Consider the following 136847-nt stretch of genomic DNA (forward strand, 5'->3'; position numbering starts at 1 on the left):
GCTGACATGCCCTCTACTGCCCCCCAACATGTCCCTATGCTGGGCGCTGCAAAGGAAGACAACAGAAGGCTTTATGCTGCCTCTACACCAGGGGCTTTCTCAATGGAGGAGATCTGGCTACTCCAGCAGCATAAAGGGGCTAAGAACACAGCTGAGAGATGACACCTAAGGTTTTGAACTTAATCAGAACTGATCCTCCTTAAAGACCTGTTAGATGCACCAGCTGTGATCTGGGGCTGAGGAGAAGAGCTTTTGAGAGCAGGGTCAGATTAAGGCAATTTCAGGCACCCTAAGCACACCATGACATAGACCCACCGTGGTTCTGCCCCCTGGTCCTTCCCCCCACTTAGAATGATGGTAGCAGAGGGACACCCTCCCCTCCCCTCCCCTCCCCTCCAGGTCCCCTTCTCCCCTCGGAAGAGTAAAAGCAAAGGGCCCTCTTTCCCCAGGAGAAGAGGCAGAATGGTAGTAGTGAGGCCCTTCAGTACTTCCCCACAGGACAGGAGTATCTGCTTGTGGGGGTGGGACTGCTGTACTCTTTTCCTGGCTGGCACACAGAGACCTCTGTTGGGGGGTGTTTGTGGGGGCCCCCAGAGCAGTGGGGCTTGTCCATTGAGATGCCTGGGGCAGATCACACCTCTCCAATCTATTGTTTCAGGTTCAGGCAGATTTTCAGGTCACATTTTCAAGCTTTTCTTCTGAACCATGAGGGCTAAGTGAAAATGAAAGCAGAGGTTCTGGTGTAATCACATGACTCCAGGAGCTAGAGGCCTGTGCCTTATCCAGCCCTGTGCTATTGACGCATGAAGAGGGAAGTATGAGCAATCACGCTGTAGGTAGGGGTGGGAGGGTGTTTCTAGCATGGATAGATGGGTACCTACTAGCTCAGCTTGAGCTAGCACCAAAACCAGTATTTCAGCCTCAGCCCAGGCGGTGGCTCAGGTTAGACCCCACAGTACGTGCCCAGGGAGTCAAGCAGGATTGTAGTAAGGCCCTGAAAGCTGCCGCCACCTGTGCCAGCATGGCCACACCACTGTTTTTAGACACTGGCTCAAGGAGAGCTAGCATGTGTGCATCTATCCAGGCTGGGAATTGCCCCTCCGGCTGCAGTGCAGATGTAGCCCTGACTGGCCAGCGAGGGGAGCGTTCAGGGTGCAAGGAAGGAGAGGAAGAGGCGCTGGGGGGAGAGGAAGAGGGAGAGGGCACGGAGATGGTGTGTGGCAGAGGGGGAAAGTCCAGACCCACTGGAGAAAGGTGGGGGCTGGGTCAGAGGCTGAGGCCCTGCTAAGAACCCAGAGGGCAGGGAGCTGATCCCCAGGGCAGCTGGGCAGAGTCCATGCCACAGGACCCAAGCCACATGCCACATAGGGTTGCCAAGTGTCCAGTTTTTGATCAGAATGCCCGGTCAAAAAGGGACTCTGGCGGCTCTGGTCAGCACCACCAACTGGGCCGTTAAAAGTCCAGTCAGCAGTGCTGCAGAGCTAAGCAGGCTAGTTCCTGCCTCTTCTGGCTCCCCGCTGCGCCCTGGAAGTGGCCAGCAGGTCTGGCTCCTAGGTGTGTGTGTGGGGGGGAACGGGGCTCCACACGCTGCCCCCACCCCAAGCACCGACTCTGCACTCCCATTGTGCGGAAACGGGGAACCACGGCCAGTGGGAGCTAGGGGGGCGGTGTCTGTGGGTGAGAGTAGCGCACAGAACCATCTGCCCCCCTCCCGCCTAGGAGCCGGACCTGCTGGCCGCTTCTCGGGCGCAGTGTGGAGTCAGAACAGGCAGGAAGCCTGTCTTAGCCCCCCGCTGCACTGCTGATTGGGAGCTGCCAGAGGTAAGCCCGCACCCCAACCCCGCACCCCAACCCCCTGCCGCAGCCCTGAGCCCCCGCAAACCCAGAGCCCCCTCCTGCACCCTAAACCCCTCATCCCTTGGCCCCAGCCCAGAGCCTGCACCCCAAGCCCATAACCCCTCCTGCAACCCAACACCCTGCCTCAACATACAGCCCCCTCCCGCATTCCAAATCCCTCAGCTCCACCCCCCCAGCCTGGAGCCCCCTCTTGCACCCCAAACCCCTCATCCTCAGCCCCACCCCAGAGCCCGCACCCCCAGCTGGAGTCCCCCCCATACCCCAACTCCCTGCCCCACCCCAGGCCCCCCTCCCATACCCTGAACCCCTCATTTCTAGCCCCTCGGCCTCACCCCCTCCCGCAGCCCAACTCCCTGCTGGGGGGGGGGGGGCGCGCTCAGGGAAGGGGCGGGGCTAGAGGGTTCAGTTTTGTGCCATGAGAAAGTGGGCAACCCTAATCCACATCCTGCCCCGGGGGTGCCGCTCTGCGCACGGTGGGGCAGCCCAGGCGGGTGGGTGCCCCGGGGCCCGCAGGCTCAGGGAATAACCCCCCCCCAGGCTGCGGGCGGGCGGGCCACCAGCACCAGGCAGCCGCCCCCGCCCCAGCGCGGCCCCTGCGGCGCTCCCGCTGTCCGCCAGGCGGCGCTGCGCGCTCCCCAAACCCGCCGGCCCGGCCTGGCCCGGCCCGGACGCCGCTCTCGGCGCCTCCGCGCTCTGCGGGGCTGGGACCGGCGTGTCTCTGCGGCTGCTGCAAGATGGCGGCGCAAAGGAGGAGCCTGCTGCAGAGTGTGAGTGAGAGCCCCCCCTCTCCCCGCGCAATGGCCCGGCGCTGTGTGGGGAGGAGGTGACTCCCCTGCTGGGGGCACACGCGGGGCTGTGGGGTAGGAGTGTCTATGGGGGGCACAAGCAAGGGAGTGGGGTGTCTATGGGGGGCACAGGCGGGGGGGTGGGGTGTCTATGGGGGCACAGGCAAGGGGGTGTGTATGGGGGGCATAGGCGGGGGGGTGGGGTGTCTATGGGGGGCACAGGCAAGGGGGTGTGTATGGGGGGCACAGGCAAGGGGGTGTGTATGGGGGGCATAGGCGGGGGGGTGGGGTGTCTATGGGGGGCACAGGCAAGGGGGTGTGTATGGGGGGCATAGGCGGGGGTGGGGTGTCTATGGGGGCACAGGCAAGGGGGTGTGTATAAGGGGCATAGGCGGGGCTGGGGTGTCTATGGGGGCACAGGCAAGGGGGTGTGTATGGGGGGCATAGGTGGGGGGGTGGGGTATCTATGGGGGCACAGGCAAGGGGGTGTGTATGGGGGCACAGGCGGGGAGTGGGGTGTCTATGGGGGGCACAGGCAAGGGGGTGTCTGTGGGGGGCACAGGCAGGGGGGTGGGGCCCCGCCTGGGGGGTGTGTGTGGAGAGAACACAGGGGAGGAGGGGGGTGGCTGTTGGGTGTCTGAGGGGCACAGGGAGGGGGTGAGTGAAGGGGATTATACTCCCCACTGGATGAGTGTGAGGGTTCTAGGGAGGGGTGTGAGACCCCTGCCAGCATATGAGTGTGTGTGTGGGGGGGTACCTGCATGCTCAGGGATGTGTGGTGTGTGCTCACCTAGAAGCAGTGTCTTTCTGTTCAGGGAAGCAGATGTCTATAGGAGGCATGTATATGGGAAAGCTGATTTGGGTGGGGAGGTGTGCGCTGTGTTTTGAAGGGATGGTTTTGGGAAATGACTATGCAGCTTTCTGGAGGAAATGTTTTCTGGGGGAAAAGTTGTCTGTGGGCAGGGTGGAGTAATTATGCCCCCAAGAGTTCCTCACTATTTACCTTCACAACAGTAGATTGTTTCATGTTCCTTTGCTGGCTGCGGTTGGATGTGTGCACCGCAAAACCTGATCAGTCTGTTCCCCAAGTTCACCTGTACTCCTGCCCTAGAAGCATGAAAGATTACACCAGGCTTCATCAGGGGCAGTTAATGCTCTGCTGTTTTGAGTGTGAGATTCTGATGTGCATTCCAGTCCTGTTTCCTTGTTAGCAAGGGCTGGAGGTGCAGCTAGTGCTGCAGGCTTCTCAGCTTCAGAGTGGGAGAGTGGTGGTAAGTGATTTCGCTGGGGCAGCAAGGAATAAGAGGTCACTGGCTGGGTAGCTGCGTTCAGGACTGTGATGAAGTAGGTGGATGGTGCTCCATTCTGTGCAGAACCCAGTGTCCCTAGTTCTGAACCAGTTGGGATTCTACATGGGATCTTTCCTGTTTTTGTTCCCCAGGAGCAGCAGCCAAGCTGGACAGATGACTTGCCTCTCTGCCAGCTGTCTGGGGTGGGCTCAGCTCCAAATCGTTCCTACAGTGCGGATGGTAAGGGGACAGAAGGCCACCCATGGGAGGATAACTGGCTGAAATTCAGGTAAGTGGGCTGCAGGTGGAGATAGAAGCTCACAGATGGAGAGGCAGGACAGAAGTAGTGTGTGGCTTTTTACAGTAGGGGTCAGAAATGGGGCAGAATTAGAGTGTACAAGGCTTGTTAGGAGACGCTCACAGTGGTGCTGTCCGTCCCTATCGTTGTACCTCACACCTGCCCTTAACCTCTCTGGCAGGAGTGAGAACAACTACTACCTTTATGGGGTCTTCAATGGCTATGATGGCAACCGGGTCACCAACTTCGTGGGCCAGAGGCTCTCCGCGGAGCTGTTGCTGGGCCAGCTAAATGCAGATCACAGTGATGCTGATGTGCGCCGGGTCCTGCTGCAGGTAATGGAATTCTGGCTGTGAAGACCCCATGCCTCCCCCATGCATCAACACCCCACTCTCCTTTTTGCCTCAGGGTAAGCAATGTCCTGGCTCTTAAAGGGTGGGGAGAAGATTGTGGACATCTGGCACGAGCTGGGAGTGCACTTTGCTTGAGAATGTGGAACAACACTATTCATTTCACTTTCGCCTAGCCTTCCTCTGTCACTCTATTTCCGTTAGTGCAGTGTTGACAACTCTGCAGGAAGTTGCATTCAGTCTTTCTTGGACATAGGAACAGGCCAGCTTAAGAAGGGGATTATAAGGAGAAACAAAGTGACTGTAGAGATGGAAGGGACCTCAAACGTTCATCAAATCCAGCCCCTTGCTCTGAGGCAGGACCAAATAAATCTAGACCATCCCTGACAGTTGTTTGTCCATCCTGTTTCTTAAAAACCTCCAACAGTGGGAATTCCACAGCTTCCCTTGGAAGTCGATTCCAGAATTTAACTACCCTTTTAGTTAGAAAGTTTTTCCTAATATCTAATCTAAATCTCCATTGATGCTGATTAAGCCCCGTTACTTCTTGTCCTACCTTCTGCTGACATGGAGAACAATTGATCACGATCCTTTTTGTAACAGCCCTTATTATATTTGAAGACTGTCATCAGGTCCCTGCCTCAGTCATCTTAAGACTAAATGAGCCCAGTTTTTTTTAAATCATTCCTCATAGGTCAAGTTTTCTAAACCTTATATCATTTTTGTTGCTCTCTGGACGCTCTCCAATTCATCCTCATCTTTCTTAAAATGTGGTGCCCAGAATTGGACCCAGTACTCCAGCTGAGGCCTCAGGAATGCCGAGTAGAGCAGGACAGTTACCTCTCTCATGTCTTACATACAATACTCCTGTTAATACACTCCAGAATGCTATTAACCTTTTTTGCAACTGCATCACATTGTTGGCTCATATTCAGTTTGTGATCCAGTATAACCCCAGGACCTTTTCAGCTGTGCTACCCCCTAGCCAGTTATTTCCCATTTTGTAGTTATGCATTTGATTTTTCCGTCCTAAGTGAAGTACTTTGCTCTTGTCTTTATTTAATTTCATCTTGTTGATTTCAGACCAGTTCTATAATTTGTCAAAGTCTTTTTGAATTCTAATCTTGCCCTCCAGTGTGCTTTCAATCCCTCCCAGCTCGGTGTCGTCCACAAATTTTACAAGCATACTCTCCACTCCATTATCCAAGTCATTAATGAAAATATTGACTAGTACCAGACCCAGGACTGACTCCTGAGGGACCCCACTAGATGCATTATCCCAGTTTGATAGCAAACAATTGATAACTACTCTTTGAGTACAGTTTTTCAACCAGTTGGGTACCCACCTTATAGTGATTTCATCTAGACTGCATTTTTCTTAGTTTTCTTATGAGAATGTCATGTGGAGCTGTGTCAAAAACCTTACTAAAATCAAGATCTATCACTCACGTCTACTGCTTCCACTATGCCAGTAATTCTGTCAAAGAAGGAAATTAGGTTGGACTGGGATGATTTGTTCTTGATAAATCCATGCTCGCTATTCTTTATAACCCTATTATCCTTGAGATGCTTACAAATTGATTATTTAATAATTTGTTCCAGTATCGCTCCAGGTATTGAAGTTAGGATGACTGGTCTATAATTTACTGGGTCCTCTTCATTCCCCTTTTTAAAGATAGATACTATGTTTGCTGTTCTCCAGTCCTCTGGGACTTCATCCCTCCTCTGTGAGTTCTTGAAAATAATTGCTAATGCTTCTGAGATTGCGTAGCTAGTTCCTTAAGTACCCTAGGATGAATTTAATCAGGCCCTGCCAACTTGAATACATTTAATTTATCTAAACATTCCGTTAACCTTTTGGCTTGTGTTCCTTCTCACTGCTTGTTAATATTAATTGTGTTGGGTATCTGGTCACCACTGACCTTTTTTGTTTATGATAGTGAGTGAAGGGAAAACATTTAGGATGTGCGGAGATGGGATTGTGAAACCATTTCCTAAAGCAGCAGTAGATCTCTCTGGTCTCCCTGTGAGTTTAATTTTTCATTTCCTGCCCTTAACTGTTGCGTAATATTCCTACGTGCTGTTACCCAGTTTCACCATTCCACTTCAAAGTGGTTGCACTTCACTGGTGGGTATAGTGATCCCTGTGTGTATACAAGTCTATACATCAGTTTGTGAAGTTGTTGAGTAGTGTAAGTTTTTGTTAGGATGGAAGGTAAGCAGACATCAGATTGCTGTGTTTGCAAAACAGCTGCTGTTAACTTGTCTCCTGTTAATATTTCCTGTCCCCTCGTAGGCTTTTGATGTGGCAGAAAGAAGTTTTCTGGAGTCCATTGATGATGCTTTGGCAGAGAAGGCCAGCCTTCAGTCCCAACTGCCAGAGGTAATCTGACTTTAGTGAAGGGATGCATTTCTGCCCCCTCCAAATTGCTCGATGGGATTTGAAGCCTCTTGCCTCTAGGTCACTGGCCTCGGTCTGGCCCACGGGAGGCTGTAACTGAAAATTGTTACCCTCTGGTGATCATTTGTTGGCTTGTGTGAAATGATTTAGGGATCTCAATCCAATTCCCAGCATTCCCACATCACATTAACCCACCATCAACATTGGCACTACTTGGACCCCTTACTGTTAGTCTCAGCAGAGAGGCCAAGAACTGAATGGGTCATGGAGACTAAACTCCGCACTCACCATTATAGGCGTGTTCCTTCTAAGACAAGGCTGAGGCATACAGGCAGGGAAGTGGGCATGGCCTCTGTGTCTATGAAGTGTCTGTTCTGCCAATAAACAGGACTTCTGTCTGCAAGGTACGTCAAATCTGGCACTATTATTTTTCAGTGCTAAACAATGTGCTCACCTCTGCACAAGACACAAGATTAAAGGTGGACCCTGCCCTGAAGAGCTTACAGTGTCTGGTTGTGATTTCGATGCCATGGGTTGTGTAGGGTTAAGCTCCCCCCTTATCCTGTGTTCTAGGGAGTACCCCACCACCAGCTGCCTTCTCAGTACCAGAAGATTCTGGAGAGATTGAAGGCCTTGGAGCGGGAGATCTCCGGAGGAGCTATGGCTATTGTGGCTGTCATACTCAACAACAAGCTCTACATCGCCAATGTAGGTGTGTTCCTCTTCTTCACCCGCTTGATCTTGATATTTCTGAGGGTGGCTGCAGCTCTGGCAGAGTGAGGAGAACCTGAGTTTGGGGAACAATTGGATTGCTTCTTACATTGTGAGAAATGCACTTGAGTTAATTGGGGATGGCAGTGAAATCAAAATGGTCCAGAAGCTGGTTGCTAGGTCTGCGCCTCTCCAAAGGTTGGCTGATCTAATGTTTGTGACCAAAGACACATGGGAAAGGGGCTGAGTACAGTAGTGTGGTTCCCTAGGGAAGAAAGGAACAGTCTGTGTTTGCAGGCACTGGTTGAGGACTGGATTAGGGGTTGGTCCAGATTGTTCTGTATGCTATTGAGGGGCTATTTGTAGGAGATTGCAGTGAAGGTTTGTGTGCTCTTCATTCCCTTCCCTCTTTTCCTCCCTTGTTCCCCTTTTCTCCTACCATCTCTTTGGATTTTCTCCCTCTCTTCCACCTCTCCACCCCCTCTTTATAGTCACCAGGTCCTCACATGCTGCTCCCACCATAGGTACAAACCGCGCACTGCTGTGCAAGTCTACGGTGGACGGGTTGCAGGTGACACAGCTGAACGTGGACCACACCACGGAGAATGAGGATGAGCTCTTCCGCTTCTCCCAGCTGGGTAAGTGATCATAGAATATCAGGGTTGGAAGGGACCTTAGGAGGTCATCTAGTCCAACCACCTACTCAAAGCAGGACCAATCCCCAGCTAAATCATCCCAGCCAGGGCTTTGTCAAGCCTGACCTTAAAAACTTCAAAGGAAGGAGATTCCACCACCTCCCTAGGTAACGCATTCCAGTGCTTCACGACCCTCCTAATGAAAAAGCTTTCCTAATATCCAACCTAAACCTCCCCCACTGCAACTTGAGACCATTATTCCTCGTTCTGTCATCTGCTACCACTGAGAACAGTCTAGAGCCATCCTCTTTGGAACCCCCTTTCAGGTAGTTGAAAGCAGCGATCAAATCCCCCCTCATTCTTCTCTTCCGCAGACTAAACAATCCCAGTTCCCTCAGCCTCTCCTCATAAGTCATGTGTTCCAGTCCCCTAATCATTTTTGTTGCCCTCCGCTGGATGCTTTCCAATTTTTTCATATCCTTCTTGTAGTGTGGGGCCCAAAACTGGACACAATACTCCAGATGAGGCCTCACCAATGTCAAATAGATCACGTCCCTCGATCTGCTGGCAATGCCCCTACTTATACATCCCAAAATGCCATTGGCCTTCTTGGCAACAAGGGCACACTGTTGACTCATATCCAGCTTCTCGTCCACTGTAACCCCTAGGTCCTTTTCTGCAGAACTGCTGCCTAGCCATTCGGTCCCGAGTCTGTAGCAGTGCATGGGATTCTTCCATCCTAAGTGCAGGACTCTGCACTTGTCCTCGTCAGATTTCTTTTGGCCCAATCCTCTAATTTGTCTAGGTCCCTCTGTATCCTATCCCTACCCTCCAGCGTATCTACCTCTCCTCCCCAGTTCAGTGTCATCTTCAAACTTGCTGAGGGTGCAATCCACGCCATCCTCCAGATCATTAATGAAGATATTGAACAAAACCGGCCCCAGGACCGACCCTTGGGGCACTCCACTTGAAACCAGCTGCCAACTAGACATGGAGCCATTGCTCACTACCCGTTGAGCCTGAAAATCTAGCCAGCTTTCTATCCACCTTATAGTCCATTCATCCAGCCCATACTTCTTTAACTTGCTGGCAAGAATACTGTGGGAGACCGTGTCAAAAGCTTTGCTAAAGTCAAGGAATAACACATCCACTGCTTTCCCCTCATCCACAGAGCCAGTTATCTAACCGTAGAAGGAAATTAGATTAGTCAGGCATGACTTGCCCTTGGTGAATCCATGCTGACTGCTCCTGATCACTTTCCTCTAAGTGCTTCAGAATTGATTCCTTGAGGACATGCTCCATGATTTTTCCAGGGTCTGAGGTGAGGCTGACTGGCCTGTAGTTCCCCAGATCCTCCTCCTTCCCTTTTTTAAAGATGGGCACTACATTAGCCTTTTTCCAGTCGTCCGGGATCTCCCCCGATCGCCATGAGTTTTCAAAGATAATGGCCAATGGCTCTGCAATCACATCCGCCAACTCCTTTAGAACTCTCGGATGCAGCGCATCCAGCCTCATGAACTTGTGCTCGTCCAGCTTTTCTAAATAGTCCCGAACCACCTCTTTCTCCACAGAGGGCTGGTCACCTCCTCCCCATGCTGTGCTGCTCAGTGCAGTAGTCTGGGAGCTGACCTTGTTCGTGAGAACAGAGGCAAAAAAAGCATTATGTACATTAGCTTTTTCCACATCCTCTGTCACTAGGTTGCCTCCCTCATTCAGTAAGGGGCCCACACTTTCCTTGTCTTTCTTCTTGTTGCTAACATACCTGAAGAAACCCTTCTTGTTACTCTTAACATCTCTTGAAACTCCAAGTGTGATTTGGCCTTCCTGATTTCACTCCTGCATGCCTGAGCAAAATTGTTATACTCCTCCCTGGTCATTTGTCCAATCTTCCACTTCTTGTAAGCTGCTTTTTTGTGTTTAAGATCAGCAAGGATTTCACTGTTAAGCCAAGCTGGTAGCCTGTCATATTTACTATTCTTTCTACACATCGGGATGGTTTGTTCCTGTAACCTCAATAAGGATTCTTTAAAATACAGCCATCTCTCCTGGACTCCTTTCCCCCTCATGTTGTTCTCCCAGGGGATCCTGCCCATCAGTTCCCTGAGGGAGTCAAAGTCTGCTTTTCTGAAGTCCAGGGTCCGTATTCTGCTGCTCTCCTTTCTTCCTTGTGTCAGGATCCTGAACTTGACCATCTCATGGTCACTGCCTCCCAGGTTCCCATCCACTTTTGCTTCCCGGTTCGTGAGCAGCAGGTCAAGAAGAGCTCTGCCCCTAGTTGGTTCCTCTAGCACTTGCACCAGGAAATTGTCCCCTACACTTTCCAAAAATGTCCTGGATTGTCTGTGCACTGCTGTATTGCTCTCCCAGCAGATATCAGGGTGATTGAAGTCTCCCATGAGAACCAGGGTCTGCGATCTAGTAACTTCCGTTAGTTGCCGGAAGAAAGCCTCGTCCACCTCATCCACCGGTCTGGTGGTCTATAGCAGACTCCCACCACGACATCACCCTTGTTGCTCACACTTCTAAACTTAATCCGGAGACTCTCGGGTTTTTCTGCAGTTTCATACCAGAGCTCTGAGCAGTCATACTGCTCTCTTACATACAATGCAACTCCCCCACCTTTTCTGTCCTGCCTGTCCTTCCTGAACAGTTTAGGACTATGATGAGTCCCAGGAAGAGGGGAGCTGTGTTCAGTGGATCCAGAGATAGACAGCCCTCTGTATGCTGATGCAGGTGATGAAAGAGCAGTCAGGGCTAGGGTCCAGTTCCATCCATACTGGTGTCTGCCTCACAAAACCCCCCTCTCATCTGGCACTATTTTGGACTTTTGCTGGCAGTCAAGCAGAGAGGCCAAGGAATGAATGAGCCATGGTGACTGAACTCCCTTCTCACCCCAGACTAGGTCCCTCCAGGGCTAGGTTGACATACATTAATGAGGAATAATATGGAATTGGAGCTCGCACTGCTACTACCGCCTGTGCTGTATCTGTTGTGGGGATAGAGAGGATTTTGTCTCAAGGGCTGTCAGTCCAGCACCTTACATCTTGTTCCCCAGAAGCTCCTGGGAAGTAGCTATGAGCTGGAGGGGCATTCTGGGTTGTGATATATGCAACCAAGCACCCACAAAAACCAGTGGTAGTCTGAGGCTTATGGACTACACAGTCAAATAAGGCTCCTTTTCCCCAGGGCCCCATGCTGCGCACTCTGCTGCCTGCACACCCAATCCGTTAGCCAGCCAGTGTATCCTACTTGATTCTGTCTGCAGTTACATCCACCTCTAGTGTCAGTGAACTGTATCAGAAGTTTAACATTATTCCTCATGCTCTCCCTTACTTGGTTAAGCTGCATTTTAGTTGTGCCTTCTGGTTTTACTGGCAATTGGTATCTAACTCCCAAGCAGCCTTTATGCAACACTGGAGACTGACAGGCATATGTAAAGGCTGGAGCATACACACTGACTGGTTGGCAAACCAGGAGCCTCTTTGTATTGGTCTGTCAATCTCAAGAATCATCCATGCCAGGAGCCAGCAAGTCAGCCACACTAAATGGCTGAGTCAGTCTCAGCCTGCAGGAGATTTCAGGGCTGTGCCTTCCTATTGGGAGTAGATGTTGGACCATCCACGTTGTGAATGTGATTGGAATCAGATGGGAGTCTGACCTGGACTCCTGTGTTTACCATGGGGTGGTGACAGTCACCTTCTAGAACTAATTTTTTCCAAAATTCTTTTGTGCCTATTGTCCAGTCATAATTAGGAACATGGGACTTGCCAGCGCAGATCAGACTCTAGAGGCCTGCCTAGTCCAGAATTCTGTCTCTAATAGTAATCACGACCCGATGATTCAATGGAAGGTGCTAGAACCCCCAGAATGGACAACTGACCTGTCCAGATGAGAAGTTCCTTCCTCACTGCAGCTAGTTAGTGATTGGTTTATGCCCTGAAGCATAAGGGTTTATATTCCTATTCCTTCTAACTTTTTTGACATATAAGTGCCTGCTTGCTACTCAGATTGGTGGGTTTTTTACCCTTTTCTCCGGAGCAGCTAATGTTAATGTAGGCACCTAATCTGTGAGAGGCATTGAATTTGCTTGTTCAACTCACTTACTCAACCCCTGGATTACAAAGATGGTGTAGTGGGGCTGAAGGCTGGGGGCTGGGATGGCAGTCGCAGATGGAGAGGGAGCTGGACAGAGTCCGTTGCATCTTATTTCACATAAGACACCCTTCTCTCCCCTTTTGCAGGGTCTACAGGCAACCTTGCTGTAAAGTTTGACTGTGCTTCTGGAATTCCTGTACACCCAGCACTGCAGCTAGCGGTGGCTTTGGAACTGGTCGTGGGCTTTTTGTCCCAGGGCCAAGTGTCCAATTCAGTGTGTATGTGTGTGAGCTCTCTTGCTCTTCTCTAAAGTTCCTGGAGCAACTGATGGGGAAAAGCTGTGTCCTTTAAAAACTGGGACAGGATGAGCTGCTCTTCCTCCCTTCCCTGTTGAATTCCTGAAGGTTTCTTGATGTCTCTTCATGTCCCCTAATTTACCCTTTGTGGTGTCTTTAACTATGGGTGTTTCCTTTTTCCTTCCTCAGGATACAAGTGCAGGAAATTCAGCAGGTATATCAAAGAATCAGTGAACTTTTTTCTTTATCTGTCAGGTTTGGATGCAGGGAAAATAAAGCAAGTTGGAACTATCTGTGGGCAAGAGAGCACCCGGCGAATTGGGGATTACAAGGTCAAATATGGCTACACTGATATTGAACTGCTCAGGTTAGAAAAAGTTCAACTTTGTGGTCTTGCTCTCTCCCCAGTCCTGCTTTCTTCTGAAGGCAGGTTCCCCCTTCCCCTGCCTGCGTCACTCTATTAAATACTAAATCAGCTTTCTCCGTTCAGTGCTGCTAAATCTAAGCCCATCATAGCTGAGCCTGAAATCCATGGAGGGCAGCCATTGGATGGGGTGACTGGCTTCCTGGTACTCATGTCAGAAGGGCTCTACAAAGCTCTGGAGGCGGCTCACGGGCCCGGCCAGGCCAATCAGGTGAGAACTTCCTGGCTGGAGGCATTCCCAAAGGTGTTAAATCATCTCATCGGTGCCAGCTCCACTCATGCAAGCTGCCTTGCACAGATGTCCTGTTAGCACCACCATGGTTGGATGCATCATCCCAGTCTGCAGTGGGATGAGTGAGCTGTTCTGGCAGAGTGGTTTTTCCAGGCTGTTTTCCCTGTCTTGAAATGGAGCAGTCCACTGGGGCAGTGGGACGGTTCCAGACCACAAAGGTCAGTTCAGGGTGGGACATTCAGGCCTCTCCAACTATCTGACTGGGCAGTTACCATAAGAACCTTTTATGCTGGATGGCTAGGTCAGGGTTCCCCCAGAATACTCTCCTAAAGTCCTTTTCTCTCTCCACGGTCAGGAGATCGCAGCCATGATCGCCACCGAGTTTGCTAAGCAAACATCGCTAGATGCCGTGGCTCAGGCTGTGGTGGACCGGGTTAAGCGGATCCATTGTGACACCTTTGCCAGTGGTGGGGAACGATCCAAGTTCTGCCCCTGGCATGAGGATATGACGCTGCTGGTGAGGAACTTTGGGTACCCGCTGGGCGAGATGAGCCAGCCCATGCTGACCCCGACACAAGGTATGGGAGGGAGAGAACAGGAAAAAGAGGGTGGGTGGAGTGGAGATTAGTACCTCCCTGTCCTGCCAACACTGACCTGATGCCAGGGGAAGAAGTCTTCGGTGGAGATTTTGTTCCCCCACGTCCTTAAGGGAATTATAACTTCAATACCAGGTGTCCAAGGTGTCCTTACACAGTGTGATTCAGAGGCTGGAGAGAGCAACTGGGGACATACGGGATCTCAGTAGGCCGGGACGCCCCTCTGGCAGTTGTGGGGAACTACAGACACTGGGGTTTCCATGCACTCTCCCACATCTCATGACAGCTGTTATGTTCCTTTTCCCCCCGCTTTTCAGGAGGCCGCATCTATCCTGTCTCTGTGCCATACTCCAGTGCCCAGAGCACAAGCAAGACCAGCGTAACGCTGTCCCTTGTCATGCCTTCCCAAGGCCAGATGGTCAATGGTGCCCACAGCAGCTCCACCCTGGATGAAGCCACACCCACGCTCACTAAGTAAATGACGTGTGCTATTTCAGTACCAATTGTCCCTCCCTGCTTCTCACTCAGTGCGATTCGGTGGTGGAATAAATAGGATCCTTGGTGGACTGGGTGGTCTAGTAGTCAGTGCCTGGGCAGTGGTAGGGGCGTCTGGGCTCACCCACTCCATTGGACTCAGACCAAGGGCCCCAGGTCAGCCGGCTGGCCCATGGAGAGGCTGTGGCTGTGCAGGTCGCCTGGCTGGCTGGTGGATTGCACGCAGGAGAAAAGAAAAGAAGGGTTGAATTTACATCATATTTTTGGGGAGGGACGTTTCTCCACCATGCAAGATCATGGTTGGCTTTGATTTCAGCGCCACCTTTGCCATAGAGAGGGGCGTACACCTCCTGCTGTGCCAGTAACTTTTTGGTTCCCACCTTCCAGTTGTTCCAGGAACAGTGGAGCTGCCGTATCCACGTTGCAGTTCACATGGTGAAAAGTGCTTCTTGCTGACAGACTCTGCTGTAGGGGCAAGAAAGGAAGTCTGATTTTCTTCCTCAGTTATTTCTTACTCTGTCCTCCACCCCTCAAATGCTCCGTGCGTCAGGCCTGTCCTGATGAGGCAGCTCTCTTAACACCTGTGAATATCAGAGTGGATCTGAACATGTCTCCATAATGTTCCTGGAGGAGTGAGGGACCGCAGCTACATGTTTCTGTTAGTCACGGGGAGGGATAATTTGATACAGTTAAGAGGCATTGGCATTTGAGATGCACTAGGCATGGACTGATTAAAATGTACATGTGTGTGTTCTCTCCCTCCCCTTTTCTGCAGTCAGAGCCCAACAGTGACTCTCCAGTCCACAAACACTCATACCCAGAGCAGCAGCTCGAGCTCAGATGGGGGCCTCTTCCGCTCCCGCCCCTCCCACTCACTCCAGCCAGATGAGGATGGACGTGTTGAGCCCTACGTGGACTTTGCAGAGTTCTACCGGCTTTGGAACATGGACCACGGTGAACAGGGAATATTGACAGTGTCCTGATGTAGGGAGGAGAGGTGTGCCTTGCAACCACCAGGAGCTCGCCCAGAGGAGTGAATGAAGACTGAGGTGAGAATGAAATAACTCCAGGTGGTGGCCAGGTTCTGTCATGAATTGTAACCTGGATCCAGGCTGTGATGAACCCCAGGCTTGGGTGCTGATGCAACTCTCTTATCAACATGTATGTGGCTTTTGCATTTCACCTTCTTCTCTGGGAAACCTCATGAATATGGGAAGGGGTCACGAACTTATCCCTCACCACCAGTATTATGGACAGAGTCAGCAGGGAGGGCTCTGTTATGGCGAGGGCAAGAGAAGATGTTTGTACAGTGGCTGTACATCGTGTATGTATATACGCAGTCATATATTGCAGTGCAGAAACACTAGGCTGTGATACCAGTGTTTAACTCCATAGACGATACCTCTGTTTTGCAGAATAAATAATTTATAGCTACTGTCACCTGCGTGGCTTGCTGTGTTTTCTTCAGAGGAAATTTTAGTGTTGGTGAAAGGAAGGTGTTGGGCTGACAGCCCTAGAGATTGGAAACCTTCAGAACAGGTGAGACAATCAGTAGCATGCCAGCTTCTCCCTGCATGTGTGTATTGGACCTTTTTGGGAAGGGCCCTTTTTAAGCAAGAGTGCAGGGATTTTAGTCTTCTTGGCTTCTGCAGTTCTTGGACTTTCTTCTTTTAGTGAGGTCAGGGCTTGAATAGTTTTAGCTGTAATGCAGAGACTTGCCCAATAGGAATTACGACCTCTAGTTCACTTCCAGTGGACCGCTGACCACGTGTTGGAGGTAATTACTGGTCTGAGCTTGTCTAGAACTAATAACGTGAAAGGGAAAGCCTCTTTATCCCACTCATAATCTCCTGCCCCATCCAGTCACACAGCTTGGGACTTCAAGTTAAAATGTAACTTCAGATCCTCAGAGAGAAGGTCTGGTCCAGAGAGTGCTCTCCTAAAGCTCCCTCACTTCCCCACACGCGCTTCTGTCTGCCTCTGGCAGACTCCAGGAATCAAAGAACTGTAATTACAGAGGGCAAATTGTAGCACAATGAATTAGAAAACGGAATCTTGATGCTGGTCTCTTAGCAAAGAGAGATGTGAGCCTGTCAGCTTCCTAGGAGTATTCTTATCATCGATATGAGAGAGACTGGCCTAGTGGATAGAGCAATGGACTAGCCCTCAGGAGACCTGAGTTCTGTTCCCAGCATGGCCATGTCACTTCACCGCTCTGTTCCTCTATTTCCCCATCTGTAAAACAGGGCATTGATACCTGCCTGCTTTGTAAAGTGCTGATGCAAAATGCTAGCCCAAAAAGAGGTAGCCTAAAAGTTTGTTGTTTTTATATAGTACCCAGAGTGTGCGAGGTACTGTGCAGACTTTATCTTAGCAGTTGTGCACTGAAGATCTTACAAATGCAAGTTTAGACAGAACAGACTGCTGCTGATAAACAGCGGGATGGACTATGGGGTGGGGCAGTCAGAGCTGGCAAGAGGATGTCGTTATTTAGTAATGTGTTACTTAGTAATGTTTTGAAGGGTAAGTGGCATCCAGGACTTGAAATAACATGGGGGTGGAGGAGGAGTAGGGAGTGCTGCAGGACAAGATTAGAGTTTATCAGAAATATGTGGGCCAGACCAAACTAGCATAGAAAGCTGTATTTGATCTGAAAAGTACAAAGAAATGCCCCGAACAGATGTGTGGGTGGCTCGCTCCCTATATGTGCCAAATATAGATGCTGTTGGCTCTGCATGACCCAACTTTGATTCATACTTGCTGGGTGGGTCTTGGCTGCTAATTTTTCTTTCCAAATTATCATAGAAAAGTTCAATTCTCTGCCCTTCTTGGACTTCTGGGAAGGTTGGGGTGCTGGATATATCTGGGCATGCTGGAGCGGTGCCCCTTGTCAAATCCATTCAAACCTGACAAGGAAATGGCATATGTTGGGCTGAGTGAGGGGATCCCTTTTAAGACAGGAGAGCAGTATGAGCCTCTCTGATGTTCTGTCTGTTGTTGGCTTGATGAGACTTGGAGATGGAAGTCCTCTCCTTATTTGCAGAACAGCAAGCTTTCCCTACAGTGCACTTCTCCCCCGACTTAGAGGAAATCACAGCCCATTGAGTCCTTGGTGTCTGAGAGTTCTCATAGATGTCTGGGATATCTGTCATCCTAGAATCAGAACTGAGATCCTCACTTCGTTCCCCATAGGCTATGGAACAGCTATCCAGTGAGAATGATCTGTCTCTGCTGACGTGGACTGAATTGGAGTTGGTGAAAGATTCCAATCCCATCCTCAATTCCCTGCCCTGTATATTGATATCTGTATAAACAGGCCTTCCTAACCTACTTCCCACCCCCATCTATGCTGTTGGCTAATTAGTCTGAGATCAGTTCCAATGGAAAATGTTCCACATGTGACTATTTCAGAGAAAAGTTCAAGAATTACCAACACATTTAACAGGACATGCTAAACAAACTTATCTTTTGACCTAATTACTGATTTAGTGAATACAAGGAATGAAGTGGCCGTAGTACAGTATGTGGATTGCGCTAAGGTGTTCATAGAGAACCCCCACCCCAAAATAAGAAGATGGAGAAAAGCTTACCCTCTTGAAAATTACTACAGCCTGGGTTAGAAATCTAAGTAATGAAAAGACTCCAAAGGTAGGGGAAGATGTATGAATAGTACCACTTTGGCTACAATAGAAATCAGAAGTTAATATCTTCATTAGTGAGTTATAAGAAGATACAGAGTGAGCAGTGATCAAATTCCAAGTGATATCTTCTCTCCTGCTCTTCCTCTCTCCCCCCCCACCCCAAAAAAACAAACAAAAACAAAAACCCAGCTAAGTAGCAGACATAGGAGGCAGAACCAAATTCTACAGCATGATCTGGAGAAACCCACAGACACCTGCATGCAATGTGATGAATTTCAATATCACTGAAAGAGTAAAGTCCCACGCAGGAGGAGAGCAAACAAACAGTGCAGCTACCCAGCCGGAGACTGCTAGCTTCTCTCAAGCAAATTAAATGTTGAATATGATGTGCAATTCTGGTGTGAAGAAAACTGATACCCTTCTCTGTGAGCAATCTCATGTAAATGAGGTCTGTAATGGCGAATAGCCCTGTAACTGGACTTTGAATAAGAGTTGTGGACCTGGTCTCCAGTATACAATCACAAGGGCAGGAAAAGGGGTTACAAGGATCAGAGAAAGAGAGAGCCCTAAACATGCAAGCTAAGGCAAATACTGCTGTAGGGAAGAGGTAAGATAACTGCAGTCTCTGAACCCCATTAGGATGACAATATAAATCAAGAAAGGGGATTGTTCCCGCTCCCCTGTACAGATAGTAAGACAAGAAATGATCCAAGCTAAAGCAGCGTCCAGAGAGTATTAGGCAGTGTTGAAGGCAACTCTAAGGGTTTTGGATGTGCTTCTTGCTCTTAGCTTCAAACTCTCTGTAGCAGCATGCCTCTGCCAAACATACACAGTGAGATCACATCTATATTGCACCCAGCTGCAGGCCAGGCTGGGTCCAAACACCAAGGAGAGACATGAAAGGGCTTTTTAACCCCTCAGCCATCTACTGAACATCTGTCACCTCTATTCCTGTAAACTGAAGACTATTCAAGCTTGCCTGAACTTACATAGCAAGAGGGAAAAGATTTGTGATGTTTGCCTGCAGCTATCCGCTGTGGTCATGTGATCTCCTGAACTGAGTTGCGTCAGGCTTGGCCTGTATTCTAATAGACTTCCAAGGAAGTGCCTGAGTAGAGCACGTAGTAGTTCAGTGGCAGGTTTACTCGTGTCAGTTCTGAACTAGCACTCCAAACATAACATGAGAGGTGTCTGTTCTGTTGTCTTCTAGCCTGTCACGCCCCTTGGGAAAGGGTACCAGCATGAGTTAGAGGCTCATGTAGCAGCCCGTGACTTGTTTGAGCAAGCCTGGAATCCCAAACAAACATGCAGAAAAGATATGAGCTGTTTTATTTGAGTACTCACACCCAGCCACCTACGACCAAAATCAATGTATAAGCAAACATAGAAACAATGCCTTCACTTTGCGAAATGTAATTTGTCTCATACTGCCCCAGAGTCTTATCTTCAGCTAATCTCCTACTCTGGGAGCCCAGGGTTTTTGCTTGCTCACAGACAGGGTGTCTAAACACATGGGGGAGGTATTTACTGACCTCTCTAGCTAATAGGGCTGAAGAAATACTTCCTGCTCAGACCACTCAAAGCCTCCATTGATTTGCATGCTTATTCCTCCCTTAGAGGAGTAAGTGTGCAAGCTACTTTGTATAAGGGAGAGAATTTCCCAGATCTGACCCTCAAACTATTCCTTACCGCCAGTCTGTCGTCCCTGCTAGTGTGCTAAGCCTCAAAATGAGAGGTTACATTAGTGAGCAAGCTACAGATAAAATAAAGGAACATATAAAAGGCAAAGAAGCAGCCAGTGTGTGCTCCAAGTCTTTCAATTTAGACTAACAAACGTTAATGAAAGGGGCAATACGTCTTTTAAAAATCTATCTTAGAAATATGTACGGTGTATCTGTGACACCTCTGTACTGAGCAGCAGTTAAAGATAATGGGTGTAGGCAGAAAGAATATTCTAATGGTCTCCCCCCACCACTGCTCTATAGCCTGTGACCTGGATAATTATCCATAATATTAATGGGGTTGTATTTGGAATCCTAACATGTACTAGTATTAACCTATCTTAATATGTGTTAGTTGTATAATGTGTTCATTGTAAATATGCCACTATAGAAAGGTTAGGTATTTCAAAATCCTATGGTACTTGTTGCAAAAGTAGGAGTGTTATTCCAAGTATTCTGGCTAACATCCAAAACAAGTAATTATATTCTGCCAACTTGGACTCCCCACTGGAGTTTCAAATAAATGTAATGATCATTGTTGCTTCTTGTCTTAAACCATTGTGTATTGTTGCTGTATGTTGCTAAACAGCTGCCACATTCCATCCCAGAGTTGGCTACGTTTCATGGGGGGCTCAAGTTGTCCCCGTGTACATATGAACCATAAGACTCTTCGGGATTCTTTGCAAAAGAAGCACAGTATAGATGGAAGCTATTAATATTTATCCTCTGAAGCTGAGAACATAACTGAAAAGAGAGGGACTGGAACAACTGAATTCAGGCTACTCAACAGTCAGAATTGATGAGAAGAGAGATGTCCTGAAGGAATAAGAGCCAAGAGCATAAGGAATTTTCTGCATGAAGGATTTAAAGCACAGTGGAGCATGGGAGGGAAAAGGCTAGGACTCCCTCCGTTGGAAACAAGAGAAGCTATGGCAGGTACAATGTTATGGTGACATAGCATGAACTCCTTAGTCAAGGGTGACTCTCCTTTTCCACTATAATGTCCATTTGGACACACACACATTAGCCGGGCTGTCTACACACACACACACACACACACACACAAATATTAGTATGTGAGATTCTCTACTAAGGGAGTTTTCCACAGCTTGAGGCAAATTAGACAAAGTTTCCAAGAGATGGGAAATTCTACTGGAGGATAGTTCCGACGGAGAGGTATTATTTTGATCATGCACACAAGTGTGCTAGATGCTTTAAGAGGTTCCTAACACTCCTTCCCCCCACCCACCCAATTGCACAAGAACAGCTTGGCCTAGAAATGTCAGATTTGTGTTGCTTTGCTGGCTTTCTCCAGGAGGAGACCTTAGCAGGCTACTGATTTAGGGTCAGATTCCAATATGCTTCTGTGGAGTGTGATACTTAATAAGTTGTCCCATTGATTTCATAGAGACTACTCACAAAGTAAGATGGAAGGTGCTAATGTGCATGAGTAAAGGGGGCAGAATCTGTCCCTGAGTAAAGTGGGGCAATAAACACTTCAGGATGCCCACACGTTCTGCATACATATGTGGAGTCTGGCAGAACTTCTGTGCTCTGGCATGGGATCATAAGGCCTCGATTGTAGCTGCTTTGCCAGGTGTCCTTTAGGTTAGGATGTTCACACTCCCACACTGCATCCTTCCTAAGGCCCATGTTGGAGCGGCTGTGCCATCTGCACCTTAGCTTCCCCATAGCCCCAGATAACAATTTAACACATGGCCCGCTTCACCTTGAATAGTCCCTCAGAATATGTGCTAATTACTTATGCTATAAACTATCTGTTCAATCTTGTATTTAGTTGTGACGTTCTGAGTACCTTTCCCAGACCTGAAGAAGCGCTCTGTGTAAGCGCAAAAGCTTGTTTCTCTCACCAACAGAAGTTGGTCCAATAAAAAATATTACCTCGCCCACCTTGTCTTTCTAATGTCCTGGAACCGACACATCTATCTCAATACTACATAAAACAGTCTCGAAACACCTGAGGAAATGAGATGGGGCCCCTGGGGTGCAACCTGGATTGTGAGACCACTGAGCCCTCTGTCCCACCAACCTCAAGTATCTGTCTCACCCTGTGATGCTTTTGGCAAGCTACAAACCTCTGGCAGGTGCAGCACTTACACTGACCTCCACCGGCAGGGACACACTCAACTGAGTTGCCTGAATGTTTTCCCCAGACACTCATGAACCAACAATAGAGAGGATCCAGCCAATTACCCCCAGCTCCCCAGCCGTGCACCCCAGAACTGTACTGTCTTGCCCTGGTCAGAAGCCTGACCAGTGTACGTTCATTGCCCAGTTTGTCTCTCTCGATGTGGAGAGGACGCACACTGGCCTTTGTAAACTGAGCTGAGATTTCCCAAACACTTCAACCAAAACACACTGTTTAGGTAAAATGTAAAACAGATTTATTAAGTACAGACAGATAGATTTTAAGTGATTATAATTAGCAAGCATAGAGATCAAAGTTGGTTACCTAAGACACAAAAAGAAATTTGCAGTCTGAGTTCTATAAACTAAACAGAATTTGAGTCAAGTAGTGTCTCACCCTGACAGATGGTACAAACTGGTCACAGATCTTCAGTGCATAGGCTGGAACTGCCTTCCAGCCCTGGACCACCCTCCCCTGGTTCAAAGACTTTGTCCTCTAGACATGTTTCCAGGTGTTGAGTTGTGGGAGGGGTGAGGCCAAGTCATGATGTCACTTCTCTTTATAGTTTCTTCCAGCTTGCTGAAAAGATCTTTTGCGATAATGTGGGTCAAGCAGCCTCCATTGTATATACGCTCTCTCTGAGATGTTGGGGGAGTGGATTCCCTTCACTGGCCATCAGTGCGTCTGGCTGCTCCATTGTTGTACCTGAAAGGTATTCCCAACCTCACAACATATTTCAGTCACACACACATAGCAAAATGTCATCACTTCCCATACAACAACAGCACATACCATCCAACAGGATATTCATGTTCCACAGATCAAGACTTTAAAAATGATACCTCACAAGGCATACTTTGTACAAAACACATCCTAATTATGACAGTGATGAAAATGGGGATTCCAGGGTGCTGCTTTGAGTTACAGAGTACCACAGGAAATAGTTGGCAAAACGCTGAATGTGGCCTGAAGATTGTAAATATCCATGATTTAAAACACCCCTGAGAGAGTATGGCAGATTTCTCAAAAAACAACTGTTAGCCTGGAAATCCAAAGTGAAGGTTCCTGGGATGGTGTGTATAGACCCCACGCTGGCAAACAAAGGGTTAACAGGAGCCTAAGAGCCCAATTAGCCCTCCTGGTGGTCCCTGGAGGGTGGGCCATGCCCAATTTAGCATTAGGCCCACTGCAGAGGAGCTGGGTCACTATGATAGAGGCTGGTGGAGTTATAAACAGGAAGGAAAGCAAGGGGAAGTGAATATGCACTGGGGATCTCCACTTTGTTATAGATGCCTGCAGCGTCGGGGAGTTGACCTATGAATAGGGTTGCTATGTGCCTGGTTTTCAGCTAGCTTCCTTGTTAGTCGATAGCGTTAATGTGCTGTTAGTTTTTTGTTTTTTTTTTTCAGTTGGGGTGCGTTAGAATGTTCTATGTTTCACATCCCTGTAATCCAGGTAAAGTGATAAAATAACATCAAAATACACTTTAAAATCTGTGTGTGTGTGTAAAATGTTTCCCTCAAACACTTTAGCTGTAGCCAGATCCTTTTTGTTAGGTGGCCAGTGGCTGGCTTTTGTTGGTGTTTGGGTGATGGCCAATGGCTGTTCTTATTATGTCTCGGCAGTAGTAACCCTACCTCTGGATGGAGTAGAAAAATTCGCATAGAGCAAAAGAGATGGTAGTAAGGTGTTAGGAAGCTCTTTGCAATAGGCCTAGAGAAGAGGCCGACTGAGAGACCTGCTGAGTCCGGCAAGAGCTCTGAAATAGGGCCAGGGAGGAAGCGGTCCAGGGATAAAAACAAGGTGTCTGAGTAGACCATCTTAGTGTGCTTGCTAGAGGGTCCCTGGACTGGACTCTAGAATAGAAGGAGAGTGTTGGTTCCCCTAAGGGAGTGGTTCTCAACCTGTGGCCTTGGGCTGCTTGTGGCCCAACCAGCACACAGCTGCAGTTCATGTGACATCAGGGCCATACAGGTAGTATTGGATGCACCCCACGTAACATATTGTAGGCCGCATATGCAGCCCAGAATGGTATATAGGTTGAGGCCCGCTGCCCTACGGCCTACTGAGGAAGGTGGTGCAGAAACCCTTGATACAAGGGGTGAAGACTACTGACTCTTGAGTCACGCTGAAGGTCCAGTGTGAGGGCAGGGGACTGTCATTTTGTTGGATTCCTGGTTTACCCTGGAAGGGGTGAGCCTGAATGTGACCTGGCCAGAGGCCCAGATCACCAGAATAACTTGACCACCAGCAAGCCTGACTGGCTGTCCAGTGGAGGTGACTGATGAGAAGGTCCTGCAACATCATGCCCTGCCACAAGGGAGTGCACCGACTGGTGAGAGTCTTCTACAGTTACTCTGAGCTCTTGGGGTGGGGGGGTTAAGTGTAAGAAACTATCATAAAATCAGATGGGAATGAGCCCAGTAACTAAATGGTCTGGCCATTCCCTAACGTGCAGAGTATAGCTCAGAACAGGGCTGGATTCAGACTGCATGGACCACCCTGGTGGGTAAGGGAAGAGAGCTATTTTTCAAAATCTGGAGGTCCTCTCAAAGCATGAGGCTCAAATCAGCCAGTCTGTTTATGGCCTTAATCCACCTCTGCCTTGGGAGGCTCCAAGTTTCATCCAGCATCTAGAGAAGTTCAAAGTGGTAAACCACAAGAAGGGATGGTCCTCTAATGTTGTTCCATGTGTCACGGTTTCAGGGCAACCGGACTGTATTCCCCCTCACTGATCCACCCAGGGCACCCACTTTAGGCTTCTGGCTCCCACGCATGACCTTTCTTGGATGAAGACCCACATATTACTCCTGCCTGACCAGGGATTTTAAGGCTGCATAGTTCCCTGCTTACGCTGTGATGTCCCCAGCAAGCCAGACTGCCCAAAAAGGCCAGCATCTGCGCTCTGCTTTCTCTCCACGGGCTATGACCAGTGTATTACTAACAGTTATAAGTTACCACAAACTCCTTCTAGGAAAGCGCATTTATTCTTAAGGTGAAAACATTATAGAGAAAACCTATGAAAACCATAAAGAACTTCCACACACTAAAAAGCTTACCAGACGTCACCCCAGCTCCAACCTTAGGCTCTGCAGAGTTTTGGTCTTCAAGTCCCACAACTGGGTTTTCCCTGTGGTTACAAGTGTGTATCCACCTTTGATCCAGAATTAGCTTGGGCCTTTGATCTGGGCCTTCTGCAACAAGTAATCAGCAGCCAGTGACTCAGTCCGCAGGGCATAGTTTCAAAAGGCAGGCGTTTTGCATAACTGGAGTTGGGGAATTTGCTTTAATTTATAGTCTTTTGAATGTCCTGGTCCTACATCTGTCACATCACCCTCTACAGAGGTTACATAGGTCCTGGCTCACAATAATACATAAACTGAATACAACAAGGTCTTCGAAGGGTATTGCAGGCATTTGCCATATCTGCTGCACCATGTATATCATGTGCCTCATGGATTTCTAGGTTCCTGAGCAATTTAAAAACATAAACAGCAGAAACTGAAGTTACCATGTCAAAAACTGACCCAAAACTCCACCCTGGAAAAGGCTGAGGGCCTGATTCTTCACTGCTCTGCCTCTTGTGTAATTATCCTCCCAGTGAGCACACTGGGTGTTTAAACGCTGCCATATCACACAAGGCAGTGAAGAATCGGAAATGGTGTGACTAAATAGTCACTGCATTATAGTCCACATATCAACAAGTCGACTCTGCTAGAACTAGACTAGAAGCAAATAAGTCCTTCCCTTTAAATAGGGCCTCCCTCCCCTCACATCCCCTAGCTGTACAAATTAGCCGAGACTCAGTTAGCCAATGCAGAAAGAAGGGAGCTGTTTAGAAGGGAGAGTCCTGTAAATCTGCTTTCTCGGGAGGAGACAAAGGGGAAGGTGCTGTGAAGAGCAAAGTCCAGCAGGCAGGTCCCTCTTTCTCCGGCTCACTTGTAAGGAGTGGGATGGGCAGGTGAGAGCAGAGCACAAACAAGGTGGGGGCTGGTTGGCTGCATAGCCCATTGTACAAGAGCTGGGTCGCAATGGTTGTGCACAACAGGGAAACTTCAGCTTCTGGATCTCCTTTCAAGAGCAGTAACCAAGAACCAGGTCCCTGACTATGTGCCCCTTGCGCAAGTTGAGTGAGGAACAGCTTTCTAATATGACTTCCCAGGCCACCAAATCTCTAGATTAGCGTAGTGTGCCCATAAGCCACTTCCACTGCCAGGACAGCAGGCAGAAGAGACCCCTCCTAATCATTCCAAAGCTTTACTCACAGAAGGGGAGACCTATGGGACCCTGGTGTCTGGTAATCATTAATTTCCATGGCTACACATTTTGATACTAAAACCAATAACAAAAACATCTAAACAAATGTTCTTGTGGCGATCCAAACCACTAACACAGTGAGCAAATATTGCCATGGTTGTGGGGTGTTTAACATGAACATTCAATAAGTCTGTTACCAAAAGACACAATTCTGTGGGTCTGTATAAATGGACCACTTTGGGCAGAGCTCTTTCTTGTCTGTTCTATCTGAATGATCACTGACTGCTGCTCTAGAATGCAGTGAACTATGCAGATCAGACATATGCACAGAAGCAAAATCTCCATTTCTGAAAGGACACAGCAAGCTCTGCTGAGCACTGAGGCAGAACAACCAGTTTAGAACTGGCTCCAACTGACCCTCCCATCAGCTATAGCATTCTTTTCCAGGTCCTACTTGGCTGCAGGTGAAATGATAAATACTTTCCTACCATTGAAGAGAAATCACTTCCAATACATAAAATAGAAGCGCAGCTGATAAATAAAATGAGGAGCAAGCTTATCAGCAGCATGAGGCTTTGGGAAAGGACATTTTTTTGAACTAGGTAGTTAAATGATTGCTTTAAAAAGCCAATTTCCATGTGTCCTGTTCACTGAGTCTGTTTCCTTACTGTTCCCATCACTAGTTCATTCAAGAGTTCTCAGTTGCCACACAGAACAGGGATTCCTGCATAATGGAAATGCCAGTTTCCAATCACCGCTACTACTAAGTATGCTGCTTACTTGTTTCTGTATTAACAGGGAAAATAAAGATACCTTATTAAGCAGCTTTGTGGTTACGGCGGCAGGCAGTCTGATTCAAGATTTCAACAGAGAGTTCCCCTTGAGCTGTTTGCACACTAGTTTGGGATTAGGATAGTCAAACTCTGGTGCCTTATATGGCTGAATTGCCCACTGGTGTGCTTCTGACCACATGTGTGAGGGTAGGTGACTGGCTGTTACTTACAAGGATACTGAAATGGAGGGAAAAACTGTACCTTTTGGTTACTCTGCTTGGAGTAAGAGCAGTGAAGAACTCCTGGAAACTGAGCTGCAGATATAAACACTCACAAACCACCCACATGTTTCCTGTCTCCTCCCCTCCTTGGTAGATTTAATCGCAGACAAGCCTGTTCGCTTAGCATGTGACTAAATATTTTAAAGCCACAAGTTACACCACCTGTGCTCCAGGACAGCTTAAGTGCCTGTCTGAGCTGCTGACTGTTCTTTACTATGGAGGAGCTGCTCCTACAGGAGTTTTCGCAAAAAGAAAAGGAGTACTTGTGGCACCTTCGAGACAAGTCCTCCTTTTCTTTTTGCGAATACAGACTAACACGGCTGCTACTCTGAAACCTATAGAAGTTTTGCCACTGTCTTCAATGGAAATGAGAACAGGCCCCACAGTTGCAAGGAGTTGGGAGTCAAAGATGTGCTAAAGATAAGTAGGAAACCACAAATTTGAATTCAGCTTTGTAAAGTTAATGAATGTCAGGGGTAAATAATCTGAAACACATTTATTCAGTGAAAGGAAAAACCTAACAGTAGAGACCCATGGGTGGGACTTGAGTCTATGGGAATGCTGGAAAACCCTGTTCCAGCACTGTCTTGGGGAAGCTGTCTCCACATTCTGGTACTCCCGGTATTTTCACTTACCAGCAGTGCATTCTGGTACTACACTTTTTTTTTTTTTTTTTTTAAGGACTGGAGCACTGCTTAGGGGTTGGGGGTCAGCATCTTAAGAGCTTCCAGTGTAACAGAGCAGCAAGAGTAACAGCTTGTCTTGCTGTGTCCAGCACCTTCAAAGGAATAGGATATGCTGGCACGGCACTTGGAGGGACAAGTTTGGTGGCCAGTGTATTCTGGGGCACGGTAATCAAAGCTCCTGGAGCTTCCTCTTAAGAGCTTTGTGATAAGGAAGCCATTTGTAGTGCACACTGATAACTTTATTGGTCCCACTAACCTATGAACAATGTTACATATTATCATGTGCTAGTAGAACTGTTCGTAGTGACTAACAGCGTATATCCACCTCTGTATCCTTCCTACATACTACTCCCGTGCCACCTTTTAAGTTCTCTCCGGGTATGTCTACACTGCAACTAGACACCCACGGTTGGCCCGTGCCAGCTGGCTCTGGCTAAGGGTTGGTTTAATTGCCATGTAGACACGGTTTAGGCTGCAGTTTGAGCTCTGGGACCCTCCAACCTCACAGGGTTCTAGAGCCCGGGCTGCAGCCCGAGCCTGAACATCTGCACCCCAATTAAACAGCGCCACAAACCAAGTCAGCTGGCACAGGCCAGCCGGGGGGGTTTTCATTGCTGCATAGACATCCCCTCAAAGGCCCAGTTCCCTTAACATTGTTCTTTCCTAGGATTTACATTTCCCTCAATGTCCTCCATTAAAATAACTGTCAACTTAACAATACTGTTTCTTAAAAGGTTTGATCTCTTCTTGTTACCAATAACTGGTGAGATTGCTTTAAATGAGAGAGAGAGTCTAGGAGAGTGACTGAATTGCATGTACGAGGTCCTTAGGACATTCCCTACTGTTTAGCTGAGAACTTGGAGCCTCTGCTGTGTCTTCTGCCTTTTGGGCCATATATGAAATAAGAAGGAACCACAGGGGCCCATTAGGATCTAAACCGTGTTTACTAAACATCTCAACACTGCTGCTCTGTCTGGTTTCTGAAATTTAGACCACTGTGAGCCGCCCTCTAGTAGAGCTATGTAAAGGGATGCTACCCAAGCCCTTTATACTACATACGCCTCCCCCTTTAGCTTAAAAGGACATTTTATAAAAAGTTACCAAAGCATTTAGTATCCCTAGATAGCCACCAACCAAAGAAGAGGCTGCTTCCAGAGCATCCATCCTAGGCTTTACACTGAATCTAGTGCATTCTGGGCCAGGACTTTAGGAACTCGTGTAAATACTCTGCTGCCTCACAGATGATGTTTGCTATTAACTATGTATGTAGCACCATATCTTTTGTTGTTGTTATTACACAGAGATTAAAATGAATCTGGTCCCTGCTCTGACGATTAACACCTTTTAAACATAGGCCATGAACCAGAAAGGCTGAACATAGGAAGGCAGTAGAACAAGGAAAGAGTTAACATGAGTTCTAGTCGCATCAAGAAAGCTCTGAGTTTGTGAGCTGCTGAGTCTCGATGCCTTGATTAAGCGTTTCCCAGAAAGACAGACATTCCTAGGCCCGTGTCCAAGGACTTTCCTGTGTTTTTTAGTAGACTGTGGCGTTCACTGCACTATTATCAACCCCAAGCGTTCAGGCCTCAAATCATGAGACTGGCATACAAATCATGGGCTTAAAAATAAACGCAATTAATTTTATAATTGCTTTCTTATTTCTGGGCCTTTGGGGAGGAGACGGGTGCACACCGGTCATGTGTTCAAGCTTTTTCTCTGCACCCATGAGGGTTCTATTTTTAAACAAATGAAAGCTGAGTCTCAGAATCACATGACTCCAGGCACTGGGGGTTTAAGAAAAACACCAAGCATGACAAAAGTGAGCAGCACTGTCCCTCTGGAACATTTGAACTTTGCAGCCCTGTAATTGCTATTGATGATGTTTTTTGGCACTATGTGTGAGGGGAGTCAGGTGACAGGAAAGGTGTGGGGCAGGAAGGCTGCAGATATCTATCCATTCCTCCCCCAACCCCAGTACAGTCTGTGATCACTGTGAATTTAAAAGCAGTTCCTGCAGGCCTGAGCTCCTTTTGTCCTTAAGGTATCTATGGTGTATTGGACACATGCAAGATCCTCCATCCTCTGGTGGCCAAATAAGGGGCTGAAGAGATGACGCCAGCCACCAAGATGCACAGTAGCTAGCTTCCATGGAGTAACTCTGCAGCTGCTGTTTGAGGTAGAACGAGGATTCTTTCCCTCTGCTCCAGCACATCTGCTCCCACCTGGCTACTTGGAATGTGCTTCCAAGAGTGAGGATTTGTCATCCCAATGGGAACCAAAAAAAAAAAAAAAAAAAAAAGTCAGACCACCATAATGTCCCTTTGCACGCTGATCAGTAACAGCGGCCGCAATAAATGTCAGAAAAACACCCTTTTAAATACATGTCCCTGAGAGCTCTTCAAACTGGAGGAAATGTATCAAATGTACCTCCTATACCTTGATTTACAGTACCTGTGAGAGACTCTGGCTACATCAAAGGAAAGAGGCTTAAAAAAAGAAGCACCTGAAAGGGAAAAGAAAATAGCTCTGCAAATTAAGAATCCCTGAGGTATTTGATGCTTCAATGGCTGGCTAAAATGCCCTTCTCCAAGGCAAACCATTCTGAGTCATTCATTTATTTAAATTAGCATTGGAATGCTTTTCAAGTTCTCTGCCAGCAGCCCTCAGTCAGCAAATACCCACAAGGAGGCCTGACAAATGTGAGACCCAATCGGATGATGATGGAACACTGTCCCCTTCACACTCCCCCTGAATATGCACTTCTTCCATGATGTCCACAAAACCAGAGTCAGTGGTATAGGACCACTTTTAATGGCACCCTCACAATATCCATGCACTTGGATTGAGTGAACACAGGACCTCGGTTTTGTGCAGTTTGCTTTCTTCTCTCTCTCTCTCTCTCTCTCTCTCTCACACACACACACACACACACCTCTCTCTCTCTCTCTCTCTCTCTCTCACACACACACACAGTCTCACTAGGTATTCATATAGTCCTCATCACCATATTATCTCAGCTCCTCCCCTGCCTTTTGTTTGTTGCATTTACTTGTCATGTCTAAAATTAAGGTCCTGCAGACACTTATTACCAGGCTAAGTGTTTCTTACAATGACTAATTGCGCAGAAGACAGTTGGACCATTCATGGGGGCAAGGACGGTGCCTGGTAGTCTTCCGGCATCAGGCCCAAGTCTGGACATTCTTTGAGGCTAGGCTATGGCTTCCTGTGGGTTCTGTCAAGTGCTCTGTGTATTTAAAAAAACCCCAAACTGCTAATTATATCCAGTGCTGCAACGGTGTCTGCCACTGAAATGCCTGTACGCAAATAAGCAAACACATGAGCGCTCAGTCACCTGCAACATGGGGGTTCATCCAGGACAGACTGAGGCAGTGCCCTGACTTTGGCAAGTCAGGACTTGCTTCCAAAACCTGTTGGAAACATGCCGTTAGCAAGAGCCAGCAATCGGCTGTTAAACAAGGCCCTGCTTACGCACTTAAAATGCCACAATCTTTTGGGTCTGGAGCGACAGACACCTGCTTCCTTAATTGTACCTCAGTGCAGCCCGAGTGCCCAGAAATCAAAAGCACTTTGCCTCCATTGTAGGTTGCACTGCAGCCCCTTTCGGTTGGCTTTGCTGTCCCAAAGGGGCCTTGGAACCAGCCACCTGGGAGTCTCGCTAGCATAGAGGAGAGGGGTTCTCAGGACGCCCAGAGCTGGAAGAATGGCTATTTGCCACACCCCTGGCAGCCCTGGTGAAGGGCAGGGGACTGGCGCACCTCAGTGCTCCCTCTGGTTTTGGGTGCCAGTGCTTTGTGACCAGTTGCAGCTGAAAGGACATTAATGTAGCCTTTGGGCTACTGTAGATCAGAGCGGGGACTGGACTGATCTCCTCCCCCCGCCCCCGCTCTCCCCAGATGTCACCAAAATTCAAGCTGCCACAAAGCTGGCATACAGCCACCTTCTCGTTCTTCCCTCTTCTCCCCCGCCTCTGAGTCTATGAACTCAGTTCAGCTGCAGCTCGGAACTGGGACATTGGAGACTAAAGGCAGAAAAAAGTGTGATTAAAACAAACAAGCTTGCTTCCCTGGGTAACACCTCATTATGTAACTGTTGTAAACACACCTCAATTTCGGGGCCCTGTGCAGAGAGCCAAACATTCCGCTGGTACATACTGACAGCTCTCAGAACCTGTTATTCTGCTAGAAACCCTGCCTTGTTATATTGTGGGAGATGCTCCCCTTAATCCTCAGGTCAATGGCAGATAACACTTTTTTGAGTATTAACAGCTGCAGGGAAATGCACCAACATATTATGTATGGCTCATGAAAGAAAGCAACGTTTTAATTGTAGGACTAAAGAAAATACATGAACAAGGGAACAAATCCCAGCTTGACTCGGACGGTTCCAAGACCAGTTTGGAGACCATTGAGCTCCAGCTAATATCTATTCATAACATGCAAGGAGCAAAGACAAATAGGAATGGCCCTGAGCTAAAGTTACACTGTGCTGCACCCAGATGAGACACCAGCCCCCACCTCTGTGTGATTGTAGGAAAGTCCCTTCATTTCTCAGTGCCTCATCAGTAAAGCAGGGATAATAATCCTTCCTCTCACCCATCCTTTGCCTATTCAGACTATAAACTCTTTGAGGTAAGGACAGTCTCTTACTATATACAGCACCTAGCACAATGCAACCTTGAACCCAGTTGGGCCCACGAGATGTTACCATAATGCACACACACAAAATTGTTATGTATTTAATTAATCTGTAGTATTTTCTTTTATACCTTTGTTCTACCTGCTTGTATATCTGCCTGTAGGTGTCTTTCTTATTGTACCTATTCATTTACGTATGTCTTTAGAAACACAAATCATTTCCCCCTTTTTCCAAATTGAATCTCTTGCCCCTTTCCTGGTTGCTTTCAGTCCCTTTTGTATTACTTCTGTATGTGTTTCCAATTTAGCATCATTTGTGAGTATCGTTAATGAGCTCTTTCTTCCCACTTCCAGATTATTAATTAACATATAAATACCATGGGACCTTGCACCAGTCCTGATGGCACCCTCTCTAGATACCGTCCCTCCCAGCTCAGCACATTACTGCTTTGTTATTCTCCTCTACTTATGGCCCTCGAGTCAGTCCCCACTACAGCTTTCTTATCCAAGCCTATACAAATGAATGATTCCAATGAGAGTCCATGAGCTCTGTGTCCAAGGGAGAATAAGGGGCTAACAAAAGAAGGCACATTAAAAAAGCTATATGTACAGTAGAACCTCAGTTACGAACTGACCAGTCAACCACACACCTCATTTGCAACTGGAATTTCCCATCAGGCAGCAGCAAAGACCAAAAAAGAAAAAATGCAAATACAGTACAATGCTGTGCTAAATGTAAGCCACTAAAAAAAATAAAGGGAAAGCAGCATTTTTCTTCTGCATAATAAAGTTTCAAAGCTATATTAAGTCAATGTTCAGTTGTAAACTTTGGAAAGAACAGCCACAATGTTTTGTTCAGAATTATGAATATTTCCGAGTTACAAACAACCTCCATTCCCGGGGTGCTCGTAACTCTGAGGTTCTACTGTAGCAGTAATGGGATGAATTGTTGATTTGGATGCAGTCCCTTCAAGATTCCTGCAGTTTATAAAGTATTTGGATCTGTCAAAGATGAACAGATAACAACCTTCAAGGTCAGCCACCCCGGTGGATGGTTGGAGCGGGGTGGAATGAAAGACAGAGAAGCCTGGTCAATGAGACTGCAAAAGTATTAAGAGGTCAGGCAAAACATCCGCACCTCCTCTGAAGGCCTGATCCAAAGCCCAGTGAAGTCAATGGGAGTTTTCCATTAACTTCAGTGGCCTACATTGGACATCGCTGCACAAGCCAGCCAGCTCTTCAGCTGTTTGCATTTGCACTGCTGTGTTTAGAGTCTTTTGGATGGAAGGACAGGCTACACTTGTCTCAATCCCTCGGCTTTCAGGCTCCTGCTGTTCTGGGACACTAGGCTCTTTTGGATACCCTCCTGGCTTCTGGTCCTCCAGGCATCCTCTCCTCTACCCAGGTGAGGAAAGACGCTGGTAAATCAACTCTTTGTAGCAGACATTATTGCATGAATCCGGCAGCTCATAAGCTATTTTTTTGCTCTGTTGCATTTTATTTTTATTTTTTTTCATGGGAGAGGTCTGTGTTGGTCTCCCCCACTCACCCTCACCAGTGTCTTGCCTCAGGTGCTATGTTTCTTCCCAGTTTCCTATACATCCAAGATGTTTCATGCTTCATTTACGTCCGCTGCTAGTTGACTCCAAATCTCAGGCAGGAGAACCTTAGTTATTAAGATTGCTCATCCAATCCTGAGAACCATTCTCTGGGATGCTATCAAAGGGTTTGTCTATACGCACAACTTGCACTGGTTTAATTTAAATTGACTTAAAAACTGATTTAGCTACACCAGTGCAAACCCATGTGTGGACACTCTTATGTCTGTTGCAGGTGCAAGCATGGCTGATATCAGGCTTAAATCAATTTAAGTGTGGCTGCACACAAAGGGGTACCTGTTTAGCTAAATCAGTTTAAAATCACACCTTTAGTTGAACTGGTGCCACTTTATGGGGGGAACAGGCCAAAGAATAAACAAATGAATTTAGTCCATTTCTGATACACAGTTTGGTTAAACAACGGTCTGCAAGTATCCCCAAGGAGAGAGAGGAGGCGTTTGGGATGGATCAAGGGTGCTAGAGCTAGGAGTAATGGGTTAATATTGTGGAAAGGAAATTTTGAGTTGTATATCAGGACAGCCTTCCTGTCTGGGAGATCTAGGCTGTGGAATAGGTTCTTAAAGGAAGTTGTTGGAGATACGTAAAACAAAGCATTGGAAAACATGTCGTAAGGGAACATTTTTTGTAATGGCCAGAGAGGGAGGATTACTAGATAATCTAACAAGGCTCTTCCATTGATGGCAGTCCTATGAGTGCAAGACAGGGATAGAGGGCCCCCAGCACCCTCCCTGCTTCCCATGCCATTGCAGACAATCAATCATCTGAGATAAATCCTAACAGGCAATGTGTGCTCAGTGGTTCAGAGGAAGGCGGGAGATGCCCAAGGTCCCTGCCAATGTCCCCAGTCTGGTGGTGATCATTTTAACCCTATAAGTGTATATCTTCACTGCAAGACCCGACCCCTGGTTTATCTCTACGTCACCTCCCTCCACACACAAAACCCTCTCCTCTGGGGTTTGGCGGTGTTTTAAGCCTGGACTAGCTGATTCAGCTAAGGCTATAAATTAGAGCTTGGGTTCTGCTTTAACTCAGACTTTAACTCTCCCCAATTTGCAGTGTGGCTGCAGGCTACTTAACTCAAGTGCTGCTAGTCCTCCAAAGCCTTCCCATAATTCCCCAGGACTGTATTTTCCTACCCTTATACCAACTCTCTTCTTCTGCACTAGAAGTCACCTACCAGTTTATATACATTGGCTCGACCTCTAAACCCCACAGTCCATGCGGCATGCTCCATTTCTCCACAGCGCTTGAGCAGAGAGGCAGTCCAGGAGTTCCTCATCCCAGCTAGCTGGCCAGAGGCTTACGCCCAGGTTCTGGTGGACCTCCAGTGTGAAATCACTAAGGGCCACAATTTGGGGAGATGTACAACCCACAATCAACCCCTTGGAGAACATCTCCAAGAGGCTGACAGAGGAGGAGACTCCGTGCAGGGAAAGAATCCAAAACCTCAAGACCACGTAGCACAATGCAAACAACTCCAACGGCCAGTTTGTCAACTCCGCATCAACCTGCCCCTATGATAAGGCATTTCCTCGAGTGCTTGGCACTGTCCTGAGCATGGAGCCTCATTAGTGCTGAATTAGCTTTTGAAACCAGATGGCTGAACTGGGGGGCTGATAGGCAGGAGGAGCCAGAAGAGACCACACAGGCAGATAAACTGGAGGAGCCAGGACAGACACTTGGTGCTGTTGAAAAAATCGGATTTAATATAGCGCAGAATAATTCAGTAAAATGACATGAGCATAACCTAGTTACTTTACCTTTAAGACTGTGACTGAAAGAGAGAACCAGCCAACAGCCCCTTAATGGGAGCGGACTAGGAATATGCACACAATCCTCATTTTGACCAGGCTAGGTTGTAAATTATTTTATAACAATGTAATTTTAAAGAGGCTTAAAACCCCCTGGGAGCTTTCACCTTCCTCTGCAGCATGGGGCACAGGTCACTTACACATTTAAACTATTGTAAATGATGGATCCTCTGTAACTTGAAGTTTTTGAGGACTTCAGTAACTCAGCTAGAGGTTGTGGTCTATTACAGGAGTGGTTGGGTGAGGTTCTGTGGCCTGCAGTGTGCCAGAGGTCACACGAGGTGATCATGATGGTCCCTGTCGACCTTAGTCTATGAGGCTTTTATTAAATGCTAACATCAGCACCTGTGGTGCACTTTTTTTACCTTCCAATTTTCTGATAAAAAGAACTGGTGCTCTCCCATGACCTTAATTTCTTCATCTTTGAGGCCTCATATCCAATGCAGAAGAAATTAATATTGTTTGCATAAGCTGTTAGTCTGGTGAGGGAGATGCCAGTTGGTTGCTGTTTTCTTCACTGTAATGAGGAGTTCCTAATGGATAACTGCATCAGATTTTGAAATCCAAGCTCAAAGCGGGATTTGTTTCAAGACTCTCGCTCAAAAGGGCATTAAAATGGCTGAAATCCCAGAACAAAAACTGATGACCTTTTGGTGAGCATCAATAGCAAGGTCAATGGTGGAAGTCCAGCTTTGGGGTTTTAACTGACCTCAGAAGCCCCCAATGAATGAGTTATCCCACTTCAAGATTCTAGCTCAGGGGGACCCAGGGCTTAGCCAGACACCCCTTTACGAGGGGCTGGTATTATGTTAGGTGGTGCAATAGCCATTTTACAGGGAAGGGTGGATTATTCCACTTCCCAAGTTAAGGGACCTGCATAGGCATGAGCTCTGTGCAAATAAAATATAGGGGCCAGCTCCGTGGGAGTACAAAACCGCATTCAGCACCCTTGAGGAGGGGGAGGTGTGACAGTTCTCTGTGAGTCACCTTGTTACCCCCTGCCTCCAAGATGAGGGATCCTTGCTTTTGGTACCTGGGTGTTCGCTCCCTAATACAATCAGCCTATTAGCCACTCGAGCACTCTAATCTGGGCAATGCCAGCCCTGTCTTCGCTGCGCAGTTTAACACGAGGTGCACCCCAGCCCCTGAGACCCTGTGAATCGTTCCCCTGTGCTAGTCAGCCCCTGACACTGGCAGAGTCTCTGCCACCAAAGAAGCAGTGTACCCCAATTAGCTTGTTTTACCGTAAACCACCGCTCCTGTAGCAGGCACAGCACTTGCAATAAAACAAAAGAAGGTTAATTTAAAACTGGATAGAGATTCTACTAGAAACGAGAGAATGATGGAAACAAAGGGTTACAATACAAAACAAAATCATAAAATGTGAACTAGGGCCTACACATATTATTATTACCTTTCCTATCTCATAAAGTAGGTTTTCCCTTCCAAGTTCAGACTGTTGCGGAGTTGGCTGGCTTTAGAGCAACCAGGATCCAAACTTTCACAAAAAGCACCCCCTGCTCCACAAAATGTTTCCTCAGTGAATTAATCCAGATTCTTTCCCCTCTCCATTATATTGAAACAGTATTTTGTCTTTACTCATAGGCAGGGTGAGTCTCTGTCTGTTGTAATGTTCCTTATTTTTTTGATTGTTTGCAATTGTCTCTGATGGTTTTCCATTGAAAGTCTTGGGAAAAAGCAAGGCTAGGTTATGGAGCCTTGCCTGCATCACTGACTGACCAGTATGGCGTGACAACTCCCTCCTACTTGAATGGGCCATCATCGAGACATATTAGCTCCTGGTGACTACTCCAAGTCCACAAAGCACACTTTCCATATAGTTACATTATTTCTTAACTATTACCCATCCATACATCTCGCAATGATAATGAGTCTTGATAAGTTATGAGCTTTTTGTAGATATCTTACATGTTACCCATTATGGATAAATACCCCGCAATACATGTGTTTGGTGTAGTGAGTTTATCCAATCTGAGACAAGAGGTGTTTGCAAAGAACAGGGAACCCTTTACCAGGGAGTCTCTGTGTCACAGGAGGGTTAGGTGACTCTCCACTCTTGATCTTTGGAGGGAGTGTCAAAGCTGCTCTAACTTGTACCAGCAGTATTCGCTTTTGATCACTAGGGTTCAGTGTGCTTCAGTAACATTCTCAAATGTCTCCTACATGGGGAGGAATGATGGCAGGAGAAGAGGCTATGCCATGGAAACAGTGAGATCTACACCATCAGGCCATTCCCCATTCTATCACTTTTGCATCCTTCTGGCAGCACAAAAGGAACTGAGTGGGGCTACAGAATTGGCTCTCAGACTCCACAACTAATATAAAAAAGCAAGTTAATATTCAAAGACTTGCACCAGGCAGGGGGTCTCTCATTGATGAAGAGATGGACAATGTCTAGTGACGGTGGGGCTCCAAAATGCTACAGTGCTAACAACAGGAGAGAGAGAAAGGCCCTGAAAGAATGATGCAGATCTGATGAATGCTTGCTTAAACTTCTGTCAGGAATTTGCCTTATTTAGCTATGCTGTTACTCAGTGTGTTCAAGATGAACAGGCTTGTCTACACTGGGGTGAGGGTGGATATCGATCTAAGTTATGCAACTTCAGCTAGGTGAATAACGTAGCTGAAGTTGACATACTTAGATCTACTTACTGCGGTGTCTTCACTGCAGTGTGTCACTCTCCCGTCGATTCCCCTTGTACTTCTCGTAGAGGTGGAGTACCGGAGTTGACACTAGACGATCGGCAGTCAATTTATCGTGTCTATATTAGACACGATAAATTGACCCCCGCTGGATCGATCGCTGCCTGTCCATCCGGCAGGTAATGTAGACAAGCCCAAAGAAAATCAACTTCTGCTCTCTGGGGAGGGGCAGATGGGGGTTGTCATGGGATAAGAGGGAAGGTCCTTTCATGGATTGGTAACTGGTTAACTAAAAAGAAACAAAGGGTAGGAATAAATGGTCAGTTTTCAGAATGGAGAGAGATAAATAGTGGTGTCCCTCAAGGGTCTGCACTGGGATCACTCCAATTCAACATATTCATAAATGATCTGGAAAAAGGGGTAAACAGTGAGGTGGCAAAATTTGCAGATGATACAAAATTACTCAAAATAGTTAAATACCAAGCAGACTTCAAAGAACTCACAAAACAGAGTGACTGGGCAACAAAATGGCAGATGAAATTCAATGTGGATAGTTCTCTGAAAACATCCACTCAATGTGCAGCAGGAGTGAAAAAAGCGAACTGAATGTTGGGAATCATTAAGAAAGGGATAGATAAGACAGAAAATATCATACTGCCTCTATATAAAGCCCTGATACGCCCACAGCTTGAATACTGCATGCAGATGTGGTCACCCCATCTCAAAAAAGATATATTGGAATTGGGAAAGGTTCAGAAAGGGGCAACAAAAACTATTAGGAGTATGAAACGGCTTCCGTATGAAGAGAGATTAATAAGACTGGGACTTTTCAGTTTGGAAAAGAGACGACTAAGGGGGGATATGATTAAGGTCTATAAAATCATGACTGGTGTGGAGAAAGTAAATAAGGAAGTGTTATTTACTCCTTCCCATAATATAAGAACTAGGGGGTTACCAAATTAAATGAATAGGCAGCAGATTTAAAATAAACAGAAAAGGAAGTATTTTTTCACACAACGAACAGTCTACCTGTGGAACTCCCTACCAGAGGATTTTGTGAAGACCAAGACTATAAAAGGGTTAAAAAAAGAAAGGTCCATCAATGGCTATTAGCCAGGATGGGCAGGGATGGTGTCCCTAGCCTCTGTTTACTAGAAGCTGGAGATGGGCGACAAGGAATGGATCACTTGATGATTACCTGTTCTGTTCATTCCCTCTGGGGCACCTGGCATTGGCCACTGTCAGAAGACAGGATACTGAGCTAGATGGACCTTTGGTCTGACCCAGTATGGCCATTCTTATGGCTTAAGAGACACATCTGATCTGTAGCACTCAGTCAAAATGAAAAGTCCATATCTGTGACTAAAGTCTGTAAAGCACAGGGGGAAATCTTGAGAGAAAGGATTGTGCAGTGATAAGATTACTAGCCTGAGACTTGGCTGTAATTCAACCCCTCTACTACAGACTTCCTGACTGTAGTAGGAAGAGAGCCTGAGACATAAGCCACAGAGGTCTGGTATGAGGCAGGACTTGCTCACAGAATCTGGCACGAACTGACCGCAAAGTGTGACTAGTATTACCAGGGAATTTGTTTACCCAATTTGTAGTTACTATGTAACTTAATTTTTTTACCAGTTTGTTTTTTGTGGGGATTTGCAGGGAGGGGTTAAGGGGGTTCCCTAGCTCATGGATTTCTGTCATGTTAGATTGCGTTTCCAACAGAGGACAGCTTGCTTACTTACCAGATCAGTAGTTGGGGGTCGCCAGTGAAGTTAGATGTTTGGCTGCATATATATATGTGTGTGTGTGTGTTCGTTTGCCCTGTGTGCTGTCCCAGCTCCGCGCAGACAGCCTGCACAGCAGACCTCAAGTAAACTGTCCAATGACCACAAGATCTGTTAAGGTGCAAAGGCGCCCGGTCAGGTTTATTGTCAACAAACCACGGTAATAGCACCTGGAAGACTCTACGAGGTTACTAAGACATGTACGCCAGTGACAATGGACACCGCTCAGTGAATGGCGGGATTTTCCTTTTCCCCCCTCGGCTAGACAAAGATACTCCCTCTGAGATACCTCTTTATATCCTGATATAAACAAGTTACGTACTGCCTCTGACATAGTTAGTTACTGCACCTGACGTGGCTAGTTATCACCCATCACCTTGAACATGTTGATCAGAACATCTCTATTACGTACGGTCATCCTGACCTTATCTTTTAGAAGGGGTCAGTGTATTCCTGTTATCCTTGGGGAATGTTTTGTACCATCCTTAATATTGGGATGTTCTGGTACCACTTGATGTCGGGATGTGTTTGCGTGAGTACTCTGTGCTTAGCACTTCTTAGAAATGTGTATTTCTGCAATATCAACCCAGTTTTTGCCAGTTTCTGTGAGCAGGTCCTGCCTTATACCAGGCCTCTGTGGCTTTTGTCTCAGGCTCTCTTCCTACTACAACCTTCAACAAGCCATGTAGATTCTCTGTGCTGTAGTCCCCCATATGTAAAACAGGGATAGTAGCACAGGGGTATTGTGGGGATAAATGTATTGCAGATTGTGAGGCACTCAGATGCTCTGGTAATGGGGACCAGAAGAGTACAATAGAGAGAGAGTCTAGTGACTATGAGGGAATGATGGGAAAAGGGAGCCCATGAGGATGATTACTAGGAGCCTGGGACCACATGAATTTCTGAATAAGGTCCTGCTGAATGTGAGTTAAAGGGAACAGAATCTGGCTCAAAGTCTTTTCTCCCTTCAGGAGATTTTAAACAAACACCTGAACCACCCACCCCACCCACAGCCTTTCCGAATGCAACAGGACATATTTCTGTCTCAAATGTTGTGGCTGGCTTTAATGTCCATAAAAGTTTGTAGTGTGGAAAGTAGTCTTGTTCTGTACATTGTTGATCTTCAGCCAGTCAGAGGATAGGGTTCTGCATGCGCACATCTCCAAAACAGTTCCTGATGCCGCTGTCATGTGAGCATGAGTGTCAAGGCGTCACTTCATTTATGTCCTACTGATGGGATCCATCAATTTTTCCCACCACCAATCACAGTCATCACAGAAATGTTTGAGGTTGGATGGCTCTGAGGATTGGGGACGGGACAGAGAGCCTTACACCTGCAGGTTGTCTGTTGCGGTCTATCCCCAAGTTAATAGTAACTCATGAATGCCACCACCTGATGGGCATTCACTGGCTTATGTGAAATGAATTTGTGCTCTCTGTCCATTCCTACTGGGTTTTATATTTGCATAGCTGAAATCACCAACACGAGCAGGACTAACTGGTATCACTCTTTAGCAAAAGAGCAATCGAGGATTGAATGAAAGGACCATGAAAACTGACTCCCCTCTGCCTTCCTAGAGGAGGTGATTCCTCCAAGCCAAAGACTGAAGCTCTGAGCTTAGAGTCCATGTGTGTTGAAAGCTTGCACTCCTGCTACCCATGACGTATCAGTGCTGTGCATGAAGGACCAAATCCTCCGTCAATAAAATGACATCAGTTTACCACCACTGCTTGAGGGTCTCACCCAGAGATTCCAGCCACAAGACCTGTCAACCCAACATCTTTCAGCAGCACCAATTCACTTAACATGAAGCATATTTCCAGATGGAGGGTTTTTAAGGCTCTTTCTTTTTTTTCCCCCTCCCCCGCTTCAAGTATTCCCTCTAAGCAAAGGCTCCTTGTTTTTCAGTTCATCCACTTTGTGATTAAGTGTTTAATATTCTGGAAGATTTGTGTCAATATGGCATTGTATTCTGCCACAGTATTACCTAAATAATATTATATTCATTTATATATAATCATAAATATTACCTAAATGCAGTTCTAATTCCTGGAGCTCACTTTCTCTCTTTCTCTTTTGTAACACTTTAAAGACACCTTTAACTAAGTTTCTTTTGTATCTGTTTACTGTAATCACCACAGCCAGGTGGGTGAGGTTGTCATCCTTTCACTTTATATTGTCCCTTTATCTATCTGCAATCTGAGACTCTCTAGATCTTGCCTTAAATCTCCGGCTCCTAACTGCATTTCTCTGGGAAGCATTTTGTGATGCTGGGTATGAAGGATGTTCCATAAAAAGCCTGTCTTATTTATCATCAGAACAAAACTGGCTCATGGGTCTTTTTATCTATTTAGTAACTTCCCAAGAAAACAGGAGCAGGTAGTTCACCAAATTCAGCCTTGTCTCTCCTGCTTTTTTTTTTTTTCTTTTTTCCCCCCCAAACACTTTCTCTTCCCCCTGCCCCCTTAACAATAAGGAGGGTGTTTGACATTAGTGCCTTGTTTTGTTTTTCAGGTACTGTTTATCTAAAGTACTGTAAAACCATAGAGGAAGAATGTGCCCTTGTTTTCTCCAAAGTTCACTTTCACCTGACCTTTAACTATTTTTCAGTTGCAAGAGGCAAGATTCTATTCTTACATTTCTGCTTTTTTGGGTCTCCCCCTCCCAAAAAAGTCACCATGGCAAGGAAGAAAAGAGAGAAACACAAGATTCTCCTTTCTCTTTCCATTTTTAAATCACAAGACTGCAAGTCAGCAAAGCAGGTTCTATTTGTCATAAGCTTCTTGTTTACCGTGGGCCAAGTCACTTAGCTTATGTTTCATCTTACCCCTCTGTAAAATGGAAATAATAATACAGTATATGATAACAATAACCTCCTTACAGAGACCTAATTCATTAGGGGTCTATGAAAGGAGGATGCCTTAAAAGCAGAGAGTATTATTATACTGCATGGAAAATTGTTGGCTTGTTTGGATTCCGAGTGATCTGCGTTTCATGGATTCTACTTAGGTTAACAACTCCTTGGGGGGCAAGGACTCTCTTTTCATTGTTTATCTGCACAATGCCTACCACTGTGCAACCCTGATTCCTGCCTGGGCCTTGTAGTGCTACTGCAAAACAAGTAATACATACTCACTGCATTTAGAGTTGATGAAGCCCTACGAGGTCATTTCCTCCCCCTTCCTCGCCCCCTGTCAGCACCAGATGGTTCCCTATAGTATATTCCCGGTCCAGGCAGGTGCCCTGGGACAGCGGCTGCCCCCATCGCCCCAACCGCTTTTCCTGGGGGTTGTGCTGCGTGTATCCCCTCGGCTTCTACCAATGGCTGCTCATTTAAGACACTCCCCAAAGCCCACCCATCAGTCTCCTCCTTCCACCCCTCCCACCTCCCCAGCTCCAAGCACAAGGCGTTCCTTTGTATTCCCTGCCATTGCAGAGGGAGAAGGGGGGAGAGACACCGCAAAGCTCTCTCCCCTTGCTGGGGGTGGGCGGGCTTTGTTCAAACGCAAAACCACCCCCACAAGGAGCTGCCACTACCTGTAGTTTGAATCTCCACCTCCCCCCCCTCCCCCCGCCCGCGGCCCCCCAGCTCAAGGGCCGCGTGCGCTGGTGATGGTCGTGCCTAGGTGACTTCACTCCACCTCCGCCGCCACGACCCGGTCTTCACTCCCTTTGGGGCGGCGGCCGGGTGGGGAGGCGGGTTGGCTGGTGGTTTTGGTGCCGGAGCCGGGGAGCGGGAGCCCCGCGGGCAGGGGCGCTGCTGACACGCACACGAATGACTTGCCGCAGACCTGCCAAATGTTGCCAGCAGAGGGAAGGAGAGACGCTGCCCCCAGGCTGATCTCTGCGGCGCACCAGGGCTCGGATCCCTCCCCGTGGCCGCAGGGCTGATTCGGGGGGGGGAGGGGGTGTTATTCTTATTATTTATTTATTTATTATCCATTTTATTTTCTTGGCTGGCCGCTGCTGGCTCCCTCTGCTCTCCCGTCCCCGCTCAGCTTCCCCCGCCCCAACCAGCGCCGCCCCCCCCCCAGCCCCAGCCGCGCGTCCTCCTGCTCTTCCTGGGCTGCCCCCTGCACAGGGAAGCGGCGGCGGCTGCTGCCGCTGGGGGTGGCGGGTAGCCGCGATCGCAGGCAGCGAGAGAGGGGGCGCGGGCGGGGTGTGTGTGTGCGGGGGGGGGGGCTGGAGGCCGGGGCTGAGCCATGCCGGGGGGCGGCTGCTGGAACCAGGGATGGGGCGAGAGGCTGCCGCAGATCTCAGCATCTCCCCGCCGGGGGCCCAGGAAGCCGAAGAGCCGCCGCCGCTGCTGAGAGCCAGCAAAGGGGGGCGATGGGTGAGTGAGAGAGACGCCCCCCCCCCCGACTCTCCCCCACCCCCCAACTTGCCTAACCTCCCCCGGCCTCCCATCGCCTCTCCTTCCCATGCCCACTATCCTCCCCCTCCCTCTCCTAGCTGCCCTCTCCTCTCCCCTTTGCCCAGCATCCGTCCTCCCTCTTTCCCTCTCCTCATCTGCCCTATCACCTTCTCCTACATCCCTCTCCTTCCCCATCCCGCCCACCCCCCGTTCCCCCTCTGTCATCCCTTCCCTCCTTACCCTCTTCCCTGCTCCTCTCATCCCTCCTTTCCCCCTTCCCCCTCTCTCCTCCTGACCTCCTGCATCCCCTCTGGCCCCCGTACCCACCCCCAATCTGCCCCTTCCTCCCCCCCCCCCCCACGTGTGTGTATGTGTTGCCAGGAGCTGGGGGGGAAAGTTTAAAGGGCTGATCTTGAAAAAATGAGCAATTTAGAGCAGGGGGAAAGGGGCCGGGACGTTGTTTGTTCACATGGGGGCTGAGAGGTTACTGGCCTCCTCTCTGTCCAAATTGGGCCAGCTCCTCCTTTCAGCATCCCTGCTCCCTCCTCACTACCCCTGCAGGAGTCGCAGGGTGGAGGGGAGGGTTTTAAAATCCCTCTGGCTCCCCTATGAGTCTCATTTTCTTTCCCTTTATGTGTGTGGCCTACAGCCCCTACCCCAAGAACAGCTGTAGCTTCTGCAAGGGGAAGGAGGAAATCTCAGCTCCCCCTTACCCCCCCCCCCCCCCAAGCATCCATAGACGCAAAGCAACCTGTGTCTGCAAGAATGTACGGTGATAATGTCTTATATAGGCTGCCAGGGACAGAGATGCTTCCCCTTCAAACACCCGATCATCCCAGCTTCCCACACAACAAAGTGTCGGTCCTGGGGAGGCAGAAGAATATGTCACAACTCCCCCTAGTCATCTCTCTGCCACCCCCGCAAAACACAGCCTGAGCCACACCAAGCGAGGAGGGGAGCCTGCAACCCCGGCATTGCAGCAGGAGGCCCATCTGCTGCCCGCGCTCTCCGTGCCAGGAGGGTACTGACTGTGCATGTGTGCCAGCCCTGCAGCATTCTATAGGGAGGAAAAGGAGTATCTGCACGGGGGCTGGGAAGGAATATAAAATACAGATAATCAGACATCGTCTCCCTTCAGTCCCCATGTCAGATTGATATAATCCCCCATCAAGGGCTGGGCACAAAGGGACGTGGGCTCTGCGTCCCTCCCCAATTCTGTAGGGCTGCTGGTAATGCCTAGGGAGTTGTTAGCTATAAATATCTCTATATTTGTTCTAAAGCAGTGTGTGTGTGTGTGTGTGTGTGCAATTTTGCCATCGCGAGATCTGTTTCTCCACACAAGCGTGACAAAGGTGATGGGGGGGGCAGAGTGTGTGCTGCAGCTGCAGACCTGCTTAGACAGCTCGCAGAGATGAGAGAGAGACAGAAAGAGAGGCAAAGCAGGAGGGATGGAGACAGTACTGAGCTCTGTCAGCCTGTGTTTTTATCAAGGGATGTCTGGTGACAACGCTCGAGAGCAGAACTTGGGTCACCAGAAAGTCCTTCCACATCTCCCAGAGCAGAACTCAGGTTACCAGGATCTCACCCTTGTGAGCAGAGCTTGGGTCAGCCGGAAAACTGACCCCCAAAAGGGCAAAGCTTTGGTCACTGAGACACCCCTTCAGAGAATGGCACTCCGGTCACCAGCAAACCCCACCACCAGAGCGTGAATTCAAATCACCCCAAACATCCACTACTACTGCCGCGAGGAGCACCGCTTGAATCACCAGGAACCACCCAGTCATGCGAGCAGATCTCCAGTTGCCACAGACTCCCACCCTGGCCTGCAGAGCTTGAGTCATCACAAACCCGCACCCCCAGTAATGGAGCTGAAGTCACCTTAGCTGGAACTCCCACTCCCATCCCCTCCCCACCCAAGACAAGAATTCGTGTTATCTGGGTCCCTCCCTCAAACCTGGTGCTTGAGTCAATTCTGAGCACCTCTCCCATCCCCCAAGAAAAATCACTTGTAATTCCCTGTGGATGGAGCTTGAGTCACTACCAGCTTCTAAGAGCAGAGCTCAAGGTAACCTAGGACCCAAAATTAGAGCTCAAGCCAGCTGAGAACCACAGCCTGTGAGGGGAGCTCAAGGCAACGGAAACCTCACTCAAGAGCGCACCTCCAGAGTCCCCACTCCTGAAACAGAAAATAGTGAGTGTGGGGGACATGTTTTTAAACCATGGATTGGACAAAAGCAGTCCTCTGGGTCTGTTTCTGGGAATCCCTTGATTTTCCCCTCCTTTACATCCTTACAAACATCCTTTAGGCACTGAAGTAGACCCTGTCCTTATAAACAACGGACAGAGAATGAAACCTTGAGTCTAACGGCTGGGCATCACAGAACTCCTGCTCCAGTCTTTGGTCCTGCCTCTCCACCCTGAGATGGTTCTGCAGTAGTGACAGGAAATCAGCTGCAGGTGTGAGGTTCCCTCCTGCAAGGATGCTCTGCTGTACCTGCATAGATGGGTGTTAATCCTTTGGATGTACAAGAGACCCTTCTGGAGACAGAATGCCCATCGTCAACAGAGGTGAAAGATCCTGACCTGGGGTTGTGAGGAGGGGGCAGATGAATGCCTGAAGGCCGGCTCCTAATGTGGTGACCGAGCTGCTGCCTCTGACGTGTCTGGAGACACACAGTGACTTTGGTCCATGATGCTCTTGAAGCCTGCCCAAGTCTGCTGTCCGGAACACTTTGAGCCATTTTGGCTGCAGTTTCAAAGCTGAGCCATGGCCTCTTCCTCACAGCAAACGTCAGTAAGGTTGGAAGAAGAAATAGTTCCCTGTGCTGTATGAACAGACTTTCTGAGCAATGCAATCAAGAAGAGTTGGTCTAAACTGGGGAGGGGGGGCGGGCTGTGTGTCAGGGCAGGCCCACAGTCATTTGGGGTCTGCCAGGAGTTTTAAAATAGGGGCCCTCGTGCCCTGCACAGGACTTTGAAAACTACACCAACTTTATGGCACTTCTGCTGAAGATCCCTGTGGAACTGAATCTTCCCTGCGGCTGCAGAGTCAGTGGACACCTATTACTAGCCAGGTGTGCATGGGTGAGTGTGACTGGGCTGGTCACTTGTGCGGACAGTGTACATGTGAGGTTGAGTTCATTGTGCATGTGTGGTATTGTGTCTTTGTGAGCACTTGTGCCTGTTTGTGTAGTGGGTGCATGCATTGTGCCTTTGTGCATGTCTGGGTGTGTATTGTGGGCCTGGGGCAGGTATGTATGGGCAAAGACTGGGAGTGTCCAATAATGCATGCATTTACTGTGTGTCTTCATGTTCAGGGTGTGCATTTGTATGTACAGTTTAAGTCTGCAAGCCCATGTGGTGTCTCTGTGTGGCTGAGCGTACGGCACGTGTTCACGATTGCGTATAAAGGTGTAGTTGTGCATAGGCAGTGTGTGAAGCACACACGGGTACACACTCTCTCTTTCTCTCTCCCACTCCTGCATTAATTTGTTAGCCAGGCAATAAACTCTGCATTGGGTCAAGGTTCTCAGCACCCTGTGCCTGGATTTCTTGCTATTCTGAGAATACCCGCTTTAAGATAAATGCACCTTCCCTTCTCCCCTCCCCAAATGATGTCTGTCTTCTCCCCCACATCAGAGCAGAGGGAGGGAGGGAGGGAGGGGAGTGTGGTGGTGGTGGGCAGGGTGAGGGAGCTCGTGCCAGCATTCACCAGGACTGGTTAGATTGGAGATAGGGTTATTTGCTCTGAAATGAGCCCTTTGTACATTGTTGGAATCTATGACCCAATCAGAAAGGGATGTGGCTGGAGGAGGAGGAGGAGGTAGTGCTGAAGAAGACTGGTACAGCTGACATTAACTCCAGGGCAGGAAGCGGAGGGGAAGATAGGGAGTTACCAACTGGCGCAGGAACCTGGGTCATTTCTCTGAATCAGTCCAGGTACCTCAAAGGGCCTGTCTACATTTCGAGCTTCCTGAGGTCACTGCATGGAGGGGAGATAGGCGAGCCCCTCTCCACCCCTAGCTTGGCTGGCCCCTTAGCCCATCCCTGGCACTATTCATCCTGCTCACAGGGTGCAGTCTCCGGATGGCTGGAGGCTCAGCAGGGTGCATCTAGCAATGAGAGGGTTAATCTGAAGTCAGGGAATGTGCAGGTGGTGGGGAAGGGGTGCAATGCAGCTAGCTATGCAGGTGTGTGCTAAATGTTTTCCATCTTGCATTCACTTTGGAGGCTGGTAGCACTGACAGAACCGTTCAGCGTGGGGTGGGGAAGGAGTCCCCTTCAGGATGGGACCAGCAGGCAGTGCTGAGGAACACTGACAGAACGGCAGGGAGGGGTTACACAGGAACCACGGGCAGCCTTCCAGGTTAGGGTTGTGGTGCATTGACAGAGAGCAGCGTGAGAGTGCCTGTAGGAGGAGGTGCTGCAGGCCGGGATTGTGGTGCATTGGCAGAGCTGTGTAGCGGCCCAAGACTAGAAGAGCAGTGGTTGCTGGAGGGCAGGATTGTGGTGCATTGGCAGAGCTGTGTAGCGGCCCAGGACCAGAAGAGCAGTGGTTGCTGGAGGGCAGGATTGTGGTGCATTGGAAGAGCTGTGTAGCGGCCCAGGACCAGAAGAGCAGTGGTTGCTGGAGGGCAGGATTGTGGTGCGTTGACAGAGCTGTGTAGCGGCCCAGGACCAGAAGAGCAGTGGTTGACAGAGCTGTGACGGCCCCCCTCCCTATGGCAGAAGGAGATGGGTTTGTATTGGAATTGTGGTGTAGTGATACACTCCCTGAGAAGATAGAACTGGATTTCTGCCCCTCCCCTCCCATCGGACTCTGGCTGCAGCTCTCAGGAAGCAGGACCTTGACTCCACGGATCTCATCAGACTCCCTGATACCACTTTGCAATGCTAACCCTTTGTTTCCCTCAAGCCTTTCCTGAGAGCAACAGGTGCCTCTTTGGCTGCAATGCCCCCTCCCCAGCCCTGAAGCAAAGGGGATAATTTTGCCCAGACACTTGCCCAATTGAGTACCCCCCCAGGAGGAGGCACAGCACTCTAGTCCTGGCTTTTCCTTTGATGTCTCCCCACTGAAGCATATAGCCTTGGGCAAGCAGAGGAAATCAGTTTCCCTGTGGGTGGGGAGGGGTTTGTTGCATCTGGGTAATGCACTAAGCAGCCACCCCAACCCAGGGTGGGATCAGCCACTGATGCAGGACTTCCTGCTGAGGCAGCTGACTCTGCACACAAAGACACTCACCTCCTGTGCTCAGCAGTATGGGGAGCCCAATTAATCAGTTGCTTGCTTCCTTGGCTGGCTCTGGGCTAAGGAGTACCCAGCCCTGTGTCTGTCTGTCTGTCTGTCTGTCTAGGATTTTCTCTGGTACCCATCATTGTAGTATTTGAGCACCTTCCTTCTTTCTGCAGCAGCCCCCAGCCTGGAAGGACAGCGCTTGTCTTACTAGCTTTGGTTGGATGTGGGGAGGGGTGACTGTCCAGGGGGCAGAGGTGACTGGGGAAGCACCCAGGTGTCCTTTGTAATAATCATCACAATATTTAGCACTTCTCTGGCAAGTTTCACCTCATGATCTCAAAGGGCTTTACAAGCATTAACTGATTTAGCCTCATTAACTAAGATACTCACCTCCCTCTGATTAATTAAGGGAAATAAGTCCTGTGAGACAGCTGTGTTATCCCTATTTTACAACAGAGGAAACTGAGGCACAGAGAGGTAGTGACTTGCCTAAAGTCTCTCCCACGTAGTGTTGGTAGCAGAGTGAGGAATAGAACTCCCTGGTCTTGACTGCTTCCTCATGAATGGTTTCATCAGTGGCCCAGAAGACACCTGCATGATTGGTGCTGCTGTGTTGATTCTGAACTGTTCTGCCAGATCAAGATTCCAGCCCCCCCGTCCCGCCCTCCCCTCACCTATCACCAAATCATATTGGCTTCCCCATCAGTGCTATTTTTTCTAATTATGTAAATCCCTACAGGATAGGCCAGGACTAGTGGGGTTGGAATCAGAACCCTGAATGTATTTGGGGCTGTGGTGTAACTTTAAGTAGACTTTTTCTTTTCATAATGGCAGTTTTGTAAACCTCAGCAAGCAAACTTGAGATGCATAGAGGAAAAAATGCAAATTAGTCATGCTTCAGAAACCCTCTTGCTTCTGTGAAACCTGTGATCTATACACAGACACTTGTTGTGTTGACTCTAGCCACATTCTGGTACCTTGTTGTGGCATTAAAGCTATTGGAATTGAGCTGCAAGCGAGAGAGACAGCAGGCCTGAGAGAGAAGAATGAAAAGGAGACCCCCTTTTGGATGCCACTCCCTTTGAGAGAGGAGCTGAAGTTATGCTGCATTGTTCAGAGGCAGGAGAGAGGGTTAGGGCAGTGCTTTCTGTTTCTCTCCCACAGCCACCACCAGTGAGGCATCCAGCTGGGCAGCAGGTGAGAGGAAGTAGTTCATAGAGACTGAGTGTTTTGGGGTGGAGGAGTCTTGGATCCTCTGGGAGTTTGGTTTCCAACAAGGGCAGCTCTTTGGAGGGAGGCTGAGCATAGCATTTGTGGTAATGACAGTGTGCTTGGTGCTGTACAGAGTAAGAAGAAACCCACATCCTGCCCTCAAGGAGCTCACAATGGGAAAGAATGAAAACATTGTGGGTGTCAGGCATCTAATCCTTCCCTTTTAGGATAAGCCTTGATACCTGTGTGCCTTGAAGGGAACATTGTGGATCATGCTTGGTTATTTAATGACCCTATTGCTTGAGAGAACATTTCCTTGTCCCTGCCCAACATTTCCCCAGGATGTATGCATTTCTGTAAGGTGGGGGTTTGCTGCAGGGAGGGGGGTAGAAGACACACCTCCTGCCTTCAGACCGTCCTCCCTACTCTTTCCGCATGCTGCTCTGCCTCTCCATTGCCTCCAATATGAATATGTCCAGCCAACCCCTTCATGTTCCAACTGCCTCCTCCTTTCATTCTCCCTGCGCCAGGGCCAAACGAACTGGGACCTCCTGCTAGCTCCCCTACTGCTTAGTGCAGGTGTGCAGATAAGAAAAAGAGACGCCATCACACCTGGCTCCAAGGAGACACTATCTGCTCCCTAAACCCCAGGGGTTAATATTGAGATTCTCTGAGCATTTTGGGGCTGGGGAGAAGTTTCCCACCTCTGTCATCCTCCTGCTGTTTGCTGCATGACTGTAGATTTGTCTGTGGATGCTCAGATACATACAATCCATACGCAGAAGTGTGGTCTTGAATCCTTGTCTAACAGCAGCTTCTGGAGCTATGGGTGACGGCACCTGTATTCAGCATGGCCCGGGGAATGATGGGATTGCTTCTGCATAATTTAACAGCCTTCTGAATAATTCATAGTGCAGTTGTGCTATGGAACAGTCTTCTAATTTCCTGTAAGTGCTGGAGATAGCTTCCATCCAGCACAGGAAATTATTGCTCAGTGATGAGGAAGCTGTGCTTGTATTCCTATCTGTCTCTGCAGCAGAGCACGCCCAGGACTCCTATCCTAGCTCAGGCGTGCTGTGCTGCAAAGTATTCTGGGGACTAGGGATGGACGGGGTGGGAGGCTCCATTGTTGGAGCTGTGTGTATGTAATAGCAGGGCGGGATGAAGCTTGGGATAGGATATATAGAGACTAAATTCCCTTCTTACCCCTAGCAGAGGGAGGTTGCCATAGGCCAGATTTGGGCTCCAATTGTGGGGGGATGCAAGAGTGGCTATCTTAAAAATTCTGATTGCTAGTCCAAGGCCAGGGTACGAATAAGTTCACCATCCTGAAAGCAGTTGCTGGCCCATCAGAGTGTTTCCTGCCTTGGCAGTTCATAGAATCGTAGAACTGGAAGGGACCTTGAGAGGTCATCTAGTCCAGTTCCCTGCACTCAGGGCAGGGCTAAGTATTATCTAGACCATCCCTGACAGGTGTTTGTCCAACCTGCTCTTAAAAATCTCCAATGATGGAGATTCCACAACCTCCCTAGGCAGTTTACCTTCATGATACAGCAGACTTTAGAGTCATCTCTTTCTCTGGTAGAATCTAAGTCAGTGACACAGAATATCTTTTACTGGCCCTCACTCACCTTGTGTCTCTCATATTCTGGGACCAACACAGCAAACCACACAGGTAGTGTCTGAAAGTTCTCAGATTTGCTCAGTGGCCTGTATGAAATGACTGGGGGAAATTTCAGTCGTGTTCCCAGTGAACAGGAGTCCACATCACAAATATCACCATTACAACTAGTTGGCGGGGAACTCCCACATGGGCCATGGCAGCAGAGGATGAGCCAGGCAAGCAGAATTACCTTCTTACCCCTGCAGGTGGCCACCCAGCATAGGACAAGGCACACTAGCTAGGCAATGTGAATGCAGATTGCACTGCTTGTGCTCTACTGGTGTTATAGAGAGGAGACTTCAGTTTCCAAGGATGTCAGGCCGTTATCAGTCAGCAGTTGTACAAACTTGCGTGCGCACACACACTTCGTTACCCTCTTGGGTTTGGTTTTCTTCTTCCTTCACTTCATTTCCGCTCGGTCTTCAGTAGCTGAGATCTCACAAATGGCTGGAGTTAGAGATGAACGTGTTTACAGCATTTAAAAGCTGATGGGGGGTGGGGGGGGAGAGGGAGGAACCAAGCCGGTCATCAGAAATATAGAACTGTAAAGGTCCAATAGCTCCAGTCCATCAGGGCTAGCTACACATATAGTACTGAGAATGAAAGCTGGCCTCTGTGTTTTTCAGCTGTGTTGGGTTAGTTTGTAGCTTTGGTGCTTTGTGAGAGATCACAAACTCTCATTGGTTCCTTGGTCTGGCAGTGCCTCTCTTTTTCCTTCCTCCTCGCACTGGTCCAGGACTCAGTATAGAAAATTCAGAATTTTGGACTAGAGTGAGTTTCATCCCATGCAGGGAAAGTCCATGATTCAAATCCCTCAGGGAGCAAGGGGTTCTCTGGGGCAAGGCTTAGGGAGAAGAGAAATGAAGCCCAGCCCTGTATGGAGACTGAGCTGGCTTTTGATGCTTGGCTCAGGAAGAGAAGGTTTCTAAAGCTCCTGATTCCCCTGAAAGTGCTTTTGGGTGGGGCAAAATTACTCCGGTGACATTGTCCTGGAGTCTCGAGCTGGTCTCTCACTCTGCATTGGCACAGCAGACTTTAGAGTTTAGCAAGATGTCCTTCACCTCTCCAGGAGCACTGGTGCTAGGGACGTGTGGGTTTGGTTTTAGGAGAAAAGGAGCATGAAGTTGTAACACCAATTGCACTAATTCCTCTCCAATCTGGATTTTGGGACCAGTCAACTTGGTAGAGGTGGGTGGATTTCACTAACTAAAAAACAGGATCCTGCTTATTTGGAGGAATGTTTATAGGGCACTCCACAAAATATGCTTCTGAGTTAAGTGTCAGAGTAGCAGCTGTGTTAGTCTGTATTTGCAAAAAGAAAAGGAGTACTTGTGGCACCTTAGAGACTAACCAATGTTTATTTGAGCTTAAGCTTTGGTGAGCTACAGCTCACTTCATCGGATGCATTCAGTGGAAAATACAGTGGGGAGATTTATATACATAGAGAACATGAAACAATGGGTGTTACCATACACACTGTAACGAGAGTGATCAGGTAAGGTGAGCTATTACCAGCAGGAGAGTGGGGGGGGGGGGGACTTTTGTAGTGATAATCAAGGTGGGCCATTTCCAGCAGTTGACAAGAACATCTGAGGAACGGGGGCGGGGGGGGGGAAATAGTTTTACTTTGTGTAATGACCACTCCCAGTCTCTATTCAAGCCTAAGTTAATTGTATCCAGTTTGCAAATTAATTCCAATTCAGCAGTCTCTCATTGGAGTCTGTTTTTGAAGATTTTTATTGAAGAATTGCCACTTTTAGGTCTGTAATCGAGTGACCAGAGAGATTGAAGTGTTCTCCGACTGGTTTTTGAATGTTATAATTCTTGACGTCTGATTTGTGTCCATTTATTCTTTTACATAGAGACTGTCCAGTTTGGCCAATGTACATGGCAGAGGGGCATTGCTGGCACATGATGGCATATATCACATTGGTAGATGTGAAGGTGAACGAGCTTCTGATAGTGTGGCTGATGTGATTAGGCCCTATGATGGTGTCCCCTGAATAGATATGTGGACACAGTTGGCAACGGGCTTTGTTGCAAGGATAGGTTCCTGGGTTAGTGGTTCTGTTGTGTGGTTGCTGGTGAGTATTTGTTTCAGGTTGGGGGGCTGTCTGTAAGCAAGGACTGGCCTGTCTCTCAAGATCTGTGAGAGTGATGGGTCGTCCTTCAGGATAGGTTGTAGATCCTTGATGATGCATTGGAGAAGTTTTAGTTGGGGGCTGAAGGTGATGGCTAGTGGCGTTCTGTTATTTTCTTTGTTGGGCCTGTCCTGTAGTAGGTGACTTCTGGGTACTCTCCTGGCTCTGTCGATCTGTTTCTTCACTTCAGAAGGTGAGTATTGTAGTTGTAAGAATGCTTGATAGAGATCTTGTAGGAGTTTGTCTCTGTCTGAGGGGTTGGAGCAAATGCGGGTGTATCGTAGAGCTTGGCTGTAGACAACAGATCGTGTGGTGTGGTCTGGATGAAAGCTGGTGGCATGTAGGTAGGAATAGCGGTCAGTAGGTTTCCGGTATAGGGTGGTGTTTATGTGACTATCGCTTATTAGCACCGTAGTGTCCAGGAAGTGGATCTCTTGTGTGGACTGGTCCAGGCTGAGGTTGATGGTGGGATGGAAATTGTTGAAATCATGGTGGAATTCCTCAAGGGCTTCTTTTCTATGGGTCCAGATGATGAAGTTGTCATCAATGTAGTGCAAGTAGAGTAGGGGCATTAGGGGACGAAAGCTGAGGAAGCGTTGTTCTAAGTCAGCCATAAAAATGTTGGCATACTGTGGGGCCATGCGGGTACCCATAGCAGTGCCGCTGATTTGAAGGTATACATTGTCCCCAAATGTGAAATAGTTATGGGTGAGGACAAAGTCACAAAGTTCAGCCACCAGGTTTGCCGTGACATTATCGGGGATACTGTTCCTGACAGCTTGTAGTCCATCTTTGTGTGGAATGTTGGTGTAGGGGGCTTCTACATCCATAGTGGCCAGGATGGTGCTTTCAGGAAGATCACCGATGGATGGTCATTTCCTCAGGAAGTCAGTGGTGTCTCGAAGGTAGCTGGGAGTGCTGGTAGCGTAGGGCCTGAGGAGGGAGTCTACGTAGCTAGACAATCCTGCTATCAGGGTGCCAATGCCTGAGATGATGGGCGTCCAGGATTTCCAGGTTTATGGATCTTGGGTAGCAGATAGAATACCCCAGGTTGGGGTTCCAGGGGTGTGTCTGTGCGGATTTGTTCTTGTGCTTTTTCAGGGAGTTTCTTGAGCAAGTGCTGTAGTTTCTTTTGGTAACCCTCAATGGGATCAGAGGGTAATGGCTTGTAGAAAGTGGTGTTGGAGAGCTGCCGAGCAGCCCCTTGTTCATATTCCGACCTATTCATGATGACGACAGCACCTCCTTTGTCAGCCTTTTTGATTATGATGTCAGAGTTGTTTCTGAGGCTGTGGATGGCATTGTGTTCTGCATGGTTGAGGTTATGGGGCAAGTGATGCTGCTTTTCCACAATTTCAGCCCGTGCACGTCGGCGGAAGCACTCTATGTAGAAGTCCAGTCTGTTGTTTCAACCTTCAGGAGGAGTGCACCCAGAATCCTTCTTTTTGCAGTCTTGGTAGGAAGGTCTCTGTGGGTTAGTATGTTGTTCAGAGGTGTGTTGGAAATATTCCTTGAGTCGGAGACGTCGAAAATAGTACAAAAGGTTTTCTCCACTCCCCCTCCTCCCCCCCCCCCCCCCGCTCTCCTGCTGGTAATAGCTCATCTTAAGTGATCACTCTCGTTACAGTGTGTATGGTAACACCCATTGTTTCATGTTCTCTATGTATATAAATCTCCTCACTGTATTTTCCACTGAATGCATCCGATGAAATGAGCTGTAGCTCACGAAAGCTTATGCTCAGATAAATTTGTTAGTCTCTAAGGTGCCACAAGTATTCCTTTTCTTTTTGAGTTAAGTGTGTTAGGCTTGTTTTTTTCATACTGGAAAACTGCCCCTTTTCAGGATACCATATGTTTATCACCAGTGTGGACCAGCCACTGGAGATCTGCTCAATAGGGACCTTATTTCTAGGGGTATGGCACTGCAACCCAAAGGCTTGGTTAGCAGGGGCCTTGTCAATAAGAAATGCCTGCAAACCAGAGCAAGACTAGGTCTGCGGAGCCCATGACGCTCTAACCGAGCCTTCATTTGTCATTCTAGTGCCAGCCTGGGACATTTCAAGATAAGATACCAATGAGCTCTTCCTACTGTATTTCTTTCCAAAAGTAATAAATAAGTGAAATTACATAATAGTGCGGCTGGGATTACATTGTCAGGGTTTTGTTTAAACCCTGAAAGGGGAAATGGAGAACAAAGGAAAAATAAATAAGGCCTGTTCTTGGTCCAAGTAAAATTTCCATGAACACACACAACCCTTTCCGGAAGGAATAGCACTCTCTGTGCTGGAGGTAGCTTCTGAAAAAGAGAGAGGGAGAGAGGCAGAGGGGGGCTTGAGAGAGAGACTGACAGAACCCTAGAGGAAATGTCTCAGCATGGAGTCAGGTTTCTCTCTTTCCCATGAAGAAGGGGGTAATGCTTTTTGCATCAGATTGGCTGATTGCTAGACATTCACAGCAGAGGAGGGGGATCTGTAGGCTGCCAAACAGGACCCCTGAGGACTGAAAGAGAGAGAGAGAGAGAGAAAAAGGAGGAGGCGGCGGCTGGGAAATTTATTCCAAGCAGTAATAGATTGGCTACTGTGGGAACGTGAGTATGCTGCCAAGCCTCAAGTGGGGCAGTGATGGACGGGGCCGGGTTGGAGGGCCAGCCTCTCCTTTCCTTGGCTGCTCTAATCCCACCAGCATTCCTTTTTATTTCATGGCCTCTCTTGATTGTATGTATGTATTTATTTATTTGAGTTGTCTTGAGGTTTTATTATTTCCCTCCTTAGAGATCTTTTATCTGATAGATGAAAAAGCAACTGACAGAACCTCCAAAAAAACTATGGCAGCTGGAGGCAATCCTGCTTCTCTCTGTCTAGGTTTCCATTCTATGCCCATCACCCTGGTATCTGAGCTGCTTCTTCAAGTATGTGTCAGTATGGATTCCATACTGTGCCTCCTGGGCGTGAGAGCGAAGTCATTTTGAATGGCAGTGTCCATTAGGAGCCCTATGGCTACTCTTGCTTCAGTGTGAGGGCCTAAAGGTCAGAGTAGCTGCAACCCTCCTTCAGTTACCACTTAGCATCTGTGACAATGAGAGGCAACCTGTACTGTCCAACCTGCTGCTGTTCCTTGAACTTCAAACTTAACCTTTTTGTGAAGAAATCGCTCATCAATTTCTTATTACTCATTTATTCATTACTTTTCCTTGGATGTTCTACACAAAAAAAGAAGGAGCAGAGGAGCCCCCTTGTCCACCCCCTGTATGTCCCCCCACCCACCCTCCACAGCAGGTCAAGACACATCACACCAGTCATTGGCATGCAGACTCTAAACCCACAAGGTTTAAATGCTGCCCATTGTGTGACAGTCTTATGCCTGGAATTGATGGGCACAGCAAATGTCTGTTCTGCCTGGTGGAAGGATGTAATCCCAACAATTGCTCTGTCTGCTGCTCCTTCTCATCCCACACCCCAAAACTGAGAGAGATGTGGCTCAAATTACATCTCAGAGCAATCCATGAAGATCGTGTCTGATCCCAGAAAAGACATCCTCCAAACCAGAGTTGAGGAGGCTATTTACAGCATGCACCCCAGTAAATGGCCACCATACCTCTGGTTCCAGCAGGAGGAAGAAATCTGAAAGGGTGACAAGACTGCTGGTATTGGCGCCAGGATCCTGGGTGCCAATCACCCAGGTAACAGTGGTACAGAGCCACTGTGCTGAGTGCATTGGTCTGACTCTGGAGCAAGGAGACCTGGCACATGCGCTATCCCCTTCAAGCACTGAGCGACAGACCCCCACTGCGCATGAACACAGTTCAGAGTGTGCAGTGTGCATACCCCACAAGGAGGGCCTGAAGCAATTTTCCAAAGGCAAGTCCTCCAAATCCTCGTAGTCAAAGGACAGGAGCAAGGCACTGGCTGCGAAAGAGGCTTGGGAGACCACAGTGCCAGCACCAGTGTTGATACTAAGACCAGCCCTGGTACCAGTGCCAACCATTAAATCCTTCCCCATACCAAGATACAACTTTGAGGAGCTGCTTTCACCCCTCCTTTTGGCACCAGAACCAACACCGGCACTGGCAAGATCAGCCCCAAACCCACAACTAGTGGTACCCCTATTCCTGGAGATGAACTTCTCCTCGCCATCTTCAAGCCAGTCCTTCTTCCCAACTGCAAGCAGGGAATCCTCTCCATTAGACCAGAATGGTATGTAAGGGGAGGTCTGGAGGTGCCCTGTACTGGGTCCTATAGGTGACTGGCAGTGGATGGGCCAGCCACAATCTAACCAATACCTGTATAATTTACCATAGTGGACTTACTGGACCTACTGGGCCCACCTTCCTACCGATCTCAGAGTGGAGCCCCATGGCAGGTGCCAGGGAAAGGAAGGTGGTTTATATCACCATTGGAATCCATGCCTAGTAGCCCCCCACACCAGAATCAGATGAGCACCCTTGTGAGGGAGCAGAGGCGACTCTGGAAATTCTCCTCCCCACCTACAGGCTCCTCCTCCTCTCTGGATGAGGCCATTGTCTTGATCCCAACACTGGCTATCGGTGACTTCAGAGCCTCCCAAGACCTGCTTTCAAGAACAGCTGAAACCTTGGACTGGGAGACAGCAGTGAGCCAAGAAAAATATGCACAAGCGTCTCAACATCCTCAGTGCTAACAAGAATTGCCCTACTGATCAATGAGGCATATTGGACCATGGCACACCCCAGCCTCGTTCCTGACTGCTTCAAAGTGAGTAGAACAGTGCTATCAAGCCCAAGGGCTTCTAATTTTTATGTGCACCCGACACTGCGGTCACTTGTAGTATCTGCAGTCCAGGATAAGACCAGGGCTACTAAGGGGACTCCAAAAGATGATAACCCCAAAACACTGGACCTTTTTGGGCCAAAGTCTTACTCACCAGCCTCTGTCCAATTCTGCACCATAGAAGCAGGACCTGTTTGAGGAACACAGTTTTTTGATGTGGGAGAGGGTGACCCCTTCCTATAAGGTTCCTCCAGGACTGCAGGAAGGACCTAAGAGATAGGATCTGGGGTGGGAGGGGGGAGATGAAAGTGAAAACAGGGCTACAGGTAGCAATGGACAAGTCTGATATCACCACTCGATCCATGACTATGGCAGTCACAATGCACTGGTCCTCCTGATTACAGGCATCTGGGATTCTAATAGAAGTCCAGGCAACAATGGAGGACCTACCCTTTGAGGACATAAAGCTCTTCAGCAGCTGAATGGACAAGGTGTTCTGTTCCCTCCAGGATTCAAGGGCAATGCTAGGCTTTTAAAGATCTACACTCCGGTGCCGTACCACAAGCACATCTGGTACCAGTCCCTGCAAAGACAAAGACAACCATCTTATTCCCACAGTTGTCAACTGGAATAGCCATCCAGAAAGTAGCCCTGTTATATCAGGAGGTACATGTCACCCTCCTCCTCCATCCCGCCCCAGGCTCCCTCTCAGAGGCAGCAGATTTAATGGTGGTGTTGAGAGCCATGCTAAAACCATCTCAGAGCTAACCTTTGGGAATCACCTTGCCCCTCCCACTGGGCATGGTCAGAGATTACAATGACAAATGGGTGCTAGACACTGGTATATTGAAAACTGTGTACAGATTTCAAGCTGTCACTTTAAATCATAAAGATTTTCCTGGTCCTGCTCGCAGGCTATGAGGCTTTATAGGGAAACGTGCAATCGGAGTGGGTGTGCAGAGAGTCAGCCAAGAGTAAGGTGGGGTGAGTTGTGCCTCTCTACTTTAGGGAGCATCCTGCCTTGTGTCTCTCTGGTTTTGGGGTTCTTGTATGTTATTCCGAATTCTAAGTAATAAAGTAGTGTTACGCTACAACTTTCCAGCAAAAGTATTTATGTTTTTATTTAACTTCCCAATATGTATGCCGTGAACATACCAGACATCACCACCCATGGTTACGCTATCCTATTCCTTTCCTTACCCCTTACCCTCCCCGCTTCCCTGTCCCTCTTCAAGGATCCTTCTCACAAGAGCCATTATAGAACAAAATGGCCTTCTTGCTCCAAGTAGGAGCGATGGAAGAGATTCCTCAGGAGAGCAAAGCAAGAGGTTTCTGCTCTTGATATGTCCTTATCCTGAAGGAGACAAGGGGCCTTTGTCCTAGCCTAGGCCAGAGGAGACTGAACAAATACATAGAGGTGCTTTGAGTCAGGATGGGAACTCTTGCCTCCATTATTCCATTGCTTCAGGCTCAGGACTGGTTTGTGGCCTCTTGACTCTTACAGGATGAAGACTTCCAAATGGCCATCCACCTAGGCCACTGGAAGTACCGGAGATTTACAGTAGATCCAAATGATTACCAGTACCTTTTGGACTCTCTATGGCACTGAGAGCCTTTACGACATATCCATCCCTGTTTCTCACTGAGTCATCCAACAACCCCTTTGCTCTGCCTACTATACCACTCTCAACTGTCCATTTCTCTGCTTCACTCAGAATCAGTGTTTTGCCTTCTTCCATGCAGCACCTTCTGCCTGGAACGCCATCCCTGAACGGCCCTGTAAAGCCACTGCCCTTTTCTCTTCCACATCCCACCTTGAGACCCACTTCCTCCAGGATGCCCACAAGAAGTTTGCTAGCTAACATTAGGGCCATTTGAGAATCGGTGATGTTTATTTAGCCCATGATCTTCAAAAATGGCCTCTGATTTTGAGTACCTCAGTTAGTGTGTGTCCAACTTGTGATCCCTTGTGCTGATTTTTCAAAGCACCTGTAGCTCACATGGACCTCAACTGGAGTTGTGGGTGCTCAGCATCTCTGAAAATCAGGCCCTAGGTAGCTGTAAAAGAATTGGGAACTGTCAAAACCCAGGTTTTGTTCTTGCTGAGTCAGCTGACTCCTTAGGTTAGTTCTGCCTGAGCTTTCTCAAGGAAGGAAGGGAAGTGGTTTCCAGCAGGGTTAGTTGTTTTATTTTAAGGCTTCGTAATAAGAAGATCAAAATCTTGCAGGCTCTTCTCTCAATCTGTGCAGGCCAAGTAGTCCCTTCCCCAAGTCTGTTCCTCACATCAGTAACCAAAATTTCCTGGCTCTTTCCTCAGAGCCTCAGCAATCAAGGACTTCACACAGTCTCCCTCCTGTCTGTTTGGTTTCTGGAGCAATCCTTCTCTGCAGTAGCTCTAGTCCTAGTAGTGGTCCATGAGCATGGCCCCTGGCACCTCAGCTTTCTGAAGGAGGTTGCAATCCCCCCACCCCTTTCTACTGCCCTCTTTTATAAGGGTCAGCTAATTAAGATCCAGTTCTCTCTCAGGTGCAGGAGGTGTGGCTAATCAGCCAGCTGCAAGCCTCTGACCCCAGAGGAATGGCGTCCTTGATACCTTCACAGTATCTCAAGTTGGACATCCCAAAATGGAAGCACCCTAAATCAGCAGCCACATATGAACACAATGTCTTTGTTTTAAAGACACAAGGTATCTCTTCTCCTTGTATATCTTGCCCCGCTTCTGCACCCTTTGTATGTGGCTTATCATGTCAGACTGTAAGGTCTTCAGAGAGGTGTTTGAACACTGCCTAGCATACTGTGTGTAGTCCCAGAATACTGGCGTTAAAGTCAGTGGGAGTGTGTAGAAGTGCTGCTCCCCTTCCTCTGCTAACAGCAGAAGGACAGGTCCTGGGAAGTCAGTGAGCTCCCCCTCCTCCTGCCTCTTTACTGGCTAGGGAAGTGAGCATAGGGGCTGGAACTAGGGGTGCTATCGCACCCCCTGGCTCTTGAAGTGGTTTCCATCATATCCAGGGTTTACAGTTTGGTTCAGTGGCTCTTAGCACCCCCCCACTATACAAATTTTTCCAACACCCCTGGAAATGAGGACTCATCCGGCGAGAGAATCTGAAGTGAGAGCACCAGGAGCAGTTGGTGTCTGGGTTTTATGACTTGGGACTCTGAGCCCATGGAGCAGCACCAGCGCACAATGGTCGGGGTGTCATCCAAGATGGGAGTCACCTATCTGCTTCACTCCTGGTCCACAGGATGATCCTTCTCCTTGCTGGTACCTTGTTCCCTGCAGATGTGGTGGGGAGGAGGGAAAGTCTGCCACCTTCAGCCCTCCCTCCCCTGGAGGGGAGGAAAGGAGATGCTGCCTCACTTTCCTAGCCAGAATCCGGGGGAAAGAAATGGGCCTGCCCATTCCCCCCGCAACCCCTTGAGGGTGGTTAGGAGCACATCAGCTGTTTCCCTATGCAGCACACCTACATGCACGCACACTTTGGGCGGCTTTGGGGCCTGTTTGGGGCTGTGGACTCCTTTCAGCTACCTTTATTCAGTTGTCCCCATTCTCTTCTGTGCCTTCTCTCATCACCCAGCAGGATACAGTGGAACTTCACTACGTCCTGCCAGCACTTGTCCCAAAATAAAAACAAAGTGGCAAGCTTCTCCTCCTTTGGTGATCTACTTTAACCACTACGGAAAACACATAATAAGTAACTATAATAATAATTTTTCATTGGAAACTGGGGCCAGGTGTCTTTGAGTTTGCTTGCTTTTTTCTGCATGTGATGTCGGCCTTTTCTGTGGCATAATAACCATCCTCATGGGAACCGGATGTCATGAGCAGACAGTGACTTGGGTTGGGGGAGCCCATTCCAGATGGTCATTCAGACTCTTTTTTTCTAGGACTTCAGGTGTTGGTAGAGGGAGAGGCAGAAGGTGGGACTGGGGAAGGCTGTGGGAAGATGGAATTAGAGTACTGGCTTCTTCCTCTTGGATGATCAGAGAGAACCAAGCAAGAAAACTAAGGTTTGTTTGGGGAGAGGTGAGGAGTTATACAGGGGCACAGTGGATCTGCTTACACCTATGTCTTATACGTTTCTCTCTGCCAATTAAGACCCAGACTTTATGTCTAATCCACACTTCCACTATCTGTAAGGGGAAAGCTATTGTGGATGGGGGATTTGTCTGAGAGGTTGGGAAGGTCTCATATTGGCAATAAGGGAGCATGAAAACTGAGAAATAGTTATGACCAACTTGCTTTGTGCCACTTTCAAACACAAAAGGGGGCCTTTCCTTATCTTAGTACATGACAAATAAAGAGAAGAACCTTACTTTGATTCCAGTGGGGCTTTAAAATCCATTTTAAGGTTTTCCATAGCACCCATCAATGTATCACTGTGGTGTCTAAATGCTTCCCAGGTAAATTAAATCTGCATAGCAAGGTCCCCAATGGATTTGTATTGAGTTTTCTGCTCTTCTACAGCCCTGGTTTAAAAGACAATCTGCTTGGAGAATTACATAATACTAATATCACTATTATTAGTTTTAACCTAGTTATAAGATTAAGTGTAGTTATCAAAGAGAAGGGACTTGTAATGAACGCTGAAGTTGGTCACACTCAGGGTTAGACTGATGACCTCTAGAAGATCATTCCACAGCCCCTCAACCTCCAGTTCTACCAAGACTGCTTTATCTCCAGTGTTTTGCACTGGGTGTTGGGAGCTGCATTGTCCCAGAGTAATACAACTATCTTGCTGGATCCTGGATGGGGAGGTGGTTGCTAAAGTAGCTGACTCCTGACCCACTCATGACTTTGAAGATCATGGCCAAGACTTTTTTAAAAAGACAATAGAAACCAACTGGGAGACGGTGGAGCGGCTAGAATACAGAGGTGATGTGCTCACAGAAGCTCATCCCATTGAGGAAGGCGGGCAGACATATTGTATACAAGATGGAGTCTCTCCATTGCATCCATCTTAGTCCCGATATACAGCAAGATACAGTAATCTAGTCTGGAGGAGACCAACACATGTCGCCGTGGTCAGATCCTCGTCCAGGAGGGAGGAGTGGAGTTTCCTAGTAAGATGCAGGTGGAAGAAGGCATTTTGTCACCACTGCAACTACTTGGTTGTCTGGGCTTGGTGATGAACAGAACCCCATGCTCTCACTAGTTTGACAAACGGAAGGCAGCTGCCTTCAGTGGACGGGGAGGACAGCATCTTCGAAGAGTTTCTCCCCTTCCAGACAGCATCACCTCAGGCTTGCCTATGATCAATATAAGACAGTTATTTTTCACCCAGGTGCTGATTTCTTGTGACATCCTGGTGATGGTGTTCATTGTAACTAGGGAAAATCAGATAGTTGAATGCTGCACTGTCTGCTCCAGGTGTCTCATGTTGGTAGTGAGTCAGTGGCACTTTGAGGTCAGAGGTGTCAAAGTTGCAGGGAGGATGAATGACATGAGGTTTGTTGCCTTGAAGGAGGCTTTGATAGTTTCCATTAGCAGTGGAAAACAGTTGCTCTTTGCTTATTGTCACCAGCCAGGAGAGTCATGGATGGACTTTCAATTCAGTCCCTGAATGAAGGGGAACCTGATCAGAATCTGTGTGCAGCCTTGTACTATGATCCCCCCCCAGAATGTCCCTGCTAGGGTCCTAGCCACACATAGTCATTAAAGATATCATGGCATTTTTCATAAGAGCAAGAGTGTTGAATATAGTGTCCTGAATAAGTTTGTACTGGGACAATTACATTCCGTTTCCTTACATTTTTTCCCCTGCAATTTCAATTTGATAGTGTATTCTTCACTTCCTGTTCTAAAATAGTGTGTAGTGCTGCCATGGCCTATCAAACTGTAGTTGTCCACCCTAGTGATGGCTTCCTTTCAGTTGCTCTGAAGAGATCCCTTTTATATTCCCTGTCTACTTAAAAAGATATTTTTTGGGGCACAGTTTATTCAGGGTTTGAAAGTGCTTTGAGACCCTTTGTGTGCAAATGCCATTATTCTCTCTTTGTCCCCTGAATGGACTCTGGGTGCAGTGCCTGAGAGGAGGAGAACCTGTTCTAGATTTGTGTCCACCTGGTATGGACTCAACATTTAGCCTGCCCAGGACGGGGAAGAAAATGCTGAACTGGATTTCTGTGCTCCATGGAATAGATTCTGGGCAAAGCCTCTGAACTTGTTCCAGTTTGTGAGCTGCTGTTTAAGTGTCTGGGGGACATGTGGGTGAGTGGATGTGCACTAGGGCTGTTGGTGCCAAGATTAGGGGTATCATACACCTGGCTGCATGCTCTGCCTCCTCTTCCCAGTGACCTCTGGAGCAAAATCTGGTGAATTGCCAGCCCACAAACTTTGTGCATTTTTCTTCCTTGTGATCCAGGATGTGATTCCAGGATGACATAAATCAACTGATCATTTGATATTTCCCAGGGCACAGTAAAATGTAGCAAGCAACTGGGGACGTTGCAGGTGCACCACACTCCCAGCTGTTCGTTACTGCAGAGGAGGCTGGCTGTAGGTACAGGCATATCCCTGGGACCTCAGGCATGGAAACATCCTTGAGGCCCCCTCTTAAAAGAAAACAAACCCTTAGTTCTGCTGCTGGGGATTGGAGGATGGGCTGGGAGATGCTGCTGTAATGTCTCAAGTAGTTACTCACACCTCTCTCCCCACCTAACTTTCAGAACAAATGTAACCTTTCTACCTGGTTTAACCAGCTGTGTTCTTTGTTTGCTGGGTGCCATTGCCAGTCCCTACTGAGTAAAGTTCACTTCCAAAAAATTGTCAGGGGAGAGGAGGCTCTGTGTTCCAGTGTCCCTGGTAACTGATCACTGCTTTGTGAGGAGCAGCTCGCTGGTGTTCTGTGCAGGAACCTGAGAACCTGTCCCTAGTAGATTATTAGGTATTTCCCTTTCAAATTTCTACCATGCACAAGGTGTTTTGAATAGGAAGGGTGGGGAGAAATGTCCTCCTCACCTTATGACCTGTGGCCTTAGCTGCAATTCCGAGGTGTATCTCACACTTCAAAGCTGACCTGAGGAAAGGGAAAGGAAAAGAGCACAGACATTTTTGGTCTCAGCCCACCAAGGGCAAAGAGGCTTCTCCACTCCCAGTCAGAGGAATCCCTGGTATGTGAGGATGGAGTTGATTTGGGGGAGGGGTTTTCATACTGGCATATCTGCACTTCTCAATTTGCCTCCTTTAGGGATGTTTCGGGAAATGAGTTTGACAGTTCTCAGCACCAGGGTCCCAACAAAAGGCAAAGATGAGCAGGAAAAATTGTCTTGCAGGAAATGTCAGGGCTGGAAGAGAAGAGGGTACTGCAGGTTAAGATTGGGCTAACAAAGCTGTTGGCAGTGGCTGTGTGTCCTGGCAGAGCTATGGGAGGTCTCAGGACTGGAATAGCAGTGCGTGTTACAGGTCAAAATCGGAGTACATTGGCTGAGACTTGCGGACATAGGAGAGCTGGAGAGGAAATTCAAGTATGCAATTTTAGGGAGCAAAATACACTTTAATTTCTGAAAGCCTGTATCCGGGAAGGTCAGCTAGTTTCCATGAGCTATTCAAACCTTGGTCTGTTTGCTGAGCCTACCACCAGGCAGGCCAGTTGTGGTGGGAGTACTTACCCAGTAGGAACTGGAATGAAATTCATAACAAGCATCACACAGACCAACCAACAGCAGCTGGATAAGAACCTAGGAATTGCCACAGGGATTATGCCAAAGGTCCATCTAATTCAGTATTCTGCCTTTGATACTGACCAGGAGGAGGTGTAGTCTTGTGCTTCCACAGAGACCTTGTACTGCATTATTATGTAGTTTGATCTACCTGTAGGGCAAGTTCCTTCCTAACTGTAGGTCCTACTGACCTGGGGCTAGACTGGAGCCAGTAACCTAGAAGCCAAAGGCTCACTTTTCTCCCAGACCTAGAGCCAGAGTTTAACTGGTGTCTTATAGATGAAAGGCTCTGAATAACCCTCCTCATTCCATGCATAAGCCTATCACCCTGTCACTCCATAATTACAGGGCTTGAAAAATCTACTCATCCAGGACAAGTAGGTATGTTTCTTGGCTATGTCCCATCCACTGCTATAGTACCTATGTTTTTATTTTAAAAACATCTAGCCCTAAAGGAAACCTTCCAAATGAGCAAAGCAGAATGGCTTCCTATAAGACCACTCCAGTGCCTCCACTGATGGGAGGAGAGAGAGAATGGGACTCTGGTACTGTTGGCCATAGGGTGGCCTGATGGGGGTGCCACTCTCTAGAGCAGGGGGCCCTGGTAGGGCTGTCAACTTTCTAATTGCACAAAACTGAACACCCTTGCCCTGCTCCTGTCCCGCCCCTTCCCCGAGGCCGAGGCCCAGGCCCTGCCCCACCCCTTCCCTGAAGCCCCGCCTCTTGGTCACTCCATCCCCCCCCCCCCCCCCCCCGCCCCATCATTCACTCTCCCCCACCCTCACTCACTTTCACCAGGCCGGGGCAAGGGCTCCAGCTGGGGATGTGGGCTCTAGGGTGGTGCCGGGAGTGAGGGGTTTGGGATGCAGGCGGGAGCTCCGGGCTGGAGCCGAGGGGTTCAGAGCGAAGGAAGGTGTGAGGGGTGCGGACTCTGGGATGGAGTTTGGGTATGGGACAGGGCTCAGGGCTGGGGCAGGGGGTTGAGGTATGGGAGGGGGGTTGGGGTGCGGGTTCAAGGAGGGGGCTCAGGGCTGGGGCAGGAGGTTGGGGTGCAGGGTCTGGGCGGCACTGACCTCAGGCAGCTCCCAGAAGCAGCCAGAATGTCCCTGTGGCCCCCTAGATGCAGGGGTGACCAGCATGCTGCCCTTGCCTGCAAGTGCCATCCTTGTGGTTCCCGGCCAATGGGAGCTGTGGAGCCGATGCTTGGGGAGGGGCCGGTGCACGGAGCCTCCCTGGCCCCTGCGCCTAGGGGCTGCGGGGACATGTTGCCACTTCTGGGAGCTGCACAGAGCCAGGGCAGGCAGGGCGCCTGCCTTAGCCCTGCTGCGCCACCGACCAGACTTTTAATGACCCAGTCGGTGGTGCTGACTGGAGCCACCAGAGTCCCTTTTCAACTGGTTGTTCCAGTTGAAAACCGGACGCCTGGCAACCCTAGGCCCTGGAGATCTCCACCACCCCAGCAGAGGGCTCTGTGTGGGGGCAGGGCCTACTACTACCAACACCCCTTCAGCAGAGGTCAGAAGTGTGCCCCACCCATCCACACACCCATACAGTGCCTTCTGCTTGGTGTGCTGGTGTGAGCAGGGCCCCCCTACTGAGTTGGCATGCACAGGTATTCAGGCAGGCTGGGACCGCCCTGCTCCTTAATCCGCTCCTCCATTTCTGGCAACCTGCCCCCACCTCAGCAGAGAGCTCTGTGCATGAGGCAAGTATACATGGATTTTTTTGAGCAGAGGGCTGGGGATTCCCAGCACTGACCTATTGGTGCAGCATTGATTTATTTGTGTGTGGGGGTGGGGGGTTAGCATTAATTGGTGACACACAGTTCATCCAGCAGGAGAATGGGCTCTTTGGGCCCAGGCAGTGGGAGTTGCCTGGCCAGTAGGAGATTGGACAGGCGGGTCTGTGGCTTGGGAAATCAGTGCATTTGAGCCTGAGGAGCAGGCTAAGTCCTTGGGCCAGGTCAGTGGTTTTCAACCTGTGGTCCATGGACCCCTGGGGGCCTGCAGACTATGTCTAAGATTTCCAAAGGGGTCCACACCACTCTTGGAAATTTTTTAGGGGTCAGGAAATGAAAAAAGGTTGAAAACCACTGGGCTAGTGGATGTTGGGTACATTTTTCAAGCCTTGCGTAATTAACCCCTCATGTGGGATACTGTCAGCCTGATTCTCTTCTTGCACCAATGTCAGCCAGGAGCTGTATAAATCATGTCAGGCCCAGAAAATCATGAGGTATTAAAAATAATAATTTGGGAGTGGGGGGATTTCTTCTGGTTTTGAGCTTCTAGGGTTCCGGTTTGCCAGTTTCCTCTCTTCCCTCCCCCCTCCCAAAAAAACAAAACAAAACAAATACCTGAGGTCTAGAAACTTAACTTTTATTTTTTTAAAAAAATGAGATTCTTGTGGGTTCCAGGGCTCCATGAGCTGAAGCTCTAAGAAATACACCAAATATTGGAGAATCGCAATAAAATCACAAGCATTGACAATACAGCAGGAGGAATTTCACTGGTGCTAATGGGGTCAAACTCCATGAGCTAGGCTGATTTACACTAGCTGAGGATTTGGCCCAATGGAATTCTACGGGTGTCAAACCAGTGCAAGCGAGAGCAGAATCAGGACAATTGTGTCAGATTTGGGAACTCTTAAGAACGTAAGAACAGCCATATTTGGTCAGACCAAAGGTCCATCTAGCCCAATATCCTGTCTTCTGCCAGTGGCCAATGCCAGGTGCCCCAGAGGAAATGAACAGAAGAGGTAATCATCAAGTGATCCATTCCTTGTCACCCATTTCCAGCTTCTAGTAAACAGAAGCTAGGGACACCATCCCTGCCCATCCTGGCTAATAGCCATTGATGGACCTATCCTCCATGAATTTATCTACTTCTTTTTTTTAACTCTGTTACAGTCTTGGCCTTCACAAAATCCTCTGGCAAGGAGTTCCACAGGTTGACTGTGCGTTGTGTGAAAAAATACTTCCTTTTGTTTGTTTTAAACCTGCTGCCTATTACTTTCATTTGGTGACCCCTAGCTCTTGTGTTATGAGAAGGAGTAAATAACACTTCCTTACTTACTTTCCCCACACCAGTCATGATTTTATAGATCTCTGTCATATACCCCCTTAGTCGTCTCTTTTCCAAGCTGAAAAGTCCCAGTCTTATTAATCTCTCCTCATACAGAAGCCGTTCCATACCCCTAATAATTTTTGTTGCCCTTTTCTGAACCTTCCCCGATTCCAATTTTTTTTTTTTTTGAGATGGGGCGACCACATGTGCACGCAGTATTCAAGATTTGGGCATACCAGGGATTTCTATAAGGGCAATATGATATGATGATTTCTGTCTTAACACTTCTGTCTTCTGAAGTGTTCTTAATCCTGCACACCCTCCCCCCGCTCAAGCTTCCTGTGTCTGTAATGATATTTGTGCATGGCCGTAAATCATTCCGCCTCAAAGATCTTTGAAGTTAATGATCAACTGAATGCTTCACAAACATTAACAAACTGGATCAGCGCCCTTCTTCTTTCCCTGACAACCCCTGGGACCTTAATAAGCTGGCATCTTGATGCAGATACTCTTTGTCCTGTGAGGCAAAATAACTGCACTTCTTTTTGTCTTCGCATGGTTTTACTATGCAGTGATACAGTGTCTGCTCATATCTGCTTCACAGCCTTGTGAGGCCCTTAATAAATACACCAGGCTCTTTAACTGCCTTGCCCAGCACATGTGGGACAGATGGATGAAAATTCTGAACTGCTCTGTGAGCTTTGAGAATGGTAGCGAACATGGTGCCAGTCACAACTGTTTGAGGTGTGAATACTCAAGGAGTATCCCAGGATCATTCTTGGAGACTGAAGATGTACCGTTAGGAATGGGGGATTTGAAGTCTTGGGGGGCTCCTGAAAACCCCATAGGGCTTGCTTGATATAGGCTCTGAGGGGTAGGGGCTGGGGGGAATCCACCTAAATATATGGAATAAGACAGCTGTCTGCTCTGAGGGACCATAAAGGGTCCAGATCCATTTAAACATTGACATATAAGATAACACAGTCAATGAAATAGCCACCTAAAACTTTTATTCCAGCCAAGGTGCATGCCCTCCTCTCCTTCCTTCCTTCCGCCTCAGCTTCAGTCTACGTATTTTGTGTTCCTCGTTGCCGTAGTAGTGGAACTCTGGACTTTGCATTTGACCCTGACTGCAGTAAGATCAGTGCTCCTTCTTGCCTCTAGCAGAAGTGCCTTCCATAGTCTAGGGCAGTCTTCTGCACGATTGGTTGAGTCTCACTGGTTCATGTAGCTGTGGCAGAGGAAGAGGTGCTCTCTCACGTGTGGTCTCAGGTAGGGCTTTCACTGCTTAGACACAGAGATTTAATTGCACTCAGTATTTCAAGGAGGAGCCAGTGTAAACCGTGGAGCAGCAAGCTGATGTGCTTGTGGCAGTTTACAGTAATGCTCCAGCTTGTCTGTTCACCTTTGTGTGAGCTGAAGTTTTTGTAGATGGTTTGGTTTTGTTTTCCTTAGAGCCTGAGTTTCAGAGGTAGAGGCGATCCCTCCTCCACCCCCAGTCCCACCCTGGTGTTCATCTAGTGGGGAATGTGCTTTTGCGTAGAATTTCATGCTGTAACGAGGGGTCCAGTCCCTTTATCATGATGGCAGGTGGTCTGCTCCTGGCCCATGTTCCCAGCCCCCCCAAAACCTGCTGACCCTTGGGGATAGGATATACGTCCTCTTCCACACCTAGGGCATGTCTACGTTACCGGCTGGATCAATGGGCAGTGATTGATCCAGCGCAGTTCGATTTATCATGTCTAGTCTAGTCTAGGCGCGATAAATCGACTGGTGAGCGCTCTCCCGTCGACTCTGGTACTCCACCAGGGCGAGAGGCGCAGCTGGAGTGGATGGGGGAGCATCAGCTATCAACTTACCACAGTGAAGACACCACGGTAAGTAGATCTAAGTACATCGACTTCAGCTACGTTATTCACGTAGCTGAAGTTGCATAACTTAGATCGATTTCCCCCACACACAGTGTAGACCAGGCCCTCGCAAGAGTGAATGCCTTTTCCTGTGTGGAATGGTGGGGTAGGGACGGAGGAGAGGTGGGAGCTCATATCTTTTGTCTGGATTTTGCTCCTTGCTACTTTCCCATCTGACAACAGCTCTCCTGTCCCACAAAAACAGGAATATACATTCCATTCAGCACAACTTATTTTATCAGCCATTTAAACAAAACAGAATCTAACGCATATCTAACCAGATTGCTTACTAACTCTTTACAGGAGTTCTGACCTGCATTCCTGCTCTGGTCCCAGCAAAAGCATCACACACTCAGAGAGGACCCTTTGTTTTTCCGCCCCCCTCCAGCTTTGAAAGTATCTTGTCTCCTCATTGGTCATTTTGGTCAGGTGCCAGCGAGGTTATCTTAGCTTCTTAACCCTTCATAGGTGAAAGGGTTTTTCCTCTGGCCAGGAGGGATTTAAAGGTGGTTAGCCTTTATATTTATGACACCTTGGTCCAGAGGCAACATGTTCAGCCCCTAACACGTAGGGGATGGAAGGCAAAGCAGTTGAGTAACAGTCCAGTAGCCCAATGGACTTTAGGTGGACGGGAGAGAAAAGGTGAGGCCAGATTAATTTTTGAGACTCTCCCTGCTCAGCATTGAGTAGCTTTTCCTGGGAGTGAGAGGATTTCTTTAGGACATATGTTGTGGATGATCCTCCAAATGGTTTTGGGGATTCAGGTATCTCCCATACCCCAGAAATTGAGATCATTAGCTAAACGTTTTATGGCCCCTTCTCCCATACACTCCACTCCAATCACGTCTTCTTTTCAGCCTCAACCTTCTATTCTCCTTGCCCCTCATCCCAGCCACTCTCTAGCTCCCCCTTCCAGCAGTCCCCTAACCTTTTGGTGATATACCATATGAGTGAGCTCTCTGTATTTTTTCCCCACCTTGCCATCTGCTCTAATTAAATCTGCTGAGCTTGGAGACTTCACTGGATCAGAGGTTCCCAGAATTCTATGCTTCCCATCCCCTTACCTGGACACTAATGGCATGTTCTAGAATATATCAGGTCTAAAGATAGTGCCCAGGCCTGGAGAGGTCAGATTTTCTGAAATCCAAGAGGGAACTCAGCAAAGGTGGCAGGCCTGGTGAGAATGGGAGGGAGGGAATTGGTTTGGATTAGATTTGAGGGAAAGATTCCAGCTGGAGCCTATTCTCTCTGAGTTTGGACCTCGCTCTGGTTATATCCTAGGCTTCACACAACACTCTTTTCCTCAGTGGTCCAGGAACCTTTTGCAGCCAACTAATAACTGAATGTTACTTTTCTCTTTGGCTTTTCCTCAGGATGAAGATGAGACGCCACAAGCTCTTTCTGACTCTGTGCATGGCTGGTCTCTGCCTCATCTCCTTCCTGCACTTCCTCAAGGCCCTCTCTTACGTCACTTTTCCCCGGGAGCTGGCTTCGCTTAGCCCCAACCTTGTCTACAGCTTCTTTTGGAACAATGCGCCTGTCACTCCGCAGGTCAGCCCTGAGCCAGGAGGGCCGGAGTTTCTCCGTACGCCGCTGTACTCCCATTCACCCCTGCTTCAGCCCCTGCCACCCAGCAGGGCCAGTGAGGAGCTGCACAAAGCTGAGTTTGTACTGCAGGAAGACACCTCAGAATATTTTGTCCATACTAAAGCTGGCGGCGTCTGCTTCAAGCCAGGCACCAGGATGTTGGAGAAGCCACCAGCGGGCCGAACGGACGAAAGAGAAGATGGCGCTGCTTCGGGGCACCCAGCTCGCAAGCCGCTGAGCACCAGCGGCACAAAGCGGCGCAAGTGGGTGGAGTGCGTGTGCCTGCCTGGCTGGCATGGCCCTAGCTGTGGGGTGCCCACTGTGGTCCAGTACTCAAACCTGCCCACCAAGGATCGGCTGGCACCACGTGAGGTACCCCGGCGGGTCATCAATGCCATCAACATCAACCATGAGTTCGACCTCCTGGACGCCCGTTTCCATGAGCTGGGTGATGTAGTGGATGCCTTCATAGTCTGCGAGTCGAACTTCACGGCTTATGGCGAGCCGCGCCCGCTAAAGTTCCGTGAGATGCTCCTCAATGGCTCCTTCGACTACATCCGCCACAAGGTGCTCTACGTCTTCCTTGACCATTTCCCTCCCGGCGGGCGCCAGGACGGCTGGATTGCCGATGACTACCTGCGCACCTTCCTGACACGGGACGGCACCTCCCGCCTACGCAACCTGCGCCTGGATGATGTCTTCATCATCGATGACGCGGATGAGATCCCGGCCCGCGACGGCGTGCTGTTCCTCAAGCTCTACGATGGCTGGACAGAGCCTTTCGCCTTCCACATGCGCAAGTCCCTCTATGGCTTCTTCTGGAAGCAGCCCGGCACTCTAGAGGTGGTTTCTGGCTGCACAGTGGGGATGTTGCATGCTGTCTATGCCACGGACGGGATCCGCCTCCGCCGCAGAGAGTACTACACCATGCCCGGCTTCCGGCAGTACGAGAACAGCACGGGCCACATCCTGGTGCAGTGGTCACTGGGCAGCCCCCTCCATTTTGCTGGCTGGCACTGCTCCTGGTGCTTCACCCCAGAGGGTATCTACTTCAAACTGGTGTCAGCCCAGAACGGGGATTTCCCCCGCTGGGGCGACTATGAGGACAAGCGGGACCTCAACTACATCCGGGAACTGATCCGGACTGGTGGCTGGTTCGACGGCAACACCCAGGAGTACCCCCCTGCTGACCCTAAGGAACAAATGTATGCCCCAAAGTACCTGCTAAAGAACTACCAGCGGTTCCACTACCTGCTGGAGAATCCCTACCGGAGGGCAGAAGGGGCTGGGTGACAGGAGTGGGACTTGCATGGGAAATGGGAACGTTAGAGCAAAGGGGAAAAGTGAGGTGTGTCTTTTATTTTCCTTTTTCATTTTGTTTCCAGCCAAGGTGCGTAGTTTCTCTGCATTCTCTGCCCTTCCGGGAGTGAGACTTGGGGTGGGATTCCCAGTCATGCTAATGAGGGCCAGAGGGAAGAAGAGGAAATGGGAACTGGCCCTGTAGAAGGCAAAAAGGCTGTGGCACACCCCTTCAACCTTGCCTGCAGGGTGGGGAGATCTTATCCAGGGGGCAGATTTTCCTACATAAGGGTGGATGGAGGGAGCAGCTGCCCCCACGGTGGAACAGGTTGCATGCACATGTGCATCTGGACTTGTCAATGAGCATGTGAGTGGGCGGGCGAATGTATGATCATGTGCATGTGAGTGGATGTGTGTGTCACGTGTGTTCATGTGAGTTTGTGTGTACATATGCAAAAGCATCTCTATAGGCATTTATTTTTTTACCTCGGTAGTCTTTAAAATACAGCCTCTCCCTACCAACCCCATGTCAATGCGTCTCTCATGGGCTCCACTCTTTGTCTGACGTGCTGCCAGTCCTGGAGCTTGCAGATAAGAGAAGAGGGGTGGAACACAAGTGCTTGTACTCCTTCCCTACCCCCACCTCACTGTCGCTCTGCACCCCACACCTTAGCTCTGCCCACAAAGCCTCAGGCTGTGTCCCGGCAACCTGCTTTCATCAGGGGAGCAAGCTGCAGGGGTCTTCACTAGGTTGATTGTGTGTTGTGTTCACAAGTGTGTGGATTAGTGTGTGCACGAGTGTTAATGTGCATGGATTTGGCAGGTGTGTGGCAGAGTGCATGTGTGTGTGAGAGAGAGGTAGGAGCGTGGCAGGATTCAGAAGCTCTGCTATCTACTTAGGGGTTAAGGATATTCAGGGAACCCTCTACAAGCCTGCTGGGTATAGGGGGAGGCCAGGAAGCTGTAGGCTCAGCGTGCCAGTGCTCCATAAATGGGCCTGTACAGAACCAGCTCTGGATAGGGGGGTAAGAATAGGGACAACCTTAGGGAGTACTCCCTGGCAGTATCTGTGGCAGGGAGCCTCCCTCCCCAGTATAAGAATACAACACAAGTGCTGGTTAATCCTCTTCTCCCTGGAGTAAAAGGGAGGGGAAGGGGAAATCGCAACCCCCTAGAGCCTAGCGTGGGTGTTGGGGCCAGTGGGATACAGACTGCATCCAGGCACAGCACCCACCCCAGGGACAGGGAGAATTAGCTGGGGGATTACTTCTGGAACGCTGCCGCCTTGTGGCTGGGAGGATGCATGAGCCGGACTCCTTGTCTGGACTGTGTGGAGAGTCATGCAGTGAGGAGGGGAAGTGACAGTACTGGATTTAGGAGCCGAACCAATCGCAGCCAGCGAGCTAAGCTCTCCATCCCTGTTGTCCCTGCACTGGGTTTTTAATGACGGGGCTTGCTTCTTTCCTCGGCTGTCTTGGTTCTTTGGGGCGACAGCCACCTTCCCCCTCTCCTAGTTTGAGCAAATGGCTCTGTAGTGTGTGTGGAGCCCGCTCTGTAGCATGTAGCGGGGTGAAGTACAGTGGGAACCTATGTTATTCTTCCAGCTGAGAGAGTACGCTAAAGAGAGAAATGATGGAAGCATGATTCCACACCCTCTTGTTTGGAATAAACATGGGGGAGAAAAGGGAATGTTCCCTATAAGGAACGATCCCCCGCCAGCCAGGCCAGCCGTGCTGAAGAGAGAGGGGGCTTTCTTTGCCAATGGGAGTGTAAATCACCCTGACCATCAGAGCTCACCACCCTTGGGTTTTTTGCCTGGATTCCCATTTCTGCTACTCTCTTTTCCCTGTGTGCTCCCTCCTCCATCTGTCTGGGGGAAAGTGACAGGTCCTGGGGCTCAGTTCTCAGGTCGTGGCTTCCTCCTGATCCTATAAGTATTTCTAAGGTTCTTATCACCTTGGTATCTATTCCTGTAGCACTTTGAACTAACTGAATTCCTTTTTTCAAGCAGCTGTGGGTCCAAAGTAGATAGAATGACATAACGCACCAAAATTGGAACCCCTTGGTTCTTGACAGATCTGAGCTATGTTTAATCCTATCTCACTCCTAGTCCCATGACACCTGCTCGAAAGAGGCTAAGCATCAGTTTGCTTTATACCCAGCTGCTACCATCACCCACTACAGTCTGCTCCATGAGATCATTCAAGGCTGGCACGTGGAATAGGAGAAGGGGAACTTTCCATCCTCGCCCCTGGGAGAAAGCTGTGGCTGAGCATCAGAGGCATGACCCATCAGCTAGGGTGCGAAGGAGGCGTGGTTCAGGCCGAGGGGTGGTACCTCACAGGGCAAGGTCTACAGGCCCATCGGCAACAGAGAGTTCATGACTATGGTGAAGGAACTCTCGTGACTTACAAGAACTGGAAGGTGATTGCAAAAGGAGGGGCATATGTTAGGGGAGAAGGCCTTTGCAGCAGTGGGTATAGCACAGCTGGGCAGTACTACAGGCCCAGGTGGAGGCAGAGGGAGAGCACCATGCATCAGTACAAGGGCCTGGTGCAGGATATTGCAGAGAGGTATGCAGGGGCCCACACATTGCTCATTTTCTTTCATTCTTGAAGAAATAGTGAGAGCCCAGAACCTGCCCTCAGACCCTCTGCTTTGACTCCGCCTTTCCACAGGAACAACAAAACAACCCAAAGTCCAGTCCCTGCTGACTGGAGGGGAGAGAGACACACGCTATATATCTTTGTCTGCAAACTCCATAATGCTGGGAGGTGCTCAGCTACCTTGATGGCAGGCACCATATAGCTAGAACTTGAGTCCCTTCCTTGCAGCACAGTCCTAGCCACTAGTCTGGGGTGGATTTAGGACATCCAGTTAATGCCAGCAATCTTTCTGGATAGGAAGCGATGTGGGACCAAGCCGACCACAATACATCCACAGTACTGTACCACCTCCCCTGGCAGAGCACCTTTTCCCCATTTGCCCCCACCCCTCTTCCGCTCTCTGGGGTTTGCATTACACTGCAGGGTGTGCTTGCCTTGCCTGGGGTTTTGCAGTTGCCTGTTGTGAATTTCTAATGCACCCATCGCTGCAGTAGCTAGGCCTGATCCAGCACAGAGATATAGTCTGCTCGTTCCCCTTCCCTCCCTTACTTCCTCACTGGCCCTCTTCCTTCTCTTGCTTTCATTTCCCTCTTCTCTAGCAGCCCCTCCCCTGCCCGCCAGGCATGAGGAACAGATCCCACTATAGCTGGGTACGAATTGAGCTCCTCTGGGGACTCCGAGAGGGCTCTCTGTTCCAGAGTCCCCCTCCTCACTAGTTAGTTTGAAATGAAACTTGAAACAGGCTTCTGTGTTGAGGGACTTTCAGGAGAAACGTGTTCAGTTTTACTCTTCATATGAATTATTTTTGTAATTGTTCAGTTTAAAGCCAAACCAGTTTATATTTATGGTATTTACCTTGCGTGGCTAATCCTCTCCCGATTGGGTTTAGAGAAATTGACCTCTTGTGGATTTATCATCTTCCACTTCCATCGTCCCTTGCAGGCTGCCGGGTGGGATTTTGGGGAACTAGCTCTTGCTGGTTGATTTCTCAGGCCAGCAGTCCGCCCCAGCCAGGCCCTGAAGGAATGGGAAGCAGAGGTTACATATGTAATTTGATCAGATGGCTGGATGGGTGCCTGTAGGAGGAAGACAGAGATTAAGCTTGAACAAGGAACAACACAAAAGTGCAGGGTCTCAAATTGTGGCAAGGGAGAAATGGGTGTGATGATAAGGATTGGTCCAGAGCCCTCATTCCCACAAACCACTGGTATGAGCAATACCAATTTGATCGTGTCTTGATCTGGCACTGAAGATGCTGCAATGGAATATATCTGGGGCATGGTTAATGACAAGAGGGAAGGGCTAGGAAGAGATCACAGCTGGGTTATGTGCTATTTGTTGCAGCAATCATAACTGAGAATGAGTAGTACAGCTCACTTCCTCCTTTGCAAACAAACTCTTCTTTGACAGCTGCTTCTTCGCATATGGTTAAGTGTCTTTTCACCTTTAACCCCTCACTACCCTTCTTAATTTGAACCACGGATAAGGCAGCCTCTGCAATTTCTGGGGCTTACACTCTGCTGTGTGTCTGTTTCAGTCTGTTGTGTTAATGTCCCCTGCTCCTTTGTAGTTTTCAAGGCTCTCTCCTCCCATCTATCCACATTAAATCCTGAGAGGTGGGCTATTTCCAGGTTATTTATAAGCGAGGATGAGGACATGGTGTTGGAGCAGGTGGGTCCCCCTTACGGGACAGACTGGCTTGAAGGTGCTTCTCCCTATCCCATCAGTGGAGCTCGTGGTAAACCTTGGTGATACTCAGAGCCAGATTGAATATGATATCCCTAAGGGAACAAGAGACAAAGGATGGGATTGTTTTTATGGCTCTGTGTTTATTATGAAAAGGAAAACATCACAGTTCTCTACTTAGTGTTCTTTCCTCCAATATTTGCAGTATGTCCCTGGGGCTGAGGTATTCCCTAGAACTCCTGTTTGCCTCCAACCGGGGGACACACCGCAACATATCATTTATACGCTGAGCGTGGGCAAATGAAGAAGCTCTGATTCATCCCATTAATGTGGCAAGGCTGGGGGAGCTCAGAGCAGCATTTTCCCCAGTTATCCTCAAGCAAGGTATCCTCCTGAGACCGTAGCTTCTTCTCACACCCTGGAACCATCCCACCTTATGTCCCTTTGTCACCCCCTTTCTTCATTAACTTTCATGGCTGCTGCAGATCTGCACTGTGAGGAGCCTGGAGCTGGGCATTCCTGGTCCTGTTAGTAAACACTGGTTAGGAAGGCAGTGGGCAAGGGAAAGGTCATCCTGGATTTACAGACCTAAAACTGGGGAGGAGGGGGCAGAAGGGGAAGGGACCCCAAATCCCTTAGTCTTTGTGTTCAGAGCTCAAAAAAAAAACAACCAAAAAAACCAACCTTCAGTCTCTCTGAGAAGTTGGAGGAGCTCACCCTTAATGTGAAAATAGAGGAGTATAAATGTGGGCTGGAAAAAAATGGGAGGGGTTTTACCCCCAAATGCCAAGAAAAGGGAGGAGAGTACACATACACTGGGAATATCAGAGCTGCAACCAATGGTATAGAAAGGAGGAATTAAAGGCCAAAAGCCAAACTGAGAATTCAAACCACTGTCCATTCTCATTCCTGCAGGAATGATCAAGCAGTATCCTCCATGGAGCAATGCACTGGCATTCCCATGGGACTGATGGTACCCAGGGAACTGACTTGTGGTGTTGCCCGGAGCGCCCTCTTTTGGCAAAGGAATGCGTGGACTTGCCAAAAAACCCAACAACCCTGTAATTTATAAACACCAGTAACAATTAATTTTTGTAAGGATGAATCAAATGTACATTCTGAAATCATTTTCTCTGTAAATGGTTGGATTTCATTTCACCCTTAAAGGGATACTTTAAAAGGAGATGATAAAAATAATAATAAAAAATTTACAAAGTATGAAGGGAAACCAGATGGTGTTTGTAGCTGCCTTTATTTCAGCCCACATGGTCAGGAACCCATGGAAAAGAGGCAAAGAGGGTGCTGCCTCCGGCTTTGGCACACCTCTGCCATTCCTGAGTAACCGTGGACCGCTTGGGAGTTTTAACACCCGAACCTTTGAATGCAGACGCAATATTCTACCCAGTGACTTAAAGGAGCAACCACTCTAGCTCAGCCAACAGAGGGAGTTCATGCACCCCACTGAGCAAGTCGGATATATTTCACCCAACGGAGTCCAGTGCGGTGTAGGCATAATCCCATGGATGATTTCTGGCAACTGTGAGCCAGGATTTCTGTCATGTCTGTAATAATATTGTTGGCTAGCAGTGTCCTTTTAAACAATGAACGTTATGTAGTGATAGCCCAAGGCCCCATAAACGTCTATAGGGCTAGAAGCCCCTCCTCTCTTAATCAGGCCTTGCAACCCTTTGAGGGAATGGCTGTAAAAGGGTAGGTCTGATATAGTTCCTTCACTCAGGGCAATGGGTCCCCAACCCCTGTTCACCTCGGGACAGCCCGTACCTGAAAGAGGGGCTTTGCTAGCTCATCCAGTTGCGGGAACTGCTACACAAAGTGTGACGCACTCAGGGCTGATGTATTCCAACCAATAAGGAGCAATCGTAGCACGCACATGGCAGCCGCTCCATCCCTGTAGCATAGACACACCGCCCCCAGTACACAGGTCAGTGGTTGGAGGGACCTATAACTCCTGGGAGGATTCTGCACCAAAAAAATTAAAACTTTTTTTGTGCACATTTTAAAATTCTGCAAGTTTTATTTGTCAGAATAGGACTACATAATCACACCAGTTTCAACTGCTTTGGTAATTTATTTCAAAATACCTGTCAGCAAGTATGGCTGTAACAATACAGACACGCACAAAATTTCCCCCAGGAGAAGAGAGTTAAAGAAACCCCTACGACCACCCAGTTCCTGTTTCTCTGCCCCCTTTTCCTCCCCAGAGCCCAGCCATGGGGCCCTCATGGCCCAGATACCCACCCCCTCTTCCCCCAGAGCCCAGCTGCAGAGCCCCCCTGGCCCAGATATCTGCATGCCCTCCCCCCAGGAGCCCAGGGATCCAGAGGGAGAAACAGCCTGACGCTCACTCCCAGGCTTGCATGGAGTTTCCTATGTGCCCCCCTCTCCTTCCCTCAGGGCATGCTGGGAACTGCAGGTGTCAGGAACCCTCTAGGTCCCTCTCCTTTCCCCCCTCCCCACCCCTGGCAGTGTCATCTATATGCAAGCTGGGCTCTGCTGTGTCCAGCATCCCCTAATGGTGGCTAGCAGCTCCGCAGCCCATTTCTGTGGGGGAAAGGAAATTCTGCACACACGTTAATTTCTGCGAAATCCTGCTTTGAGCAGTGGTGCAGAATTCCCCCAGGAGTAACCCATTAAGCATCGAGCAGATCCATCCTATGGCTTTCTTGCTTTTTCTGTGAGCAACAGGCTTTCATCCAGGGCAGGAGCCAGCCTGGAGATGACAGAGAGGTTTCAGGCCTCTTGCGAATTTCAGCTGTGCTGGGGGAGTACCCCTCTCATTGTCTGCCCGCTCCACCTTCCCACCTCCTGGGGTACAGCGGCCAGTTGCAGGCACAGCTTCCTACCACTTCCCGCAGCCACCTGACTCCATTTTCACAGCAAAGGAGGGGAAGCAAAAAGAGCTCAGCAGCTGGGGTTGGCTCCGTTCCCTCCTCTTCCTGCTCCTCTGCACCTCACCCTTCCCTCCCTGCAACATCCCCACTGAGAAGGGGGCAGAGGGGATGAAGAACCCTGAAGCTGCCCCCCCCAGTCTGGCAGAGGACAAGGGGACCCTGCTGCGGTTGCCCCTGCCCCAGGCCTGGGAGAGTGGGGGGTGAAGAATCCCAGGAGGAGCAGAGGTGGGGCTGGGGAGCCTGAACTGATGCGGGATAAGGGGTGGGTGGGGGCTGGGCTGGCAGAAATGATGGTGGGGGAGGGGGCTGGGCAGATGCGGGGGGGGGGATGGGCAAACCTGATGAGGGGGTAGAACTGATATGTGGACTGTGGGGGACAGGATGGCTTTGAAGGTTGGGAGCAGAATTCATTGCTAGGCAGAGGAGAGATGGGGGCAAGCGTGCCTGCAGCAGGGGCCAGTCACCTCTAATACACTAGGGAGAGTGGGCCACACATGCATGCGCGCAATGGGCAGCAAGAGTTCAGAAAGCAAAAGACAGACCAACAAAAACCACAATAGAATCTTTGTTTAAAAATCTCATGATTTTGGGAGCAATCATGATTTCTGCGGGGTGGGATCTGGACTCAAGATTTTTTTTTTTTTAATTCCATGACTGGCACTACTGCAATGCTGATGCTTATCAGCCCCCAGAGAAGCTGTTGGTTGATATAGATAGAAGTACAGTGTTCTTAGACATCCATTGGAATCCACCAGCTCACCTGCCAAATCAGCTAGCCTTAAAAATGGATGGTACAGAGTGTCAGGCACACACCTGGCCGTTGCTGACAATGAAAGAGGCAGGGGCTATGGCAGGATGAGTAGAAGGGCCACCGCCTGGGGTCCAGAAGACTAAGGTGTGGCCCCAGACAGAGCCCCTGCAGCTGCAGATCTTGGTGGCAGAAGCAAATATTCAGATGAGAATTTCAAAGGCTAAAGATGAGAAAGGTTCCAGGTGCTCAGCAATTGAACAGGGTGTTTTGACCCTGGGATAGGTGAGGCTCATTCCCAAGGGACAGGTGACAGCCTCTACTGTCCTTAGAAAGGGAGCCTGGTCCAGATTATCTGAGGCAGGGGATGAGACCTGCCCAGTAGAGTAACCCAAGCGATCCTGGAGAAGCTGTGCAGAGCCAAGTTCTCTTTTCATTATGAAGGACAGGTTGCGCTGGAATGGGCTTGCCCTGTGCCTGAGCCTTGGAAAGTGGTGTGGTTCTGGTGGTATCTGGCAAATTCTTCCCAGTCCTTAAAAATCAGTTGGAGATGGTGTAAAACTCTCCCTGATCTATGCCTATATCTGCAGCAGGTCTCCACCAGAACAGACCTGCCTCAAAGATTTAACAATCTGAAGAGAGTAGATGGTATAGGGTGAGTGTAGAACAAAACAGAGGAGGAAGGGGAAGACAAGGATGATCATACAGACAGGAACACAAGATTGGCCTATGTACAATCTGGAGGTTGCAAAGTTGTTTGTTTGATTTAAACAAGATAAATGAACAAAAGATATTAATGAATCTCTAAAAGGCCACCAACTCTGTAAAGCCATTAAACATAGCTGTAGATGGGAAAAGTGCTATGAAGGTACAAAGTATTATTCATTATTCCCCTTTTTTTGCCTCTTACCTTCTCTTTTTGATCAATTGTTACCATAAATATATCACTTATCTATTCTTGATCTTGGTCCTTTAGACATTTCTTTGGGGACATGAATTTCCCTCAACTCCAGGTCTGTAGATAAGTATTAAATACATTCTCAAGAGTAAAGAACATCGGTAGTTTCATATGCTTAAAGTTAGTAAACAGTTTAGCTGATTATAGGAGGGTCTGCTTCTGGTCAAAAGCTCTGGGAATTTGCAAGTTGCAATTCAGGTCTTGACCATAAGGTTTTCCTCTGCCCTGTGACAATTCCATTCTATGGCCAAATGGAACTCTTTATTTTCTACTAAGCAAGTTATTCTAAGGATTGATAGTGGAAGGTGATCAGTGGGACCACCCACATGCTTAAAGTTAGGCATGGACTTAAGTGCTTTGGTGGATCAGGGCAAAGGCACTCGTCACCTTGCAGACTTGAGCCGTGTGTGATTACTCTGGTAAAGCAAGTAGAGATTTCACTAGTTTATTTGAAACTGGCCATTTGCATGGAGAGTTACAGAGAGATTATGTGCTTCTCAACTGTATATATATCATGCTATTGACACAAGGGCCAAATTATCCGCTGGTGTAAATGGGCACTGCTCCACTGGTTTCAACAAAGCTGTGCCCATTACCTCAGCAGAGAATGTGGCCCAATTACTTCATGGTTAATAGCATGGATAGAACTTAGGACCCTAGAAAAAAGACATTATGTGGCTGTCAGATTGATCACTTACATAACTGTATTCAAGACGCTAGCATCCTTGTTTTGAAATATACTGACAGCCTGAGAAAGGGGCTTTGGGTGTAGGTGAAAGATAGCGATTTAGATAACCAATCTGTGCTGGAGTGAATCTAGTTTGATGACTTTTTTATAGTTGTCCTAAACTCTCTAGTTTTGGTAAAAATCCATGGTGTACTGAAAAACAGACAGGACAGGCGTTAAAGAGATGATCCATTTAATTCGATTATTACAGACACAAATACGTAAGCTTCTCTACTGAAGTGCATCGCTTCTCTCAGATTAAAAACTAACCTTCCATGTATTTTATATGTATTTGTGTATACACACGCGCACTTGTGCTTGATGGAATAAATTATGGCTATATTGCTCTCTAAGATTAATGATGAAGACAGGGTAGACATAGGAATTGCCAAGCCAGATCAGAACAATTGTCCACCTGGTCCAAACCTCCCTTTCTGATGGCGGCCAGCACCCAACGCTTCAGATGAAGGTGCAAGAAATCCCATCGCGAACAATGATGGAATAGCCTCCCCATAGTGGAAGTTTCTGTCTATCTCTTCTCAGTCATAGGGTATGTCTACACTGGAAACTTCAAAGCGCTGCCGTGGGAATGCTCCCGCAGCAGCGCTTTGAAGTGCGAGTGTGGTCGCACGCGCGCGCTGGGAGAGAGCTCTCCCAGCCCTCCTGGTAATCCACTTCCACAATGGGATTAGCGCTGAGCACTGGGAGCTCGGCTCTCAGCACTTGGAGCCTGTCTACACCAGCGCTTTAAAGCGCTCAGACTTGCTGCGCTCAGGGGGGTGATTTTTCACGCCCCTGAGCCAGTGAGTTAGAGCGCTATAAAATGTAAGTGTGAACAAGCCCATAGTGTCATAGAGTTTAAGACCAGAAGGGACCACCGGATCATCCATTCTGACCCGTATATCAGAAGCCACCCACACCACCCAGCTCTTGCACACTAAACCGGACAACTGAAATTAGGCCAAAGTATTACAGCCCACAAGAGACTAGACTATTATGTGTCACAGGCAGAGAGCCAGGTGCACCAGTGCCTGAGCTCCCCATAAAGGCAGGGAAATGATTATGTGAGATATACCCAGATAATCCTGGCAAGTGACCTGCACCCACACTGCTGCAGAGGAAAGTGAAAAACCCTCAAGGTCCCTGCCAATCTAACCTGGGGGGAAATTGCTTCTCGACCCCACATATGGTGATCAGTTAGAGCCTGAGCATGTGAGCAAGAACCAGCGAGTGGTTTAGCTTATTCCCAGAAGTATAAGAGCTTACATCCATTATGATTTTTTTAATCCTATGTAATGTAACTGTGGACGTTCTCATTATCCAATAGCAATGTCCAATCCCAGTTAGAATCCTACTACACTCTTGGCCATATCCATATCTTTTGGCAGTGAGTTTCACAGGTTAATTATAGAATCATAGAAATGTAGGACTGGAACGGACCTCAGTAGGTCCCCTGCACTAAGGCGGGACTAAATATTCTCTAGACTACCCCTGATAGGTGTATGTCTTAGCTGTTCTTAAAAATTTATGACAGAGATTCTACAATCTCCCTAGGCAATTAGTTCCAGAGAGCTCAACTACCCTTATAATTAGGAAGTTTTTCCTAATGTCTAACCTAAATAATCTTTGCTTCAGTTTAAGCCCATTGCTTCTTGTCCTGTCCTCGGTGGATAAGGAGCACAATTTATCACCCTCCTTTTTATAACAGCCTTTTATGTTATAACAGCCTCCCCACTGTGTTTTTTTTCTCCAGACTAAACAAACCCAATTTTTTAATCCTTCCTTGTAGGTCATGTTTTCTAGACCTTTAGTAATTTTTGTTGCTCTCCTCTGGACTTTCTCCAGTTTGTCCATATCTTTCCTGAAGTGTGGTGCCCAGAACTGGACACAATATTCCAACTCTGGCCTCATTTGTGCTGATTAGAGTGGAGGAATTATTTCTTGTGTCTCGCTTACAACACTCCTGCTAATACAAGGGTTCTCAAACTGGGGGTTGGGACCCCTCAGGGGGTCGTGAGGTTATTACATGGGGGTCACGAGCTATCAGCCTCCACCCCAAAGCCCGCTTTGCATCCAGCATTTATAATGGTATTAAATATATAAAAAAGTTTTCTTAATTTACAAGGGGGGGAGGTCGCCCTCAGAGCCATGCTTTCTGAAAGGGGTCACCAGTACAAAAATTTGAGAACAACTGTGCTAATACATCTCAAAATGATGTTTACTTTTTTTTCCCCCCAACAGTATTACACTGTGATTCATACTTAGTTTGTGGTCCACTATCACCTCCAGATCCTTTTCTGCAGTACTCCTTTCTAGGCTGTCTTTTCCCGTTTGTGTGACTGAGTATTCCTTCTTAAGTGTAGTATTTTGCATTTGTCCTTATTGATTTTAATCCTGTTTATTCCAGACCATTTCTCCAGTTTGTCAGGATCATTTTGAATTCTAGTCCTGTCCTCCACAATGCTTGCAACCCCTCCCAGCTTAGTATTGTCCACAAACTTTAAGTGTTCTCTCAGTGCCATTATTCAAATCATTTATGAAGACATTGAATAGAAGCAAATAAGCTAATTATGCCTTTTGTAAAACTGTATTCCTTTTTATCAGGTTGCTTTCTAGTTTCAATGATGTCTCCTTGTTGAGAGAGGATTACTCTGTGCACATAATTTACCTTCTTTATACCATTAATCATTCTGCATACCTCTGTCATCTCCCCTCTTATTTGTCTCTTCTCTACAAACAGTCTCAATTTTTTCAATTTCTCCTCCTGTGGAAATTTTTCCATATATCTGAGCATTTTCACTGTCCATATCTGAACACTTTCTATTCCTGCTATCTCCATTCAGAGGTAGAGTAACCACAGTGAGCATAGTATTGATTAAATTTTCAACATTATCTTCTATCCTGTTATTTATAAATCTTAATATGGATTGAACTTAAAGTAAATGATGACCATGAGGTCCAGCAATCTTCCCACCTTAATAGGGGAAAAGAAAAAGAGACAAATGTACAGTATAATTTTTTAGGCTAATGGAAATTTAGCATGACAGTTTAATGAATTAGATTTGATTGGGTTAAAAGTTCTCTTGTATATTTTTATTACCTCTAGTATAAGATATTTTATTATAACCTTATGCCATTTTATGTTCTATTACTTTAAGAACATTATCTGGATGTATTAGGACTTATTTTTTAATTATATGGTTTTTATTATGTTTAGAGAACAGAGTTTTAACAATCCCTAAAATACAACTCAAGACCTGCTGCTCCAAAAAGCACAGGCCTCTACCTTGTGAACTAGAAGAGACTTTCCATGAGTCACCTTTTCAAATTCATCTCCATGGTGAGCCAGCCAATAAAGGACAACCTGAAATCACACAGAGAACACTCTCACTTACTTGCCCAGGCCTATATTCAGTACAGGGCAGTGGTCCACATAGGTCCCACTTCAGCAAAGTACTTAAATACATGCTTAAGGCCTACTGAAGTCAATGAGACTTAAGAAAGTGCTTACGTGCTTTGCTGAATCAAGGCCTTATGCACATGTTTAAAAGCACATAAGTAATCCCATCCCTAGCACTCAAACACATGCCTACCTGTAAGCATGTGCTTAAATACCACCAGTGTCCTTAAATGCTTTGCTGAACAGCAATGGGAGCACTCATCTGCCTAAAGTTAACAACATGTGTAAGTGGTTTGTTTATTTGGGGCCATACACATTAGCTACAACAGCGGTTCCCAAACTTGTTCCGCCGCTTGTGCAGGGAAAGCCCCTGGCGGGCCGGGACGGTTTGTTTACCTGCCGCGTCCGCAGGTTCGGCTGATTGTGGCTCCCAGTGGCCGCGATTCGCTGCTCCAGACCAATGGCAGCTGCTGGAAGCGGCGGCCAGTACGTCCCTCGGCCCGCGCTGCTTCCAGCAACTCCCATTGGCCTGGAGCAGCGAACCGCAGCCACTGGGAGCCGCAATCGGCCGAACCTGCGGACGCGGCAGGTAAACAAACCGGCCCGGCCCGCCAGGGGCTTTCCCTGCACAAGCGGCGGAACAAGTCTGGGAACCACTGAGCTAGAACATTAGGACTTGTTGAAAAAATGTACTTTAAATATAAATTTATGCTACCATTTAAAAAGCTGGGAGGATTAATCAATTAGCCTGGGTTCTTCAAATGTATACCTCCTTGCTTTTTTTACAAGGGCACAGCTTAGTAAGATGTTTATTAATGAAGGGGAATTAATTTTTTTTTATAAATAGTCAAGATTTTTTAAACCTCTTTAAGAAAAAGAGTTAACTGGATTATGTGGGGAGTCATTAGGTTTTTGGTTGACCTTGGCCATTCACATGGAAGACAGCATGTTGAACAGAGAGGGAGAAATTAATAGAGCCCTGCAAAGCCGTGCATATACGCAGATCATTTTTGCAGATCACAGATCAGATGCGGTTACAAATTTTGTGTCCACACAGGGCTCTAGAAATTAATAACAGATTTAGAGACTATCACCAGCAATGGTATTTGCATGCATTTAGAGAGATGGAAAAGATTGTTGATAACTTTTTTGTTTAACTTTTCCTTCCCCTATTGTACAGGGGTAGGGAGTGCTCTGCTTTCAAAAGCAATCTGTGTGAAAGGAATACAAAAAGCCATTTGGGACATGAACTCTGGAGCCTCATCTACACTAGAGCAGCATTTTGGTGTAGCCAATGTAGGGTTGCTGTTGAATGTGAAGCCATATTTTCTGTACTGGTATTTGTATATGTAAAGTATAGGAATATCCTAGAAGCATTTCAAGAAAAACATTAAATTGAGTGTTTTGTGCAATGGGAAGGTTTAAATGGGAAGTATGTTTCTAGACAGAACTACAGAGAGAGCTGTTAATTGTGGCTCTCACTTGATGAGCAGGTCTAATCAACATAGTGCTTAAAACAGTAATGGCAGCTACTGGCTCAAGGACACTAGAGCTCCCAACATTGCTAACACCGGTGGAGCTGAATCAGTGTTAGCAATGGCTTGCCAAATTTCCCTAATGTAGACAGAGCTGTAGGTACCTGGAGAACTAGAGAAGTTCTGACATTACAAAATATAACAGGCTGAGAGGGGGAATGGTTTTAAAGTCAGACGGTTTAAAATTACACATATTTACCTCTAATGCCTAACAAACATTTGGCTGAAAGGATTATTTTGTAAAAGTGTCAACACTCCTAGCCTTTCAGTTAAGGTTTGAGAGTTCACAATAAGCATTTCTGAGAACTAGGGTAACCAGATGTCCCGTTTGTAAAGGAACAGTCCCATTTTTGGGGACTTTTTCTTATATAGGCACCTATTACCCCCCCACCCCCGTGCCATATTTTCCTCAGTTGCTATTTCAGGGGTGGCCAACCTGAGCTTGAGAAGGAGCCACAATTTACCAATATACATTGCCAAAGAGTGACAGTAATAAGTTAGCAGCTCCCCAAGAGCTCCCCCCAACTCCCAGAGCCTCCTACCCACTGGCAGCCCCACCAATCAGCACCTCCCCTTCCCTCCCTGCACCCCGATCAGCTGTTTCATGGCATGCAGGAGGAGGAGCAAGGGCATGGCAGTCTCAGGGGAGGGAGCAGGAAGGGGTGGAGTGGGGGCAGGGCCTGTGGCAGAACCTGGGGTTGAGCAGTGAGTACCCCTTGGCCCACTGGAAAGTTGGCACCTGTAGCTCCATAGGAGTTGGTGCCTATACCAGGAGCTGCATATTAACTTCTGAAGAATCATAGAATATCAGGGTTGGAAGGGACCTCAGGAGGTATCTAGTCCAACCCCCTGCTCAAAGCAGGACCAATCCCCAATTTTTGCCCCAGATCCCTAAATGGCCTCCTCAAGGATTGAGCCCACAAGGCTGGGTTTAGCAGGCCAATGCTCAAACCACTGAGCTATCCCTCCCTCTCCCCAACCCCCACATGGGGCTCTGGAACCACAGGTTGGCCACCCCTGTGCTATCTGGTCACCCTACTGAGAAGCCCAGAAGTTCTCCAGTGAAAACAAACCAACCAACCCTGACTTAGTTACTGGTATTTCTAATATTTAAAAAAGCAAGAAAAAAATTAAAAGAAAGGAAGCAAATAATCTTTCAGGCTTCCTTTATATATTCAAAATAAGGGAAAAAGGCAATTTAAATAAATCTTTTTTATTGTAAACTGAGCATATATTTATATTGGACCCAAAGAGAGACAATAAACATGGAGCCCTCTCCCACAATTTGTACAAAGTCACTTTTCAGAGCAGAACTGCACTTTAACACAAGCTAGAACAAGACTTCAACAGCAACCGTCCAGCTGCGGTTTTGAAAGCAAGTATTGCACACCACTGGGACTTGCCCAAGAATAATTTCAGGGCGGAACAGACAAAAAAACCCAAAAAAACAAAAAACAAAAAAAAACCGTTGACCTTTTGCTGTCACCTTAAGCAACACAACAAACACTCCCTTCCTTAACCACAAAATCCAGATGCAAATTTACCGCACGCACCCCAACAGCACCCCACCCACACCCCAACAAACACCAAACGATAAAGGATCTGAATCTTAAGAATTTGCGAATGCATCTGTGGTTCCGCCTGATTTGATCTGAGGGTAAAGAATGAGTCTGTTTGTTTATACAGGGCCCGTCTCAAAGATTATCCAGGGCAGGCCGAGAACTGGACTGGCGCTCTTCCATTGCCGAGTCGGAAACACGAATGAATGCATAGGAAGAGAGGGGAAGTGACAAGAAGGCCTGCACCCGAGCCTGGCAGGCCCGCTCAGCCCAGGGAGAGCTGCAGGGAGCCGCGCGCCCTTCGCTTCCCGCTGGGGCTCGCCCACGCGCCAGTGACGTGTCACGCCACTCAGGACAGGTCTGGGCTCTGCCACGTCCCGCCGCCGGAGGGGAGGGGTCAAGCGAGGAGGGACCAAGCTGTCCCCACTCGCGCTGCGTACAGCACCGCCGGCCGGATGGGGGCAGCCCTGAGCGCCCTTCCCCGCCTCGCGCCGCGATGAGCGGAAGTTCGCCCTCCCCGCGCGTACCATCTATGCTCCCGCTCGCTCTCGCTGGTTGGCCGCCCGGGGTCGCGCCCCGGAAGCGAAGCGGCCATGTTGCTGGGTGACCCCGGGGAAGCCGTGCCGGGAGGGAGGCTGCGGGGTGGGCGAGAGTCGAGGGACCGAGAAACAGCTCCCGCTTCCCGGGTGAGCGGGGTCCCGGGCGAGGCCCCTCCCCTTCCCCCTCCCCCTCCCCCTCCCCCTCCCCACGCCCCGCCTGGGGTTGCCCTGCAGCGAGCCCGGACCCCTCCTGCCCCCAAACCCCTTTCCAGCGTCTTGTTCCGCCCCAGGGATCCCGCCCTGCGCTGCTCCCCGGGGCCCTTCCTCAGCCCGCAGAGGGGTCCGCCGGCGCGGGGTCTCCCCCGCCCCAGCAGGTGCCTTCCTTGCAGCGCCTGGCAGGGGAAGCCCGGGCGGAGACAGGCGCTGGCGGAGCTGATCCAGGGAGTCTCGGTGGGGCCGGGGGGGTTTAGTGTCGTGTTTAGGGGGATTTTACAGTGTCTCTGTTTGTGTTGTTGCCTCTTTCTGCTTTGCTGGCAGATAGAGTGAGGTTGTTCTCTGCCCCCCAGGAGGGATCTTTTCCTCTGCACTAAGTTTCCCGCTCTTTCCCCGCTGGAAATCCATCCCCTTGGGTTCCCCTTTCCCAGTGGCTTGTGAAGAAAGTATCAGGGAGATTTGCAGGGGGGAGACAGCGAAATGCAACTGGGAAACAAATGTTGACTTTCACTCATCCATTTTTCTTCAGTTTGCCTTCTCCTGCATCTGTCCCCCATGGCAGCGTGGTCCCGTGAGGCAGTGCTGAACCTCTATCGCGCTCTGCTGCGCCAGGGCCGTGGTCTACGCTACACCGACCGTGATTTCTACCTTGCCTCGATCCGGCGTGAGTTCCGCAAGAACCAGCAGCTGGAGCGGCTTGAAGACAGAGAAAGACAACTGGAGAAGGGACAGGCCTTCCTGCACAATAGACTGGGAGGGTTGGTTTAGAGTCTTTGCCTCCCCCTGCTCTTATCCCGCTTCCTTCTTTTCTCCTTCCAAAACCGTTAATCTTCCTGGACAGATGATTAATATCTTCTGCCCACCACAAATGTGAAGAAGAAAGTCCAGAGGGTGCCTGAATATCCATCTGTACAAGCAGTACTCCGGTGTTCCCCTCACAGATGCATTAAGCCTTAGGTAGGTCATTCGCAGCCACATAGTATGCTTTTTGTTGTTGTTTGTTTGTTTTATTGCAGGGTTTCTCAACCCATGAGTAGGGACTCAAAATTGTGTCGCCAGAATGTTTCAAAGGGTCATGTGGCAGCTTCTGTGGTTCCCGTCCTACAGGGCTGGTTGAGCTCACCTCCTTGCTCTAGGCACTGCAACCTCTGGGGTCCCAGTGCCACTCAGGTTTGGCCCAGCTGTCATGACGGAAGACTGGTTAGGTCAAATTTGAGTGAATTGTACTGCAATCACATGAGCCAGGTCACAATGCAACTCATACAAATCAGCTGGCGTCATGGGGCTAAACCTGAGCAGGGCTGCAACCCTGGAGTTTGCAATGGCCAGATCGGAGAGCCAAGCCCAGACAGCCCCACAGTAGCAGACGGCACTGTGGGGTAAGTGCTTGGCAGGATCTAGCCTCCCCCAGGGGTAGGATACGACCAAAACCACCCCAGGGCAGGGCCATAGCAAGAGCTGGGCGAGCGGTGGAGCTGCCCAGGGAACAAAGCTGTGAGGGCAGCTTGGGCCCGCCCTGCACAGCAGATCTCGGGGGAGGTGCGCCACCTCCATCCCAACTCACCTCAGTGGGCCACCCAGCTTGTCTACCAGCGGGCAACCAAAAAATCTGGGAGGTGGGGGAACATGACCCCACGTGGTCCCCTCCCACATCACCTCTGGTAGGGGGTGCAAATATGCTTGCTTCCCCTGGGCACTAGAATGCCTAGTTACAGTTCTGCCCCAGGGCCTTCATTCCCAGACTATTTACTGGATGAGAACCACTGTTTTAGTGGTACCACTGTGGACAGCTGCTACATCTTCTGTATAGTGACCAAAAGTAATTCAACTGCAAACTCCTCAGCTCAGAGACCATCCTTCTTGAGTTCTTGGAATTTTAAGTGATTTTGGGAACTGGTTCAGAAAAACATTATAAACTGCCTAAAATGTGGTGAATAGTGTGCCTTTAGCCAGTTCTAAAGTCAGTATAGCAGAACTGGCTTTAAAATAGTTTTGAAAATTTCCCTAGTGCAGCTACATCCTTGATGAATCTGAAAAATAGCAAGTTTTAAAGTGATTAAAGAAAATACTTTTTGTACACATAATTAAGCAGTGGAACTCATTGCCATTATATACTATTGAAGCCAATAATTTAGTAGGATTCAAAATTAGACATGCATATGAATGAGAACAGTGTTTCTCAAACTGTGGGTTGGGACCCCAAAGTGGGTTGGGACCCTATTTTAATGGGGTCACCAGGGCTGGCTTAGACTTGCTGTGGCCCGGGGCTGAAGCCCGACTCCACCACCTGGGGCCAAAGCCACAGCCCAAGGGCTTCAGCCTTGGGTTTAGGACTCAGGTTACAGGCCCCGTGCCTGGGGCTGAAGTCCTTTGGCTTTGGTCCAGGGTGGTGGGGCTTTGGCCCCCCCACCCAGGTGGAGTGGGCTCAGGCAGGCTCAATGAAGTTTGAGAATCCCTGAATGAGAACATTTATAGTTACATTGCATATGATCTTTGTATAAATGATAAACCCTCATGCTTCAGGGTGTAAACTCCCAGAGATCAGGAAGAAACTTCCCCTATGAGCAGACTAATCCATAATTGCTCATTATGGGGCTTCTTGCATTTTCCTCTGAAGTATCTGGTACTAACCACTGTCAGAGAAGGGATACTAGGCCTTGGGTGTGATCTAGTACAGCAGTTCCTTTGCTCTCGCACACCACTAGAATAATACTGGTTTGTTTTTTTTCGCCCCTGTGGACAACTAGATTGCAGTTTCTGCAATTAGATGCAATCCTATAGAAGGGGACTAGGACTCTCTAGTTTGGAAAGGAGATTAAATGGCATAGGGGCCAGTCCCCTAGTACAGGTTTCAGAGTAGCAGCCATGTTAGTCTGTATCCGCAAAAAGAAAAGGAGGACTTGTGGCACCTTAGAGATTAACAAATTTATTTGAGCATAAGCTTTCGTGAGCTACAGCTCACTTCATCGGATGCATTCAGTGGAAAACGCTGAATGCATCCAATGAAGTGAGCTGTAGCTCATGAAAATTTATGCTCAGATAAATTTGTTAATCTCTAAGGTGCCACAATCCTCCTTTTCTTTTTCCCCTAGTACAGTATTCAGCTGATTAAAGGGAAAAGACATAAAAGGTAATATGGTTTAACATATAATTAACATGTAGAAATCACTATTGCAAGACATAACTGAGGCAAATATGTTAGAGAGATTTTAAAAAAGCATTAGATAGTTATGTGGTGATCCAGCTAGACTATGCTAACTGTGAGGAGAGGCAGAGGCAAACCAAGCCAAAAGGAATAATTTTAAATTTTTATAATTTTATAGGGGAGAACCCCAAAATTGTACAAGGAACTTAAATAATATAGAACGTTACCAAAGACTACTTGTAATAACAAACTGTGTTACCAGCTCATTAACCTTTGGGAACTTGTACATGTTATTCTTCCTTACTCTATGCAGTTAGTACCAAATACATTGTTATTAAGAAGAACAAGAGATTATTTAACAATATACTGTGTCGCTTCAGGGAAGAATCAACTTTTCCTCTCCTTGGCTGCAGGTCCAGCTCCACTCTTGCTTCCCCTTGGATTGGAGTACTCCTTAAATTTAGTGTTCCTGTGGCTGTATCTCTTTTCATCGAGTTTATCCACAAGCAGGGTTTCTTCACCTAGAGGGCTCTTACTTATCCATTGGGCACCTTTCAATCCTATTCCTTCAATAGATGCTCAAACAGTCATTGCCTCTGTTAATATACTTTAGGTCCTTTGTGGGTGGGTGTCATATTTACTGTTTTCAGGATCTGTTTTCATCTAAAAACTTTTTGATCAATTCCATTTTTCACCACTTATATTTCATTTCAGTTTTTTTCCCCCTTGATACACTCTCTCTGGTAAGTCTGTAGACTGTATTTCCTTCTACTTCCCTTCTCTAACAGTGTCTGCTCACATGCCCAGGTCTGTGTATTTTTCTGCTTCTCCTGACCTGAAACCTTTCCTATTTTCCTTCTTTCCTCCTTCTCAGTTCCCAGTCCCCTACTTTTATTCTCTGGTTCTTTTATTTTATCACCTCACCTCCTACCCAGACTCCAGTTCACTTGCTACCTCAGCATCTAGATTCTTCTCCTTCTCTAACAGCTTTATTTCTGCCGCTCCCCCACTACCCCTTTGGGTGGATTCTGAGCCCCTTCCTCAGCTTTTGCTGCCCTCTCATTTGCTGTCTCCCCAGGACAGCATTCTGTGCTGCAGCGTTGCAGGTGCTAGTACCAGAGCGAGGGTTACTACATTTATGTGTAAAGCCTCTGCAATGACCCAGGCGAAATGTCAGGACCTATTAATCATCATGCTTCAGGTCATAAACTGAGAGCTGGAGTTGAAGAAGTTTTCCCTGTGACTATAATAGCATGTAATTAGGGACATTAAAGGGGTTTTATTTCCTTTCTCTGGAGAGTCTGACATTGGCCATTGTCGGAGGCAAGATAACTGACTAGACATGGTCTAAGCCAATGTGGCAGGAGGCAAAATACAGAAATAGATGGACTACATCTGATTCATTGTGGGAAATCCTAACTTCCAAAGAACAGTGAGCAATGGACTGGGGAGATGGAGGTTTAGATTGGTGGGGTACAGCTTTCTGACAAATCTGTTCTCTCCTCTCAAGGTGAGATGGCAGGTGCTGGAGAGCGCAAGGGGAAGAAGGATGACAACGGCATTGGCACAGCCATCGATTTTGTGCTATCCAATGCCCGGCTCGTGTTGGGTGTGGGCGGAGCTGCCATGCTGGGCATTGCCACTCTGGCTGTCAAACGAGTAAGTGTGAGGAGGGGAAGTCTGAGGGGAAGGAAGGTGTGCTTGTGTGGAGGAGGGGCATGGAACATTAGAACGGAGATAGTGAAGGTAACAAGGTGAGGGGTAGAGAGATGAACACTGAGGAATGTGGGAAGGACCCAATGAAGGGCTATGGGCTGGTTGCTTCCTAATGGATGGGGCACTTAACAAATATAACTTCTTGTGTCCCTGTGATGCCATTTCAGATGTATGACCGGGCAATCAGTGCTCCCAGCAGCCCCACCCGCTTGAGTCAGTCAGGAAAGAGAAGCTGGGAGGAGCCAAACTGGCTGGGGTCCTCATCACGCTTACTGAACCAGGATATGAAGACAAACCTGAGCCGTTCCCTACAGACCCTCCCCACTGACCCTTCAGCTTTAGACGCAGGTAATAAGCAGTGTGATACCTTCAACATTATAGCAGCTGCCCTTTCAATCCTGTTACCCCCTCTCCAGGTAAAATTGAGATCTTTAACCAACCTCTAAGGATCACCAGTTTTTAATGTAGAATCTGCAAAATAATAACTTGGCACAGAAGTTTACCTGGTGTCCAAATCTCTGTTTCCGCAAGCAGGCCAACTCCAGAATGGCTTTGGCATTGCTACTGAGGGAGCAGCAAGAAGCTTAATGACCAGGGCATCTAAGTCAAGAGCTGAATTATGTCATCTGAAGTCATTAAATGGGCTCTGTCATCCCCCAAAGGTGCGGTAGTCCTCTAGGAGCTGAATAAAGGCATTACAGCAGCTCTTAAAATTATCTCCTTGAATACTGCCTGAGGAAGAGGTACATTATTTCCCCTGGTGCTGGGAGGGCTGCTTCAACCAGAGAGAAGTGCTTCAGTATGAAGAGGTGTTGTATCAATGAGATCTGAGAAGGTATCTGTTCAGGTCTAGCTGTCAGATGGAAGGTCTGGGAGAGAGATCCTTGGGAAATCTTCTCCCTTTCCCAAGAAACAACACAAGACCTTGACCTGCGGCGTCTCTTAGCTCTTCCTGCTTACCCACCTGCTCTGGCCTGCCTCCTGATCTATGATGGTAATACAGCCCCGGCAGACATACCACCTTAAATTACTGTAACCGCATCAGATCTCACAAGCTAAACTGCATTGGGCTTAGTCAATACATTGTAGGAGCCCTTCAGGAAAAACTCAGGTGCTGATGATTCAGGGAGGTGTACTCTGTCCTCTCATTGTTCCTGCATCATGTTAGAGGCATTTGTGCTGCAAGGGCTGCTGTCTTTTGGATAAAATTTAACAGGCGCTGCCCACTTACAGTCATCAACATAATTTCTTTTTGCAAGATATGGGGTGTTAGTCTCATTGTCCTGGTTAAATTCCAACTCAGGGAACTTACTGTCTGCCCACCTAATTCCTTTAGTAGTCATTGTTGAAATTATTCACAACTTTCTCCTACTATGATACTCATAATAAAGCCTGCAAAATGACTGCTAAATTCCATCCTGGAGGGGGCTGCACTTCAGCGCCACCAAGTTATTTCTGTCAAACGTTTAGCAATGAAATGTTGGGGATTATGGGATTTCTCTCTCTTGCCTGGCAGATGCGTTCCTACCTGCAAAGCCCAAACTGTCTGCCAAGAGGAGCCAAGTAGAATTGAAGAAGTCTCACCTCCGCCTGTCCCTGCAAGAAAAACTCTTTGCCTACTACCGGAGGAAAGTGGCTATCCCTGCAGAAGAGCAGGCCCGGGCCAAGCAGGCAGCTGTAGATATCTGCGCTGAACTGCGTAGCTTCCTACGTGCCAAGCTGCCAGACATGCCCCTGCGTGACATGTACCTCAGTGGCAGCCTGTACGATGATCTGCAGGTAACTCATCGGAGTGTGGTAGCCATTATGCTGCAGGGTGACTGGGTAGAGGTATTTCAGGCTTCCCTGCTGGCTGTGCTGCTTCAGTACAGCATTCCTGTTTAAAAAGCCTTCCGATGCCACATTTCTTGGGAATATATTTGTGTGATGTTTTTGCAAAACAGGCAGGCAGTTCTGGCTGTGTCTGTAGAACATCTGCCCTTTACTGCCTTCGTTTTTTCCTTTCTGATTGTCCCAGTTCCTTCTTTCTCTGCCCCCTTTGTATTTTCCTGCTCTGCCTCTGCCACATCTCCATTTTTCTCTATCCTTCCCCACAGCACTTGCCTTGCACGTCCTCCTCCAAATGTGTTGCTTCCCTCAGAACTCTTGTATATTCCTGTAAGCCTTTCCTACTTTTTTGTGTTTGTTTTGTTAACACATGACAGAGCTGAACTGGAGAGCAAGCTCTGCTGTAGATCACTTTGATGCAAAAATGGCTACAGGCTACAGTGAGTGAGTCACTTCTGAGGCAGCACTGAATCGATGCTCCTGGATGGAGTGCTGCATGTCGGATGCAACTTAAATCTGAGGTTTTAATCAAATATCACTAAAGATCCCAGCACACCTTAAGAGAATGGGGCATTGACTGTAGCACCTGCGCCAGATTCTATCGTGGGATGATTCAGATTTGACAACTTAAGCTCTCCCTGCAGTTTGTCAGTTATTCTCCAGTTCGTGTCCCAAACTGTTGTGTAATGTTGCTGTATGCTGAAACAACTGCCACATCATACCCAAGAGGTGGATTCAATTTAGTGGTACGTGAAACAATCCGTTTTGTAGTTGGTATATCCATTTGAGTTCAGAAGGTGCATAGAGATCTTTCAGGCAAACGCTGAATAAATACCAGATTTCAATATGCCCTGCAGTTTTCCCCTGGATTATGAAGAATGATCCCTCTGCATGTTTCCTGATGAAAGGAAGGCAGAGAGTCCCACTTAGAAAGAGCCTCTTGGATTCCCATTTGAAGGAAGATGTGTGGTGAGCAGATAGGTAGCTTTATCCCAGCAGGTTCAACTGTTATGTCTCACCCTTTTTTCCCCTCTCCTGACAGGTAGTGACAGCTGATCACATTCAGCTCATTGTGCCTCTGGTCTTGGAGCAGAACCTGTGGTCATGCATTCCAGGTGAGGACACCATCATGAACATCCCTGGCTTCTGCCTGGTACGTCGGGAAAACCCAGAATACTTCCCCCGTGGGAGCAGCTACTGGGACCGCTGTGTGGTGGGGGGCTACCTCTCCCCCAAGGCTGTGGCAGACACCTTTGAGAAAGTAGTAGCAGGCTCCATCAATTGGCCAGCCATTGGGTCCCTACTGGACTATGTGATCCGTCCGGCAGCGCCCCCAGAGACCCTGACACTGGAAGTCCAGTATGAGCCAGAGCGGCACCTTCTTATTGACTTCCTACCATCCCTGACGCTGGGTGACACCATCCTGGTGGCCAAACCCCACCGATTGGCCCAGTATGACAATCTGTGGCGACTGAGCTTGCGGCCAGCGGAGACAGCTCGCTTGCGGGCCCTGGACCAAGGCGATTCTGGCTGCCGTTGCTTGTGCCTCAAGATTCTCAAAGCTGTATGCAAGTCAAACCCAGCACTGGGCCGCCTCACTGCCAGCCAGCTCACCAATGTCATCCTGCACCTGGCCCAAGAGGAGTCTGACTGGTCCCAAGATATGCTAGCTGACCGCTTCCTGCAGGCACTGAAGGGCCTGATTGGCTACTTGGAGGCTGGTGTCTTACCCAGTGCTCTGAATCCCAAGGTGAACTTGTTTTCAGAGCTCACCCCTGAAGAAGTGGATGAGTTGGGCTACACCCTCTACAGCTCCCTCTCAGAGCCACAGGTCTTGCTGCAGACGTAATGGGACTTTACATGGGAGAATGATGTTGTGGTTGTCTGGCCAAGATGGACTTTGTTTGACTCTTACTAAATGTTGCCGCCCCCCCCCCGCCCCCAAAACAAAACAAAACAAACCCCACAACCTTTTTCTTTAGGCCATCCATACTTCCTGCTGTGAAGTTGGTGCTCCCGCTGGATTTCTTGGTGCTACTGGTCCAGTTCCACTGTTCTCTGTCCCAGCTCTTATCTATTGACTGGGGGGATGGAGGTGAACCACTGAGCAGTGTTTGTTCTTAAGGCCTGCTGCAGGTGTTCCAACCTTCTACCAAAACACTGTGCCCTCTTTTCCCTATGCTAATTGCTGCAGGGAGTGAACCCCTTCACTTCCTTGTTAGAGTGGGTGGAACTGGGCCAGTGAATCCAGTGTCAATTTGAGCAAACTTATTGTTGACATCTAGTATTTTTTCCACTGTCTGACTTCCCCCCCCCATGTGTTTCCTTCTGTTTCACATACCTTATTGTTTTCCTTTCCTCTCTCTCCCACTCAGACCCAGAAGTGCATAGCAGCCCAACTGGGATTTTTTAATAGGACTATGTATAGCAGTGATTGTATTAGAGAGTGAACTCTGCATGATGATTGTACAGGCAGTATTTAGGGGTGTAAGGCTTGCAGGAGAAATGCACATGGCTGACGTTTCTGCCAGTGTAGAGTCCAACAGCAGTCTCATCCTTGGTAAGTTGGGTGTATGTGATCAGTCAAAGGTGCACCACCACTTCAAGTATGTGCTGGTCCCACTGAACCTGGGAAGAAACTGTTTGCATGTACATCCCGCCCTCATGAGGCTGAGGAGAGAGTGGGGTTTGCCATTCCTGGCTGGCAAGATCCATTGGGTGTTCCTGGTGGAATTGCCGTAGAAATCAAGAATAGTCAAGGTGGGACCTCAGATGTGCAGAGTAAGAGGCCGAATATGGGGCCTATTTTCTAAGTTTCCCTCTTATAGCATCTCTCTCATGATATTGTGGTTTTTACTCTCAGTAATAGGTGGAAGCAGGTTTGTACAACAGAGGGTTTGCAATAGACACACATGAATCAGATTGTCATCTGGTGTAAATTGGTGAAGCTGCACTGAAGTTGATGAAGCCACACTGAATTACACCAGCTGAGGATCTGGCCCATACATACTAAGTGCAGTATTAGTGCCTAGTAGCCATCTAGGAATGAGTTACTGGGAACAGGAGATGAAGGGTATGTATCTCTGTTTTGGGAGGAGAGGAAAGAAAGGGAGAGCTGAGGTAGATCTCCCCTTCTGTGTTCCCACAGGTTAAACTTGTACTGTTTGCAGTGTAAAGTCATTGGGACAGTGGGGCACATAATTCACATGTCCTCTGTTTGGTCTTGCTGTGGGTGGATTTCTGCAGTATTTCAACTTCCACTGCCATTTTGTGCTGTTCTCTCTCTGCTGTCCTTCCCTGCCTGCCTCCAGATGATTACACAGCTTTGAGGGAGTGGCCAGGCACACAGCTATATCTCCTGCATTGCAGGCATGGAGCACCTATCTGCTTGGGACTACACAGCTTCGTTCCTGCTGCCACCCTCTGACAATGGTGGGGCTCTGTCTGTCTTGAATGACAAGTACTACTATTCTGTTTGCGTGCAGTTTTGGAGTTGTCTCCTTTTCCTATTTTTAATACCCAGCCTTTCTATTTAAAAGCAACACAAAAGCTGAGGAGATGAATTGCAATTTTGGAGACTCAGGAGGAGAGATCTGAGACCTTATTTTATTTCCCTCTTAAAGGTGGTGCAGGGACTTGTGATGTAAATCTCAGGGGTGGAGTCCCAGCAGAGAGACTTAGACCGTATTTTCTAATTAAAGATGGTGCTGGTAAGATGAATCCTAGGGATGTGCATTTATCCTAGGCCAGGTTTTCTCAGGCAGTCAGTCTAGTCTAACCAGTTTGTCCGACAGTATTCAGTGATAAATGCAATGTTACATTTTAAATTATTTAACCCCTAGACGACTGCTACTTTCTAGGCTGCTAGCCAAAAGCTCGGAAAGCTGTGTGTTGTATAAAATCTGTAGTCTCCAAAGGATTAACAAATTGACTTTGTGTTATTTTATTTTTAACTTTTGCAGCAGTCAGTGTTGGGTGTGGTGTTGGTTGTTTCTTGCTCATGTTCGTGGAGTTTACCCCTTTTCCTTTCTTGTTCTCGCTGTCCTTCCAGTATCAGTCTTCCTGCCATAAACACAAACAGGTGAGACTTTGAGTCCCTTGGAGGACTGAGAAACTCACCCTCCCTCTAGTTACTTTAAGGTCAACAAAGCTATTAAAATATCTGGGGATGGATGGATTCCCTCTGTGCATTCATCTCTGCAGTGTTCTCACCCCCCTCACTTGGTGCCGACTCCAATACGATGGCCTTGACATAACTGAGTAATAGCATGGTCAGGAATTATCAAAACCCTACAAAAAAGGGTGAGACAAGAATAGGGGGAAACCAGTGTCTGGTTTGGCTTCGGAAATCTTCCCTGTTCTTGTCAAATCCCTATCTTTATATAGACACTGTAAGTGAACCCTTTGTTTCTTTCTGGCAACCTAATGATTAACGTTTTTATGACAATTTCTTGTTGCTCCAAAGTTGAATTTGTGTATCAAATGGAGATTGAAGCTGTCTTTCTTTCTTTCTTCTCTCTCCAGCAAGACTTTGTTCCACTTCACTTCAGTCACTTTCATCACTTCATCTGTTCAATTCTGAAATGTAAAACTTTTTCCCCACTGATCTAGCTGCAAGGATGTGGCCTCAGCTTGGTTCCTAGGGAGCCAGGTGCTCTCATCGTGCAGGCAGCTACCACAACTGACAACAATCACCCCATTGTTGGCAGTCTCAGCGTAGGCCAAAGATATAATGGGTCACAGAGCTTGAGTTGACCATGTGCTCCACAGAGAATAGTTAGATCAGGTCAGGGCTGAGGCATGAAGGATGTGGGGGAAGAGGGGGAGGCCAGTGTGCTGGAAGTTGACACTAATCTGCATCCATTTGTAAGAGTTGTCAAGCTGGCATCTATCAGTGTTAAAATTCAGTAAAAAATCTAGTTGTATTGAGAGGAGAGTAATAGCCAGGAGGGCTTCTGAGACTTACCCATTCATGGCCTACTTTCTATATGAAATTAAAATACAGAGCAAGGATGCCCAGAATAAAATGTGAATATTGCAGCTCATGGCCACTTCCCCAGTTCAAGGAAGGAAGGCAGCCCATGGAGACAAATGATTGTAACAGGCCCAGAACCCAAGTCTGTTGTTCTGCACTCTTGGCTCTGGGAATGCCTTGGTGTGTGTTGCTATTGCTGGGGTCACATATAAGATTCTTTGTGTTCCCTGTAACTTCAGCGTGAGGACCAACTAGCTCAACTGCAGGTTTTTACTGCCATTGAGCTCAATCGTTAATCTTTTAAGTTATTTGAAGATTTTTAAAATTAAAAGCAATTATGTAAAAAGACTGCCCTTTGCCTCCTGGCAAGCTGCTGGTGTGGCCCCTGGTGTCACGGAGCCTGGGTGCCCATGTTGTGAAGTGGGCGGTTAAGATGCCCCCATATCTCCCAGGCTGTGATATTGTGGATTGGAAGGGGGAAGGACTAGTGCATGATCTGTGACAGAGTGTGTGGAAATACTGAAATAAAATAACTTTCCACAGAATGTTGGCTATCTCTGATACATGTGTAGCCAATGCCTTGCCTCCTTTCTCTGTTCATTCCCAGTGCCAGGGCAGGGGAAGACTTGCCTGAAGCACACATTTTATAGACCATAGTTATTATAAAATCTAGCATTTCTCTAGCACTTGTCTTGAATGGTCTTAATGTGGTTAAGATAAGGTTCTCTTGCCCCTCACTGATTTGCAGTTCCACCCGCCACTCTTCTATCTCAGAATGTCAGCCATCTGCAAACACAAGAACATCTCTTGACACAAGAACTAGGGGTCACCAAATGAAATTAATAGGCAGCAGGTTTAAAACAAACAAAAGGAAGTATTTCTTCACACAATGCACAGTCAACCTGTGGAACTCTTTGCCAGAGGATGTTGTGAAGGCCAAGATTATAACAGGGTTCAAAAAAGAACTGGATAAATTCATAGAGGATAGGTCCATCAATGGCTATTAGCCAGGATGGGCAGGGATGGTGTCCCTAGCCTCTGTTTGCCAGAAGCTGGGAATGGGCAACAGGGGATGGATCATTGATGATTACCTGTTCTGTTCATTCCCTCTGAAGTACCTGGCATTGGCCACTGTCAGAAGATAGGGCACTGGGCTAGATGGACCTTTCGTCTGACCCAGTATGGCCGTTCTTATGTTCAGTTGGCCATGAGAGAGCAATGATCAATGCATTGCAACACTATTGCCCCTGGCAGCCTGCATACATGAGTCAAATGAGAAGGACTCCTCCTTCGGGAGTCATGTCTCCTCCAGTTTCTCTGAAGTGGCAGTGAAAGCTCATGCCCCTGCATGGGCACCTCTGCTTCTGTTTAATGTGGTTTCACGTGCTTCAAGGGCTTTCTCTCTTTTGATCTTAACTTTCCAGTTCTGACATGCACCCTTCCTCACTGACTTCTCTCTCTCTACATGCCACTTCTCTCGTATTCTTCCCCCTGCCAGATACAATTGCTAGCTAAGGGTCATGCTGGCACAGTAGGGAAGACCTCTTGCCACTGACTCATGTGACTATTGGAGTGTTGGACATGAAAAGGTGCCATCTTTTGACAGATTATACCGATCTCCCATCAACCTGATTCTGGGACCCTGCAGCAAGGTACAGAAACTGCTCCATAAGCTTCACACCTCATTAGAGGCACCTGCGATTAAGAGCTTAGTTTACTTGAGGGAAAGGAATACTAGTTTTTTTTATGGTTAGTAGATTTTTTTTTTTTAACAGATATTAAAAAGGGAGTTGCAATTGTAAAGGTTTCCCAGTTTGCCTGGGTTTCTTGGCAGCCTAGTTTCAGTGAACGAAAGAGAATGAGCAAGAGCAAGCCTTTATTTGGGGCTGCCTGGTGCTTTTATAGAAGCAGTTTGTTTGTGCAGCCTGCCCCAATGAAGTCTACTTCTGATGTGACGCTCAAGCACACTGGCCCTGAAAGCCTGAAGCTTGCCACATTTTTGGAATTTAACACCTGGCATCCAGGCATAACAGCTGTCCCAGCATTTTTTGTAGTAATTGGCTGCAGTAGCTGGGAGAAAGCCTCTAGCTCAGGTTCTGCTGAGCTGGTGCAGTCTACAATGACTTCTTCCCAGCCGGGACAGGAAGTCACGAGCATCATAGTTACACCAATTGAACCACTCCTCCTAACTCATCCCACAATGCAGTGCTTTGTATTTGGTAATTGCCCACAAGCCCTGCTTTTATGGGACTGGGCACCAGAGGATGATTGCTTTCAGAATCTCTGACTGCACTGCTTCAGCGGTTGTAACATGGATGTGGATGTGCTAGCTGCACCGTTGCAAGGATAAGAGATGGAATCAGTTCATGCAATCCCGTGTCCCAGCAACAGTTTCCTTGCTGAGTGTAGGAAAGGCAATTGTGTCCCTGCCCTCATCCCCAGGAAAGAATTTTCTGTAGTATCTGGCTGGTGAATCTTGCCCATATGCTCAGGGTTTAGCTGATCGCCATATTTGGGGTCGGGAAGGAATTTTCCTCCAGGGCAGATTGGAAGAGGCCCTGGAGGTTTTTCGCCTTCCTCTGTAGCATGGGGCACAAGTCACTTGCTGGAGGATTCTCTGCTCCTTGAAGTCTTTAAACCATGATTTGAGGACTTCAGTAGCTCAGACATAGGTGAGAGGTTTTTCACAGGAGTGGGTGGGTGAAGTTCTGTGGCCTGCGTTGTGCAGGGGGTCGGACTGGATGATCATAGTGGTCCCTTCTGACCTTAGTATCTGTGAATGTGCTGGACTTGCTTCATAAGCAGTGTGAGACATTGCCTTCCACACTTTCCCAAGCAGTAAGTCAGCCCCCAGAAAGGTGAGCTGCTCAAAGCGAGACGCTCACTCTCTCTCTGTGATCGCTCAATATATTGCAAAGATTAAAAAGAACAGTTGCCAACAACTGGCTTATATCAGTTAGTATTACACTCTCTGATTGGTGGGATAAATTCTCTTTGGCTATGCAATCAAAAAAAATCAGAGTGTGTGTGTCTTTTCAGATCCCCCAAACTTACCAGAATTGAGCCCTGGTGTATCTTCTGGAGAAAATGTCAAAGCCAAGGGACTTCCATCAGAAGTGACTTGCAGCTTGCCCCCTGGAGTTCAGCCTTGAAGACAACTTCATGGTGGGATGAAGCTGCTGCTGCTGCAGTGGAGCATAGAATGAGTGGGCCACTGAGAGTTTTGTGGATAATAAACACCTTGAATCACACCGCAAAATGGGCAAGTTGCTAGTGCAGAATACGGAGCAAAGGAGTTGGGTTCATCATACTGGGCCTCCCTATTTAAGAGGCGAGTAGCTATTTTTTGTACTAATTCAAGCTTCTGCATGCTCAAGTATAGTCTTGAGAGTGTAACTCGCTTAATGGTTTAATGATTTAAATTTTGCTTTTGAATTGCTTAGACGCAAGTGGTACGAACTGTGCTTTCAATGACTACACTGGGATAAATGACCTGCAGCATGGCTGTGGCTGGCCTGGGTCAGCTGAGTTGGACCCATGGGACTCCGGCTGCAGGGCTAAAAATTGCTGTGTAGATGTTCGGGCTAAGGCTGAAGCCTGGGCTCAGGCTGAAGCCTGGGCTCAGGGACCCTCCCCCAAATGTCCACACAGCAATTTTTCAATCCGGAGCCCGAGACCCACAAGCCCATGTCAGCTGACCCAGGCCAGCCACAGGCTTTTGTAATCCTTGTGTTAGACATACCCTAAATCAATTAGGAGGATATGTGGAGTGGAGGAATCGGACACAGAGTATTTCAGTTTCAGGTCTTAGATTCCAGTTTAGCTCAGTTGTGCTGGAAGATTATTACTATTGGAAACTTTGAGTATCTATGTGAAATTGTTATACCAATAAAATAAAAACCAGCAGGATCTTTTTAAAGGGGAAAAGGCAAAATGCCACATTTATTGTGACTACAGAAAGAATCATAGTAAGCAGTTAGTTATAGCTTTAACATTCCATTCAATTTCATATTTATTCACACATTCATTCATACACACACACACACACAGGTTCTGCAAGATAGTTATCATAGTTACCAGCCTTAGAGTTGTTCATGCCAAGCCACTGGCCAGGTGGCCTGGACATGAGGAGGGAGCAGGGCCTTGTCAGATGCTCGTCTGATGCTCCTGGAAGTTGGTTTGCAGAATCAGACCCCAAAGTTCTCACCTTCTAGAGTCCATTTTTATAGGAATTTCTTCCTATGCCAGTCTATGGGAATTGCTTCATCATGCTGTTGCTGAATCAATCAGCAGATGGCACATTCCTGATGGCTCTGTGCTGCCAGATGTTATCTTGTTCTTTGGTTCTCCCATCCTTGAGGCTGTTGGGTGGATTCCAGTCTGCCATCCGGGGGTCCTCTGGTTATTTCCACTTGACGCCTTCTTCAGGTGATGGACACTGGATTCTTAGGCTGGCACCTCCCTGATCATTCAGTTATTATACACACCAAGCATCCATCCACATACATCCTCTATCTCTGTTTTAATCACAATTGTTAACAAAGCGAGATGAATACAACAAAAGGGTGGGGAGTCTCTGGGTGCTGTTTCTGTTGTTACAGAGTATTGCTTTGAGTCTCTCTCTCTGTGAGTAGTTGTTGTTACAAAGAATTGCTTTGAGAACAGACTCTGTCTTAGAATGTACTAACACAATTAGCAGCTTGCAAGTTTCACACAGAGAGGGAGAGAAACAGCACCAAAAACCAAGAGACCTCTTAATTAGTAATAACCTGGAATTTAAACTATGGGGAATCAAACTCATTTGTGATTTTAATACAGAACTTCTTTAATATGATTCAACATAATGAATTGTTGGGTATCTCAATCCCATTCCTGCTGGGATCTTTGCTCACATTACAAAAACCACATCATTGACACTACCAGACATTGCTGACAGTCTCACGGGAGAGGCCAAGGACTGAATGGGCCATGAAGACTGAACTCTCATCCTTAGAGGTGGGGTTCCTCCTGTAGGAGGAACTCAGGTGGGTGGTTGTGGGAAAGAAAATTTTGGGAGAAATTGTCCGTATTCTGTAGATGATGGGCACGTAGCTATGGCCTCACAGTGAAATGGAACCAACCTTACTTTTTTAATTTGGGCTTCACCATTCTACAGCTTAGTGTTAAGCAAGAGGAGACATGTACCTGACCTATAGCGACGATGATAGCCATGTGATAAATGTTTGTTGTACACATTTGACCACCTCATTTTTCCTCTGTCTGCTAATCTCTTTCTCCAGGATTTACAAGCACATCCCCGGCCCCAAGGCAGGTACCTTTTAAAAAATCAGTCCACTGGAGCAGTGTTTCCTCTTGAAATATTAATCATGCTTATTTCTTAGCGTTTTTCACCAGTAGATTCCAAAGCGCTTCACACTCTTTAATGTGTTCATTTTCACAACAACCCTGTGAGGTAAGGAAGAAATATTATCCCTGTTTTACAGAGGGGGAACTGAGGCAGAAATGGTATGTCAACGTTGCAATAAAAGACCTGCAGCACAGCCATGGCTGGTGCAGGTTAGCTGACTCAGGCTCCTGGGGCTAAAAATTGCAATGTAGATGTTCGGGCTCAGGCTGGAGCCTGGTCTCTGAAACTCCGCGAGGTGGGAAAGTTTTCAGAGTCTGGGTTCCAGGCTGAGTGTCTATGCTGCAGTTTTGAGCCTTGAGCCCTGCGAGCCTGTCAGTTAACCCAGGCTCAGACTCGGTGCCACAGATTTTTTTATTGCAAAGTAGATGTACCTAGAGAGGCTAAATGACTTACCCAAGGTCATGGCAGAGCTGGGAATTGAACCCACGTCCTAGGCCAGTGCTCTAACCACTGAACCATCCTTCCTCTCTCAAATGGGCAGTTTTCCTCCCAATATTATCCTGGCCTGTGGTGACGGGCAAGATTCAAGGATCTCAGGATGGGCTAGGAAAATATTTTCAAGATCTTAAAATGTCAGGATATTACAACTAATATTTCCTGGTTTTAAAGGTCGACAGATGGGAGATTTGCATTCTTTTCCCATGGAACCCAGCACTCAGTTGTAGCTCTGAAAAGGCCCTTAAAGGCTTTTTTAGGGACCAACCATTATATTAGAGGTGTTTTACTTTTATTGAAATATCTCTTTCAGCCCTGTTCAGCTGGGCTCATGATAATGAAGGCTGCTGACTCTAGAGCTACAGGGAGACAAGAAACAATCCCAATGACATTTAAAATGGTCTTTAGAATAGTTTTTCTAAAACATATATGGCATATGCAGAATCAAAGCTGGCAGGATGTAAAGGTTTTATTACCATTCATCTGAGATGATCTGCAGTACTCACAAGTGACATAGCCAGAAGTGAGTTAGGTGAACATTCCAACCGTGCTAATAAAATCTTTATAATGCAACATCAATCTTTAAAAAATTTCAAAGGTTTGAAACAAGTTGATGAAGTGAAGCAGTAGGGCAGTGAACATTTGGAATGGTTCTCCTTTATGTAGGAAGTGTCTAATCAGAATCAAGACTGAAAAAAATGGCTTGGTTTACAAAATTTAAACTTCTCATGCACTTAATCCAGTGCTTAATTTGTAATGAAAGAGGTGCTGGAACTCAAGCAATTTTTGTGCTTTCATAACTGATGTGACAAGTCCAGAGGTGCCAGGGCTATGAACTGCCAAGCCTAGCTGTGCCGGGGATCAGCCCTGGCAAGCCCTGGCACAAATTAAGCACTGTCTTAATTCTTCTTAAATACTAGTGCAAAGGGCAGTTTTTAACAAAATTACTCTAAAACCCAAAAGTCAGATTGACTGGTTCACTATCACGGACTCACATAATGAAGTATTGCTAACCTAAGTTTCCCTTTAAAATTAAATTCCAGCCATGTTCTTGATGAAGAGCCTTCAGAGTACAAATAGATTGCTGGGGCTGAAAGTGGCACAATTGGTATGGTTTCTAAAACTGTAGTTATTTGTTCATAATCCCTGTTGACTTCAGGCCAGTTTTACACTCTTGTCTGCCACTTCATTCCCCGCCTATCAATCTTCACATCCCCTGGCACTGGTAGATTCTTCACCCCTCTGAAGGGGTGAGTAGGCCGTAGTACTCATCCTGCTAGCCCCCTGATTTCAATGGCTCCAATTCTACAAGGTGCTGTGTGCCCGTGGCACCCATGGTGCTCAGCACCTTGCAGGATCAGGACTTACGCTGGCAACAGCAATACTGCCACCCCAGTGGATTTAAAAAAAAAACAGACCAAGGGCACCTGAAAAAAGGTGAGAAATTAGCAATCCTTGATTCCCTGGGTGTCCCATGACAATCTGCAGGAGCACACTGCCTCAAGATTTGGAATGCTTAATCACTGGCTCCCCACTCCATTTAAATGAAGGGGGAGCGATGGCCATTAGGAGCAGCACGTCGGCACAGTTTGGTAGTAATGGCACCCTAGCCTTATATTATTGCCTTCAACCTCTTGAGTTTGTTTAACCCAGGATCTAGTTATTACTTCAGATGCAGGAACCACCTTCATGTTATCCGAACTACATATTTATTATTATTTTTAGGCTCCTGCTTGTTGACATTATCAATACTAACTGAAGCCCTGTGATGTGACTTGGTGAAAGCAGTAAATCAAGTGGCAACACAGCATGCAGCTTAACCATGCTTTTGGACTGAAATGACACTTCAGTTAAAAAAATTGAACTATACAAAATTAACAGCACATGTAAAATGGATTCAAAACTGGCTAACTGGTAGGTTGCAAAATGTAATTGTAAACAGGGAATCATCATCAAGCGGGAGTTTTTCTAGAGGGGTCCTGCAGGGATCAGTTCTTGGCCCTAGATGATTTAATATTTTTACCAATGACCTAGAAGAAAACATAAAATGATCACTGAAAAAGTTTGCAGCTGACAAAGATTGGGGGAGTGATAAATAATGCAGAGGACAGGTCACCAATGCAGAGCAATCTGGATCACTTGGTAAGCTGGGCACAAGCAAACAACATGTATTTTAATACAGTTAAATGTAAATGTACACATCTAGGAACAAAGAATGTAGGCCATTGTTACGGGATGGGGGACTCTATCCTGGGAAGCAGCAGGTTATGCTTATAAGAAGCACACAGGATCTTTTTCAGGGAAAAAGGCAATATGCCGCATTTATTGAGAATACAGCAGCACACACCTACACCCACATCCGCCCCCCCGCCCCCATTGATGTTTATAGTTACCAGTCCAGAGTTTGGATGAATCTAGTGGCCAGCCAGATTTGTCGCAGAGGGGAGCCGGGCTCTGTCAGTTGCGATCCGATGCTCCTGGAGTTGTGGCAAGATGAACCCAAAGTCCCATGGCCAAGCACCCTGTTCTTATAGTCTTTTTTTTCTCTGTTGAAGTCTATGGATTTTGCAGTGTCAGTTTGTGACCGGTTACTCCTTAATTGGTGTTATCTTTTGATGTTAACATTCCAAAACACCTCTGAGATGGTCATCCTGTCCTGCTTTCGATTTAATTGTCCTGTCTTTAGGCATGCCAGCCTCCACCTCAGGGTCGTCAATCTGCCCTTCCTCAATCATGGATGCTTGTTGGTTCTCTGGTGTTGTTAAGTCTCTTCACTCCTCCTTCCTTGACCATCTGGCTATAACAATGGCCTTCACACCTTATCTTTGCCTGAGGCATACATTCCTCATTCACACAGTCTTTTACAGAGACCTTCAAAGGTATTCATTTTGGAAAGGATTATATGGTTACTTACACAACTTAGTTTGCAATGCATACAAGAAGCAAGACCTTATAGCAAATTTTTATTAAAGTTAATGTTTAAAATCAAATTTACACAAGCTAAGAGGGAAGGTACTGTACGTCTGGGGTTGGGCTTGGGTTATGGGGGATTGCAAGTATCGGTTACAAAGTTCACGAGGTACATACCACATAAGCAGCATAGATCCAGATTGAGTGTGGGAGTTTTTAAAGCGTCAGTGGATAAATGGGCTTGGGTACGCCACCCATGGAATGTATTAAGAGTCCAAGCCAGTATTGGTGAAGAGAATAAGTACATGGGTGGGGTGCGTCCCTTGGTCATCAGGGAAGGAAATGGGTTATTTCCCTGGGCGGTGTTCTCGGTTACTCGACCTGGTACTGTTGGTGTGCTGTGATGTGTTCCGTGTAGATGTCTCTGGACCACCTGATGGTGTCGGACATGATTAGCTGTCTCATGAGCCGGGTGTAGCGTCGACTGACTCCGCAAGCTCTCAGTACCAGCTCATTGTGGGGGTCCCATGCGCCCAGGGTGCCCACGACCAGGGTATGGATCTGGACCTCGTAGAATCTTATCCTAAAACAAAAGGGTGACCATAGTCAGTCATAAGGATTGTTCTGGTCTGTCCCTGCCTTAACATTAGTACAGTCACTGGCAGTCTGTCAGATGCATTTCTCCCAATGCCCCAGAGGGTCATTCCTTTCTGCTATTCAAAAAGGGTGGCTGGCAGGATGAAATTAAGTCATACATTACTACATTATTAAACCTGAAATACAAATATAAAATCCCACTCCTACAAGTGATCCTGAAAAAGAATTGGGGGTCATGGTAGATAGTCAGCTGAACATGAGTTCCCAGGACGCTGTGGCCAAAAAGGCTACTGGGATCCTGGGATGCATAAAGGGGAATTTTTAGTAGGAGCAGAGAGGTTATTTCACCTCTGTATTTGGCACTGGTGCGACCACAGCTGGAATACCGTGTCCAGTTCTGGTGCCCACAAGTCAAGAAGGATGTTGATAAATTGGAGAGGGTTCAGAAAAGAGCCATGAGAGTGATTATAGGATTAGAAATAGTGATAGACTCAAGGAGCTCAATCTTGTTAGGTTAACAAATAGAAGGTTAAGGGGTAACTTGGTTACAGCCTGTAAATACCTACATGGGGAACAAATATTTGATCATGGGCTCTTCAATCTAGCAGACAAAGGTATGATATGATCCAGTGGCAGGCAGTTGAACCTAGACATATTTAGACTGGAAATAAGGCATGAGGGTAAGAGTGAGGGTAACTACCCACTGGAACAATTTACCGAGGGTCATGGTAGATTCTCCGTCACTGGCAATTTTAAAATCAAGATTGGATTTTGTTCTAAAAGATCTGCTGTAGTTCAAAAGTAATTACCTGAGGGAAGTTCTATGGCCTGCGTTGTACTGGGGGTCAGACTAGAAGATGACCACAATGGTCCCTTTTGGCCTTGTAATCTATTAACTTAATTGTTCAGGCCCGCAAGGTGTTGGTTTGTGTGATGTACCTTTTCACCTCCTCAGCATGTTTGAGTTATTTTGGACTCTCAGTCATTGCAAGGAAATACAATTCCATTTGTTTCCGCCAAAAGAAGGAAATTGAAGGCTGGGAAAATACAAAACCCCTCATTTGCTAAATGTTATTTGCTGCCAATTGTGTCTTTGCTAGGGAGACTCATGTGTGGGCAAGATGTGTAACGTTGAAAGACCCTTCCCACTAAGAAACCTGCAGAACTTTTTGCTTGTGCCAGTTGGTTACCAAATGGCTGATACGGAAAACTAACTGTTTTACAGATTGTGGGTTATCAATGGACATGTGGCACATCCAGATCAGTTCAGTATGGAAAAATTTAGATGGACGACCAGGATTGTTTCCCCTCTCTCTATAAGAATTGAACTTTAATCTGTAAATGTAATTTACAGATTCAATTTTTAATATTGAAATGATATTTACATAACAGAAATGGGAAATGTAGGGCAGTGAGTGGGTGGTTAAGCAATGGATGATTTATGAAATAATTTGTGGGTATAGCAAATACGGTGAATTAATCCAAAATTATATAGTTGCAGCTTGTGATTAACTTTTATTTATTTGTAGATGATAAAATCATAATGTATGTGGTTTGATTCTTAATTATATATATTTACTAATCAATCTAAAGATAAGATGGGAAGTCCAGATCCTGCTAAGCAAACCATGAGGGTTGACTAAGATTTCAGAAGAAAAGATACATCTGATATCTTAGACTCTGAATGTTCATATTGAGTGTCAGGGTAGGAATTGATGACAACTGAGCATTAAGAGGATTTGGCTTGACCTATCTTGTTGTATGGTAGTTTCCCTAGAAATTGGGAAAGAGATTTCCAGCTAATGTCAAATTTAGTGTAAAAGTGCTTTCAGATCCCCTGTCAGCAAGCCTTATATTGGCAGAACTTCTATTGGCACTGCCTAGACTAAGGAGTGCTAAACACATTATTTCCTCCTTCAGGAGGTGATTCAGGGTGGGGGATCCCCTCCTGGATATCCCCTAGTTTGCCCTCGGGGGGGCAAGATTTGCCCTCTCCAAGCAAAAAATGCTGCCAGATCTGCCCCCAGACACACTTGGCAGATTCCCCATGGATCCAAAATAATACCGGGGCATCTGCAGCAGACCACAATGACACTTTCTTGGGCCTCTCAGAACTTGTTACCCCTCTGCCCGGGCTAGCCTGTCTCCCCAGTCTGTTAGCCACCCCAGACAAACTTCTCAGGAATTTACCAGCCTTTACTTTGCCTTGCAGGTAACTCTTGGTGCACCCCGGTCTCTGAGCCCCCTTGACGAGCCTGGCTGCCTGTGGTATTCAGCCCTTTTCACTGGACACTCTCAGTAATTACCAAGTCAGCTGCCTCCAGAGAAATAGTGTACACACCCGCTTACTTGATTCACATTTACGATAAAAGAAAGAGAAGTTTATTAACAAAGATAGAGATTCAAGTGATACTGAGTAAAGGTAATAGAAACAGAGATGGTGACAAATAAAACAAAAGTATAACATGTTTGTGTGAGACTGAACATAACTTTAGCAGGCTAAAATCTTGGTCCAAGTTAAAGCATCTAAAGCATTCTCCAAGCGTCACCAACCACATAGCCAGAATCCAGGCTTCATGGATATGAAAAGTGCAGGCCTTTTTGCTCCTTCAGTGATGCACCAGTAAGAACTTTCTTTTCCTCCTTTTTATAGTCCAGACAACTTTTGAACTGTACCCCTTTGAAGTGTATCCCCAGATGAAGTTCTTCTCCCCTACTATTTGTTCTTCGGTGTGCTGAGGTCACACTGTCTTTCTCATTCTCCTGTTAATGTGTTTTTCCTGTTGACTTAGTAAGCAAAGGAAGCTTGCTTTGTGTTGATTTACACAATGCTGGATTTACATCAGAGACCTAGGCAGGCAGGTAAATCAACATTCCTTTGTCCTGGGAAAAACTTGTTTATCTACCCTACCTGGCTACATAGTTTAAACACAGTTACATAGTTTAATACATACATAGAGCTTCTTGAATAATGCCCGTACATACATCTCACAAAGCTTATAACGACCACCCCGATATAAGCTTTCATTTGACATCCTACATGACATTCTTTATCGATAAATACTGTAACAGCAATGTATTAAGTGTAGTGAGTTTGTCAGGCTTGATAGCAGTTGCTATTACATGACAGTGAACCCTTTGCCAGTTGGCATTGGGGGATTCTTAGGGTCACACAAAGCCCTCTACTTGGGGGCTGTGGGGCCCAAACCTAAAAGGGATTTAGATGCCTAGCACCCACTGAAATAATTGAGAGCTAGGTGTCTCAGCCCCTTTGAAGATCTGGGCCTGAATCTCCACATTGGTTCTGCCACTTCCTCCTTCCCTGCCCTCTCTACGCTCCGTACTAACCGAGCTGCACTGCCAACCATTCTCCCTTGCTGTGGCTGCCCTTAGGACAGTGCTCCAGAAAAGAGAAGTCTTGAGCTAGATACATAAATTTTGTTTCTAGGGGGTGGAGGAAAGAAGATGTGCTTCCCACCGCCCTTCTTTGTGGCACACCCAGTTTCCACCACCTCACCCCATGCAGACCCTGGACATTGTATGTATATACAGCCTGTACAGTGTGTGTGTGTTAAGGTTACTATGGAAGCATTAACTCTCACTTCCTGATGTTTGTATATTTAAATGAATGACAGGAGTGGCGTTTGGCATTTTTACTGTGTGTGTATTTGTTTAAAGAAAAAAGAAACCACTGTTTCACTTTGTAATGTTATTTAAATTGCCAATGCAGGCTTTGCAGTGAGGGGAATGGAATGTGAGGGGTGACTTCCCAGCTGTTGCTATGGTTTGGCCAGAGAGTTTTCTGCAATGTTGTTATCAAAGGGGCAGCACATCACTTCACATTGTTGTCATTATTTATTATGATTTGTGTTAGTGTAGCATCTTGGAGCTCCCGTCACTGACCTGCTCTGCGCTGTGCAAACACAGAACAAAAAGATAATCTCTGCCCCAGATCTCTCCCTAGGGAAAAGATAAGAAACCCAACACTTTAACATAGAGCCTAGCATTTGTAGAAAATTGTGGGCTTTAGTAAAATAGCAAAGAGAGTGTGTGAACATATCTTAACGTTTTCCTTCATGTATGTAGCAGCAGCCCCTCACCCTGGTAGGCTGCTAAAGAAGGCAGGGCAGTTCTCCCTGCTCTGACGTCACATGGCCTCTGTCCTGCAGTGAATTCCACAAGAGTAGACCCTGGGGCCTTGTGAATCCTCTTAGGGGTTCATGTATTGTAGGTGCATGTTTTATCTCTGCATTTCTAAGGTACCGTTCACAGTAACACTTAGTCAAGAACACTGCAGCCAGCTGTTCACATTTTAGCAGGTATTCACTGACCATGCATATCAATTATTTAATTGTTTATAATTGTATAAACCTTTTTTATCATAAAAATGATTTCTCCCAAACTTACCAGGCTTGACTGCACTGCATACAAGCCACATACCTCCTAGGAAGTCTCTGTTCTGAGGTTTTTGAGTTAATGGTGAGAAAAGACTCTTGCATTTCTCAGTTTAGAAAACATTGTTTTCATTCTCACATCAATGAAGAAGCAACCACAGGATTTTTACTTAAAGGGGAAATTTTTTTTTGGTCTGATATGAATTATCTTCACCAAGGAGAAATGTTCAGCAAATTCTGTGCAAAGGCAAATGGGTGGTTTAACAATTAACATGGAACTCTGTATGATATCTTATTTATACAAGTATCTAATAAATGATGATGTATTACAGTCATTTAGGAAACTGGGAAATAACCTTGACGTTAACCAAGGGCTGGGGTTTTTGGGTTTTTTTTGTTTTTGTTTTTGTTTGGCTGGGGAGAAATGGAAGATTTCTCTCTGGAATCTTTCACCAGTACAAATTTCATGCACAGAGAAGAAGACCAGGCAGATTAAAAAACAGGCCAATCTGGGTGAAGTTCCTTGTTGCGCATTTCATGTCTGCTTATATTATTTTTGCTCAGATGTACAGTGACTCATGGAAATCCATAATTATCTTTTCAAGAGGAAGGGTACGCTAAGTATTTACTTTCCATTGATTTAGCTATAATGACAGCTTTACAATCACCTTTTTATTTTTACTTAAAAGGGCTAAGGGAGGGGGAGGCAGTCGAGGTTGGGGGATGTCAAAGCCTTCCCCTCAGCCAATCCCTATGCTGCACTGATGCCCACCCACCTACCCATCCAATCCCGTTTAGCTTCTTTGAAAGCCAGTGCCTCTCCTCAGTTTTCTGCATTGAAGCTCAGTTCGCTCCTTGACGCATTTTTCAGAACAGTCGTCATGGATCACTGAACTGTTATTGTGATGTCTTCTGAGATGGAGTGCATTCTCCCCTCCAATGACTCAAAATGTTATTTTGCTCTTAAAAGAAAAAAAATCCCTTGTATACATGGTACCTTTCCATTCAGCAGAGCTGTTCCTATTGTGCATTCAGAGTAATTTATGCTGACTTTAGTGATGATTAGGTTGTACTGCTTTCTTGCTCTTGTGCTGGCTCTGCAGGGCTGAGTGTGGGACCTGGACTGCATTTGTCCTTGTGGGTTATCGTAAAATTGTGTGCTAATTTCCAGTGAGTTACAGCTGTGCAAACCCAATGAAGGCCATTAGCTTCCACACGTGTTGCTAAGGCCATAACTTGAAGAGGATATGGCTGCTGACAGAAGTAGCTGAGGGCACAAGTTTGTCCTGCAAAACCTTTATTCCTGATAATGATGCCTGAGCAGCCAAAAAACCAGCTTGACTGCCAGAGCCCAGGCTGAGTTTCTAAGGTTGGCGTTATGCAAAAACATCTAATTATAACTGAATACACCTGAGTCAGCAAGGGAAGGTGGGGGGGGGGAGCAGGGCTCGCACAGCTTGGGGGAGGAGCCATGGGGGAGCAAGGGAAAGAGGGGGGCAAAGCTAGCATGGCAGGGGGAGGGGCCATGGAAGAGCACGGTGCACTGGAGGGCAAGGCTGGCACAGCAGGAGGAGGGGACGGCCAAGGGGAAGTGAGAGGCACAGTGGGGAGAGGGGCAACAAGGGTACTGGGGGAGCAAGGGAAAGTGGAGGCAGGGCTGGCACTGAAGAGAGAGGGATCAAGGGAAAGCGGGGTGGTGCTGAGAGCAAGGCCGGCACGGTGGGGGGAGGGACTGGGAGAGCAGGGGGGCACTGGGGGCAGCGATGAAATAGCAGGGAGGGGGCAGTGGGAGGCAGGGCTGGCACGATGAGGGAAGGGGCATTGGGGCAGGGCTGGCACAGCAGAGGGAGGATGCTGGGGGCAGGGCTGGCACAGCAGGGAGAAGGGCAGTAGGTGAGGAGCAGTGGGGACGGGGCTGGCACAGCAGAGGGAGGGTGCTGGGGGGGCAGGGCTGGCAGAGCAGGGAGGACAGTAGGGGAGTGAGGGGAGTGTGCAGGGCTGGTACAGCAGGGGGAGAGCAGGGGGCAGTGATGGCACCACAGGGGGAGGGACAGTGGAGGGGGAAGAGCAGGCATGGTGGGGGTTGGCACCGCAGTGGGGTGGCAAAGCTGGCATGGCAGGGGGAAGAGCAGGCATGGTGGCAGTTGGCACCGCGGGGGTAGAGCTGGCATGGTGGGGGGCTGGCACAGCAGGCGGAGGGGCAGTGGGGGGAAGAGCTGGCATGGCGGGGGCGGCGGGGCTGGCACGGTGGGGGGCTGGCACAGCGTTGGGAAGGGCAGTGGGGGGGCAGTGGGGGCGCGGCTGGCAAGGCTGTCCGGGCCGCGCACGTTGCAGCACCCGGGCTCTCCACACAGGCCCCCTGGCTCTGCCCACCCCGCCATTCAGCGCCGAAGCGCAGTCCCTCCCCGCGCTGCGGCTCCCGCCGTTTGCGTCTTTCTCTCGCCCTAACCAGTGGTAGCCCGCAGCATACGTGAACACCCGGTATCAGCCAATCAGCGGTTTACAAGACCACGTGGTATTCCCTGTGCCGTGCTGAGCTCGGAGCCCGTCTTTGGCCGGGCTCAGCCGGAGGCGCTGTGAGGCCCCGCCCCTGTCTGTGCGTGACGTCACGCCTAGTCAATGAGCTACCGTGTTAGAGTGAAATAAAATAGTCCCTGTGATCCTTCTGCCGAGTGTTCGCTAGCCCCGACCTCTGCCGTGTGCGAGACCAAGATTCGTGGTGCCTTTAGCCAGGCAGGGGACGGTAGCTGGGCACAGAGCCCTTCGAACCGCCCGGGCAGTTTTGAGCGCGCGGTGAATGTGGCGGAAGGATACAGTGTTACCGGGTCTCATTTTGTGGGGAAGGCAGACGGAAGTTATATAAGGGGGGAGCGCGGGACGCGCCCTCTCATTGTCTGTCTGTCTGTTTAGGTGACTGGGTGGTTGTGAGCGTGGGCGCAGCTGGGACTCGCCTGACCCGGAGGAGCCTCGCTGCCGCCGCCATGGCTTGGTAACGGCGGCAGGGCCAGCAGCGGCATCGGCCAGTGCAGCGGGCGCAGCAACAGCAGCGGCGTCCTCGGCCCATCCCCGGCGTCTGCAACCATGGCGTGAGTACGGGGGTGGGGGCAGGGCCCCCGGTCCCCCACCGGGCATGATCTGGCCGAGCGGGGGAGGGGATAAGGCGCTGAGAAGGCCTCCCTGTGTTGGCGAATGGTTTCTCCCCCGGTGGGGGGGAGGGCTGAGAATGGTGTAGTCCGTAGCGAGGGAGTTGGTCTCTAGCGAAGGGGGGGGGGAGAGGAATGGTCCGCTCGAGACGTTCTGAACGGTCCATTGCGCGTTTCCATTCCCTGTTAGGGAGTGAGCGCGTTACTGGGAAATACCATATTGAGGGGGTGGGGGTGAATTCCTCTTAGCCCAGGGAGAAACCATTTTGCACAGCCAGGGCTGGAGCGCTCCATGCGGGAGGCGGCGGGGATCGGCACATGGTTCTGGAGCCCTGAGCGCTGTCTCTCGGCGCCTCTCCACGCCGAGCGTCTGGAGCCGCGCGGGTCCCCAGGGCTCGGCTCTCGGGAGGAGCGCTATGGCCGCAGCCACGGACGGGGCAGGCTGCTCGTTCAGCCTCTCGCCCAGCTGCCCCACGATTCTGTAAGCCCTGATTGAGTTTCCAGGCGGCAGCCCATGTTGTCCTGAAACGTCCTCTTCCGAGCTGTGCAGTAAGCGCTCTCCTCCCCTGGCCACTGGCCGGGAGTCCGGGCTGTTCAAAGCCTCTCGGCTCTTGGATGCCAGCAGCTGTCGGAGTAGCCCCAGTGGAAACGTGGCAGGAGGCACAAAATGGCCGCCTATTTATAGGGTGGGGAGAGAGGCCCAGGAGCAGGAACATGAAATGGCTGCAGCTTGGCTTCGGCGCAAGAGTCCTGCTGCGCATGAGTCACCGCAGAGTGGTGGGTGGGGCTCTAGCAGTAGCTAAGACCATATTTGGTCATGAGGAAACTTGAGTGGCCCTTTTGTTAAGACTTAATGAGCACCGTGTTAGGTGTTACCATATGGCCCTGTTGTGGGGACAGAATTCTGAGACCGGCATGGACCGGGTCAAAGTGCAAAGAATGTGTCTGACGGGAAAAGTGAGATCCTGAGAAGGGAGGCAACCCCAGTCTGCTTAGTGTTCCATAACCTGGTTTTGATAGTGGAATGTTTTTGTTTTGTTGAAAGTGACATTTCTACACCAGTAGAGAACAGTCAGTATTTAAGTCAAATCAAACACAAATGGCTGTTTCTGCTATATAACAAATCATCTTTTATCTTTGCTCCAGGTTTTTCAAAGCACCTCACAGCAGCATTGCTGTAATTGACAAAGACACCTCCTCATCTTCACTCTTTGACAAAAAAGCATTAAAACATCACCAGGATGAACCTCTTGAACAACGAGATGCCGTTGGGGGATTTACTGTCCCCCTTCAACCAGTTGTCTTCGGTGGCTGAGGAAAGCCTAGGACTTCTAGATGACTACCTGGAGGTGGCCAGGCCCCTCCGTTCGCATGGGTTCTCCAGCGACAAGGCTAAGGCAGTCTCCTCCAATTGGCTGGCTGTGGATAGTTTGGGCAAAAACACAGATAACAGCCAGGGTAATGCATTACTTTATTCACAAAGGAAATACATCAATTTGGATCAATTTAGACTAGGGAGTGTTCCCATCTAGTGTCCTATCATTAAATATTTGCATATCACTTAACATTCTGCCATTGTTATAATTAACCAGTGAGCTGTTTAAATGATGAAACAGCGGTGTCTGTTTAGAATCGAGCATCTCCCTCCATGTTCCACATATGGTTCAGAAGCCTATACTCTGGGGAAGGGTCCCACAAGATATGAGAATGTTGCTGTCATTTGCCTTCACTTATCTCTTAGAAGTCTCTCCCCAAACACTTCAATTCTATGTAGAGATTGGAGGACCAGAGAAAAGTGGAATGTCATAAGTCACTATCAGGGTTATTTTGTCCTGTATAGTAGAGTCCTGCAACTCATCCCAGAACAAATGACAAGTATCAGGTGGGAAAACAACCAGACCCTCTTGGAGTCAGGTTGGTGCAGCCTCTTGTCCTGCCAGAAACCTCAGTCCACAGCACAGTGAGTGTGCATGCCAAAGAGTCTCTCATGCTAGTGGATGGCAGGAGCAGAGCCACGAAGCTGACGACTCATGCACTGTTGTGCCAACCCAAGGGGCACATAAAGGAGAGCTGACCCCATGGGCATGAGGCAGTGGTGGTGCTGGCTTGGGGTTAGGTCAGAGAACAATTTGACCCCCTCAGTCAGGTGGGCTTGGGTCCAGTCTGGGTAAGGCCTAAAAATTAGACCTAAGCAGCCCTCTACTGTGCAGAACATATGAAAGTGATGGCAGAAGAATCTGCTGCAAGTATTAGATTTGATAAATTTGCATGTGAAAAAGTTAAGCAACAAGGGGATGGATGGAGGAAAAAAATAAGCAAAATATTTTGCATCCTGAGTTTTTTCAGAAGGCTTGAGTTGATTGAGAGTGTGACTGTTGTACGTTTATGGTAATTAAGTTTCCCTATGTTGCAGAGGATGCCTTCTCAGGCATGGATTGGATGGTGGAGAAGATGGATCTGAAGGAATTTGACTTTGATGCCCTGTTAGGAATGGATGATTTGGAAGCCACCGTCTCTCCAGACGAGCTCATGGCCACGTTGGAAGACACGTGTGATCTATTAGACCCTCCTACCCAGGAAATTCACGACAAAGAACCTCCACTGATAACTGACCCAATCATCCACCACCCTGAATCTCCAATTGGAGTAGATCAGGTGGCCTCACTCACTCTCCTTTTGTCTCTTCCCCTCTCCCCAGGGTCCCTGACTTCCACTCCAGACCAATCTTTTAGTTTAGATCTAGGCAGTGAAGTTGATGTACTGGAAGGAGACAGAAAGGCAGAAGCCACCACATTTGTGGTGGTGTTCCCCAAGTTGGAGAAAGAGGAGGAAGCCCACTCAGATGATAGTGGAATATGCATGAGCCCAGAGTCTTATCTGGGGACCCCCCAACACAGTCCAACCACTTCTGTAGAATCTCTCAATGATAGTCAGTTTCCCACAGACCACATTTGTGATTCAGTGCGGTCCAAACCATATGATCATCCTGCTGAGAAGGTAGTGTCAGCAAAGGTGAAGGGAGAAAAAAGAGCTGATAAAAAACTGAAGAAGATGGAGCAGAATAAGACAGCTGCCACACGTTACCGCCAGAAGAAGAGGGCAGAACAGGAGGCCCTGTCTGGGGAATGCCAGGAGCTAGAGCAGAAGAATGAGGCATTGAAGGAGAAGGCCGATTCCCTGAGCAAAGAAATCCAGTATTTGAAAGATTTGATCGAAGAGGTCCGCAAGGCCAAGGGCAAAAGAGCTAAAGTCCCCGAGTAGGGTAGTCGGTAGAAGTTCTATGTGCATGTACATAAGAGCTTGATGCTAAAAGTTGTGTATTATTGCCTAATAAATTATTTAATAGTAAGTTGGTTTTTGTGTGTCAGGGAGGAGTGCACTTGAATGAATGGACCATTTTTTCTCACTACAATCTCTGGCTGTCTATAAGCAAGAGTTTGGTAGCCTCTTAGACTCCCTAGCTAATGGAATAGAGACCATGTTTAAAATAAATGAGCTGCCCCTGCTATTGGAGTAGAATTTGGAGACTGAAAGCAAACTGGGATAGGGGTTTGGAGGAAGACCCGGCATGCTGTAGATTTCCAAATGCACTTCACTGCTTGGCACTGTTTTCAGGCTTTGGCGCTTAAGTTCATTTACTTGTGACCTATGTCCGCCCTGAATCAGTGGATGTGACACAATAGCTGTCATACAGGAAGCCTCATGTGAGCTAGAACACAACTGCGATGTTGAAGTATCTGAAAAATGTCCTTACTAGGTCCTTAAAGGGGCAATGGGAACATGGAAAAAGCATTTTCTTGAAACTAGTTCAGCTTTTTCTTTTCATGTTTGCTTTTGTAGCAACAGAAAATGACTAGATAAATATACAAAATGTCGTGGTTCCCCCAACTTAGTCTCCTATTTATACTAGCTACAAAATTTGCAGACAAAGTGATTTTCCAGGTTGATGCTATCCATTTAAAATAGCACAACTTCATACATTTATTTTTGGAATTAAGGGGATCTGTTACTACTTGGAATAGCTTTAGACATGTGCATCTCTAGAGCCCCAATTTAAGCTAAATTAGACTGATTAGAAGTGGAGTTGATTTATACATATTCATCAGGCTGTCACTGATGTGACAGTGATTAATCTTCATGCTAGTCAACTGAAAACACTCAAATGCTTGTATTCAGAACAGCTGTGGCATATTTTCTGTTACTGGCATTTGAGGAATCATTAATCATTGGCAGTAGCTGAAATGGTGGTTACCCTACTTTTCTGTTGTATTAGCATATAGCTGTGGATACAAATTGCGTATGGGGGGAGGGGCTTAAACTGGAAAGCAAGTCCTGATAGAGGCATGGAGAGGAATTCTGTCCCACTTGACTGAAAGGCTAAAATGGAAAATACTGGTTTGAGTCTGAGTGGATGTACAGTAGAACCTGAGTTACAAATACTTCAGGAATGGAAGTTGTAACAACTTCTGATTGTGAACTTCTGGTTCCAAATGGGGTGTATGGTTGACTGGTCAGTTTGTAACTAGTGTTCGTAACTCGGGTTCTACTGTACAACTTTTACTACGTTGGCACTAGGATTCTTACCCATTTTTTTACTGTGGTCATAGAAGCAGTTGTATCCACTTCGCAGTGTAACAAAAATAGTAGGATAGTGCTTTTGCTCCCTACTTCCTGTTTCTTGTGATGAACACCCTGGCTACAGCAGAGGTCCCCAAACAGGGACGCGGAGGAACATTCGGGCCTGGGCCAGCCCATGTGGGAAGTGTGGGAGTGCCACCCAGCCCCACTCCACCCCCAGCTCTGCTCCAGCCGTGGCTCTGGCTCTGCTCTTGGCCCTGGCCCCAGGACCAGCTGTGGCTGCACTCCTGGACCCAGATCCATCCCCAGCCTTGGTCCCCTACCCCTGTCCAGCCCCACCTGGGAGTGGGGTGGGCAGGAGGGGTGGGGGGAGAGATGGGACTGTGAAAAGTTAAGGAACTGCTGGTTTACAGCATTTTTGTCATGGCATTTACTACCTGCTAATTTTGGCTTCATGACATACTTGAATACTGAATAAGCTTTTGAGCTTGAATGATCCCTTTCAAACCACTTTTAAACTTATTTAAACTCTTAGAGCTAATTTTAAGCAACCTGTGGTACTCTTCAAGAGGGATGGCAGTAAAGTGTCCTGGCTAAATTCCAGGTTGGTAATTGGCTGCCAAAAATTATGTTCATATGAAAGTTACCGTACTGTATTGCTGGCACAGCAATTCCTGCTGCATTTAAACCAAAACGTAGTTAAAATTACTGGTCTTTATGCAGAATAAAAGGTTTTATGACCACGTACTAGGCACAGCAACAAGACAGTCTATGCCCTGAAAAGCTTAAAATCTAACAGTAAACTTTGGGGAAACCTAGAGGATGGCATTACTTGGTACTGTCTATATTTTAGGTATATCTGTTCATGCCCTTTTCAAGTGGAATCTTTACGCCATAATTGCTTCTAGCATTTTTCAAGAAGGCCTACGGTGGAGGCTTACCTCAGATTGGAATGGGTAGACTGAATGGTAAATGTCTTTGAGAAGGAGAGGGGTGGGAGAGCTCTCAAACCAAATTTAAATTTACACTTTCCAGTGCACGGCTGGTACAACTTAGATGATTTCCTAGAGTGGGTGAAAAGAAAAATGAGTCCTTATATTAGCCTAAAATTCACAAGCAAATATACAAGAAGTGACCCACTTCATGAACAAAATTTTGCTGTAACCTATGTTCATGAAAAAGCATTAGTAAATGTGTGTGGAGGGGTTAAAACTTAAGGAACTTTTACTTCTAGATCACCATTTCCCATCTGGGGCCCTTGATACACAAAACCAGCCCTCTTTGCTGCTTTAGAGAGTTGTCTAGGACTATGTGATGGGGTGAACTCACCCCACACTGGATGGGGAAGGATTAACTTTTCACTGAGCTGAGGAAGCCATGTTCCTGCTGGGCATGCTCCAGATGCAGCTCAGCTCAATCTGGGTGGATCGCTGGGGAGGAATGACCCTCCTTACACGCTCCAGCCTGGGAACAGCTGGAACCCCCCCCGACTGGAAGCCGGAGCCACGGAGACCCAGACTGACACCCACGTGCCTGTGGATGTCCAAGAGGGATCCAAGTCACTTGTAAATGCATGCAGCAAATAGCACCGAGACCTCAACTACAGCTCCAAAAGGTATGGTAGGAAGTGGCCTGGGAGGGGGGCGGGGAATGACACACTACAATCCAGTGGGAAGTTAGTGTGTTTTGGTTGGAACCCTGCTGACGTACTGTTAGGGTCCTGGGCTGGGACCAGCTGGAGCAGGGTCGGCCTGGGTCCCCCTATGGCTGCTGCAACACCTTCCCCAGGTGGTGGCCCATCGAGTCTCACCAGTAGGCCTTACTGCCCTGCGATTCAAGGCAATTCCATTGACTCTGGCTGCTAGGCTGTGCTGCTCTGTGAATCAAGGTGAACCCCTTTGACTCCAGCCACTAGATCTCATTGCCCTGCCAATCAGGATAACTATATTAACTCCGGGCGCTAGGCCTCACTTCCCTGCGTACCAGGGTAATTCTATTGGCTCTGGCCACTAGGCCCCACTGCCCTGTGAATCAGAGTTACCCTCTCGATTTTAGCCCTTCGGTCTTACCACCTCAAGGTAAAGGACAGTTTGAGGGACAGGGACACCAACCCCATCACAGGCTGAGACAACCACTTGGCATGGAGGGAAGAAACTTGATCCAGGGCAGATGTGTCAATGAACCACCCTTGTGTTCTCTGTCCTGTGAGTTTCAGAGTAGCAGCCATGTTAGTCTGTATTCGCAAAAAGAACAGGAGGACTTGTGGCACCTTAGGGACTAACCAATCTATTTGAGCATAAGCTTTCGTGAGCTACAGCTCACTTCATCGGATGCATTCAGTGGATGAAGTGAGCTGTAGCTCACGAAAGCTTATGCTCAAATAAATTGGTTAGTCTCTAAGGTGCCACAAGTACTCCTTTTCTTTTTGTCCTGTGAGTGGGTCAGTAGGTATTCCCTGGCTGCTTTATCTTACCAGGAGCCTTTGACGTCCAGGAGTTACCTAAAAAGACTTTAAAAGGCCACCTAGGGATTTACTTGGGGACTTTTTCACTGTCTAGAGCTGGGGTGGGCAAACTACGGCCCTTGAGCTTCCACTGAGGAGCAGGGTCTGGGGCTTGCCCTGCTCCGGTGCTCCAGGCGGGGAGCAGGGTCTTGGACCACTCCATGTAGCTTCCGGAAGCAGCAGCACGGCCCTTCTCCAGCTCCTATGCGCAGGGGCAGGCAGGGGGCTCTGTTCTGCATGCTGCCCCTACCCCAGGAACGGCAGCCAATGGGAGCTAAAGGGGCGATGCCTGCGGACAGGACAAAGCACAGAGCTGCCTGGCTGCGCCTCTGCGTAGGAGCCAGAGAAGGGACATGCCGCTGCTTCCGGGAGCTGCTTGAGGTAAGCACCGCCTGGAGCCTTTCCCCATGCCCAAAAACCCTGCCCCAGCCCTGATCCCTCTCCTGCCCTCCGGATTCCTCGATCCCAGCCCGGAACACCTTCCTGCACCCCAAACTCCTCAGCCCCACCCCAGAGCCCACACCTCCAGCTGGTGCCTGCACCCCTTCCCACACCCCTACCTCCTGCCCCAGTCCTGATCCCCTTCCGGCCCCCTGAACCCCTCAGTCCCAGCCTGGAGCACCCTTCTACACCCTAGACTCCTCATCTGCACCCCCAGCTGGAGCCCTCAAGCCCCCTGCACCCCAGCCTGGAGCCTCCTCCTGCACCCTGAACTCATTTTTGGTGCCACCCCGGAGCCCACACCCCCAACCAGAGCCCTCACCCCCTCTTGCACCCCAACCCCAATGTTGTGAGTATTCATGGCCCGCCATATAATTTCTATTCCTAGATGTGGCCCTCAGGCCAAAAAGTTTGACCACCCCTGATCTAGAGACTTATTTAGGTCCCAAGCATAACCTTCTTAGTGAAAAGATCTCCGATTAGCTAGTGATTCTTCAAGTTTGTGTGACTTTTCCAGTTGCCCACATTTCAGTAGAGAGGAGAGGCAATCTCACTTAGAGAGCTGAGCCCTAGATCCCTCTAAAAGAGTCTCAAGAAAGTTTGGAATGCTTGTTTGGGCATGGGTTGGTGAGGTGTTTTACAGAATTCCCCACTAGTCTACCCATTCTAAGAAATGGGGAATCCTCGCTGTAATTGCCCTCTTACCAACAAATGTTCACTTTTTTGGCAGCAGGTACCCAGACTAGCAATACTAGTCTAGTCCATGTTTGCTTTTCCTTAGAATGTTCCTCTTGGCATGTGCTTTCCCTCTTCCCAGTGCTCATATGGAGGTTTCCTGCTTGTCATAGGGACTCCCTTAATCCTAGTTGCCTGAGACTGGCAGGCTTGCTACATGGACCTGCTGATGCTTTTCCAAGAGATTAGAAGTCCTCTGTTCCTAGGCTAAGACCTTTGTCAGCAGGGCCCAGTAATGTTTTCAGGCCCTGACACCCACATTTCTCAGCCTGGTTTGCAATAAGACACTCTTAAAGGAGTTGTACATTTTTGATAGGGTGGTCCAGACACTGCTGTACCGACAGCAAAAATGACGACATCTTTTGTTGTCTATTGTTTGGATGGTTCTGTTCCAGATGATGCAGGTAAGAGGGTTTCCCCGCCCCCCTCAGCTAGATGGACCAGAGTGACAGCCATCTTTGATTTCCTGAAGAAGGTTTCTATCAAAGGCCTAGTCTCTGACCCTGCTCAGGGTTCTTGCCACTGTGTTCAGGAGTCTGTTTGGGGATCAAGAGATCCTCTTATCTGGTATCAGTATTACTGAAGTCCACTCTTCAATCAGCTGCCCAGTGTCTTTGAGGAATCTAATACTTGTTCTCAGGTTATACAAACCTCTCCGCTTCACAGCTCTGCAGTCCCGCATCCTGAAAGTTCCTGAGTAACAATAACTCTGGGGAGAAGAGCTACCTGCACTTGCCTGTAGTCTTCCCTATTTGATATTCCCTAATGACCAAGATGTCCTTTGCATGTGTTCTTGTTTTTGCCAAAAGTCCAATCCTCCTCTCATCTGATCCATGCATCAAAGTATCTGTCTTGTCCTGACCCAGGAAGGAAAATGCCTGGCACACCTTGGGCCTCAGCAGGGCCCTCAAGGGTAATTAGACAGACGAGAAGCCTTCAGGTGAAATGGATCCCCCATTTCCATCTCTTCCAGGGTTTGGGGAAAGGCCTCATCATGTTCAGATACATCCTGGTCAAGTGGATCAGGTCTGGTAACCAGGAGGCTTATGAGGCCACAAAAGTTCCCTGCCAGTGAGACTTAGAGTCCATGACACTGGAGTTACCTCCTAGGCCAGAGACGGGAAGTGTCCATAGCTGCCACCCTGGTGTTCCCTGTACTCTTTCACTAGACACTATTGGCTAGGTTCACTGCCCTTGAGTACAGTTGCTTAGAGTAGGGTTTCCTTCTGCACTCAGAAGGGGTCAGGTTCTCTTTCTCCCTCCTCCCGCAGCCAGCGGCTTCCTCTTCTCATTCAGCCAACTCTCTTACCTCCCTTCCTTGGGTGTCTTTCTATAGGGTGTACAGCTATACAGAGCCCAGCCACCGCTGTGTCAGCCAAGCCACTGAAAGATAAATCCTACTCCCAACTTCACCTTCTAATTTGCTTTCCATGGCTCGATGGAGACCACACAGATCCCCATCCTGGCAGGCTTTGATGAGAGACTCTCCTCTGGGAGGTAGAGCAGGCTAATACATTTTCTTCAGATAGGGACTCAAACTGGAGAAGCAGAAGGAGCCCCAATGAGTGGGAAAATCCTGGATGCCGACTAGTCAGTATCTTGTCTCAGAGCAAGGGAAGATCCAAAGTCTGCACAGTCTCAACTGAGCCACAGAAAACACATTAGCTGGTAAGTTGGTCTGTAAAATATTTTTGTTTCATCTTCCTTAGAGTAAACCCACCAAAGAGAGGGAGACAAACTCTGTCATGGCATGTGAATAAACTTCCTGTGTTCCCATAGCAGCTCTCGTAGAGCAAAACTAGATGTTTTACTCAAAAGGATCAGTGTAATATAAGAACCCAAATAGAATAGAAACATCCCAATCTCCTACCACTGAAATACAATCATCCAGGGGTAGGGAGATCAGAGCTGCAGACGAACAGGGAACAGCACAACACTGCCACAGCTCTTTTAAAGTAATTTCTATTTCTCCCCCCACTTCTTTCAGGAAAACTACTTTTACTTTAAAAGAGATGTGGGGAAAAAACCCTGCTGCTTTCTGTCTCTGACTGCAGCTCTGATCATCTTGTCTTCAAACAGGTCATCAAACTGATGCTAAGGCTGCCTCATGGCCCATATTTCAATTACATATGTAACTTTCAATAAATAATTCTTAGTCATTTAGTCGTGCTTTTAAACAGTATCTGTAGATTGGAAACTTTATTCTTCCATTGTAATTTTCATAAATTCCAGGGCCAGAAGGGACACTTTTTTACTCCTGCTGGAATTCTGCACCTCTGTGTAATGCAGAATTAATGTTTCCTGCAGAATTTTATTTTTCATGCAGATTTTGAGATTTCCACCAAAATGCTTCCTTTTTCCAGTTTTGCTTGTTTCAAATATATTAGTTACATATACACATAGTGTCTTTGCGCACACATGAGCACTTTGGCTGTGTGAGCAGCGGGGCTCAATGTAAAAACCTTATGGGGTACTGTTAAATTAAATTGGTCGTGACTTGTGACCCTCCCTTTTATATTCCCTGCCAGCCTGAACCCACCTATCACTGCACGCACACACACACCCAGCGTTCCCACCTGCGCCTGGCACAGGGGTGTGCATACCACCTCCGGAGACAAAGGGGTCTTGGCTGACAAACCATGTACATGACCCAACCCATATAAACACCCCCCCCCCCCTCCACACACACTCTACCCTGGGTCTCCCTTCCCCCATGCTAACCATCCACTATCCTACAACTAAACTATTGCTAACTCACCAACTCCACTCCCGCTAGTAACATGATCCAAAAATCTTACGATACACACACAAGCTTGAACTTGGACAACACATGACAGACACACAAAACAATACTTAAGGATGCTAGTGCCCTCTTAGGCCAGGTCATTACAATATGTTTGTATAATGACTTTGTTTAAATTAAATATTTAATTTCACTGAAACAGAAGATAACTGTTAACAAAGATACATCAAGTTCTGTATTAATATGCCTAGTAAGGAATCTATTTGTCAAAAAAACATTTCCTGAATCTTTTTTTGTCGGCTGTATCGTTAGACATACTTGCTGACAGGTATTTTGAAATAAATTGCCAAAATAATTGAAACTGGCGTGATTATATTGTGTTTTGGCAAATAAAATATGCAGAATTTTAAAATTTGTGCAGAATTTTTAAGGTTTGTCGCAGTATTCCCCCAGGAGTATATTATGATCATCTAGTCTGACCTCTTGAATAACACCCGCCATAGAACTTCCCCAAAATAATTCCTAGAGCAGATCTTTTAGAAGAATATCCAATCTTGATTTACAAATTATCAGTGATGAAGAATCTACTACGACCCTGGGTATATTATTCCAATCTTTAATATCTCTCACTGTTAAAAATGTATGCCTTATTTCCATTCTGAATTCATCTAGCTTCAACTTCCAGCCATTGAATTGTTATACCCCCTCTGCTAGAGAAACTTTCCTTTAATCCCTTTCTTTGCACTATTTTTATGCACAGTGAATACCATTCTATGATGAGCCAAAGGAAGAAAACCGTTTTTAAAAGGGGAGGAAGGTGTAGTCTTAGACTTCCTTAGAGACAGACTGGACAACTGATAGCTCTTCATGTGCTAATTTGTTTTATATTTTGTCAGGATTCATGACATTTTGTCTCATTGCCTTATCTCAGACCATACTTGTTTAAATTGGTTCTTCTCTGTTTACAAAGAGGGCAGTTCCTCTGCCCAGCAAGAGAGAGAAGTAGGGAAATGGAGCAAGTTAAATACACTTTATCTGTCGCACTCTGAGACTACCAGTCCCTGCATATAGTTGGCAGTTTAATTAAGACCATTTTGAATTCTGGATGTGTGTGTGCTGGCTATGAGTATTTCTGGGTTTCAGCGAGGGGGTGTGTATGTGTGGGGGGGGGGGGCGGTAATGGCACAGCTGACTCAAGGGAGGTACAGTGTGGGGAGATGCAGGCTTCACACAACTCTCCTCATGCACCTCAAGCTAGGCATGATGCATCCCAGCATATTCCACTCCTCTTCCATTGGCTGAGTATAAGTCACGTGTTCATATACATAACTCGTATCAGGGTCCCTCCCCCACTCTGAACTCTGGGGTACCGGTGTGGGGACCTGCATGCAAGACCCCCTACGCTTATTCTTACCAGCTTAGGTTAAAAACTTCTCCAAGACACAAACTTTGCCTTGGCCTTGAACCGTATGCTGCCCCCACCAAGCGTCTTAGACAAAGACCAGGGAAAGAGCCCACTTGGAGACGTCTTCCCCCAAAATATCCCCCCAAGCCCTACACCCCCTTTCCTGGGGAGGCTTGAGAATAAACAAGATGAGCACAGACCAGCCTTGGATTTTTAAGACCCAAAAAACCCAAATCATATTCTTTAAAAAACCAAGAACTTTATTAGAAGAACAAAAAAAGATAAGAGAACAACTCTGTAAGATCAGAATGGAAGATAATCTTACAGGCAGTCAGATTCAAAACACAGAGAATCCCTCCAGGCAAAACCTTACATTACAAAAAGACACAAAAACAGGAATACACATTTCCTCCAGCACAGCGAATTTACAAGCCAAAACAAAGAAAACCTAACACATTTTTTAGCTAAATTACTTACTAACTTTACAGGAGTTGGAGAACTTGCATCCTTGATCTGTTCCCAGCAAAAGTATCACACAGACAGACAAAAGCCTTTTCCCCCCCCTTCCAGATTTGAAAGTATCTTGTCCCCTCATTGGTCATTTTGGGTCAGGTACCAGCGAGGTTACCTTAGCTTCTTAACCCTTTACAGGTGAAAGGATTTTGCCTCTGGCCGGGAGGGATTTTACAGCACTGTATACTTCCCTTTATTTTTGTGACAATACAGGCAGGCTGCAGTCGTCTGCAAAGCTGTTCTGACCATGTGTGCCCTCTTTACCACCACTTTATTTCTGCTACTGTTGCGTGCCGATAACTTCCTCTTCAATCTGTTTTTAGATCCAGGTGCTTGTACTAGTTCTCTGTAAATACGAATAGAAAAGCAAACCACCCCTAAAGAAGCCATCTGTCTCCTTTGCTGTCCTGAGAAAACAGCTGCACTCCTGTACCTCGTGTGCAAGCCCGAATCCCCACTGCAGCTTTGCAGAGTGAAAGTCAGGGTGATAAAATCCGACTAATCTCTCTTGGCAAGAAGCCCAGAAATAGCAGCAAGGACAGACTGCCCTTTGGGAGATGAGCACTCCCTCTTAGTGCCACTGAACTGCATTAACCAGCAGGATAAGGCAGGATATTCTGGTCAGGCTATTTCAGGCAAAAGCCATAGCCTGGCAGCCCAACCCCTTCCCCCTCTCTCATCCCAGCACAACCTTCAGTCTACTCTCCAGAAAGCAGTCAAGGTGCCTCTTGAGCAAACGGATCCTTTGCCTCTCTTATGTTTCCTGGTGTCTTATTCCACTATGTGATTTGGTTCTGCCTAAATTTCCCCTCACCTTCTCCCTTTCGAGACTGTCCCTCCTTTCCTCTAACCCCTATGTAACAATTCTGCTACTGATTATCAACTTCTTCTTTAACTCTGAAAGCCTTTTTGGGGGCAACATTTATTTTCCAGTGAGAATAAACCCCATTCCTTTTATTTTTCCCCTATCACTTAATCCTCCAGACCTGGTAACATCTGCATTGAATATGTACAGAGTAACTATTTTCCAATCTGTGCCAATTTTTTAGCAATTAAAGGTGTCTGGGTTCTGGCTACCTTGGAGACCTCCTCTCTCCTTCTGCATCATACTTTCAGCAGAGAGCCACTTAGAGGCACTCTCTAAATTCAACTTCCAGTGTGGGGCGGGTCCTTGGATCTAGTATATGCTTCCTCTTTTGTACCAACAAAGCTTGTATTAACTCTGAGTGCATGTCAACATTGACTCTACCAATTTGCTTTCCATTCGTGTTGTAGGAGGAGTGTCAGCCACACCCTGGCTTTATGGACCTGATTCATAATAGGCTAGCCCAGAGGTGGGCAAACTACTGCCCGTGGGACTGCCCTGCCTGGCCCTGGGGAGGCTAGCCCCCAGCCCCGCCCCTGCTGTCCCTCCTCCCCCGCAGCCTCACCTCACCATGCTGCCAGCACAGCAGCATAGCGGGTTGCGAGCTCCTGCTGCTCTGAGCGGCATGGTAAGGGGGCAGGAGGTCCTGGGAGGCAATCAGGGGACAGGGAGTGGTTGGATGGGGTGGAGGAGGTTTGGAGTGGGGGGAAAACAGGAGGGGTTGGATAGGCATGAGAGTCCCAGGGAGGCCTGTCATGGGGCAGGGGAGTGGACAGGAAGCAGGGGGGTCCTGGGAGGGGGTGGTCAGGGGACAAGGAGTGGGGGGGGGGGGTTGGATGGGTCAGGGGTTCTGAGGGGGGCAGTCAGGGTGGATAGGGGGTGGGGGCCAGGCTGTTTGGGGAGGCCCAGCCTTCCCTACCCAGCCCTCCATACAGTTTCACAATTCTGATGTGGCCCTTGGGCCAGAAAGTTTGCCCACCCCTGGGCTAGCCCAATACTAAACACCCAGGGACTGCTTTGCCTTGTAATTCCTCTGCCAGAAGTAGACCACTGCCAGACTCACATGTTATTTACCTTTATATTAAAGGTGCTGCTGCCTTTCTCCTCCCTGTGGGGGGGAAAAGTTATACATAAGATGGCAACCCCCTAGCTTTAGCTATCTTTATTTTCTGCTGCAGCATACTCAGCCAGTGGTGCAGATCTGGGACCAGAGCCCGGAGTCTAGCCCCAGTGAGCTCATCCAACCCAGTACTCACCCCACAGCAGTAGGAAGAAATCAAGTGTGGGAGCACACAGCTAAAACAGAAGGGAATGCACTCTGACAGGATCAGCTCTTCCAGGCTGAAGAGCTTCTGTCAATGGAAGCCAGGGGGAAAAAGGAGCTATGTAAAAGTAAAAGCACCCAGGCCACTCCTTGCACACTAAAAGCCTTCCTCCCTATTTCTTGTGGGGCACAGCTTGGCCTGTAGGTGATGGCTGAGTGAAGCAAGAGGCTCTTCTAACCCCGCTTTCTCAATGCCCCACAATGGTTATTCACTAGCATTTGCACATTTAATATATTTTATATTATGAAGTCTCCTGTGGTTCTACACTCCACTGTCCAAAATGCTGTTCCTTCAGCTTATATATAGTGAACAGCGGCTTGTAGGGATGGGGAAGAGGACTCACTGGCCTGCTCAGTCCAAGCATCACACGTGGCTGGGCTATGCTCTTCCACTTGATGGACAGAAGCAAGCCTGAAGAGGCCCTCACACTTGTTGTAGGATCGAGATAAGTTAATACAGGCAGAAACGGCAGAATTAGTCGGAATGTGTAAATACATGTTTAAATTGTTCTTAGCATATCTCATGGTTACAGGGCTAGCTGCACCTCTGTTCTCTTCCTGTCTGAGTGTACTCCCTCAGGTGTCAGGCCTTGTGACTTCACCTCTCCTGGGGAGCAATTCCACAGTTCTCACACAGGGCCAGGTCTAGGAGTGGATCACCTGTTCTTACCCAGCAGGTCCAACTGGATTCAGCTCATATGGTTCTTTCCTTCTGGAGTCTGTGACCAGCAGCATACACACTGACCAAATAACCTTCTTAACAACAATACTTTAGTTTTAACAGTAGGAACAAATAATTTAGAGGACTTCAAAAAACAGCTGTCTCCCTGCGTATCACTTTCCGTCTCCCAGTAGCAGCCTAAGAAAACCTAACTTCTTCAGCCTCCCCCATGGGTACCTGGGTCAGTCTGGTGCCCCTATCCGACCACCTCCT

General features: G+C 47.8%; 5 protein-coding genes and 2 long non-coding RNA genes across 13 annotated transcripts; 6 read left to right on the forward strand and 1 right to left on the reverse strand.

Annotated features, from left to right (window-relative positions):
* The first annotated feature begins 2412 nt into the window (after positions 1 to 2412).
* On the forward strand, positions 2413 to 15904 carry TAB1 (TGF-beta activated kinase 1 (MAP3K7) binding protein 1). Its single transcript, XM_037881945.2, has 11 exons — positions 2413 to 2624; positions 4084 to 4220; positions 4411 to 4564; positions 6876 to 6962; positions 7554 to 7692; positions 8216 to 8329; positions 12973 to 13084; positions 13208 to 13352; positions 13729 to 13951; positions 14287 to 14443; positions 15240 to 15904. The coding sequence occupies exons 1-11, from the start codon at positions 2592 to 2594 to the stop codon at positions 15445 to 15447; spliced, it is 1509 nt and encodes a 502-aa protein (XP_037737873.1). The 5' UTR covers positions 2413 to 2591; the 3' UTR covers positions 15448 to 15904.
* A 5996-nt stretch (positions 15905 to 21900) lies between these two features.
* Positions 21901 to 39301, reverse strand: LOC122465186. 2 transcript variants are annotated; one of them, XR_006289835.1, is made up of 3 exons: positions 27622 to 39301; positions 25035 to 27516; positions 21901 to 22680 (listed from the first exon to the last, which is right to left on the reverse strand). It is a non-coding gene; the product is annotated as an uncharacterized LOC122465186 (long non-coding RNA). The 2 variants fall into 2 exon arrangements; XR_006289837.1 differs by having other exon boundaries at positions 21909 to 25169; positions 27046 to 27516.
* A 5391-nt stretch (positions 39302 to 44692) lies between these two features.
* MGAT3 (beta-1,4-mannosyl-glycoprotein 4-beta-N-acetylglucosaminyltransferase) lies at positions 44693 to 80894 on the forward strand. Of its 6 annotated transcripts, XM_037881997.2 has the most exons (3): positions 44693 to 44839; positions 62384 to 62543; positions 73862 to 80894. In XM_037881997.2, the coding sequence occupies exon 3, from the start codon at positions 73863 to 73865 to the stop codon at positions 75366 to 75368; it is 1506 nt and encodes a 501-aa protein (XP_037737925.1). In that variant the 5' UTR covers positions 44693 to 44839; positions 62384 to 62543; position 73862; the 3' UTR covers positions 75369 to 80894. The 6 variants fall into 6 exon arrangements, with proteins under 6 accessions (XP_037737925.1, XP_037737900.1, XP_037737944.1 ...); XM_037881972.2 differs by lacking the exons at positions 44693 to 44839; positions 62384 to 62543 and adding an exon at positions 47744 to 47934; XM_037882016.2 differs by lacking the exons at positions 44693 to 44839; positions 62384 to 62543 and adding an exon at positions 47924 to 47944.
* An 11918-nt stretch (positions 80895 to 92812) lies between these two features.
* LOC122465192 (MIEF1 upstream open reading frame protein-like) lies at positions 92813 to 93025 on the forward strand. The gene has a single exon (XM_043543690.1). It carries the CDS (start codon positions 92813 to 92815, stop codon positions 93023 to 93025), a length of 213 nt encoding a protein of 70 aa, XP_043399625.1.
* A 54-nt stretch (positions 93026 to 93079) lies between these two features.
* LOC102941760 (mitochondrial dynamics protein MID51) lies at positions 93080 to 104465 on the forward strand. Its single transcript, XM_043543685.1, has 5 exons — positions 93080 to 93214; positions 96912 to 97061; positions 97286 to 97466; positions 98635 to 98897; positions 99988 to 104465. The coding sequence occupies exons 2-5, from the start codon at positions 96918 to 96920 to the stop codon at positions 100792 to 100794; spliced, it is 1395 nt and encodes a 464-aa protein (XP_043399620.1). The 5' UTR covers positions 93080 to 93214; positions 96912 to 96917; the 3' UTR covers positions 100795 to 104465.
* A 4168-nt stretch (positions 104466 to 108633) lies between these two features.
* Positions 108634 to 116961, forward strand: LOC119563997. The gene is made up of 2 exons (XR_005222843.2): positions 108634 to 113225; positions 115482 to 116961. It is a non-coding gene; the product is annotated as an uncharacterized LOC119563997 (long non-coding RNA).
* Positions 116962 to 120317: 3356 nt separating this feature from the next.
* On the forward strand, positions 120318 to 124155 carry ATF4 (activating transcription factor 4). The gene is made up of 3 exons (XM_007053302.4): positions 120318 to 120749; positions 121953 to 122264; positions 123220 to 124155. The coding sequence occupies exons 2-3, from the start codon at positions 122048 to 122050 to the stop codon at positions 124065 to 124067; spliced, it is 1065 nt and encodes a 354-aa protein (XP_007053364.2). The 5' UTR covers positions 120318 to 120749; positions 121953 to 122047; the 3' UTR covers positions 124068 to 124155.
* Positions 124156 to 136847: the final 12692 nt, after the last annotated feature.

The sequence above is a fragment of the Chelonia mydas genome, chromosome 1, assembly GCF_015237465.2.
Source record: "Chelonia mydas isolate rCheMyd1 chromosome 1, rCheMyd1.pri.v2, whole genome shotgun sequence".
Taxonomy (NCBI): domain Eukaryota; kingdom Metazoa; phylum Chordata; order Testudines; family Cheloniidae; genus Chelonia; species Chelonia mydas.

Excerpts from the sequence above, each read along its gene's own strand:
- LOC102941760 (XM_043543685.1), top strand. The coding sequence starts at position 96,918 with ATGGCAGGTGCTGGAGAGCGCAAGGGGAAGAAGGATGACAACGGCATT. Across the intron at positions 97,467-98,634 it reads CCCTTCAGCTTTAGACGCAG|ATGCGTTCCTACCTGCAAAG; the intron begins GTAATAAGCAGT and ends CTTGCCTGGCAG. Across the intron at positions 98,898-99,987 it reads GCCTGTACGATGATCTGCAG|GTAGTGACAGCTGATCACAT; the intron begins GTAACTCATCGG and ends CTCTCCTGACAG.
- ATF4 (XM_007053302.4), top strand. The coding sequence starts at position 122,048 with ATGAACCTCTTGAACAACGAGATGCCGTTGGGGGATTTACTGTCCCCC. Across the intron at positions 122,265-123,219 it reads AAACACAGATAACAGCCAGG|AGGATGCCTTCTCAGGCATG; the intron begins GTAATGCATTAC and ends CCTATGTTGCAG.
- TAB1 (XM_037881945.2), top strand. The coding sequence starts at position 2,592 with ATGGCGGCGCAAAGGAGGAGCCTGCTGCAGAGT. Across the intron at positions 4,221-4,410 it reads GATAACTGGCTGAAATTCAG|GAGTGAGAACAACTACTACC; the intron begins GTAAGTGGGCTG and ends CCTCTCTGGCAG. Across the intron at positions 14,444-15,239 it reads GCCACACCCACGCTCACTAA|TCAGAGCCCAACAGTGACTC; the intron begins GTAAATGACGTG and ends CCTTTTCTGCAG.
- LOC122465192 (XM_043543690.1), top strand. The coding sequence starts at position 92,813 with ATGGCAGCGTGGTCCCGTGAGGCAGTGCTGAACCTCTATCGCGCTCTG.
- MGAT3 (XM_037881972.2), top strand. The coding sequence starts at position 47,855 with ATGGCACTTCTGCTGAAGATCCCTGTGGAACTGAATCTTCCCTGCGGC. Across the intron at positions 47,935-73,861 it reads GGACACCTATTACTAGCCAG|GATGAAGATGAGACGCCACA; the intron begins GTGTGCATGGGT and ends GCTTTTCCTCAG.